Genomic DNA, 144,179 nt, shown 5'->3' on the forward strand with positions numbered 1-144,179 from the left:
AAAAGAGCCCAAATTGTCATCCTCGACCCCATCCAACCAAACCATTTACCAGAATTTCGTTACAGAGCTTCTAGAGCTGGAAGCTTCAGCTCTAATTTAAAAAACTTTCCATAACAAGACTGACGCGACTAGAACACAACTCAGTCACACTGATCGGCATAGGGAATAGTGCTAATCTATGCACATTGGCGCGGGGGAGACAAAGGCCATTAGCACCGGTCTTGTAAATTGGGCAAAACAGAAGTTTCAGGGGAAATGGTGCAAAAGGGAAATGATCTGCTCATGAAGAGGGACATAATGGGAGCTTCTTCATGAAGGCAAAGCATGCAGGTTCACTGTAGAGGTCCTCTAGGATCAAGGAACGGGGAGTATAGGGACACTGACAAAATGCTATGTAACAGATGCCCCCTAAAGCGTGAAGGCCGAGCCGGAGTGAGGGATGAAATTCTTTATAAATCAGTGCGGAGAACTGGTCTGCTATTGGAAAACCTGCAAACAGTTATAGATACATATACATAAACTGAGATCTCTGTCAAATGATACATGAATCGTGGCATGGACGCAGCCATCCAGAGAATGATCATGTAAATGGATACAGGTATGGGCATAGCCATCCGTCAAAGAGGATCATAACGAAACCAAGGTATGGCCGCAACCGTCCAATAATGAGAAGGATCACATATGATAACTCATGGTGTGGTCGCAGCCAACCATCTGATAGAGACATGCATATCATCATAACCATGTCACATTGCTTCGCAACCTGGACTTTTGTGATCTGAGTCCAGGGTCTTGCGCTCCAACAAGACCCGCTCAAAGTACAAATTCTAGCGTACGAATAGATGTGTTGACATCACACATGCTAGAAAGTCACTTGATTACCAGTGAATGATGTAAATTGTTAACAAGCACAAGAGAAACCACCAATAATGACAATGGCCCTCAAGGTACTATCAACACAATTCATGGAATGTGAATATAGGAACTGAAATCGAACACCCATGAAATCACTCGATCGAAAGCCAATGATGTGAACTTGTCATCGAGTGCGAAGAAATTGCCTAAGGTACTAGAAGGGAGTCTCTCGATCAACTTCCCGGATAATGAGTTGAAGTCGATAGAAAGTGACCGTGTCGAAGGAGGTCCATAATGAATCCCACATCATCGATGCGAGATGAGAGGATGCAAATGATTTTAGACGATACAAAGAATCAGAGGTAAGTGTAACTATAGAAGGACAACTCTTGAACATATCGACGACACAACTGGAAGTTTGGTAGCTTTTGGATCCATAGGATCGGTGGTCATGATGATGTGGCAGAGATCAAATGGAAGGCAAAAATGAATATCCCAAACCCAGGAAGGTCAATGATGCAAAGGAGGATATCCCAACCCAACATGAAGCAAAGAGTGTCATGTTCAAGAGTGATCTGTCAACATGACTCGATAGATTTCCAAATTTTCCCCCACCATTTCTGGCGAGTATCCCAATTATTTTTTAATTGCAATCTTGAAGGGGATAGCATATGCTTGCATTGTAAGTTCATCCTTCGGACGAATCCAACCTAGTAAGTTTAATGAGCCCTAGGAAGGAGAAGCTTGTGTTCGTCACTATGACGAATCCAATGTCATTTAATAGTTTAATGAGTCTGATAAAGGTGTAACTCAGTATCTTTTTCATGTTTAGAGAGTTCGAAAAAGACACGTAAAAGAAAACTCCACATGGTCCCTTTTCATACATTTGTGTCTCTCAAGCCCGCAAAGGTAGAAAACAATACTTGAGAGAACACTTGACCATTTCAATCAAGGAGTACCTTTTTCGTAAATAGTGCCTCCCAGCCCAAAAAAGGCATAAACTTATACTGGGCATATGACGTTTCACATCTGTTAACGAGTTCGAAATGACAAGGGCTTGGCCATCTTTTCGTTTTTAAAGGGTTGGAAAAGAGTTGAAAGAGGACCCCCCTTTTTTATTCTTTTTAATGAGTCAAAAAAGGAAAAGTACTAGGCGATATTTTCATATGAGTTTAACGAGTCGAGAAAAGCGCTGAAATATGACTCATCACCATCTTCGAACATCCATCACCTGTCGCTGCACAAGGCAAAGTGTATTATCTAGTACTTGAGGCAAAATATGTCAAAAATATTTACAAAACCTAATATTTTCATGAAAAATGAATAAAAATGGAAAAAGTAAATATATTTTTACCATTTACCATTTTACCTTTGCAGTGAAGACTTGTTACCCACTTTTGCCCTAGTTTTTCCAGAGCAGATTACGGGAGATCTGGGAGGTCAATCGACGAGCTGTCAGTTCCAGGTAATAGCTGAAGCCCCGAGCTCCATTCTCATGCTATTCATTTATGTTTTTAGCCATTTTTTATGAATTTTAGGGAGGTTTTTGAGAAAAAATTTCGCCCTCGGTCGGCGTGATTTTCGGGCACAGGATCGCGCCAGCCGAGGGTTATTTGCATAACCATCTGTGCTGAATGATGCGGCTATTTTTAAAAAATGGGCATCAACACCGTGAAAAGGGAAAAAACATTTTTCCTCAAGAACTAGCCGTTGAAATTTGGATTTGATGTGCCAAAATTGATCACTAACTTAAATAAATGGCTTTTGCAAGAGAGAAATTGTTGAAAATGGTGGATTGGAAGGAAAGAGAACACGAAGATGTGGACACCCAAGCATTGAATGATCCAAATTTCCTGTAGGCTTTGAGCGCTTACGAGCTCCTCAAATTTGTCCTTACACCAGGGATGTGGGCCCAGCCCGAAGCTTTACTAGACTGAGCACAAATTATAGAACCACTTAACTGGAGACTAAGCACAATGCAACAATAGAAAGCCTTGGTATTGAAACTTACTTCTGATCCAAATCGAAGACTATTAAACAGCAGATCTGAAGTGGGTTACTTCTCCTCAACCAAACATGTGCACGCAACTATGACCTCTCTCCATAGGTCTTCAAACACCTTCGCCTTACAGTTCCAAGTTCTTTTGGATGACAGAAACTATCCTCAGACAGGCGGCCCAGTAGGCTTTGATATTAATAAAGACAAGCAAAATACATAAGGCTTATTACAACATGAGATCTCAGAGTTCTCCGTCAAGCGATGTCTTGAACATCTGTTGATCTCTCTTTTTATAGACTCTCTAACTCTACACCTCTAAACTATAATGAAAAAGAAGAAATAATTGAGGGTCCTTTTGGCATATTTTCACCGATGGTGTCTACTCAACTTTTCTAGTACATATATACAAAGATTCTACCATGGTCCTTTCGGACTTCTATCTGAATCATAGTCATTATCAAAATAAAATTCTTCTAAAGAATCATGTGCTGGCCTGGACTCATTGAGCATCTTTTGGTAGTGATGTTCAATCAACTTAGAGTACTCTTCGTCCCAATCTATATCTACTGGGTCCTAGGCATCTGGATGCTCGTCCTGTAAAGTAGATTCTTTTGCTATTCCTTTTCCTTTGGCATCTTCATCTAAAATTATTGTCCTTCTTGATGATGCTCTTGATGACTCTCCCCTTTCCATATTCGTCTTTATTTGGTGGAGACCCTGTTGCTGAGGTGTGTACCTAGCCGATTGTTTTCCCCACTTGGTAAGGAAAGATAGAGGACTGATCTCGATATTTAGGAAAGAATCTTTAAAGACATTTCTGATCATGGGTGACCTCTGTACTGCCAATTCGATGTCGTTTAAAAGTTCCCATTTAAAAATTTGAAACATATTAGTGGAACTTTCAATTGCATGCTGAACCCATTCTCTGCAATTATTACTCATAAAATCTTTGTTTTGCCAACCTAATTCAAAAATCATAGATGTACAAATTCTATTTGAAATCATCAGACTAATAATATGGATTACATTGTTATTCCAATTACTTGAAATAACGTTGATAGTTACCAAAGCCTTTTGATTAATTATAAATATTAATGCCTTTGTCTCTCCTTGTAAATCATCCATTTTTTGTAGAATCTGTATTTTTTCTGTTAACCTCAGATTTCCAAATTCATTGAACCATCCAGCATGTTGCTTAATCATTTCTTCATTATTGTTGGTCTGGATTTCCCCGATCCGCTCATGACTAAAAACCTGTGCAAAAGGATTAGGAGTAATACTTTCCCTTAGTCTGAGACTATGATAATCCCATGGAAATGAGAAAGTTCTGAGATATTGTAACGTCCTTTGAATGCACTGAGATATCCTGGTGGTTGGCTTTTTTCTGCAGAAACCATCTTTTATCTCCCAGTCAACAAATCCTTCAAAAATTTCATATTGAGGAAAAGTGTCATTTGGTGCATAATTCTCGTCAAACCTTTGCAGAAACGATGCTTCTAATTCCTCAAAAATGTCTGGGATTTTTAGAGATAGAATGTATTTCTCTATTTCAGGCTTAAAAGGAATGGTTTCAAGATCTAAAAAATTTTCTCCTATGAAAATGCTGAGACAAAAATCAATTCCTCCAATAAGTTGATAAAAGTTTAGAACCTTTAGGATCCATATCATTTTTTCAGTATATTCACTAGACCATAAATCTGAGAGACTTCTAAAAAATAACTTTACTTTCATGTTAGGCAAAGGATATACCTTTACCAGTTCGGCATCTAAGCCTAAATACATACCCACATTCTTGGATTGCCAGGATTGGCATTTTTTGATCCAAGTGTTTCTTCTCATTCTCATTCCCACAACTTTCTTGATTTCTTCTACAAGATGGCTTGCATGTCCTTCAAGTAATCTGAATCTGTCAACAAATGTATGAAAACTATCGTCCTGTGGTCCCTTTCCTGGAATGGTAAAACACAAACCTGAACAAGTAATGAATGCTTTATTCATATCCCTGGTTAATGAATCTATCAAATAATTTGAATTACTTGGGATCCATTCAACTTCAAAATCAAACTGTTGGGACAAAATCTTCCATGCAAGAATTCTTCCTTTTGCAATTTGTCTTGATATCTTGGCAGATAAAAAATATTTGAAATTCTTGGAGTTTGTTCTTATTAAGAATTTCACAGGTGTAAGGTATAACTCAAACCTTTGTATCCCATTGAATATATCCAGTGTTTCTTTTTCTGCTATGAAATAATTCTTCTATCTGGGTGTGAATTCACCTGATGCATAGGCACATAGTCTTTCTTCACCTTTCTCCCTTTGTTCAAAAAGAACAGCTGCCCAAAAATTTAAAGAAGCATCAGTGTGGAGTATAAGTAGACCATCACCTGGTGGTTGGAGGTTTGGCAATTGCTGACATTCTGCTTTTAGCTGTTTAACTGTTGTTGTTGCTTCTGGTGACCATCCCTCTTTGAGATGTTTTCTGATTGGAGTTGTTTTCTCTGTCAATCTTGGGATGTACTTGTGAATGTAATTTAGGACTCCTAAGAACCTCTGAATTGTTTTTGTATCTTTCAATTCATCTAGAAATTGGGTTAATTTAGTCAACACATGTGGTTGCATCTGAATTGCACCATTGACTACATGAATTCCCAGAAAATCTATATTGTCTTGAAATAAAGACATTTTTCTTTCTGATAAAACTATGCCATGCTGCTGAACTTCTTTTAGAAAAATTTCTAAATGCTATAGATGGGTTTTTAAATCTGGACTATGAATAAGAATTTCATCAATATATGTAACAATAAAATCCTACTTGGCACAAATGAAATCCATTCTTCGTTGGAAGAATGCAGGGGTGTTTTTCAAACCAAACGGAACAACTTTCCATTGGTAAAATCTAGCAGGACAAATAAAAACAGTTTTATGCTGGTCCTCTTTATGTATTTGAATCTGATAGTATCCAGACTTCATATCAAATTTGTTGAATACTTTGTTGTGTTGTATTTTCTACATTATGGTTTCTAGTCTTGGTAGTGGATAATTAAAACTCTGAGTGATTGCATTTAGAGGTTTGTAATTTATCACCATTCTAGGTTTACCTTTGACCATCTCAGAAGATTTCTTACCAAAAACACTGAACAAGAATATTGAGACTCACTTGGCTCAATGAGCTGCATTTCTAACAATTCTTTAATTTGTCTTTGTATTTCTTTCTCGTCTGAAGGAGTGTAAGGAATCAGTTTCCCTTTGACTCCATTATCATGCAAGGTCACAATCTCTTGCATTGGACTTTCTACTACCCAAAATTGTTGTGGATTTTCTGAACAGCTTTTTATAAGTTTGTTATGGATAGCAGTTTGTTCTATAGACCAATTGGGATCTATGCATGCCATTTGTTTTGATTTAGATTCTGCTCTTGATTCATAGATTTGCAGAACTTCCTGCCAATCATTAGAATCTTTTAATGGCTTTCTGGCTCCTACTCTTTTCTGGCTATTTTCATGTCTTGCTTCTGAATTTGCAATAAATAATCTAGGTACAGCAATAGCCTTCTTCTTCAAATTTATAATCAGCTTATCTTGGCTGATTGTTACTGGAAGCACAAAATTTAAGAATGGCATTCCCAACATTAAACTAGCTGAGGGATCAAAATGTTGTATTGCAGAAATCTTAACTATACTCCCTCCAACTTTTAATGGAATATTGTCTACATAATGAGTTAAACTCACAGATCCTCCTATGGTTTCAGACACCAATATATTTTGCAATGGTTTCCATAGAGATTTAAAGAGAGATGGTCTAGACAAATTGTTCGATCCACCGATATCTATGAATGCATCAATAGATATCCATTCATTTTTTACTTGAACTTGAACCGGGATATAAATAAGGCCATTAGTCTTGACTATCTTTTTTAACAAAATATTTTCTTCTATTCTATTGATCTCTGGTTTTGGAAGACTGGTCGAAGCTGTGGTTCTTTTCTGAAATGGACAGAAAGAATTTACTTCTAGGAAAGGTAACACAGATTGCTTACCCTGTTGCTCTGATCGTGAACTTTCGGATTCGTCTTCTGAAACATCTGTTGTTTCACTAGTGACTTCAATGTCACTTTCTTCTTCTTGTTCACTATAATGGAGCTCTTCTGAAAAATCATCATTTGAACAGGATAAATAGATATTCATCTTCTGAACACACTCTTCTTCTTCTGCATCTGATATTTCAGTCAAAATATATACATCTGAAATATCATCTTTTGATTCTACTATAGACCAATCATCTTGAAATTCTTCTATATCTATACAAGCTTTAAGTTTACTTGATGAATTTTGCGGGCACTTTCATGCGAAATGTCCTTCCTTTTTACAAATGAAACAACAATTATTGTTTCTTGGTTTTGATCTTTTCTTCAAAAATTTATACTTTCAGAATGGCTTTCTTGGATTTGAGACTCTTTTGGGTTTAAATCTACCATACCTCTTTGTTTTCTTTTTCTTTTTGAATGGTCTCCATGGTAGCATGATTTTGCAGACATCTGAACTAGGTGTGATGTCATGCGCCTTCTTTTGCCAGCATAAGTATTTAACTTTCTCTGTGATTCTGAAAAGAAGGTCAACCCAATAAACTTGATCTAGTCTTTTGTTCTATACATCTAGATCTTTCATAATGAGGTCTCTTAGATTGCCTGGTAATTTTGACAAAAATGAAATTTTTTGCACCACATCGTTTGAGAGATTAGCTTTGAAAACCTTAGCCATGAAATATTTACTGAATTGATCAAAGTACTTCAAATCTTTTAATTCCATTCGACTAAGATCTGTTATCAATTGCTTTTTCTCATCAACTGGTTCTGGCATGAACTGTGTCTTTAGCAATAATTCTAATGTAGACAGTCTGGCTTCCATGACGGCTCTTCTCTCTTCTTCTGATGGTCCCATCCACCAATCATAGACTATACTAGTCATGCGCTTTTCTGCTAGGACCATAATGGATACATTATCCAATTTTGTTGTAACCTGCATCTGATACAGAGCACCTATCCAAATCCGGATTGATTCTCCAGGGTTTGAAGAATTATCCAAATCTAGGATATAGCCACTTGTATTGGCAGCATACAGATCTTCTTCAACACGTGGATATTTATTTACTTCTTTCAGGATATGAGCCTTGTTCTGGTTATTTATGGATGGCAAGATAAAAGAAGGAAATTTGGAGGCAGCTTGATCAAGGGTCATCACTTCTTTCTTTGAAACAAAAGGTTTATCTGTTTTATATGCTTCCTTTTTTTCACTGGTTAGTTTTCCAGTGTTCTTTGAAGTGGACTCTTCTAGACTAGTCGCAGTTACTGCTTCTTCTGATTCTTCTTCTTCTTCCTGATCCCAAAAATTGGGTGCACTCATATCTATTTGAAACTTAGGGATTTCTTTGGCCTTTTTCTTCTGTCTCCTTCTTCTTCTTTCTTCCTTTTCTAACTTTTCTGATTGTTGCTCATCATAGAGCAATTTCATATTAGCATTTATCAAATCTGCTTGTTTGCCTAAGTCATCTAGAACATCTTCAACGTGTGAACACCAAGTGGTTAGATAGTTTCCTATCTGGTATACCTGGTCCATATCATTTAGATTTTGTGAATTTTGTTCTAGTAAAGGAGCGCAGTCAGCTCTTGTTGCTGGTTGTCTAGTATTGGATGAAGAAGTACTGAATTTTGTTTTAGGCAGCCATTTACCTCCTTTTACAAATCTACGATTTGCAAACTGGAATTCATCAACAGGTGGAGTATTACTAACATATGTTCAAAACATCTTATTTACAGCAAAGAAAGGTTTTTCTTCTGGTATGTACAATTGATTTGTAGGCAGCGGTATACTAGTGGAAGAACTGGCTTCATCTAGTGAAGGAATATGACGATAAAAATATTTTCTACCACTGACAGGAGGTTGTTCATTTTCTTGAATTGCTGGTAACACATGTTTTTCTGACATGACTATAGGCCAAGGTACTTTTGGTCGGTCTGGAAGAATTCTAACATGACCATCTGATACAGACATTCTTTTAATATTGCTCTTTGAACTGTCTGCGGATGCCAGAGATTTATATTGGATATACCAATCATTAGGCAAAGCTTCTTTGTCATAATGAACACCTTCTACTTGAGCATTGCTCACACCTACAGCAACACAATCTTTTAAAACTTGTTGTCTTAGTTTAGGATGTACAGTATTGGTCAGCTAGAAAGAGGTTTGGATGTACACAGATAAATATTCACTGTCTTGAACCATTTCTAGACCTTGTACTCCAACTAATGCTTTCCAACAATCTTTTAAGTGAACATTAGACAAACTAATGGCATAATCTGGATAGATAGTGCCATATTGACATCCCGAGGATATATTTCCAAGTATTGTTCTGATCCGGGCATGATCATATGTATTATGTCTAGTGTCAAATACTTCTACTATACAAGGAGTATTGAGACCATGACGGAATAATGGATCTAATCCAATTCTAATTCCCCAAAAATGCAAATAGGAGAATTTCTTTTCAGCAACATATTTTCGGAATTTTTTAATTTCATCTTCAGAAGAAAAAAAAATTAAATAAAAAAAAATTGAGACCAACAATTTGTACAGAGGGACCTGATATTTTTATCTTTAGTTCAACCTCTTTTAGCCAAACTTTTTTGGATAGACTAAACAAAGATGGAACAGGATAAACTTCTTTAGAGCTCAAAACTGGCGGGTTCCAACTTTCTGGATCTTCAACCTTTTCATGTTCTACATTGTCAGATTCAAGGGATCTACAATCTACTTCAGATATAGATCGTCTATCGATATTTGAGAATGATCTTAAGAAATTGGCCATGTTGAACTTTTACAATATATTTCAGAGATTGACTGAAGCAACTTTTATCTACACAACACTTGTATTACAAATGCTTTTCGAAGGCTTCCTAGCTAACTTCAGACTCTGTCTATAGAATGTTTCGTGTCCAAGGAGCGAGCTATGGCTCTGATACCAGGGTAGAGGGTAGAGTAGAGGTTAGGGTAGACAAATGAAGAGGTGAAAGGGTAGTGTGCGGAGCACGCAGAACTGTAGCAGCACTGTAGCAGGGTTAACTAGACTAAGCACAAATTATAGAACCACTTAACTGGAGACTAAGCACAATTCTATGTTACCTTTCCCAGAAGTAAATTCTTTCTATCCATTTCAGAAAAGAACCACAGCCTTGACCAATCTTCCAAAACCAGAGATCAATAGAATAGAAGAAAATACTTTGTTAAAAAAGATAGTCAAGACTAATAGCCTTATTTATATCCCGGTTCAAGTTCAAGTAAAAAATGAATGGATATCTATTGATGCATTCATAGATACCGGTGGATCGAACAATTTGGCTAGACCATCTCTGTTTAAATCTCTGTGGAAACTGTTGCAAAATATATTGGTGTCTGAAACCATAGGAGGATCTGTGAGTTTAACTCATTATGTAGACAATATTCCATTAAAAATTGGAGGGAGTATAGTTAAGATTTCTGCAATACAGTATTTTGGTCCCTCAACTAGTTTAATGTTGGAAATCCTATTCTTAAATTCTGTGCTTCCAGTAACAATCAACCAAGATAAGCTGATTATAAATCTGAAGAAGAAGGCTATTGCTATACCTAGATTGTTTATAGCAAATTCAGAAGCAAGACATGAAAATAGCCAGAAAAGAGTAGGAGCCAGAAATCCATTAAAAGATTCTGATGATTAGCAGGAAGTTCTGCAAATCTATGAATCAAGAGCAGAATCTAAATCAAAACAAATGGCATGCATAGATCCCAATTGGTCTACAGAATAAATTGCTATCCATAACATACTTATAAAAAGCTGTTCAGAAAATCCACAACAGTTTTTGGTAGTAGAAAGTCCAATGCAAGAGATTGTGACCTTGCATGATAATGGAGTCAAAGGGAAACTGATTCCTTGCACTCCTTCAGACGAGAAAGAAATAAAGAGACAAATTAAATAATTGTTAGAAATGCAGCTCATCGAGCCAAGTGAGTCTCATTATTCTTGTTCAGCGTTTCTGGTAAGAAATCATTCTGAGATAGTCAGAGGTAAACCTAGAATGGTGATAAAGTACAAACCTCTAAATGCAATCACTCAGAATTTTAATTATCCACTTGCAAGATCAAAAACCATAATACAGAAAATACAGGACAACAAAGTATTCAGCAAATTTGATATGAAGTCTGGATACTATCATATTCAAATATAGAAAGAGGACCAGCATAAAACTACTTTTATTTGTCCTGCTAGATTTTACCAATGGAAAGTTGTTCCGTTTGGTTTGAAAAATGCCCCTACATTCTTCCAACAAAGAATGGATTTCATTTTTGCCAAGTATGATTTTATTGTTACATATATTGATGACATTCTTATTCATAGTCCAGATGTAAAAACCCATCTAGAGCATTTAGAAATTTTTCTAAAAGAAGTTCAGCAGCATGGCATAGTTTTATCAGAAAGAAAAATGTCTTTATTTCAAGACAGTATAGATTTTCTGGGAATTCATGTAGTCAATGGTGCAATTCAAATGCAACCACATGTGTTGACTAAATTAACCCAATTTCTAGATGAATTGAAAGATACAAAAACAATTCAGAGGTTCTTAGGAGTCCTGAATTACATTCACAAGTACATCCCAAGATTGACAGAGAAAACAGCTCCAATCAGAAAACATCTCAAAGAGGGATGGTCACCAGAAGCAACAGCAACAGTTAAACAGCTGAAAGCAGAATGTCAACAACTGCCAAAACACCAACCACTAGGTGATGGTCTGCTTATACTCCAAACTGATGCTTCTTTAAATTTTTGGGCAGCCGTTCTTTTTTAATGAAGGGAGAAAGGTGAAGAAAGACTATGTGCCTATGCATCAGGTGAATTCACACCCAGCCAGAAGAATTATTTCATAGTAGAAAAAGAAACACAGGATATATTCAATGGGATACAAAGGTTTGAGTTATACCTTACACATGTGAAATTCTTAATAAGAACAGACTCCAAGAATTTCAAATATTTTTTATCTGCCAAGATATCAAGACAAATTGCAAAAGGAAGAATTCTTGCATGGAAGATTTGGTTCCAACAGTTTGATTTTGAAGTTGAATGGATCCCAGGTAATTCAAATTATTTGATAGATTCATTAACCAGGGATATGAATAAAGCATTCATTACTTGTTCAGGTTCCTGTTTTGCCATTCTAGGAAAAGGACCACAGGACGATAGTTTTCATACATTTGTTGACAGATTCATATTACTTGAAGGACATGCAAACCATCTTGCAGAAGTAATCTAGAAAGTTGTGGGAATGAGACTAAGAAGAAACACTTGGATCAAAAAATGCCAAGCTTGGCAATCCAAGAATGTGGGTATGTCTTTAGGCCTAGATGCCAAACTAGTAAAGGTATATCCTTTTCCTAACATGAAAGTAAAGTTATTTTTCAGAAGTCTCTCAGATCTATGGTCTGGTGAATATACCAAAAAAATGATATGGATCCTAAAGGTTCTAAACTTTTATCAACTTATTGGAGGAATTGATTTTTGTCTCAACATTTTCACAGGAGAAAAAAATTTAGATCTTGAAACCATTCCTTTTAAGCCTAAAATAGAGAAATACATTCTATCTCTAAAAATACCAGACATTTTTGAGGAATTAGAAGCAACCTTTCTGCAAAGGTTTGACGAGAATTATGCACCAAATGACACTTTTACTCAATATGAAATTTTTTAAGGATTTGTTGATTGGGAGATAAAAGATGGTTTCTGCAGAAAAAAGCCAACCACTAGGATATCTCAGTGCATTCAAAGGACGCTACAATATCTGAAAGCTTTCTCATCTCCATGGGATTATCATAGTCTCAGACTAAGGGAAAGTATTACTCCTAATCCTTTTGCACAGGTTTTTAGTCATGAGCGGATTGGGGAAATCCAGACCAGCAATAATGAAGAAATGATTAAGAAACATGCTAGATGGTTCAATGAATTCAGAAATCTGAGTTTACTAGAAAAAATACAGATTCTACAAAAAATGGATGATTTACAAGGAGAGCCAAAGGCATTAAGATTTATAATTAATCAAAAGGCTTTGGTAACTATCAGCGTTATTTCAAGTAATTGGAATAACAATGTAATCCATATTATTAGTCTGATGATTTCAAATAGAATCTGTACATCTATGATTTTTAAATTAGGCTGGAAAAACAAAGAGTTTATGAGTAATAATTGCAGAGAATGGGTTCAGCATGCAATTGAAAGTTCCACTAATATGCTTCAAATTTTTAAATGGGAACTTTTAAACAGCATCAAATTGGTAGTACAGAGGTCACCCATGATCAGAAATGACTTTAAATATTCTCTCCTAGATATTGAGATCAGTCCTCTATCTTTCCTTACCAAGTGGGGAAAACAATCAGCTAGGTACACACCTCAGCAACAGGGTCTCCACCAAATAAAGACGAATACGGAAAGGGGAGAGTCATCAAGAGCATCATCAAGAAGGACAATAATTTTAGATGAAGATGCCAAAGGAAAAGGAATAGCAAAAGAATCTACTTTACAGGACGAGCATCCGGATGCCCAGGACCCAGCAGATATAGATTGGGATGAAGAGTACTCTAAGTTGATTGAACATCACTACCAAAAGATGCTCGATGAGTCCAGGCTAGCACATGATTCTTCAGAAGAATTTGATTTTGATAATGACTATGATTCAGATAGAAGTCTGAAAGGACCATGGTAGAATCTTTTGTATATATGTACCAGAAAAGTTGAGTAGACACCATCGGCGAAAATATGCCGAAAGGACCCTCAATTATTTCTGCTTTTTCATTATAGTTTAGAGGTGTAGAGTTAGAGAGTCTATAAAAAGAGAGATCAGCAGATGTTCAAGACATAGCTTGACAGAGAACTCTGATATCACATGTTGCAATAAGACTTATGTATTTTGCTTGTCTTTATTAATATTGAAGCCTAATGGGCCGCTTGTCTGAGGACAGTTTCTGTCATCCAAAAGAACTTGGAACTGTAAGGTGAAGGCATTTAAATACTCGTGGAGAGAGGTCATAGTTGCACGCGCATGTTTGGTTGAGGAGAAGTAACCCACTTCAAATCTGTTTTTTAATAGTCTTCGATTTGGATCAGAAGTAAGTTTCAACACCAAGGCTTTCTATTGTTGCATTGTGCTTAGTCTCCAGTTAAGTGGTTCTATAATTTGTGCTTATTCTAGTAAAGCCTACTACAGTTCCACATGCTCCGCGCGCTACCCTGTCGCCTCTTCGTTTGTCTACCCTACCCTCTACTCTACCCTAAGCCTTTGGGACATCAATCATGATATTTTTGTCATTGGGGACTATTGAAGCCCCAAAAATCGGGTCGACAACAAGGGGGATACCCACCCGGTCCGGACCTTGGTTGGCAGCTCCTTATCCGTTTGGTATAGCGGGTCCGACTGGGGATAATGGGACTAGTTTTCCAATCTAAGGGTGTGTGTGTGTGTGCAGAGTTGGATGTTGCTGATCTAAGAATACTTAAAGCTAATCTAATTCAAACTTTTAAACTAACTCTATGCTATTGTAATCTAATGAAAAACAGCACATCTAATTTATGCTAACCCGGGGTGTATTTCTTCTATTATGCGATCTAAAAATATTTCGAATAATAACTGGTAATAAAGATCATTCAGCTATCATAAGAATAGAAATCAATTAAGATGAACTACTTTGCATAAAAAGTTAGGCAAAATAGTTGTGAACAACGTATCGCATAATGAGTTATTCATATATCAAACATAAATAAATGACTCCACCGTACAAAAGTGCCAAATGGTAACTCAGACATTCATGCAACAACATATAAACAACTAAAACTGTATATCACTTTCAGAATATAAGTAGAAATGGCCAAGAGATAAAAGTACCATTTATGACTGATCCTACTCATAAGCTTCAAGCAAAAATGATTTATCTCTGCTTGTTCTAACATCTACTAAGAGTACAAAAGTGCAACATCAGTAGCAGACATCAAATGCAAACATTAATAAACCTTGATCCATCCATTCATCAAAACCTCCTCTGAGGGTGCAGAAGTGCATGTTCTGAGGACAAGTTTTTGACAAATTTCTGGACCCTTCTCCAAATGCAATGAGAAGGGTTAAAATATTACTTCCTAATTCTAATAATAGTTTGTTTACAAAATTTAGGATGCGGTTTTCAAATGACCGTCCTTTTTCTAATATAATTTTAAAGAAAAAACAACATTCTAAATAAATCTACTTCTGAATCTGATCTTTAAAGCTGCAAGTGTTCATCATGGGCTTGAGGAGAGTCGGCTGGCTGACTTCTGCTCTGATCTGGGCTGCAAAAACAGAATCTATGAGAGATGGCACTACTTTTTCGGCCTCGTTTATGATGCATTTCACAGTCATCCATTGACTATGCGGCTTGACCAAGTATGCCCAGTAACACTCCCAATTTAACCTGTTTAATGCTTGGATCGCTTTTCCCTTTTCCTGCGCCTTCTGCTTCCATTCTTCTTCCAGTCGTAGTTTATTTGGTAGATACCCTGGGGTGGTCTCTTCGATTAAATTTGCTCTGTGCAAATTCTCATTTACACAGTCGATAAGAATGCTTGCTTGCGTGGCCGTTGTTTCTGCTGCTTGTTCCGCCTCTCTGATCTGATCGTCCCATTTATTAAAGAGAAATTCTTTATGATTCTTGTTTATTCTGGGTGCACTTGCTCTTTTCCCTTCATCTTGATCCTGCCAAGCCAAGTACTTCGTCACCCATTTGTCACTCTGATAATATTCACTCCGCAAGTCTACCACTTGATTGGTGATTTTATCGCTCAGTTCGCAATAATGACTCCACTGTGATATCTTACATCCTAACTCTTCCTGTTGCTGCAGTAGTTGTTCATTTAAGCCAATAGACTCTGAAATAAATTTTGTAAGCTTAGGCTCATCTTTATGCATTTCTTGGAAAATTTGTAATTGTTTTCCTTTCTCGTCTAGACTTCTTTGATAGCCTATCTGCATCTGCTGAAAGTCTTCCTGCAACTTCTCGAGCTATTTGTTAGCTTCAATATTAGCATTGGCTTGTTGCAATTGTCGTTGTAGTAGCTGTATTTGATCTTCTTGTTCTTTCAACAGTTGCTGAACTTCCGATGCCTTGTCAATAGTTGCAGAAGCATATGCTCCTGCGATCTGAGACAACTTAGTGAGATTTTCAGTTGGGTTATTGTTGGGGTCTTTCCATAAGACGTCCAATTGTTCAGCATCTTGTGACAGTGTATTTTCTAGTTTTCTTTTCTTTCTCTGTCTTCTTACAACTGCTTTATGTTGGGGACTATAGAATACGTCCAGTGGGGGAATTTCTTCTACATTAAGTAGAAGCTTAGAAGGTGGAGCGATAGGAATGTGCTCCGTTTCTGTGACACTGCTGACTATGGTCGAAACTACTTCTTGTGCTACCTGTGTATTGCTCACAGGCGTTCTTGGGGCTTGCCCTTCAAGATTGATCAGCTCGTTGAAGGTTTCCCATTCTTTGTCTAATTTTGTCGTGATGGGTGGCGTTTTAATGACGAGAGGGAGGACATTTCTTGGCGGGGAGGCGATAACATGCTATTGCGACATTGCACTTGACTGAGCCGTGTCCTTAGCTGCCTCTTCGTTCTTTCCTTGGTCGCTTCCAGACCCTTTAGAATGTTCAGGTACTCCTTGCGCAGTGTTAGATTTAGATCTGGAAGTGCTTGAGTTCCCACTGAGGCTAACGCTTGGAGTCGGTTCTCTGGCAGGCAGTCGCAACTTTTCTAAAGGAACACTGGCCAGTCTTCTTTCCCTGTATACCATGAATTTTTGGAGGTCATCTGGAGACAATTTTGACTGAGCTTCCCGCAAAATTTCCTGGAGTGAGCGTTTATTTTGAAATAAATCATCAAATAAATCCTTCTTTCCAACGAATACCTTTATTTTGACATTCATTGTGAAATCTTGAGCAACTTCATTAGGGTCAAATGGCCTTGCTGGGAATTTAAATAATTGTAGACACGTCACATTCTCCACTTCGGTGAACGCGTGACCTACATCGAACAATGAAAAGGCCCCACAAGCTACAGGAAACTGAGGCCATATGGCCTTCTTTTTGTCTTTTAGGTCTTTAGTTAGGCCGCCTTCTGAACAGGTTTGATAAGCAATTTCTCGAGCCAGCAGTTTGTCAGGAATATACAAGGGTAGGACATGAGGAGGGACGGTGCTTCCAAATACTCTAATATAGGTGAACCATTCTTCCCCGAACCATCTTGCGATGGGGGTGATATCTATCTGTGCCTCGGGTGAGCACCTCGGGGGTCTTCATCATACATCATTCTATACAAGGGTAAGATAAGCCCGTGACAAATCTGGTAGAAATGTGGGATGAACTGAGAATCCCACAGTATCTTATGATAAACATGGATAGGTAATGGGTCCTGGTTAGTCCATTTCCAACCCATAATGAGAAATTTAGACACATAACAAATAGAATCCATAACATATGCAGATAGATAAAAAGGAGGATAGATCCTTTGAGACAAGGATCTCTTAGACTGGTAATTGATAATAGCCGTGTATAGATTATCAGAAAAGATCTTGGCCCAATCCATAATATCGGTATTTTTTTACTAAATTTTGTGAAGTGACTAAATGTAGCTTTAACTATTCACCTTAAGATGTTTGTACAATATAATTTCCCAAGTCTATTTAATATCTTCATTATCATAAAATCCAACCTATATCCATCTTAACTCCACATCTACCACTCTTAGGAGGATGAAATCTATTTATCCCTTTGAGCACTTGGTAGACCCAGAATTAAGATGGATCTAAGATGATAGAATTTCCCCTTTAAATAGTCTATGCTCACATGAATACCATGGTATTACCATGGGTCAATACCATGGGTTATCATAAACCTGGAGCTTAAAAATTACTATTAGTAATTTATAAAAATTAATAAAATTAGTAATTGATTTTTTATTTTATTTTTTATTTTAACCAAGTTAAAATGTTTAACATACATTAAATTACAACATCCATTTTTTACTCTTGATCCACCAATCCCCGAGAGGGATCAAATATTTTTTCACTCTATGCTAGTTTGCATATTACGATATTTGATACTTGATACCTCTAGGGTCTTAGTAGATCCAGAGTAAAGATGATCTATGCTCGTTTAATTCCCCCATTTAAATAGGTTACATTCTAGGTGAATACCATGGGTCAATACCATGTGCCATTTTTATTTTTATTAATACTAATATTAGGGTTAATAATGTTTTTTGCATGGTATTAATAATAATCTAGCCCATGGTATTTGGCCCATAGTATTTTGCCCATAGATTTCACCTAAATATAACGCATTTTTTGAGTGTTCATAAATATAAGGTGACTTATGGAGCAAATATAAAAAAATGTTTTATTTGTTTACCATACCTCTCGTTTATTTATATTTTTATTTTTTTACCATACCTCTTTTACAAATATGGTATTTGGCCCATAGGATTCACTTAAATAAAACCTCTTTTTTGAGCCTTCATAAATAGAAAGAGGGTTATGGACTAAATATAAAAAAAAAAAAGGTTTTATTTATTTACCATACGTTTAGTTTATTTATATTTTTATTTATTTACCATACCTTTTGAGTAAGTATAAAAAGAGGTTTTATTTATTTACCATACCTCCACTTTATTTATATTTTTATTTGTTTACACCCTTGCATGTATATAAGGTGAATTATGGAGTAAATATAAAAAATGTTTTATTTATTTACCATACCTCTCGTTTATTTATACTTTTATTAATTTACCATACCTCTTTTATAAATATGGTATTTGGCCCATAGGATTCACTTAAATAAAACCTATTCTTGAAAATTAGGGTGAATGGAAGGTTGTAACTCCTAATTTCAAGGGCTAAATTTACCTTTTTTACCCTCTCCCTTAAAATAAGGTGGGCTATTTGAGGCGATTTGTAAAAATGTACTATGATACAAAATATTCGCCCACTAAAAATTAAAAATCCCTTAATTTCGCCAAAGGGTGAACATTCGCCCCTAAAATTTTCCATGGCAAGGAACCTCGAGGGGTTGACTCATGGTATCCCGGAGTATGCTCAGATAGGAGACATTCCTCGGCGGTACCAGAGGCACACTGTGGGAGTCTCAAATCGAATCCACCGATTGCTGATTCGTGTCATACGAGCTGTCTCATGCTATCATTACCATCACGCTGAGTAGTTCCTAGGTCCAGTACTTACATATTTTTTTAGGCCTGTGTGCCACGGACGTTCAAGGCTTGCGAGCCTCCAATGCTATTATGGAAATACATATTATTTTTTGGGGTTTTGATGTATCAAACATTCTCACATATATATATGTTGTATTTTCCTGTTTATTATGGTACAAATGGTTTGTCTTATCTTTTACATGTTTCGCAAATGTTCATCCAACATGTAATTAGCTAATGCATCTACTAATGTATCCATGTGTCTAGGAATATGATGATATGTAATATAATCAAAATGTCTTTCCAACAGATGGAAACAAAGATACATTCGTAAAATTTGAGGGTTCCTAACGGAATATTTCCCGTTGAGTTGAAGGACGACAAGCTGTGAATCTAGGTTGACAACCAATTCTCTAATACCCAAAGCGATGGCTTATGATAACAGTTCGATGACCGCACTGTACTCAGCAATGTTGTTGGTTGTATGACCTAGGCAGATACCTTGAAGGTCAATCAACTCACCGTTAGGGTCATAGATAGCCCATGTCGTGGATGATAGGTTTCAGGTACTACGGCAAGCACCATCGGCGAAACCAACATGAGGAGATGCAAACATCTGCAAAGCAAGAAAAGCATAGTAAACAAGAGGGATGTTTGTAAACTTATCACACAAAACCATGCTGTATAGAAATGAATCACACACTAATGTACATAAGTAACCATGCCAGATGACCTAAGCATATTACTTTTTGAGGTAAAGCCCATTGTGGGGCTTATCGAGAGGATTTCCTTCATAATCAATAAGTTCATAGGCTCCTTTCTGTGAAGCGCATTTTACAATATAGGGCCCATGCCACATAGGTTCGAACTTTCCTACCCCATCTTATCGTTAGCTTGGTCGTATAGCAGGACCAAGTCACCCTCAGAGAAAGCGCGAAGGGAGACCGACTTGTCGAAATGGGTTTTGACCCATTTATTTTGTGCTTCGATGACCATGGCAGCGAGATGGCGAGTCTCATCCAGTCGTTCTAAATATAAGAGGTGTTCCTCTTGAGGTGATGTTTCAGGGAGGATTTCAACAGCTAACTTAAGTGAAGGAATCTCACATTCGATTAGTAATGTTGCTTCTAGACTGTAGACTAGCTGGAATGGTGTGAACCAGTGGTGTCTTTGGTTGAAGTTCGGTAGGCCCACAGAGCTGAGAAAAGCATGAGATGCTAATTTGACTTGTGCATCCCAATAGTACGTTGAAGCATGGTGACCAAAATTTTGTTCATGGATTCAACTTGGCCGTTGGCTTGAGGGTAATATGGAGTCGAGCCATTATGGCACAAGCCCAATGCAGATGTCAATTCTTCCATCATGTGATCTTTGAAATGGGAGCCATGATCTATGATAATGGCTTGGGGTACGCCAAACCTGGAAATAACATGGTTAAAAAGGAATTGAGTAGTCGTCCTACCATCTGTAGAATATGTAGGCATCGCTTCGGCTCATTTCGTGAAGTAATCCATAGCAACGATAATGTAGCCATGCCCCCCGGCCAAACGAAGGTTACATGTCATATAATCGATGCCCCATTTGGCAAAGGGACCAACGGTAATGATGGGGTGTAGGTGAGAGGGTTTCACATTCGGATACATTGGTATTTCATGCACCATAATGCTAGGATCAATGCCAGGCATTTCTTCATAAAACACATCACAAAATTCCTAAAAAAGACGAGTATATGTCTTGATCTCATATAGAGAACAAGATACCCCGATATGAACGTGTTCAATGACACCAAGTTTGATAGGAATGTAAATCGGCATCATTTGGGTAATATTACCCAAATTTCCTTCTGACCATACTTCGTGAGTAATAGTCAGTGGTAGAAATGGAGAAGAGGACTCTTCAAAAGAGGTATACATGATCGCCGAGCAAGGCAGGAATGAGGAGCGATGATGGGTATCGACCCATGGCCATTCCTCAAGAAACGTGATTTCTATGATACCTTCATCAGTGAGGAAGGTCTTAGCTAAGGGATCAAATGATTCCAAAGTTCCAAGCCAGAGGGATTGAGTATACATATCGAGAGAGGTATTTGAGATATGAGAATCAACGAATGTAGCCAAAACAATTTCCACATAATTGACTTCGGCGGGACTAAGCAGCATGACGTCACCCCAGGCATCAACTAGATCTGGCATAGGTATGACCCAGGGATCATATCTGACCAAGATCATGTTGATGGATGCAACATAAGGAGGTGGGAGTGGAAAAATCCCCATTAAGGTAGAATCTTTGAAGAGACCTTCCCCCACACTCTCAAATGGAGAACAAGAGTGCTTGATATATGGAATGTTGCCATCAGATGAGGAAGAGGAAAATAAAGACAGTTGATCAATGGTGACAATCCTCCCTTGATGGGGAAAATGGACCACATGAAACAAAGAGGAGGCCACGGCATGCATGGCATGAGTCCAACTTCGGCCGAGTAGAAGATTATAATTGAGATTGACGTCTTGCCTTCCAAGGTGATGGAAAGGTTGGGTATGACACCGAAGGGTCACGAATCGTGCCCATTGAAAGCTTCCAATGTGTTCGAAGACTGGTTCAGTGTAGGGGAACCAATAGCCTTCCAACACGCAGTTGACATGACGCAAGTAGAAGTACCTTCATCGATGAAAGTGCGGTGGAAGGTCTTTTCATTAATGAGTACCTGAATAAGAAAGGAAATCTGATGAGGGAGTATCAAAACATGGTTCTCTAGATCGAAACAGATCAAATTAGAATTAGTGGGATCAATGCCCTTGATAGCTCACAACAAAGATTTCCACTGCGATGGGCAGCTTTGGAGTACCGTGAGAACCGATATAGATAATGGTGCCTGAGCCAAATCTTCAACAATATTGTAATGCTGAGCAGCTCGGGCGTTGGGATTATATGAGGATTTTCGTACCACACCTCGAGAGGGTGGCTGTGTAGCGGAATTAGGGTTAGGGCGCTCGATTTACAGAGGGCCAAAACTCGAGGTAGAAGAAGAAGGTGGAGCTTCTTTTTCTTTCCCTGTTGTGGGAGCTAGAGTTTGATAATCCTTCAATCGGGTAGCCACATTAATGGGCATGCTCATCATGAACACTTGAGATCCAGAGGAAGAAGATCAGGGTTGGTCTACCATCTGAGTCTGCTGAGATGGAAAAGGTTCTTTGAGGAAAGCAGGGGTCCCTTTGAGTAAACTAATAACTTCGTATCATCGTGGATAGTCCTTAGTATAGTGATCCTCCTCACAGATGAGATAGGGATACTTGGGTTTCTGTTGTGAGGATTCGCCAGCAGATGATTTGGGAGGACCCTGTTTCGAGGCATCGGCTTTAGCTTTGCCTTTGCCTTTCTTTTTTCCTTTTGAGGATTTGTCCGTTGCGGTAGACTGGACAACGTGGACCTCTGAGGCTTTACCAGGGCCTGGAAGGTTTTGAGATAAACTGTTGGGAGCAGTATTCAAGACCGAATTCTGTTTGGAAGAAGTTTTGGTAGGAGCTTGGAATACTGAACCAATAACTCCATCAATAGGAGGAACAGCGGGTGACTTCGATGTCGCGGGATCGGATGATGGCTGTGGAGCATTGGGTAATAATTCGTATAAGGTGCCAGACTGAGAGTAGACCAGGTCCAAGTACTGGGCATGAGCGATGGCTTTCTCTTCAATGACGCATCCACCCATGGCTATATCACGAGAAATTATGGCTACGAACGATTTGGTAAACCATTCGATGAGCAACTGATCAACTATCTTGAACTTGATCAGTCAACATCTATGTCTCCATTCATGGATATGATCAAAGATGTGCGTCGTATTGTCTTTCTTAAGTGATGTGAGTAGATAGGTGCCCATTTCATAATGAACTGGCAGCTGAAAATGCGTGAGAAACGCCATGGCTAAGGAATTGAAGCCATGAAAAGTACTTTGAGGTAGCTCGATGTACCATTTTGCTACGGCACCTGTGAGGGTTCATTGGAAAAGACGAAGACAAATGGAATCATCCACGTATGAGCTCAATGAGCACCAGAGGTGATATGTTATTACATGGGCCTGAGGATCTTCTTTAGCTTTTCCATCGAACTTTGGGAAATCACTTGGTATCTTGGACGGCATCGAAGGCCAGTACGGTGAATGAAGAATCAGATCATTTGTAAGAAACGATACATTCGGTAACTCAAGTGTAGCCAAGAAAGTTAAAAGACATGGGAGGTCGATAAACGGGCCCATAAGGAGGAGCCCATCCCTGCTGGTAAGGATTTTAACCCCACAGTGGGGGAATTTGGCCATATGGCATGTGAGGTTGCCCCCATTTCGAATTACCTTGACCAAAGGGAGGATTCAAACCTTGAATACCTTGAAACTGTCCATGCATAGGTTGCTAATAGGTAATGTATGGGTTAAAAGGATGTTGAGCCTGTTGACCTTGGACATATGGGTATGGGACCTGTTGTCCTGGAACATATGGATGTTGGGCCTTTTATCCCTAAACAAGAGGGTTCTAGTCCTGCAGTCCTTAGGCATAAGGTTGATACACTTGTTGCCCTTGGATGTAGGTATTTTGTACCTGGTGCCCTTGGCCAGTAGGGTTCTAAACCTGTTGGGCCTGGACAAGAGGATTTTGCACTTGTTGTTACAAGACTTGACCTTGAACCTATCCCTGCAAGGGTTGCCCTTGTTGATAGGTATACAAGTGTTGTTTTTGCCCAAGTTGGTTTTGCTGACCTTGCGGTTACAAAATTTATCCCTGGGTTTGCAGAGATTGGCCCTGCGAGGGTATGGGTTGAGAGGTATGCAAAGCATATTGTATCTACTGCTGCGCAGCCTACTGCAACTGTTGAAAGGACTAACCTTGCAGTTATTGCAGGTGACCTTGCTACGAGATAATCTTCCCTTGTTGTTGCGTAGAAAGCCCTTGCTGCAACAAAGGGTGCCCTTGCGATAACAAAGGCTACCCTGGTTGTTGCAAAAGTTTTCCTTGTTGTTGCAAGGGCACTTGAACAGTGCTTGAAAAATTACCAAACAAAATCTGGTCGTAGCTAGGCTAGATGTAATACCCAAGTTGGAGGGTGTAAGGTTGATTAACCAATCCTTGAGAACCATATGGAATGTAAGGATTTTGGTATTGGACTTGAGCCCCATAGGACTGCTGATATTGAACATTGCTCGATCTAAACGAACCACCAGGATTCTGAACCTATTGGTACTGGACATTGCTTGATCTAGTAGGGTCAGCAAGGTTGTAAATAATACCAGAAGAGGGTTGGTTTATACCAAGCATGTAAGCTTGTGAGCCGCTCACATTAGTGGCACCTAACACCATAGAGACATTCACGTTCTTCCCCTGAGGCGGTGGCACAATCTAGCTACTGACTAACGGGACAGAAGAACTAGCAGAGACAATCTTTGAAACTGATGGTTGAGACTGACACGTAACTGGGATAAATGATACAAGAGTGTTCAAGATGGTGGGTTGCACCATGACTGAAGTAAAAACTGGTTGGGAAGTCGTGTTCATGACGAACGGACCTGACGTAAGTCTGACGCCTAACACCCAAACAGAATTATGGTAAAGTGATGAGGCACTCGATGTGCCTGAAACTAAGTGTCCCAAAGACACATAACCGGGTGGCAAGCTGGCAGGAATACCTTCTGAATAAGGGAAACCCTCAAGAGGGAACTGCAACTGCAATTCTTCCCCCTCGACAGTGTGTGTAGTTGAGACTTCAGACTCATCGGGAGAGGTGATTGGAGCATCACCTTCGGGTTCCGTGTCTTAAAACAAACGACGACGAGCAGCTGAACATGTACTAGGGGATAGTTCCAAAGGAACACCCGGTTGATTGTATGGACTGTAAGGGCACTATGGTGATATCTCAATGGCATCAAACAGAGGGTTCAAAGGATAGATAGCCAGTCCAAGCTGACCGTCAGTGGTCGGCGAGTTTTCTGGAGTTCAAAAGGGATTATCCGGAGATTCCGGATCAAGATCAACAGATGACCCTGAATCGAAAGTAGGCGGAGGACGAGATGATAATGGTTGAACACTCAAAACAATCACGAGTTCAACATTTTGGTCCTCAAATGGCTCTAATAACTCAGGAAGTGGCTCCTCAAACAATCTTTCAGATGGAGGAGAGGAAGAGGAAATGGGTGAACAAGATGGTTCAGTCACGATGACCTTGTCTTAGTTGACAAAACAAATAACTTCAAGGCTTTAAAATGTCCTTTTAAGGGAACTCATGATTTGGTTAAAAATCTAATAGGATGTTTTGGATCGTGGGCAATAAATTATTTAAGATGCATAAATGAATTATGTTATTTCATTTTTTAAGGGTCGAGAAAGAAACAAATATGACTCTATCGCTTTCAATTGGAAACAAGCTCGAAAGGACAAGTGCTCGGATGATCTTTTAAGTTTAATGAGTCAAAAAGATCAAATGACTGCTATGGATGATCTAGGTAAATAGGATTACCAAGCAACCGTGAACTAAAAAATACCTCTTGGCGAACCAAGAAGTACGAGCAGGCAATCTCCCCGAACGCTGTGTTCAGTGTATCACGTTCACAAGGCAGCCGACTCAGCTTCCTAAGGATAAAACGATTGCAGCCTAGTGGGGTCTCCCGTTATATACACAACTGTATCGTGCTAGCATTGTCTAATGTCGAAGCTAACGACAGCTGCTAGGTTTACAAACACCGAAACAAGTCTCTATCCTAGACCTTCTAGATGTGATTGTTAATGTCAAATGCGCCTTAGGTTAATTGAATTCATTTAAGAGTTGATCTTGATTTAAGTTTCAGTTTTCAGGTCTTAGCGGTGTACTTGAAAAACCTAAAAATGAAACTAAATGAGACAAGACCCTTTCAATTTGATGAAATGCTTACACTAGAGAGAGTAGAAACTGCTCAATCAAAATGCAAACAATCAAGCAACTGAAAAAGAAATGGTTTTTCACTACTTTACTTTTCATATAATAAACTAACGAAAAATGCATTTCAATTCCTAATTTCCTGACAAGCACTTATCTATTAGTCCTTTCGAAATGAAAAAAAAAAAAAAAAATAAATAAATTGAAATGCTGATGCAATTCTAGTTTTTTAAGAGATGTGAATCATACTGATGAAACAAGCTAGAATTTCACACTTTCTCATGAAACAACGAAACAAACTTTTCGCATACAATCCTTCAATGAAAAAGTTTCTGAGACTATGAGCTCTTCAAGCAGATGAAAACATAAAAATAGAAGTTCATTCAAATCAATGAAACACTGAATTTGTCAAGCACAAGACCAACAGTGTAATCTATGCCGGAAAAAGATGTTCAGCTTAGTAAACGAAACTTTTTCAAAAAACTTGTGAAAAAGAGGTCAAAATCGTAGAGAGGACCAAAACCAAACGCAAGGAACAGACACACCTATAGCCGGACTCGGTGATTCCACAAGCTGCTGAATGGATGACTAACTAGATGTCCTAGTGTTGTTGGCCACTCAATGGCTCGATCAATCAAACGACAAGCCTACAAGCAAGCAAAAACCAAATGAAAAGTAGCCTTCTAATCAGGGAGAAAACAGTCAAAAGGCTCACAGGGTCAAAAACACAAGAGCAGAATATACTGGCCAAGATTGGGGTCTAGCCCTAATCTTCACTTACAGGGATCAGTGTGACTGCCTGACTGACAACAAGCACCAGAGGTGGGTCGGCACAACTGTTCCTCCACAATTCGCGCTGATCGGCGTGATTTTCAACCGATTAAATGCGTTGCTTGAGGGAACTAAGGAAAAAAAAATCAAAACAAGGACCAGATCTGCTACTACGGATTTTAGACATAGGCCAGTAAGTAGGAGAAAAGCAACAGAGCAAAAGGGAAAACGCGAAACTAGCAAAGTTCTCACAAAATCATGAAATCCAAAACAAACAGAAGGATGGGATCTCCCTAGCGGAGTCGCCAATTTGTGGTGAAGTAAAATTATAAGTGCGGACACGAACGAATTCATCTAGCCCAATAATGGGTCTAACCACAACAAAAACATTCTATGGAAGATTTCCTTAGGTTAGAATCAATCAAGAGGGCCTACCTCTTGGTCGCTTATCCTGCTTGATGATGTCCTCACTTTCTCGCTCTAGCAATCTTTCGCTTCCTTCTTCAAGCTCCTAAAACAAGTAAACAACAACAACACACAAACATAATAGTAGACAAATTGCAATTCAACCTACTTAACAATTCAAGAAACATTAAGCCATGAATATGTAATATTACGAAACCTGTAGGAAATCAATTGATAGTTGCATATATTAATATCAAAGAGAGATTACAACCATTTGTCTTGACGTTGCAGTTTTCCTCTGACAAGACCAGGTTCCCACACACTTCTGCTAGCATTCCACGATGGCCTCAATCAACAATAGTTTTAAGGCTCTTCCCTTTAGAATTCAATCCAAACCAAACACACTTCTCCCTCACACAACTAGATGGCTACAACTAGTAATAGCTTTCTTGTCTAATCGAAATAGTATACTCACACTCATCCAACACTCTAACTAGCTTGTTCTTGGGAAGAAGGGAGGTTTATATAGGAAATATGGATGGGAGATAGATCCTCTTCTCATGGGAGACGGACTTATCCCTTGAGGTAGTTCCATCATTATAGGGGAAAAAAGCCAAACTGTCATCCTCGACCCCATCCGGCTAAACCATTTACCAGACTTCCATAACGGAGCTTCTAGAGCTAGAAGCTTTGGCTCTAAGTTAAAAAACTTTCCGTAACAGTACAGGCGTGATTGGAACACAGCTCAGTCTCACAGATCGGCACGGGGAATAGTGCTAATCTCTGCATATCGGTGCGGGGGAGACAAAAGCCATTAGCATCGATATTTTAAACTGGGAAAAACAGAAGTTTCAGGGGAAATGGTGCAAAAGGGAAATGATATGCTCATGAAGAGAGACATAATGGGAGTTTCTTCATGAAGTAAAAGCATGCAAGGTTCATTGTAGAGGTCCTCTAGGATCAAGGAACGGGGAGTACAAGGACAATGACAAAATGTTGTGTAACAAGAGGTACCTTGCAGCTTGAGAAGCCTTCCTTCTTCTATCCTCGTCAGGACAAGTGAGTAGTCTAATTCTTTTCTCACCTCAAGCTTTCCATCAAACGTATGAATGGAGTGTCCTTGCTGGTGGATGTGGACTAAGGACATCAAGTTTCTCCTCAGCTGTGGGAGATATAAAACATGATGCAGAAGAAAGTCTAGAAGACTAGGAAATTTAAACCTAATTGTACCAAGCCCTGATGGCTTGAGTTTTGATTTGTCTACAAATTATACTGCTCCATCAACATTGTCAGTAAATTCTTCAAAACAATCTCTTCTAAAATTCAGGTGGCAAGTTGCTCCTGAATCAAGCAACCAATCATTTTTCCAAGAAGCAAGTGAAGCATTAAATAAGTCTTCATTTACTCCAATATTATAGTGTGCCACAACATAGTGAGTGTATTCATGTGCTTTACCTTTCTCTCTGTCATTAGTTTTACCTTTGGGTTGGTTTCTTTCCTGCTCAATTCTGTCCCAAGGCAACTTGCATGTGGATGCATCATGTGATCCATATCTTTTGCAATATATGTAGTGCATTCTGATTTTTCTCCTTAAGAGTGTCTACCCCCCTACCTCTAAAATTTCTTCCTCTTCCTCTTTGACCACCTCTTCCTCTGGAAGAATCTTGAGCAAGATTATTCTCTCTATGTGCAAGGCACACAACCTCTTCAGAAGACTCAGGAGTTGTCTTCTTCCCAAAATATTTCTCTCTTTTAGCAATTTTTTTCACAAGGGAGTCAAAGGTAATATCTTTGAGGTTTCAATTTGCTTGCAATGACTCAAGATAATTTTAGTAAGTGGGATAAAGTGCCTTGAGAAAAGCTATCAAAGGAATGTCCAATTCAATATTAGTGACTTTGATATCATGCATAATAGATTTTACTTCTGATGCAAGAGCAAGAGGATCATCATTTTGTAATTCAAGGGTGAACAATTTAATCATGAGTTGAACAACTTCAAGTGCAGAGTGTGATTCATTATTAGAGTTCCTTCAGTTTTTGTAAGGCTTCGAAAGCATTTGAAAATGGAAAAATATGGTGACTCACCTCTTCATTTACTAATGTTGCAATCAATGCATAAGCCTTGTTGTTCTTATTTTTCCAAATGGCAAATTATTTGTCTGAGGTAGGCTATTCTGGCTCTTTGTCTCCATTTCCAACACATACTCCTTTCCACTGCTCATTAAAAATGAGAGTGTGTTTGATTTTTCACGACCATTCTGGATAGTTCTCCTTCCCGGTGAGAACCACTACCACAATAGATATCAATGAATGCATTTTTTTTAAATGTACCCTGCTGCCAATATATTAAAATGCACTTTTGGTGGTTCAAATATTGCACTATGATATATTAAGAACAGAGGTATTATTTTGGGGAGGTAATATATGGGGGAGGGAATATTTAGGGAAGGTGGTATATGGGGAGGGGAGAATTTTAGGGAGGTGGTATATGGGTGACAGCATGGGAGCCAAACGTAGCTGCAATGAAATAATGTTATATATGAAACAATTGGGAGCCAAACACAACAATGAAACAATCGTTATATATCAAATAATTAGGAGCCAAACGCAGGAGCGTTAATATATGAAAACAATAGAATATATGAAAACAACGTTGTATATATATGGAACAGTGTGGAGACAACGTTATATATATATGGAACAACGTGGAGACAACGTTATATATACCAGCATTGTATATATATGGAACAACATGGAGAGGTATGGGCCTGCTGGATATATGTGTAGAGGATAGGCCAAGCCGAGCAGCTTCTAGCGTGGGAGGAGCAGCATAGTGTGGGAGGTATGGAGGGCCTTTTACAGGCAGCAACATTGCCAACTATTAGCACTTGTCCATGAGACGCTGCAAGCGGAGGCTGTATGGAGACGCTGCAAATCGCTACGACCCACGTTCGACTAGAAACACCTCCGGCTCGATCTATGGCGTGTTTCAATAGCCTCTGAATTGATGTCAGCCAGGGCCAAGGTGCGAAGTGAGCAAGCCCAATGCCCCTTAATGCAAGCGGAGGTTGTGTTCCCACCAGTCGTTGTGCCTCCCCGTGCTCTCAACCATACACAGAGTTAAGAAATCTCTATGACAGGAATCTAGCTGAAGCTTGAAGTGTTAACGAATAGAGGTTTGGTTCATTGATGAGAGGTTGAGGAATTTGTGTTGGCAGAAGGCAGATGTGTCATGCTGTAGAAATGCAGAACATGGGCAGAATAGACAGAAAGGAGTTACAAGGGCAGGAATGCTAAAAAATAGAGTTGGCTCTAATACCATGTCAGGCCAAGAGGTAACTCCTCAAATGAAATTGTGTTATTCATTTAGGTTGTTCATTATTATATACAAGAGGGAGTGACTGTTCAGTTCATCTCCCGATGACTCTCCATTTCCTCTATTATTTATTTACACTAATTACAGTTGTTCACCCAATCCCTAAGATTAGGTGTCGATACTCCAATAGGTCGTAGCCTAAAAATATATGTAAATGAATTGAATATAAAGAAGAATAATATTTGTGGTTTTCCTCCCGTATGGGTTTCCACATAAAAAATTGTGTCTCTTTGTGATGTGATGCCTTCTTGATGTGTTATTGATATGATGGTAGATTGATGATGCATAGTTCTATTTGATGATATGATGCTTATGGTTATGATTCATTACTATATGATTGATTGATTATGAACAGTTGTGAAATGGTAAAATTGATCTCACATTGATTCACCCCCCCTCTCAATGTGACCATTGGGCCAACAAAATCAAGTTACCACTCCCTAGGAGCCTCATGTTGCATCTAAATGCAATAGGTGGAAGCTTAAGTGATCTAATTTTATCTATTTCTCAATGTACCCATACCTATACGATAGTCATTGAAGCAAAATAATGAATAGGACACATGGAAACCATCTTCAAAAAAATTTATGCAATTCTACAACTTCTATAGAGTATTTTAGAGGGTGCATGATATCTCATTTTAAAGGATTTTCTGTTGGAACAAATTGATTTTTTACTTAATTTCATTTTCTTTCTCGGTTTTATAGATATCATTGATTGAAGTCACATAGGATGTAAACCAACACAACCACATGTACATTGAGTACTAGGAAGGATTTTCTCACTCCACGAAATATAACAAAGTAAGTATTTTATATCAATAGATTTCATCAGCTATAAGGAAAACTATAAAGAAAATTGTAGCTAGAGCTTGACTAGTATAAAAATAGGAACTAGTGTTATGGGTCATCCACAAACCCATGATTATGGGTTGGCCACACAAAACCTTGATCATGATGGTACAATAAACATAGTGGGGTCCCTCTTATTTTTAACATGGGATGAAATGATGAGGACCATCATTTTCTAAGGAGGGAGGATTGATCTAAATCTTGGGGGGGGGGGGCTTATAGTCCAAGTTAGGATGTATAATTGATAAAGTCATATTTTTATGTAAAAGGGAACTTGGTAGATATGTAATTGATGGCTTCAAGCCCAATCAAATGTTACTTCATCAATAAGACACCCTATGAGATGGAAATAGGAAGAGAATGAAGGTAGGGAAGAAGAGATCCAAATATTAGCCTCATTGCATGTAATGGTTCTTCTTAATGGAATTCATCTTCTCCAACTCTTTCTCTCTTTTTTATATATTTTTGTGGTGTATTCAGTTCATGTAGTTTCATCAATATTTTTATGATTAGTTTCATGGCATATTTGCATGTTTTCTATCTTTGTCTCTTGGCCTTCCATCCTTCTATATCTTAGCCCCCAAGATCCAAATTAATTGCATACTTTTTGTATACTATATATTGCATGTTAGAAAAAAATATGAATTCATGAATTCAAGGCCTATCAACTTCATCTACTCAACATTTCCTTTCAAACTTGTAATATTTCAAACCAAGGGAAAACATCCTCATCTATCATTACTTCCTTCTTCTTTGACTCTTTGGCCTTGTAGTATGTAGATTTCTCATCATTTTTGCTCAAGATTGGTTTATTGCTACAAATAAATATTTCCACCATTTGTATTGTTAGTTGCGAGGAAAATTTCCTTTAGTACATTTCTAAAAGGAATTTTCTTATTTATTGTAGTCGTTGATATTGTGAATAACTAATGTAGACATATATGTTCACGACCCTTGTTCTATGAATCTATCTACTTGTGTTAACACATGTGCAAAAGAAATAAAGATAAGTGGCCATGTCTCAAACCTTATTACAAAAACTCCATTAAATGTGGGTAAGTAAGCCATGTTACTTAACCCATGTGCATGATAACTTGAACCTATAACCATTAATTTACTTAACGTACCAAAATAAACTTTAATTCTAATGAATGTGTAATGATAAGTGTCCCATTAATTGCATCATCTAACCTCTTACAACCTTGATGTTACCCTATCTTTATGACAAAAACTCAACCCTATTGCATCCTCAAACATGTAATGTAACCCATACTAGAATGCAACTCACTACTCAAACAATTTTACCTCTATGACTCTTTCCTAATCCAAACTTGGTAGAATCAAAGCTTAAAAAGAACCTTAACCAATCTCAAGTTATTTTTTTTCCAAGTTGTGATGCACCCACCCTCTAGTCCATAGGTGAGAATGATATTTCTAGTACCTTTCTAGACCCAGTTGACAACTAGCTCATGAAAATCCCTAGTCAACAATCAAATCACAAAGAGAGAACATGTCACAAGTGGGATTTGAATTTGGGTGGGATGAACAAAATATTTTCCTCTCTACCACTTGAGATAAACCCAATAGAATAAAACTTAAAGGACATGGGGTTGGTATTTGATCTATTTATGTGTGCATGGGTCATGAGATCATTTAATATAATCCATCAAAGTACAATCAAATGTTCAACCACTAACTCAAAGTGACCAGATGTCTCCACAAAAACCCCTCACTAGAATTGAACCTTGCTTGAAGGTGAAAAAATCCTTTCTTTTTACCATTAGATCCAAGCCCTTCAACTTAAAATTTTAAGGGCTTGGAGGTGGGCTTGATTTATTTATGTGTTCATCAATCATGAGATTATTTTTACTATAATCTCTTTAAGCACAACCACACATTCGACTAATGCCTCAAAATGACCGTATAAATCTTGAGATAAAACTCACATAAATTGAACCTTACCAATTAATAAAAAATAAATCCAATCCCTTTGTACCAAACTTCACTTATTTTAATTACATGTTTTAAACCTATGTCTTCATCTCTGACCACAAAGATGTGCTATGTCATTAAGCAAAAGGAAACAACACAATCTTCTAACAATGAAACTGGTTTCAATTATGAAAAGGGGTAAAGGCTTTGAGATTGATATCATTTACCTATCCCTTTGACGTCCTATCATCTAGTTAACATAACTTTACAACACCTAAATCTATGAATTCTACAACAATAAAAGGGTAAAAAAAAAATTCAATTTGGGACTTAAATGTTTTGGATGATAACATAACTTTACAACAACTAAATCTATGAATTCTACAACAATAAAAGGGTCCAAAAAAATACAATTTGGGACTTAAATGTTTTAAAACATTTGTTGTCATATAACAAAAGCATATCCCATTTATCAATCGTCTTAGGCTTTTGATGATGCCAATCCTTTTGTCTGCTAAAATTCTTTAAAATGCATATCTTCTTAATCTCCAGTGATACTACCAACCTCATCCAATGATTTCTTCCTGATCGTATATGTAACTTGGGTGGGTCCTACTTTAGTGCTACCCTTTCCTAAACATATCCTAAAAGAAACCACCCATCACATGATCCTTTAATAATGCCAATTTTTAAATCTATAGATTCACTTATTAGTGGTAGGTTATTGATTTGTTTAGATCTTAACCCCTTGTAGGCAACCTAATAGCTTTAAGGTGACAGAAATATACTAATAATGTCCCACATTTGCCATCACTGGAATGTTGTTTTTTATTTAGAAAACAATAATAATGATGCTTGGCTAAATAAAGCTTATGAGCCAATGAAATGTGATTGCAATGCCATTTTGAGCAGTCACTTAAAAGACATTGTCAAATCAGATCCAAATATCCACATGAAGTTAAACCGCATTGGTATTTGAAAAAAAAAAATTATCAGGACCATGTGATTGATATTATTGAGATGGTGATAAAGCTATAAAATATTTCTTAAATTTTTTAAACTCATATCTCATTATGTTAAGAAAGCATTATAATAGTGAGTTACCTTAAATTTATTTTATATATATATATATATATAAAATAGGATGGTATTAGAAAAGGCACAAGGTTAAAATTCAAATTGTGGGCGCCGTTATACTTACCGAATTCATTGTAACCTCCGGTTATTCTTTAAAATAAAATGATCATATATATATATATAATATGATGGTATTAGGAAAAGCACAAAGTTAAAATTCAAACTGTGGGCGCCGTTATACTTACCAAATTCATTGTAACCTCCGGTTATTCTTTAAAATAAAATGATCACAGTTTCTTTAATTATTTAATATAACATGTAATCATTTTTTTTCTCCACGTCCCAGCAAAATGATCTCGATATTTGCGAGAATCTTCCCGTGCAGTAAATAACATTGTATCTCTACTTTGGTTTAAAATTTAATTAATGTCATTGGGACATATGACTTTGAATGTGAACGTATGTAGATATTAGTATAACTGTCCTGCAGTGTAATTTTTGTTTTTATTGTTAATTGATTGATTAAGTTCAGTGTGCTGCATTTCGCTCGTATTTTTATTTTTTTACATGTTTTTTTTGCACAATGAAAGCTATGCATACAGTTTTCTATACATAGAAATCTCTTAATTGATTAAAGGTTGTGTGGATGTGGAGTAAAGCCAAGTCTGTACAGCTTTCACATTTTCTGTCTACTTAGGTTTTTAGTTGAAATAAGGAATTCGAGGAAAGTTTGTACAATTATTTTGTCCACTTAGGTTTTTAGTTGAAATAAAGAATTTGAGGAAAGTTTGTACAATTATTTTGTATAATGAAATCTCTATGCACAATAAAAGTTTTATTTGAATAGTGAAATATCTCCGCACAATGAAATGACAATGCAAAAACGGAAGAAAGCTAATTTGACACAGCGTAATGAAAGTTCTTCGCACAAAATTATTCACAGGGAAATCCCTTATAGTGAAAGTTCTTAATTGAATAAAGGTTGTACATATGTAGAGGAAATCTAAGTCCACATAGCTTATGCATTCCGCACAACTTTTGCATTCTTTGTCCACTTAGTTGTCCCAAATAATCATTACTATATAATATTTATGACAATTAATTCATTAAAGGTTGTGTGGAGTGCAGAGAAAACTTCATACAGTTACTCAGTACAATGAAATCCCTTTGCATAGTAAAATCTATTGGCATTGTAAAATATTTGCGCACAATGAAATGACAATGTGAATTCAGAAGAAAGCTAATTTCGTACAACTTCCGCAGTTTGCATAGTTCGTTCATTCAAGTTTAAATTCAAGTGTGGGAGTATGATAACTACAGGAGAAAGTATATGCACTGAGTGTGGAAGTTTTCTTTTTTTGGCCACCCACATTCCGCATAAAGCAGGTGCTAGTTGTTATTATTTTGTTGTACGTAGAAATTTACCTAGCTAGAGAAAGTGCTCAGAGATTACTATGATCTATATTAATTTGGCTATGTTGTTATGCAAATGTGTGAAACAAGTAACATTGATACATTGTCCGAGTTGTATATGTTTCTTGAAGGCATTTCTTGGTTGTAAAATTGTGCCGAGAAACAAACTCTACTAGCCTTTAGGTTCAAGCTAGCCCTCGAACTAGAGGGGGCTCCCTCAAGTGTTACGAGGCTTTTTGTTGTTCACTATCACTAAACAGTAGCCTATGACGCACGATGGCCAGATCTAAGGGTTTTCGTATATGGTGGTTGCCTCAAGTCTCCAATCCATAGTTAACAAGTAAAGTCCTCTCTTGCAGAGGCATTATCAAAGTGCAGGTGTTTAGATATGGCCAAAAAACATAGCTTGGAAGGTTTGAATAGAATAATGAAAGAGTTATTAGGCAGCCTAACATTCCCACTAAACACTTAGGTTAGCTAATAATATCAAAAAGTTTGAAGAGGCACTCTCAATAGCTAAACAAAATACATACATGCAATGTTTAGATACCAACAATCTTGTGATGTTGAGGGATCAACAGTGACACGCTGTCATTCTGATCTACTCATTAATGAAAATAACTTCATGGTGGGATTTCAAGGGGGTTGACACTCAGCCCAACCTTTCTCAAATACCTACACACCCCCACATGCATCCAGAAATAAAGATGTGGAATTATCGGAAATAACATACATCAAAAACAAATTATGTCATAAAACAGAAGTAAAAAAAAATAATTGATTGAAAATTTTGTAGTAAAAGTATTTTTTAAAAATGTCAAGGTTTTGACATCAAAATCCAACCTTTTTCATTACAAATGATACAATATATAGAAAAATGCATCAAGTTGATTGTGTCTAGCTTTTTGGAATAAAAATCTAAACAATGCACTAAAAATAAAACAATCTCTAAATAATTGCAAGAAATCTAGAACTAATGGAAAATTCTTTTCCTTGATGTTTGGAAGTTAATTTACTGGTTATTGATTTTGTTCAACTAATTGCCACTTGTCTCGCTTTAAATATGGAAATTCTGCCACTTATATCCTCTAGCTATTCATTGTTATCCATGGTCAAACAATGTTCAATTCTTACTAGAGTCAATGATATCTAAAGGAGTGTTTACTAAAGAGTCCAACTCGCTTGCTTTGATTTTCATTCTTCAGCTTATTCGATTCGCTTGAATCGCCTAACTACTGCCACATTTACTTCATTATATTGATCTAATTCGAGAGATCAATATGTGCATTTATCGACTTAAATATGCAACCTCATAGAAGAGTAATTAGACATATAATTTATCCATCTTCTGAAGTTTTTAAATCATCCTCCCGAGGCAAACTCCTCATTTTCACCGCTTCAAGGAATACATTGAATTAATATTGTGGATGCATTTTATCTTGAAGAATATTGAACAAAAGCTTAACCCAGACCTTTGAAAAATGAAAATCTTCTCGACAAATCCATGAGGGGAAAAATCTTGATGCAACACTTTTGTTATCACTCCGTAATTTTCCTAAGCTGAGGAAAAAAAACTACCAAGGTAACCACAAAACCACTTTTAAAGTTGGTATTTGTCCCTTCCAGCTTCAGAGAGGGATCTCTTTATATGATTTAGATTTCCGCTTCAAATTTTAGGCTAACTATTTGAGTTCAAAATTGGTTTTTCAAAGGTTTGGTTGAAATATGCAGGAAACGTCCATTAGGCTTGTAGTGAGTTGACTCGGCCAATATGGTAGTTATATTTCTTGTAAGGGGAGCACAAAATCTATGTACACAAATTAAACAACGGGGCTGCGTGGCAACTAGTCCCTGCCTTGAAAGGAAGACGAAGAGGAGACACTCGCTTGGGTTGCTGGGGTTTTCACTACATGCCAAAATTATCTAGTAAGATATGAGCTACTACAACAAATCTTGTGGCAAGAGGGAAGAATACAAAATTCATAATAATGGGGTATTGTATAGCTTTGGTTCATATTGCGTGCTTTGTAGAAATAGCCCTGGGTGCTAGAGTTTCATTATAATGAGCCTTGTTTATCGACAGAAAAAAGAAAGAGTGGATGACATTACACTTCAATGTCGAGGGGCCTTTCAGTAGTTTATTTTGTAGTAGGAAAGGTAGTTAGTGAGCCTAGTGAATGATACACGTGAAGCACCCGTAGAAAAGGTTTGAAGGACCATAAAGCAGATTCAGGGCAGATAGGGCAGGCTCTGGTAATACAGAATCTGAGGAAAGCGAAATTCTCTTTTTGAATAATGCATCCTCACAACGTTTCAAAAGAGTGACTTCCAAGATTGCTTGTCTTGTAATTTTCACTAGACATTTTCAAGATTTCCAATTTTCTCGATCGACCAAATCATAAAAGGCTACTGCTTTTCACAGGTAGTCTGGATGATACCTACATAAGAAATCACCTGCCAAGGTAAGGAATTCCACCCAGTCCGCATAAGGCACCCTCCAAGGTAAGGAAATCCACCGAGTCCGCATAAGGCACCCACCAAGGAAACTCTAACGAAGGGAAGGATACCCAGGAAGGCTTGAAGACCTACTCTGGCAATCTAAATACTATAAGTTGCTACCACATGTGATGGTCCACAGATAGTGCCTAGAAGTTTATAGATCAAACATGATTTAAGTATGATTGTTTTATAAGCCAGCTTATTTTCTTTTATTGCGGATAAATATCGGGCCCTAGCCAAGTTGAGTTCACAGAAGGGATATGTGACAGCCCAACCCGATGATTTGTCACTATTTCGCAGCTCTATTAGCTGGCCCCGCCTTGGTATTTTTCCTTATAGTTTACTTGAAAATAATAATAATAACAACATTGTAGTCGATTGCTACTGTAAACTATTTAGTGCTTTCATGACAGTCCCATGAAAGAGCCTCGATTCAACTATTTTCATTCCGATCGTTATTGCACTTTTTGACTTATTCTTCATTAGTTTCTACTTATGATAATTTCTTATTTCGTGATCCTATTAATGCATTCATTAAGTTTGTCGGTTCCAGTCTTGTGAAATTAGCTCTACAACTCAGGTTATTCTAGTAAGGGAAAGCATGTATTTGGTGATCGAATGAAGTTGGAGGCACCAGAGCAAGCAACAGAGACACATACAACAACATGGGCATAGGTAGCCAAAGTAAAGGTAGTTCGAGAACCAATGGCAACAACAGATCCTAATTCAGCGTGGTGTTCCAAGCCTGTTCCTGCTTTGGGTTAAGTTGACCCTAAACCACCACATTTAGACCATTGGTATTCACTTTTTATGCCTACTGGATTCATGTAGCTACATAGCCCCACCCTACACGTACAGAAACCTTGATCCTAAAATTGGAAATACAACCCTCAACCTATACCCTATTACATTGTTGAAACCATGGCCATTGACCTAGACCCTTGAATTTGACCCAACCGTGACCCTCAAACTCTTCCTCGAACTTCAACCTATAGCAATATGGAGCCTTGGGAATGTGGTTACTTGGGTGTACTAGATGGAGCCACGTATCTCTCATGCCATGAGAACACGAACCTGCATGCATACCAAATGCCTTATTCCGGATCTGGGATGCATGCATACCAAATGTCTGGATCTGGGAGGCTTCTCTGTCAGTTTTGATGAACGCCAACCTGCATGCATACCAAATAATGTGACAACCAGATCGGTGTGAAGGCAAAAAACATGAAACTTTGCAGAGAGTAGTGCATAGTCAAGGCACAGTCAAGAGACCAGCAAACTCAGATTACATGTAGCAGCTTCATAGCCAGTATTCTTTGTGAGACCAGAAACAACTTTGATTGTTTTTATATTGAAAGCTTCTGCGGCCCTAAGGTTGAGGAGTTGATGTTGACTGACCAAAAGCACCAGTTTATGCTGTTAGTAATCATGATATGGATTATGCTAGTTATGATTTTGATCCTATCTCTGAATCAGTTGGTTTGGATCTTACAGCATAAGCACGAGTAGCAGATCTGAAGTGAGCATATTACGCAGTCGATTAGAACTCTGTTCATTTATTTGAGTTCGTTGATTACAATAGCTGGTCAATTCAGCCATACAAGCATGGTTCCATATTCAGTCGCATAGGCAGATCCTATCCCACCAACAGGAGAGAAAGCAACAGATGAGATGAGGGTGTAAATCCAGATCATACGACAGATAAAATTGAATTGGTGAGTGTTGTTACAACCCTTTCGAGAGTCGAGGGGAAAAATATGGACTCTCAATGCCAATGGTGAGCGATTTGAATTTTATATCCCCTGCATTCGGAATATATACCAGATTGGGAAAGAGATCTGAAGATAGCCCTGTGCCAACAACGAAAGAATAAGATCGTTGTTAGGAAGAGGAAGAAGACCAATTCTGCGATAATTACCCTACAACACGAGTTAAAGCCTTCCAAATCGGGGTAGAGAGTCTATAATTTTCATCTATGATTCTCGATCCCTATCAGATGTTCAAAAGGTGATTCAATATAGCTATTAAGAAATTCAAAAGATATCCATCTATTAATGGTAGTTGTGGCACTACCAATAGTCAGCTCCCCGACAGCAAGAATGGGGGGATTCTTCTTAATTAAGGATCGTCACCAGGGCATAGCAAAATTGAACAGGAAGGGACAACCCTCTCTGCCTCCTTTTCCCTCACGCAACTCCCGCTATTATGGTATGAAAGGAAGCAGAAATCCTTGAGTTAGCAAAGAACAAAGTAGTAGTTCATGGGTTTATCTAGCCTCAGTTTGTGAGTTCTAGTCAGCAAGCTCAAGAAGCTAACCAACCAGCAAACAAGCAGTGAGTCGGGGTTCTTTGACTAGACCGCCAGTTGCAAGAAAAAGCAGTCCTTTCAACCAAAAGCTCTCTGGGAAGCAGATGCAACAAACAAAGTGTGGGACTGAGGTAAGTCCATCAAAAGCGAATCTAGTCAATAGGAAGGCTTAATATTTGTTATGTTCTTGATTTTGTTGTTCACAGTTGCCAGAGATATTCGAGAACATAACAGCAATAGATGTGAACGAGAAGCAAATCAGTTACACTTCCAGGCATCCCAACGTAAAGTACGCGGTGACTCCCCAGGAAATGTCAGTGGAGGAGTTGGAGAGCACCGTAGGAGCGGAGGGGAGCATGGATCTCGTCACCGTGGGGGTAATTACAACTTGCTTCTACATAGATCATTGAACCCATGCCTATGGCGCTCCTTGTTGCTTCAAGAACCCCAGAAAATAAGTGATTCACATCATTTTCCTTCCCATTCTAGGGCATTGTCCATGAGGGCTCAGAGGGAGGGGAGTCGACAACGCGTCCCACAAAAGATGTTGAAGAGGTGGAACTGGCATATTCATTCAGGATGGAAGTTCGAGTTGAAGGAGGACTAGTTCATTCGCAGGGAGGAGCAATTCATTTGCAACGAAGGCTCAAAGGTAAGCTCACATTCGGTATGCGCTACAGTCTACAGTAGACACAACACGTTGCAATATACAATGCGAGACACAACAACGACATGCAGTAGTTGGCACCTCAACAATTTTCAACACCTGGAAACACCTAACAACTTCAACAGTTGGCACCTCAACAACATGCACCACCTAGCAACTTGGCAACTTCAACATGGAAACTTACTTTAGCTTAGTAGTATAGCATTCAATATTTGTTAAACTGCGAAACTAATGATTACATTAGCGAAACACAGTGAAACATAGTGAAACAACTTTCCGAAATAAGTACACATAATATATGCTTTTGGCCTCTCCACCTCGGGAAGAGGCCAAATAAGATGGTGAAACGATATGCGCCTGAAAACTTTGGTTTATAAGTGATCCTGACTAATAACAAACAGGTGAATTAATTGTTTAACATCGCCAACCAATTACTATAGTCCCATGCCATTGCCAGATGGCAGGGACTAACAATATGAGGCTTAACTCAGATTGAATCTGTATATTAATTTTGAAGATCTGTGTACAAAGATTAAAAACTCAGATTGAATCTGTATATTAATTTTTAAGATATGTGTACAAAGATTAAATAATATGAGGCTTAAATTTTGAAGTGGAATCTTGTTGGAAATAATATTGAGAGGGGGGGTGAATCAGTGTTATCAAGTCAATTATTTTTCATTTCATAATCAGATTTGCACACGCTACTTCAATTAGTGAAAACGGCATATATACGCAACTTCAGATAAGGAAACTCGTGTATAACTTGCAGACTTATAATTTAATTTATTCTTTAGATGTTGATCATTAATCTGTGTGTCAGAACCATATAAACAGTAACCAGGAACAGTAAACAGAACAGGCAGTCACACACAAGAACACAAGATATAAGTTGGAAACCCAATGTGGGTGAAAACCACCTGCTGCAATTCGTCTCTATCTTCTTTTAATAAGAAACTTCTTTTTACAATGTTTCTGTACTAGTGCAGTCTTATACCAGGACGCAGGCTTCTACCTGCAAAAGACTACAACCTTCTCTCATTCTCCAACTTCTCCTGGAAGGGAGAAACAACCCCCTTAGCTCTTGTACTAGCTGATGTACTAGTACGTAGGTGTCGACCTACAGAAGGCTACAACCTTCTCTTTTCTTCCAGGGACCACGTTTCATAAATTTTCAGACTGGATCCATCAATCAAACATCAAATACATCTACATCAACCAATCTCCTTTGCTTCTATCAAAACTGAACCAACAAATTACTTTTCTGAATGATGTAACCAGAAACCAATCCTGAACCCAGAACACTGCAGCAATAAACAGAAGTAGCTAAAACATATTTCATGAGATGTACGCTACTTCAATATGTAAAACATGCATGCATACGCTTCTGTATTAAGGCCAACAAGCATATACGCAACTTTGACTTTCTGAACCAGCGTGTATATGCACCTATGTTGTGTCGAACATGCATACGGATCTATAAAAGATAATTTACCCTTTTCACTTATTCAGACATCAGTTATACCCAGATTATTAGATTTATAGATCAAGTCATGCACCAAATATAACAGATCAAAATCACACAAAGATACTACTATCCAAGCCTTAAGATCTTGACCCAACAATAGAACTTATCCTTCTTCTAGCGCTCAAGTTCCTCCTTGGTTCATCCAGCTATGCACCATAACCCAATTCTAGATCTTACTCTTCATAAGATATTCAATGCTTAAGTGAATTCCTTTGCCTAATGATCTCCTTCCCTTTTATAGTATTAGGCCTTACTCAATACCACGGTCCAAAACCATAAAGAATCAATACCATGGACCCAATACCTGGGTTCAACACTTTGGACAAGATACCATGGTCCAAAACCATAGGTCCAAAAACCAAGGACCAAATACCATGAACCAAAAATAAGTTTTCCCACATGTATGTGCTTTTCCTTGCATGAAAGTGCGTGCATACGTATACGCGCCTTTTGAACGTCGATCTTGTGTGTATACGTAACTTGGTTAAGAGGAACCTACATATATATCTTTTTCCTTCATTCTGAGAGCCTGAACTGTGATCTGTCATCTGAGCGAGTTGCCATCAAGGACAACACCTGCGTCATACTGCCAAACCTGTGTCCTAATGCCAACAAATCTCTTTAAGAAAATCTAAATTTTTTAATGAAAAGTGGAATTTTTTAATTTGGAAAAGAATCATTTTTTTTAGAAAGTGTAATCTTTTTAAGAAAATCTAAATTTTCTATAAAGTAAAATTTGTTAATTTGGAAAAAGAATCTTTTAAAATGCAAATTTATAATTTTTTATAAAGTGGAATCTCTTAGCATACAAACTTTTTTTCGGATCAAAATAGATCTAGGCTTATTTAACTAGTAAATATAACTATTATAATTATAGTTATAAATAAAATTATTAATTTTTTTGTTTTATTTTATTTTATTTTGGTAATTAAAACTATGAAACAATACATTATTTGTTAAATATTTTGACTTATCAAATTACATAAAAAAATAAAATAAAAACAATCTAGATCCATCTTAATTTCGAAAATTTTATAGTGAAAAAAGATTTGATCCCTCAACGCTTGGTAATTTTATAGTGAAAAAAGATTTGATCCCTAAACGCTTGGTAGAGAGGGGCTAAAAAGCCGGCTGAAGATGTGCTCTTCAGCCCATAATATAATGTAATGTAATGTCCTCTAAACATTTCCAATTTGGTAGAGAGGTAATGCAATGTAATGTAATGTCCTCTAAACATTTCCAACTTGGTAGAGAGGTGCTCTCCAGCGCAATATGGTAGAGATGTAAGGTAATGTAATGTCTTCTAAACATGTTGACTTGGTCAAATTACATAAAAATAAAAATAAAATAAAATAAAACCAACCTAGATCCATCTTAACTCCACAAATGCAAATATATTTTAAAGTGAAAAAAGATTTGATCCTTCTAGACACTTGATATAGAGATGTTTTACCAAGTAATGTCCTCTAAACATTTTTACTCAGTGAATATAAAATAAAATAAAAATAACCCTACGTTAGACGTTTTTACAACGTAAAAATAAAATAAAAAAGAAAAGTAACCCTATGCCAATATAAAAATAACTTTAAATTAAAATAATAAGGTAAAGCTCCACATTTATGAGAACCCATGCTATTGACCCATGCTATTCATGTGAAATATAACTTATTTAAAGGAGGAAATTAAACCTCAGAATAAAAAATAAAAATAACCCTATGCTAAAATAAAAATAACTTTAAACTAAAATAATAAAAATAAAAATAGCTTTAAACTAAAATAATAAGGTAAACTTGATTTGATCAAGTTGTTGGTTTGTGAGCTCGTTTATGAGAACCCATTGTCTTTATGTGAAATATAGTCTATTTAGAAGAGGAAATTAAGCCACCCTAATCCATTTTAACTCTAGATCTACCAAGCTCAAAGAAAAATCATATTTCTTTTCATTATAAAAAAGGTTTACATCTCTATAGATCTAGAATTAAAATGAATCTAGGCTTGTTATATACATTATATACCATTCTAGATCCATCTTAACTCCGGATCTAGCTAGCACTGAGAGGAATCAAATATCTCAAGGTGCAAACCTCTTTTTTGAATGCAAAACTTGAGAAAAGGTTTGCACCTAGAGAGATTTGATTCCTCTAGGTGCTTGATAGATTTGAAGTTAAGATATATATATATATATATATATATATATATATATATATCCCAAAGGCTAATTACAAAGGAGTCTTCACGCATTTAAATAGACTATATTACATAACAATAACATTAGGAAAACCATGGGTTGTCAAACTGTGGAGCCTAGAAACTTGCAATGGTTGACACTATGACCTCAATTTTACCCGAGCCACTGTAATAAGAATTATTTTGTTTTACTTTTTTAATTTTAATTTAATTTTAAATAATTTGACCTCTCAAATTTTAATTCGACCAAGTCAAAATGTTTACATAACATTACAACATCTTTTCCATACTAGAGAGCACCTCTTGGCTCAATTATATATTATTATAATATATAATTCATTTTGTAATACTTTATAAAGATCCATTTATGGCTAGGGGAAGGGGGATGATCTTAGCCCCCCATGAAAAAATAGATTTATCATTTTCTTGGAGTTTTAGGCATGCTACCAAGCAAAGGAAGAAGTCCTTTATTAAGACCTTTTTCAGGTATCCTCACCAAAATTGAACAAAATAATAACAGTCTTAAAAATAATTCATTTTCTATTAAAACATTTAACAAATCACTCTTGGAACCATTTCTTAAGACAAAATAATAAGGAACTTGACCCCTTTGTGAATAAGGGCACCACATTAGAATTTGGCATGCTTCTCATTAATCAGAGGGTAGATCTCTATTTTACCCTTTAACTCAAGTATATAAGCAAGGGGTAGTGGTGGATGTTGTCATATCTATCTAAGGTAATTGGATAGCATGTGGAGGGTGGTTTGTGTTGTTAGCTAGTTGAAATTATGGGGAACATGATATTTGCAAGCATCATGGTGGTAGTAGGATTGTCGTAGGATAGTCTAGCATGATTGTGTTTAATGTGCTATTTAGTGGAAAAGATGGTTCAATTGGTATTGCTTGATTTTGGACATGGAAGACATGCGAGTCACATGCCTCCAATTCCTCTTGGTGGCAGTATAGAATTTAAGCTGGCCCAATTCATATTTAGTGGGGGATCTATGGAGATTTGAAACACCATCCTCCATCAACTCACATAATGGATAAGCCAAGCATTGCATGGGAGGTTTACTGGTCATGTGATTGGGATATTATATTAGTTGTTGTGGTTAACTTTGTAAGGAAATTGGGGGTGGTAAGTGATGGTGAGGGGAACCATGGGATGGGGGAGTGGGTGAGGCAATTGTAGCTATTGTATTTTGCAAGTATTTAGGCTTCCATCATAAGGGCTCCCTCTCTGCAAGTCAATTTTGGAACACCGATAGGAAAGTACATCCCTTTGAATGCTAATAATCAACTTTCTCTCTTTGGTAATCATTATGTGATATGTCGTTTTGATGGAAATGTATGCCATTTACTTAGTGGTAACTTGCTTTGAGCTTGGGAAAGCTCTCTACACAAAGGACAAATTTGGGCTATGCCTAAGAATTCGAGCATGTAGCAAGGTAATCACAAATGCAGGGTGGAGCAAGAGATTCAATCTCTACATGAGGATATTTTTTAGCTTCAAATAAGGTACAAGTAGTTGGAAACAAGCCTATCATCCACCATAGAAATTCTAGTGGACCAAAGGGCACATGTTCAACATAAAGAAGACAAAATCTGCATGTTGTTGTTGACTTGAATGTTGTTGCCACTGATATGGAACCACAACATGTGCGTAGAGTATATAAGCATTATTTGCATATGTTGATAGAGTATATAAATAATATGTGTATAATTAATTTAAATGAAAATCAAACATGTGTGTAGAGTATATAAGCATGATTTGCATATGTTGATAGAGTATATAAATAATATGTGTATAATTAATTTATATGAAAATCAAATTTTATTGAGTTTTGACCTTATATTAAATGGTAGAGTATATAACTAATATATGTATAATTAACTAGCTTTAAGAGATAGTTTAGTTGGTCAAGTTCCCGTTGCTAAGTACCTTGTCAATTGGAAGGTCACAGGGTCAAATTTCCTTGACGCCCTTGGGGTAAGGCCCAATAGATCCCTACGTAGATCTACCTAGATTCTTGATGACCACCTATGGATATAGCAGCCACTTTTTTTTTCAGAGAGAAAATCAATATGTATATTATATTCAGGAAATATAATGAGCTGATACATGAAAAGCCAGATGCATGCCTGCTGTTCTTGATGACAATAGATGGGCTGCACAGAGCCGCAAAAAAGGAGGAGCAGATCCAAAAGAGGTCCAGAGGACCATACCATAAGGAGAGATAAGGAGAAATTACATCCATGAGGAGAAGTCCATATAGATCGAATACAAAAACCATGATTGGAAACAAATATATATATATATATATATAGATATATAATTGGTAATACAATTAAATTTAATGGAAAGAACTTTTGATTAGAAATCAAGTTAATGGAAAGATTGTATTAATTTACATGAACTACAATCTCTGTATTTTTGCTATAATACTGCAACTCCAAACATCAATTTTAATATAAAATATTCCTCTGTATAATACTGCAACTCCAAACATCAAGTTTAATATAAAATATTCCCCGTTATGAAAAAATTGTATTCTATGATAATCCCAGTTGCAATCGCAAGCAAGAACGGAGGAGTTCACTGAACTTGAACGGATTGCATGTCTCCACATCAATATAAAATATTTGTCGTTATTGGAAAAAATATATTTTACAATTATCCCACATGCAATAGCAAGCAGGAACATTAACAGTTCTCGGCCAATGTGGTGGTTATATTTCTTGGAAGGGGAGCACAAAATCTGTATTCGCAGATTTAATAATATGAGGCATCACTCAGATTGAATCTGTATGTTAATTTTGAAGATCTTGATCTGTGTAAGATCTGTGTACAAAGATTAAATAATATGAGGCAAGAAAATTAAAAGAAATTAATATGAGGCAAGAAAATTCTGAAGATCTGTGTATAAAGATCAAATATTGAAGATCTTGATCTGTGTAAGATCTGTGTACAAAGATTAAATAATATGAGGCAAGAAAATTAAAAGAAATTAATATGAGGCAAGAAAATCTGAAGATCTGTGTATAAAGATCAAATAATATAAGGCAAGAAAATCTGAAGATCAGTGTATAAAGATCAAATAATATAAGGCAAGAAAATTAAAAAAATAATTTTTTAAAAAGTAAATTTATTATTTTTTATAAAATAAATTTAGACTGATTTAACTATTAATTATAATTATTATTATTATAATTATAATTATAAATATAAATTAATAAATTATAAATAAAATTATTAATGGTTAATTTTATATTTTATTTTATTTTATTTTGATAAGTAAAAATGTGAAATAATATATTAGTTGTTAAATATTTGGATTTATCAAATTACACAAAAATAATAATAATAAAATAAAATAAAAATAATCTAGATCCATTTTTATTTCAAAAATTTTATAGTGAAAGAAGATTTGATCCCTCAACGCTTGGTAGAGATTGGTAGAGAGGGGCTGAACAGCTGGCTGAAGATGTGCTCTTCAGCCCTTAATGTAATGTAATGTTCTCTAAAATAAAAATAACCTTATGCTAAAATAAAAATAACTTTAAACTAAAATAATAAAAATAAAAATAGCTTTAAACTAAAATAATAAGGTAAACTTGATTTGATCAAGTTGTTGGTTTTTGAGCTCTGGGTTTATGAGAACCCATGACATTTATGTTAAATATAATCTATTTAAAAGAAAAAAGTAAACCACCCTAGATCCATTTTAACTCTAAATCTACCAAGCTAAAAAAAAAATCATATTTCTTTTTATTTTAAAAGAGATTTATATCTCTAGATCCTTGATAAATCTAAAATTAAAATGAATCTAAAATAGTATTAGACAACTAAACACAATAATTTTTTTTTTATATTTATTTAGTAATCTCTAAGTACTAAAAAAAACTATATTTAATTGTCTCTAATTACTAAAAAAGACCATAATGCACATGTCACATGAAAGCTAGAAATAGCCTTCACTCGGAAAGAAAGCCGGGAAACTATTGCAACATAAATAATGTAAAGAATTTGATACCAACATAAATATTGGAAGGATTTGATGCCAACCATGATCCCTACACATATTTTAAGGTAGGCAGTGAAGAAAAAATTGCACGAAGAGATTCTGAATTCCATCTCTATACTAAAAAAAAATTAATATATTGATTAGAAAATGATATCATCCCTTGGACCTGATGGTGGTTAATAACTTGGAAGCTAAATAAACAAAAGAATCTCAATGTTCTGCAAATTATCATTTCACATGTAACCGTTGGAGCTGTGAATATTATTATGAGCTCTGCGTGCATTCAATACAGCACCATATTCTGCAAGGTTATGCAGAATACTCTGTCCTGGCAGCATTCCTTACATAAGAATATGTTAAACGTGAAGCATATATTCATTGCCTTTTTCTGGATTTGGAAAGCATTTAATTGTTTCAGAGACAGTGGAGATGTGAATGGAGATCTGGTTGTGTTGACATTCAGTTATTGCCAACATCGACTCCAAAATGTATATATTCCCTGCCCTGGATAGATTGGATTTAAAAAAGAAAGCGAATGAAGGTCATTCTTTCTGAGAAAGACCTATGGCAACAGTTTGGATTTTGACCCTCTGTTATATTTTTATTAAAATAAAATTCTCAATAATTACTATATCAGTGTTTATATATTTATAAATTCTTTTAGGTTAGTAACCGGAGGTAGTCATATAAATTAAATAAATGAGTATAATAAACATCTAAATATTTACTTCACCATATATTTCATTTGGTTAAAATTAAAAAAATTATTTTTAAGTGGTAGATTATGAAAATAAAGTTTTTCCCTATAGATTTTGTTAGCAATTTCTATATCTATAGAATGTTTTCCTATATTCACAAGGTACATTTCACATTTTGAAGCCAAGAAGAAAAATCATGGATAACAAGATCCAAAATTACTCAATGGTTTTATGTCCACTAGGCTCACCCGTCGAGTAATTCTCAGAATCAGAAGACGCTTGATGCCAACACTGCTCTTGCAGTACCGACTAAGCCTCATGATATGCCAACACTACTCTTGCAGAACCAACTAAGGCTCATGATATGTCATCTCAACCATCAGTGAAGAAGCTTAACCAGCATTTAGTACGACACAAAATTCATATGTTATCTCAACCATCAGGGGAGGAAGCTTAACCAACAATCACAAAATTCAGCTATAATTTTGGCATCTGCAAAGAGTGGGCAAAAATGTACCCATGAATTAGACCATTCAGATAGTGACAAGGAGCCAACAAATATGTCAGAGCACTCGACAATGGAAGCATCTCAAGGAAAGGAAGTGGTTGTCTCAAAAAATCCCTTGGGTTGGATAGATGTTCAAAAGAGGAAAGCAAAGAAAGACAAGCCAATGCATAATCTTGAAGCCTAGAATTGATAGAACTAATAATAATAATAATAATAATAATAATAATAATAATAATAATTATTATTATTATTGTTATTATTATAATTATTAATGATAAAAAAGGATTAATATATAAGTTAAGCATATAACAAGATTTTTAACCACGGAGATTCACTCCTAGTGTAACATGCCAGAAGCCGTTACAAAGGAGTTTAAAAATTTTGTATATGAGGAGAATGTTGAGCCTGTAGCTCCATCACAGGTAGAGGGAACTAAATAAACTATTGTTGAGGAGCTACCATCAATCCTCAAAATTGGGACTAGCAGTGGAAAGTCCAAATAAGTCAAGCACAGTAGAGGTAAGAGTATAGCCCCAATTTTTTTTCAATAATGTAGCCCTAGCTACCAGACCCTTCTTAAATAAAACAAAAAGTTGATTTTGGAAATTGAAAAGCTTAAAGAAAAACTACACCAACAGAGGACTAAAATGAATAATTTAGGAGCCCTTCTTTATGCTATTAAGCAAGAGGAAGAACCTACAATTAGGGCTAAATAATTCTTTGATAGGTATACAGAAGAGACCCAACATGTCATTAATGTTATTTTGGATGATATCCTTACAAATACTTATGATTTTCTCCAGTTGAAGCTTGACATGCCGCAATGTCAAACCAACAATGATCTCTTTGACCTAAGGATCATTAAAAAAGAAAGGCATCGACATGTTATAGAGAAATTAAAATAAATATGGTTTTCTATGTATTTTAGCTAAGGAGGAAAAATGGAAAACCTAAATTGGAAAATGAAAATACCTCTATAAAAAGAACGAAGACTTAAGAAAGAAACTTGTGAAATTGGTGTTAAGATTTCCACCTGGTAGGTAACCTCTTGGTTTTACCTTGTCTATTTACATGATTCATTAGTCACCTTCAGACTGAGGAAAATCAAAGATGACCAACCTTATGAAATCAATCAACCAAAGACTTCCATTGAGGTATATCATAATTTAAACATAATTGATCAAAATCTATTTTGTGAATTACATTTATTTAATTTCATTATGCAGGATAATTCTTGTTGAAATGCCAACCCTTTCATTGGGGACCTTCAACTTAGGGCTTTTATGTACTACATTACCAACCTATTTAAATGGAAAAAAGGCCTCAAACTTTTATGCAAAGACAAATTGGAGGCTAGATTGATGGTTTGAGAAGAATACCCATTAACCAGTCTTGTTATCAATGATTTGGAAAGGCTAAGAGAAAACCCTTGTGACTTAGCTACCATACGACACAACCAACGATACGCTACCACATAATATCACGAGCTATCATGCACTTATCCCTTTGAGGCTCTCTTGGTGGCACATGATATCTGGGAGGGATTACCACCCCTCTTATAGGATAGGCATCCAATGGGGTACCCTTACTTTATTTTAGCCCTTAATCAGGTGACATTCTACACTTACTTCTTACTCAAACATGGCTCATGATGGATAGGGCTTCGCTTCCACTATCCTCTTCTATAGTGCCCCATAAGATTCTAACAATCCCCAATCCAATGTGATGAAGAAGAAGAATGTTTTAATTGTGATTCAAACTTATGCAGGAATGAAACATAATACAAATATAAACATAAAAACAAATATGAAACAAGAATAAATCTTCATTTCATTAATGTCAAAGAACTTAAATATGCTTACATATAGAATGGAAATAAACTAGCTCAGGCGATGGTAGCTTATCTCTTAGAAGAGATGTGGCGGCTAAATGCATCTGAACTATGTTACAATGAGGCTCAAGGGCATTTTTATTATTGAAAAACAAAGGGAAACCCTAAACAACCAAAACCCTAACCCTACGAGATGGAATTCCTAGAGTTTGTGGGCCCCATTGGGGTTAGTTGGGCAACCAAATTTTTGGGGTTGTAACTTATTCATATCATTTCCGTTTGGCACGTACAATAGATCATTAGAAAGGTATCTCTAAGTAATAAAATATTTACAATGGGAAATCCTATTGCAAACCTCAAAAAAAATTGTTTAGGGGGTCAAACAACTCCAAGAGTTCAGGACCCAAAAAATTTCTAAAAATAGTAAATTGTGTTATAATCAAGGAAATTGATGAAACATGTTATGCTCCTATACCAATAGGTGTCATATTTCATGATTGAATGAATTAGCTCTGCAATATGTTCATCCCTTTCCTTTTTTATAAAGGTTTCCATATTATGAAGATTTCAAAAAATTAAAAAATGAAAAGAGGGTATACCCTAAAAGAAAAATCAAAGGGTGAAAAGATAAATGGTCAAAAGGAAAAAGTGAAAGAAACGAACCCCAAAGAAAAAGGACCAGGAAAGTGTGCAAGTCCAAATGCCACTACTATTTCATGTTCTGTAAATAAAGTTTCATGTGCAGCTTGTGGAACTCTTTGTCACAACTGATGAATGGTCTAATACTTCAATCTCGGCCAGTTCATGTTTGAATTTCCTGTTTATAAATAGAGAATAAAATCTGTCCAAACTGTTTAAACTTGATAGATAAGTAGATAAGTAGAGAAGCAAAGGAGCTCAACAGTTTAATCTGAGCCCTTGGAAGAAATAAGTGCAGATCTAGATAGGCTTATCATGCTAAGAAAAGAAAATTGATGAGGGTTTGCCAGTCCAAATGCACCCAAAAATAATTAAAAATGTTAGGTACAGTAGACTGGGTACAGAGTTTTGGTGTTGCAGCAAGAAACTTGTGATAGGTTTTGTCTCTCAGAATGATTAAATCTTACTTCTATCACAGGTACCATGGCAGAAGCATGATTAACTCCCCCTTCATATTTTCCCAAATCACTTACTAATCTTCCCCCAGGGTGTTGAGATCTGCTCAATATTCCCAAATCACTCCATATTATTTCATAAAAGGCCTAAATAAAACCACATTTTTACTTAGGCATAAAACCACATTTCTTGTGTAAAAACCCTTTTCATTCCCTTAGCCTAAATTTCTTAACATTAGACTTAGCGCTTGCTTTCAATCATATTCATATTAACCAATAACTTTATTACAAAAATCCCTTGTATAAATTGCCCTTTCCCGTATATTATTAATATACTTAAAAACCCCTATATTCTAATATCCCGCCCCGGTTTAGTTATAAACCATATCAGTGTGTAATTGTTTATTTGAAACCTTTAAATAACCTAACCCGTTGAGCAAAAACCCAAGGATTAATTAACACCTGGTTAATTAATAATTTAACCCACCCCACAACCAATGAATGCCACCCCGATATGATTTATTGGTGTTTAATACATGGGCCTCCCGTGCCGTAACTCTCCGCCAGCTCCATTGACCGCCAACCATCAGATCTGGGCCCACTCATCCAACGACCCATGATCATATCGTGACCCCCTCATCGGCCGCAAGTTAAGTCCCGAGGATTGGCAGTATTACGCCCGTACCGTGGACGCGTGGCGCATTCCCACCATGATCGCTGCCTCTCTGCCCCAAACCACTCTGGCCCATAAGTGGTGTGGGGCAAACAGCTTACCGCCCTCCCACTGGCCCTCAGCTGACGTCACCTCCACGTCACCATTCCGTACCCTCCGCTACGCGACAAAGTGACCCGTCCTAATGACATCATATGTTCATTAAAGGCTAAAATTACCCGCCAAACCCGAAATTTCATTAAAAACGTTGAAGTGTCATTTTCATTGTACATTCTCTCTGTTCACACTCCCATGCAAAACAACGACCGGAGCTGCTGTATCAGCTTTTCAACCGCCACCTGACCAAGGAAACCTTCAACAGCGCGCTCTGCCTTCCGTCTTTCAACCTGCAATTGAACAATTCGTCTCCTTAAGCCAGGTATTTATCCATTCGACCAGTTACCCTGTAAATTCCGCTTTTCGACTGAAATTTCTACCTGTGAAACCAAACTTGAGTCAAGAGCAGTCCGTTTAGCCCACAAAAACACTCTTAGACCTGCTATTCAGTCCAATTCTCCACAACAATTCTAAATTCCAGTTTGAAAACACAAGAACCAAACATGGAAGCCCCCGTAGCTCTCAATGTCGCACCCATCAATGCACCTCATAAAGAATTGAACTTTCTACCCTTAGCCGACAAGGATTTCCAAATAAAAGACTTAACTGGTGACAAGAATCATCTGCAAAGCTTCTGCAAAATCAGAGACAACCATCTAAGAAACTCTGACATTTTTGAACTATGGGAATCAAACCTTCCCATGTACTTTCTTCCCTCAGTCCATGTCTTCCCAGACATCATTCACCAGTGCTGTGCCAATTATGACCCTGTTCATAGAGCTGTTATGTCTCCTTCCAACACTGTCCTTTTCTCCATAACTGCTGAATCCATCAATGAGATGTTACATTTTCACTCCACTGAGCCTCTGGCTCCTCTTTCCATGTTTTTTTTTCTTGAAAAATCTTCTCAATTTCCCAACTTAGAGATAACTCGCATTGCCCAGATGTTCATGATACCAATGCACCAACCTACAGGCCCTCCTCCTTATTTGCGAGCCTTTTTCACTGAGACTGGAAAACTCATTCTTGACATGATATCCTTGATTTTGGGATTTAGATCCAGTGAATTTGTGGATGATATCACCCTAGTTCTATTATCTACCTTTACTCCAGGACAACCCCCTGCTGTCAAGTATGAATATGCCACTTTCATTGCTAATAAAATCCATGCTCAGTTCATGAATTTGGAGAGGGAAGGTGTCTTCAAATACACATCTTATATATACCATCTGTTGTTATATTATCAGCCAGACAACTTTCCATTTCCCATCAGGAAATTAGATTCAAAAGGAAACCAGAGGTCTGTGATCTTTTGGAGCTCAATCTTCCATGACTGTGACTCCCCTTATACCTATTGTGAATTCATTGACTTATTTGTACACCCAGCCTCCACTCTGTTGATAGGAGCCCCCCCTCCTAGAATTTCTGGTGATATGAAGAAGATTCTGCAGCTTTCCAAAAACTACAGAATAGGTGACTGGTACCTCTACCAGAATCACATAGAAATCAGAATATATGGATGTCAACTTTGCCCCTTCAAGTTGCCTAGGTATGTACCCATGAGGTTTTTTGCATTAGAATATTTTAGGCAGCTCATCCATGCAGATTTAACCCACTTTTGTAATGTAAAGAAGAAGGCTCATCTGAGAATAAAAAACCAGTTAGGCCCTTATGTTATCCATGATAGGGATACATGGAAAGATGCTGAACAGATCTTAGAAGACCACCTCAAATTGAAAAAGAGTTTTGGGTGGGTGCCATATGATCCATGTAGTTTCATAAATGACAGAAGGGTAAGGTGCAGGCTGTCGGTATACATACATCATAGGATCCCAGAAATTGAACAGTATGCAAATCAAGAAAAATGGGTAGAAGGGACCTTAGTTGAAGAAATTATTGAACAGGAAAAAATGGAAAAAGCTATGAAAGATCTTGAAAAAACTCTTGACCTGGACTCTTTTGGACAGGTATCTTTCAAGCTGCCTCAACAACCAGCAGTTGGAACATCTTCTGCTAGAATTTCTCAACAGCCTGCACAAAGAACCAGCACATCAATCACAGGCACCTCAAAGGGAAAAGAGGTAGAAACTACAGAGCAACCAATCATGACTGATCAACTAGGGGGGTCCAAAGAGCAGGAACAAGTACAAATTCCTCCTGCCCAATCTACAACACCTAAAATTCCAACACTACAAACTCCTCTAAATGAGGAAAAAGGCAGGAAGAGAGACAGAGAAGAGGCCACACATATCAGTGGACGTGCAGAGCAACCAGGTGCAAAAAGGCATAGATTGGATCCTCTGTTAGAAGAGGAAATCATTGAAGAAACAACAGGCAGCCTAAGAGGTGAGAGGGTAATCAGCCAACAGACTTCCCCAGTGATAGATACATCAACTAGCTCACACAGGCAAGAGCTAGAAAGACAACATAGTGTTGAGGTATCATCTACCAGGCCACAAGGCAAACAACCCTCTGACATCAAATGGACCTTCACAGAGATAAAGGCCAGGAATGATCCCGTGAGAATTGAAATTTATAATCAATACTTAAAAATGGCCCCCCCAACCCAACAAAGATTGATGTCTGCATATGACATCAAAGAAGGCAAAATGATCATGAGTTATTTTAAGCCGAAGGTGCAGCAACCCTGGTCTGCAGTAGATTATATCAGGACAAACTTAGAGGTCCTAGCTAAAGACATTCACCCCTTCGACCAAATTGAGCTCCATAAGAAGTCTGGAGAGATGGTTTATTCTACACTGGCTGACAAAGCAATGCTGTCCCACCAGTTGCAGAGTTCCTTAGACAACACAACTGCTTAGTTATATTGGGAAAAAGCTTCTTCTATGGCCAAAGATAATAGAATCAAATCATTGGAAGAGATCATTATGGATCTGGGACATGACCCCAAAGATGCCAAGGGCATAAAGGCACTTATCAAGAAAAAGGAAGAGGACATTGCTGCCTTGAGGAAACAATTGAAGCTACCTCCTTCAAGACACCCTCAAATTGCAGAAATAATAGAGAAAAAATCAAAGGAGGACATGATGGACCTGCTCATGAAACTCAATGAAAGACTGACTGATACTGAGCGGGCACTTGAAAAAGCATTAAAAGAGAAGTAGGGAGAGGTGACCTCCCAACCTCCTAAGGTAATTCCTACAGTTACAAGTACAGTCCCCTCAACAACTAGAGCAACATTGGCCCTGAGTGTCCCAGTAGCTATAACAGTAGTAATCACAGGTACAACATCAACAGGAGTAGCACCAGGCAACAGTACGGGTATGAGCACAGAAGAATTGATAAAAGCCATGGAGGAACTGAAACTCCAAATGTCAAAGATGAAGCAAGTAAAGGAAAAATTGGCAAAAATAGAACAGAGTTATGATAAGTCCAAGATTAGTGTGGCAGAGAAAACAAGAGAGGTTAAAGCATTGTAGAATAAAGTCAGATCATTAGAGAAGGATCTCACTATGGACAAGCCTCTAGCAGAAATCAAGGGAATCCTTTGGACCAACATCACTCAATCCCTTAGTGATTTTTGGCCATCTATCCAGACAATTTATGAACAGATCGACTTGGTAAATGCAGCACAAGGAGAGATCCAAAAAGCAAGAGCTTTATTAGGACAAATTCCAGATCAACCCAACAGGCTCATTCATTTTTTGAATTATAGAAACAGAGAAAAACTGGAACAGCTCGGCATCCCAGATAGGACATGCACCATTTTGGATATCAAAAGAGTTATAACCAAGAAAACTCTAATGCAGAATTTAGAAAAAAGATGCGAGGACATGCAAGTAGAAATCAATTCTTTCATACAAAGATTTACAATTTTGCAGGATAAAGGACTGCCAAGTCTTTTAGGAAATAATGACAGGCTAATGAGACACACAGATTATACACATAAGTTGAACACATATTCTATTGATCAAATTAATTCATCAACAAGTGCTTTAGGACAAAAATCACTTCCCTCAGGCCAGAGTCTCTATGATAATTTAGAAAACTTATTTTATATTGAACATGAGGTGAAACATCTGTTTCATCTCCAGCCTAATTTTGTTAGATATACAGAAGCTGATGAAACACTGAGAAAACTTCAGAGGCATAAATTTCTAGATCAATAGTGGTGGGAAGACATGTTGGGGATCCTCTAAATTCCTCTTGGATAAGACGTACATTTTGGTCTATTTTTCTGTGATAGAGACAAAAAGAGATAAACGAGGCTCAAGCATGCCAAAGTATATTTGATCAAGGTCAAAGGATGTCCAGCAATGACGGAGCAGCCAGTGCGGAATATCAGTGGAAGATAGCTGCAAACCAACTCGCAGCACCTACCTCCGGTACATCTCATAAAGATGGAACAGCCATCACATCGTCAATTTATTGTTCCCCTGTTTTCAAGACTGTTCATCTCTATCTCTTGTAAAAGAAGCATTAATTGTCATCAGATATTATCTTCTTCAGATATTTTGTAAAATATTTTGATGTTTTTTACAAATACCCCCCTAGACAAAGTATTTGGGGTTGGTTGGTGAGTGTTCATAGTTCCTGACTGTAATTTTGTGCCCTAAATAGGCCTCAAGGAAGCCTTACACTCCCTGTAACAGATCATGTGTTAGAAGCTCATGCATGCCGAAAAATTACATAGGTCTTCTCACAAGATAGTTCGTTGAAAAGTGCTTGCAAGAGGAGGATATGAGGGTCACTATTTATAGAAATGTATTGAGTTCAGAGAGTCCTCCACAAGTGAACATTGGATGGATTTTAGGAGTGTAAAAAATTATTAATGATTGACTATTAAATGACCACAACCAATGATGACTGCCATGCCACAATCCCATGGGGTTTAGCCTACTAATTGGGGTTACTAACTTCAAACATGAATATCTCTCAAACCGTGAAGAATTACGTGTTGTGCCATATATCAATGGAAACATCTTGACGAGTAGAATCCATATTGAATATCTTTGACTTAGAATAGGATGATTTTCCAAGTCTAAATTCCCATGCAAGGTCAAGGTAGACCTTGGTGCTACTTGGGTTGACACCAATGACAACCACTAATCAACATTAACAAACACGAGGATGGCCACCAATAAGGATGATGGTATTGAAGATTCCTAGTACAATCTAGTGAATGTGAGAAGGATGTTGTTGTTGAACACTCGTAGAATCATTCAACCTAGAGCCAATGATGAAAACCCCCAATCAAACATAAGGTAACCTACCACTAATTATTACAAGTTCTAAGGTATTGATAAGTTTCTGGATTTTCTTCCTAGATAGAGTGTTGGAGTCGATAGGAAGAGATCTATCAAAAGGTAGGAAATAAGGTGTCCTACATCAATTGACATGAAATAAGACAAGAATGATTTGTTTTGGAGATAAAGTTTGAGCCATGGGTCAAACAGACGGAGGGGATTTTTGAAGTATATGATGGATGGTCAATACAAGAAGTCAATTTTAAATGGGTCCCTTGAACAATAGAAGGCATGACACAAAGGTTTATTAGGCATATTTAGACTCATGAACACCAAAGAGTGTTAGGATACAGGGATGCAAGAACATCAGTGTATGAAGGATAAACTCATATGATGGTAAGGTTCAGTGAGAGGATGAAAAGAAGGGGTTTGCGGAGGGAGTGTCATGTTCAAGGGATAGACTGGTGCCAAAAATTCCTTCTGAATACAAATATTGAGTCATTGTGTTCTCCAATTTTTCCCCATCCGATTAATTTTAACAAGTCTAAACGGGTAAACTCGATGGTATTTTCATATTTAGAGAGGCTGAAAATATCTTAAAGAGCAACTCCAGGAGGGTCCCTCATGGTTGATAACCTACTGCAACAAAGGTTTAATAGTATACTAAACACAGTTCCTTTTCTGTAAGTTAGTCTACTGAGTCTGGATAAAGTGATAAACTTATGCTCAATAGACGTATGCCTCATTTTTTTTACAAGTATGAGGGGAAAGAGTACACTCGATATTCTTCATGAAATTTTAATGAGTTAGACAAAGAAAAACTCAATAAATCTTAATAAAATTTTAATGAGTCAGATGAATAAAACTTGAAATGTCTTTTTCAATTTAAAGAGTGAGGAAAAAGAGATAAAAGAGCTACTTAGGTCTTCTTCGTAGGAGTTTTACGAGTTTGAAGGAGATAACTCGGGGATTTTTTTCAGTTCAAGAGTGAGAAAAGGTCCCAAAAAAGAAAGTGCTCATATCCTCTTCGTAGGATTTTTACGAGCCCGAAGAAGTTAACTCTAGGATTTTTCATTTTAAGAGCGATAAAAGGTCCCAAAAAAGAAAGTACTCATCCGGAGTCAAACTTGGTCAATTTTGTAGAAAGACGCTAAACTATCATCAAAGCATAAGTAAGTTTGTCAACATATAAAAAAATAATGGAATTAAAAACTTCAATTTAGATGACTAGCTAGAGTGAGTCATACCTCCAAAGTGACTATAAGAAGGATTATGGGCCCTCATTTTCACTGTTTTGAGTTCTGTGAGAGTGTTATGGAGAGAAAAGGGATTAAAACATTCCCGAGTGATTGCAAGAAATCTATGCTACCATCTGACGCGTTGTTAGTTCCAAGTATATTGCCTAATCCTTACCTTGAATTTTAATACCTTTTTAAGCTAATTTCTAGGATAATTTTTAAGTTTTGGGCAAGCGCTAGGTGGCTTGGCTAGCTAACGCGGTCGCCTAGGCTAGGGGTCATGTTAAATTCTCTGCCTGTGAAAGGGAGGGGTGTTAGCATGCCTTGTGGGTTCGGGAGGGTCGCGTTAGTTGGCTAAACGCAAGGCAAAATAATGTTTCTTACATTCCCAGTGTTTTTAGCCTACAAAAGAATGATTCAAGGGTGTTTTTGTGCAGGAATTAAGAATGAAAAATGATTCTATGGAGGGAAATAGCCCATGGTGATGAGGAACTACAAATGCTAAACAATCCATCTTTCCTAACAACTTTTTGAAGATACGGGTTGTTGAAATATGCTAAACTTGACCTGATGAAGGGTGAGGAGGATCTCCTTAGCTGGATTATCCAACAGTGGGATGAATGGAAAGGTGTGTTCAAGATCGGGGATCATGAGCTCTTGATCAAAAGAGACGAAATTTACTTCCTCACTATTTTATCATGCAGAGGTGCATGAGTAAACATGACAGGAGGGAGAGTGGATCTAAGAACCACCATGGAATTGGTCCATACACACTGTAGAGTAGGCAGTGGGGTGGTGAGAAACATGATTCCAATTGAGCTGATCAGAATTAGGCCAATGAGGGTCATTTTATGGATGATCGTCTACTTGGTAGTGTCTAAGAGCTAGCATGTAGCTACAAAGGCCTAGTTGCTACTAGCAATAGACTACTTATAGTCATATGTATTCAACTAGTGTGAGGGAGCCCTTTGTCAGGTGAAACTAGAGTTGATAGCTTGTAAGAATCAGGATGAAAGAGAGTTTGGGTATGGTACCTTTATCATATACATTATCCTTGAGAGAGTGCCCATGATGAGATCGTGCATGAGTCTGGGCATAGCCAGTCCCAAGGATTTGTGACAGGAGCGACGGGCTTCCTTGGCACCTTGTATTGTAGGGCGACTAATTAGACACTTCTTCGAGGATGAATTCTTTGAGTGGCTCAGTGGGGAGATCCTGATGATTCATTATTATGATTATGCAAGCATGTAATATACAAGGGATCCAAAACTGATATTTATACCTAGCACTCAATGGGGGGCATAAGGTAAGAGGATTGGTTAAAGTACCAAAAATTATTTTTTTACTTTTGAAATTTATGAGATGTTTTTGTTTATGGGTGAAAAAGTATTGACATGATGTGTTTGCTTGACAAAGATGTGGAACCGATATGTCTTCTAGGTATGCCTCGCCATTCTAGGTGGGGTGATCAACTACCTAGGGTTGGAACAACAATAGGTGTGGTAACCGCCGAAGAGAGATATGACACCCATAGTCTCCGCAAGGTTGCTAGGAACCTCGAAGGGTTGAGAATGGGTGTGCTTCCTCTTCCTGTGAGGGAGATACCAGATCATATTCAACGACACACAGTGGGTGTGCTAGAGTAGTTTTTATTTCCTCTCAAGAGGTTAGTTAGAGTTGTCATTAATTATCATGAGCTGCAAGCTCACCAGGAGTAGGGAATATCCAGCGGGTGTCATTGTGAGGCTTACTAGAGCCATTTTGTACTTTAAAACACCCAAGTTTTGGGAATTTTTGATGTAAAAGACTGGAAGCGATATATATATATATATATATATATATATATATATTTGGTGATTCATGGTGTATATGCTTGTTTTGATTTTTTGTAATTTTTTTAACTATGAAAAAATTTACTTTCATACATGTAACTATAAAGAATGAGACAAATGACAATCTAATGCATAATTTTCCAATGATTCAGCTAATGCATTAGATTATCTAGGAATGTGTTCATATGTGATAAAATCAAACTGATGTTCGAAGAGTCGTACCCTTAAATAATGATGTAACAAGATTGGATTGCAAATGTGATAGTGATTAGTCAATTTCATAACGACTAGCTGAGAGTCTAACCTGAACACCAAATTGGAGATGTCCCCAGATGAGGCTTCAGTAAGGGGTTCGATCATGGACTTGAACTCAAAAATTTTTTTGGTGGCAGTGCCAAGAAAAACTCCCCCGGACTAAGTAGTTCCAACTCAAGTGTGTAAAAGACCCAAGTGGTTGATGCAAAGTGTCATATGTGATGATTAGCACCATGTGCATATTCAACATATGGTAAGGGTGACGAAGAAATCTGTGAAATGAGACACATGTATGAGACAAATACCCATAAAGAGCCAAAAAACTCCAGACACATCAAAATAAGCAAAACTTATATACATAAAATTACAAAGGAAATGCCTAGCGGAACACTAGGTATAATAATTTTCTAGATAGAGCCCATTGCGGGGCTCCCCAAGTGGAATTCCATCATAGTCCTGAAGCTTATAGGCACCTTTTGATAGGACCTTAGTAACAATATATGGAACTACCCATAATGGTTGAAGCGAACCTGCCCCTAGGAGATCATGCTTTTGATCGTAAAGTAAAATGAGGTCGCCCTCTTGGTAACAATGAGGCTTGACATTTTTGTCATATTAGGCTTTGACTCGACCCTTATGGAATTCAAGAGTGAGTGAGACATCTTGACAAGTCTCATCTAGTTGATTGAGTGATATTAAGCACTCTTCTTCAGTTGTGGTGTCGAGCAAGAGTTCAACAACTAATTTTAGGGAAGGAATTTGGCACTCTATAGGAAGAATTGCTTCCAGGTCGTATGCATGTTGAAATGGTGTAAAGCCTGTAGTAGTTTTGACTAACGTTCGATATGCCCAAAGAGAAAGATATAACATGCAGTGCTAGTGGGTTTTATGATTCCCTACTAACTGACAGATCATGGTTTTTAGGATGCCATTGACGGCTTCCACTTGGCCATTAGCATGTGGGTAGTAGGAGGAAGAATGCTCTTGCCTTAAACCTAGCAATGATGTTAAGTTAGATATCATATGGTTCTAAAAGTGGGAACCACGGTCTGGAATGATCATGCGGGGCACCCTGAAATGACAACTTACCTGATTGAACAAGGATAATGCAATGGTTTCTCCATCAGCCCAAAAAGTGGGAATGGATTTCGCCCATTTTGTACAGTAGTCCACAACAACAATAATGAAGTCTTGTCCATCAAAGGAAGTGGGGTTGCAGGTGATGAAGTTAAAGCCCCATTTAGCAAAGGGGTCGGTGAAGATAACTGGGTGAAGGGGGGTTGGGGGTGTGTGCATTTTTTTGGTAAATATTTCATAAGTATGACATTTTTGGACTGCAATAATATAGTCTTTAAATAAGGTTGGCTAGTAGTATCCTACGTGTAATATTTTATGGGCAGTAGTCATGCCAAAAATATGACCACCACATTCCCCAGCATGGCATTCATTTAGAACGTGTTCCACCTCAACATGATTCAGGTAACATCGAAGAAATGTATCAATTCCATGATGATATAGAGTATCGTTTAGTACTAAATAGTGCTTGGCTTGGTGGTGGATGCGATGACGGTCGTCTGACAAGAGGTATGGGTGGAACCGTTGCATTTGGAGGTAGACAATAATGTCTCCATACCAAGGATCAGTTGAGTCGACCAGATAGACAGATTCATGTAGAAGAGGATCATGGGCTACCTCATCTGGATTGACTCTGGGAAGGTCTGACAATAATTTAGCGAAGACTAAGGATTTTTTAGCCTTGGCGGTGCGGAAAAATAAATCAAATTGTTGGAAGATAACAATCCATTTGGAATATTTTCCTCCAATTATCTGAAAAGATAGAATGTGTCTCATGGGATTCTCTAAGGTGATGATAGTAGTCTGCCGCAACAGTATATAATGTTGGAAGAGACTAAAAACAAAGATGACTGCAAAGGATAACTTTCCACATGTGAATATCAGAGTTTGTGCCTAGCTAGGCCTTTCAAGAGATAATAGATCACATGCTCACTGAGACCATCATGGGTTTGTACCAACACCATACCAATGGAGGATGGCAAAGATACCAGGTATAATAGAAATTCATGTGAATAGTCGGGAGGACTAAGTAGTGGGGTAGATATGAGTGCCTCTTTCAAGGCATCAAATGATCATTGGGCTTGATCATCCCACAAGTATGGTACTCCTTTATTTAGAAGGCACATAAAACCTTTTTTTACTTCATCATAATTCACAATGAATCATTGTAAGAAGTTTTCCTTCCCTTGCAAACTTTGGATGGGTTGTGGCATGGGAAATTCAATAATTTCCTTTACCTTATTGGGATCAACCCTTATCCCGTGTTTGGAGTCAATGAAACCAAGTAGGCATCCAAACTCGACAAAGAATACACATTTATGTGGATTTAGACAGATGTTATAGAACCTAAACCTAAGAAATATTGCTCGAAGATGAACTAGGTGTTGGGTTCGCTTCTTGGAGTGAGTCGGAAGATAATCCAAGTAAGCTTGAACAATGCACCTAATATCATGAAATGCATAATCCATGGCCATCTGAAAGGTTTCTTCTGCATTCTTCAGACCAAAGGGGAGATTCCGATACACAAATATGATCCAAGGACAAATGAAGGTGCTTTTTGCTGGTCCGCAGGTTTTATGGCGATTTGGTTGTAGCCTGAGAAACCATCCATGAAAGATAAATATTCATAACTAGCACAATCGTTGATGATCTGGTCCATGAATAGGTTCGAATAATTGTCCTTTGGACATGTGGCATTCAAATCACGGTAGTTGACACAGAAGCTTATGGTACCCTATTTTTTGTCTACAGGAACCAGATTGGAAACTCATTTCGTCAAGGGAACGAGGTAGATAAAACCAGCGTGTAATAATTTTTCCCCCTCAGTCTTGATAGCAGTAATTTTGAGGGGGTGGAATGGTCAAAGTCTTTGGAAAACATGCCTCACATTTTCATAGACCTTGATCTCATGATCGACAATAGAAGTATCTATGTTGGGAATTTCTTCATAATACCAAGCGAATACATCACAGAATTCCTTGAAAAGGCAGGTGAATCTTGCAATTTCCTTAGGATTGCAATCGAATCCAATCTAAATGTTTTCCACGATACATGTTTTGACTGACATATCAATGAGCATAATTTTTAAAACATTTCCCATGTTCCCTTATGAATCCAAAGTTTGGACAGTCGTATAAATCGACGGAACAACCTCAGGTGGCTCAAAAGGCAGGATTTCTACTGATGTCGCGTATGAATCATATATAGAAGCACAATGGTGAGAGATTTCCCAAGGTAAATTTCTAAAGACATGATCTCTCGAATAGATTCATCCAAAGTTAGTACTTTTTCGAAGATATCGTTAGAGGGATCCATTATGGGAGAGGAGGTGGTACCGTTGGTTGTAACCAAAGTAGTGGAAGAATCAGATGTAGATGGAATGGCTTGATAAGCCAATTCAGCTGGTGAAAGCGACATTTTTTCTCCATAAAAGTCAATGTATGAAGGGGTCGGGAGGATCCAGGGATTGGTTGGGTCATGAGGAATGGTGGAGACCATAGAAACTATCTATGGAACCTCTAGCGGCGGGAGAGGAAAGAAACCCAATAGGGAGGAACCCTTCAGAAGACTGGTACCAACACTGACGTAAGAGTCAAGTATGCCACCCACTAAGGGCACATTACCACTAAGTAATGTGGAGTAATCCAGGGTACAAAAGGAAATTTGGTCCACTATGACTATTCTCCCATCCAATGCAAAGAGGATGAGGCGAAATACCAAAGAAACAACGGTAGTCATGGCATAAGTCCAACTGTGGCCAAAAAGCATATATTATATTTGAGATGACGATCTACGACTTCATTGTCCATAGTTATGGTTTTCCCACCGAGAGTGATGGGGTAGCTGGAAAGATATCCTTTTGGGATGAATGTATGGCCATCAAATGCTTTAAGGGATCTCGAGAGTGGAGAAAGGGTTGGAGACCCAAGGCAAGCCAACATGAATTAAACATGATGTAAGTCAAAGCACCTTAGTCAATGATGGATAACTCTGCCTTTCGAAATAACCTACACCTAAAATGCAAGTTGGTGGGAAAGGTGAGGCTTACATTTCTCCATGTCGAAAATTTCTAGCATCAAATCCTGAGGTTCAACTCCATCAATGGTTGAAAGCAAATATTTTCGTTGTGCTGAATAGGTTTGAAATACTTCGAGTGCAGACATGGCTGATGGTGCTTGCGCCAAATATTTTACAATATTGTAGTTCAGGGCAGCAAGTGTAGAGGTATTGTGTGTCATACGGTGAAATACCCCTTTACGGGGGTGAATCACAAGATCATAAATAGGCCTTTTGATATGAAGATCATTAGGCAGTAGTGGATTTGAACTCAAGGCAACGTCCAGAGAATTAACGAATGAAGTTCCATAAGTTTTGGCTCCTGTTTGAATATTAATGATTTCAAAGGTGTAAACAGTCAATGATCCTTCACCAGAGGAAGAATGGTTTGAACTGGCGTTTCCCTCTTGCGGGGGTTACGGTGGGTTTGAAATAAGATGTTTTTTCTACTGAGCAAGAAAAGGGTTGTGTAGGACCACTGGGTCCAACCAATGTCCTTTTGACCAAGAATATTTGTGCAATCTTGGAGATGTGGACATTTGTGTGTCATGTGGTCCTTCGCACATATTTTGCAAGGAAAATTGACAACTTTTTCCTTTCCACTGTCAAATTTGGCAGCCACTTTCTATTTGGGATTGGGTTGCGTAGTAGGCTGCTCTTCAGAAGGAGAGGTATTTTTCTTGTTCTTCTTGTTCTTGTTGCTGGGATTTTATGTAGATTACATAGAGTTGATCGCTGTGGTTGGAAGAGCAGTCGATTGGGTAGAAGTAGCAATATCAACAGACAACTGCGCAATGTGCTCGCTAAGTTGTTTAACATCAGCCCCGGAGGTAGAATCGATGAGACCATCAGCCTACGCACTAGGTTACTGAGTAGAGGGAGCATTAGAAGTTTGAGGGAAATTGTGGATTACGTCGTATAGTGTGCCAAACTATGAATAAATCAAATATAAGTGTTGGGAACGATGAATGAATTGGTCTTTGGTGACTGCACCACCTAAGGCAACATCCTTGGAAATTTGGGGAAGAAGAGATTTGTAGAACCAACTTGCTAATAGGCAATCCAAAATGGGGGCCTTTACTAGCATCTTCTTACATCTCCATTCATGAATGTGATTAGAGATGTGGGTGGAGGTGTCTTGGTGGAAGGTAGTAAGAATTTCCATTCTAGTTTTGTAGCGGATGTGAAGCTGAAAGTGCTTTAAAGATTCCATTTCTAGGGCACCAAAGGTATTAACTGATGCACATGGCTTGACAGCATTTCTAGTAAGGGTGCAGGTAAGAGTTGTAGCCAGATACTATCATCCACCATGGAGTTTGATACGAACCATAGATGATAGGTGGTGACATGTATACCCAGATCATATACTTGTTTCTCTTCAAACTTCGAGATGTCGGAAGGTATTCTATGTGGGATTGGGGGCCAATGAAAGTTATGGTAGATGGGGTCATTATTTAGTTTATACAGATCGAGGATATTGAGTGTTGCCAAAAAAGGAAAAGTGTTTGGTGCCCCCGAGTATGACCAGGGTGATGAAGAATGAATTGAAGGACGCTAGGGTCCTCCCATGATTTTGTTTCCAACATGATACATAGGATTTATTGGATAATAGCCTCCTTGTTGTGGTGGAAGATTCATATATGGTGGGGGTCCATAAGGGATATTAGGCTTGGGGGGGGGAACTAGTTTCCCCCAAGTTAAAAAGTGCCCCCTTGACTCAATTGAGGTTGGGGAGGGGGTTCCTAGATAGATAGAGAAAACCTAGTTGAGGGATTTTGCTAGCCATATAATTTTTCGTAGGTACATGACTGAAAATAGAATAGTGTCCACTTGGGGGAGGTAAGTCAATCAATCATGGTCTAGATTGTCCTATAGGTGGAGGGGGAATAGTGATTCCCCCGACTGGTGTGTGCATATTGGGAACATTTCCCCCAAGCATATGAGCCTGGGGGTTATAACTTAGCAAAGGGTTCCAACCAAAATAATTACTGAAGGTAGTCATCTTGACTACGCTATTAGGAGTGATAGACGAAGGTCTAGGAGCAGACACAAAAGGGGTAGAAACCAACATGTATTGGGTTCCACTCATAGTAGGTGTAACTAGGTTGCTCGGACTTGGCATTTTTTGGATAACAGGGTAACCATTCAGTTGTGTTTTGACTATTGGTAGGGGAAGAGATGGTGGACCAAAGTTGTCCACAAAATACCACAATCCATTAGTCGTCAGGGGGTTGTTGGTACTATTGAAGACATGATAGGTACAGGTGCTACCTTAATCAACACTGGCCCAAGAAGATTGGTGAGGGGAGGCTTATAAAGAGGTACAACTACTTCGCTTAAAAATTCCTCTAGTAGTATAGTGTCCTGGGAGGTGTTATGCGATTCAATGTTAGATACTAGAGATTGATTTCCTGAAGAGGGAGAATCTAGGTCACCAAGGCTCAGGTGATCCTCCAAAGTCAGCAGAGGAAGACCTTGTTATCGCCTAGATTGATGATAAGGGTTGTATGTAGCCACGGTGACCGACAGATTTTATCAAAGAGTTTTACATTGATATTATATTATAGTTTCACTGATAATAAACTAACACCTAAAAATAAAAAATACTCTGAAATTAAATCAGCAAGCAGTCAGGGGATATGAATTTGTATAATAACCATCGATTACTAGAGATGAAATCCAGTATTACAATGGCGAAAAGAGAGAGATGGCCAAATGTACAGTTATGATTACTCTTGAGCTTTGCCTAAACCTCAGATTAAGGAGCCAAGTACTCTCATTAAGATGAGCACCCTCCCAAAAACCAAAGATAGAGTAGGTTCATCTATTTAGGTACTAGGATAGCCCGCCCCAGTCAACTTATGTCCGTCCCTAAAAAATTATGGCCACTAAGGTTACCTAAAATCACATACACCAATAGGGGGGACATGGTCATAGATAATAAATTGTGTGGGCAAGATACTTCAGTCCCCAACTCATCTCTCATATCACCGAAGGGATCCTCAATACATATATTACCCAATGGGGATGTAATCGAAGGTAGGATACCTTCTTTCACATTCCAACGTTGTCTCGCATTTAACTCATTTCTGAAGGGAGAAATACCAGATGATATCAGTGCAACAAGATTTTACTCTCTTTAACAACACTAGTCTCAGTTTTGTGATCTTGGGCAGTTTACTCACCATTGCCTAGCCCAAGATCCTAACTTAGACTAATATGTGCATATGCTAAAAAATATTTGTTGACTACTTTTATTACGAGATTGATTTTAAAGGTATTGTATTAATGTCTTCGGAAGGGGTGTTGACATATGGAGTTTTATGAGACTCTGACCCAAACCATGCAGAAAATATGCTTTTCAATTTCAATTCGATGAGTAAGTTATTTCTACAAGGAGAGAGTTATCTATACATCAATTCAGTACCATGCATCCAATGCAGTAAACACATGCAAAACTTGCAGACATGAAATGCTCTCTAACAACTAACCCAATATACATATGCAGAATCAAACCAACTAAAACATAAAAAAAATTAAGTATTTTTTTTCATTTTCTTTTCCTAAAAAACAAATGCACTTAAGCTATTTTCCTAAAAAGAAAAATGATCAGAAAAACAGGCAACTAAAAACAGTGCACAATTGTAGATCCCTAAAATAGGCTCTAAGCAGCTTCCCAACCTAGGAATTCACAGAATAGGCTAATTATCAAGATATTGGTTGGCTAACGCTCCTTAGAAGAAGGTACAAAGCATTAATGGTAGGACTAACACTTTGTGCACAAGCCTGGGGGGCATTATAACTCACTGGTTTGCATAAATAGGGTGCGTTACAAAAGAAAAGGTTGTAAAAAGAGTCATTCAGGGTCTAATCAAAGCTTATGCAGAGCAGAGGAGATTGTGAAGCATCCTAAGTGGTTAGAATGGGAACTAAGAAGAACAGGGAGGTCTGGAAAGAAAGAGAGATTTGGGAACTTGGAAGGTAAAAATTGCGAACGAAGTATATTCCCTAGCAAAGTCGCCAATTTTGCTATAGGGATTAATGCATGGGTGGTTGTGGATCAAATATTCTTTTGGATCTTCGCGAGTTCTAAGGTAGATTGTTTCACATTAGCTACATTTGTCACAAAGAAACATACATATATCCATATTAATGCATGATAAAAAAATCAAAGGAAGATGGATTACCTCATTCCTTGGTGTAGCCCTACTAGAGAACTCAATGTAGCAAAGTTGAAGACCTCTTTGCCAACTCCTAGATCAGAACCTACACATAAACAAGATAAAGCGTAGTCCTACAAAATATAAACGTTGATAATAAAAACATTAATATAAATGAAGATATAAGCTAGCATGCATCAAATCTACTTATTAATTATAGAATCGAATCAACATGTAAAGAAACACAACATCAATGCCATCCAACAAAGAAACATGTCTATATTATTAGATAGAAGAAGAATTATTACAACCATCTTGGCTGCATCAAGCCTCCTCTAGTCCTTCAGCTCCTCTCTCTCTCTCTCTCTCTCAATGTTTTGGCAACATAACAAATCTAAATCTCTTGCAAAGTTTCAACAACCATTTTACCTCTTTCACAATGACCAAGCCTCCAATATATAGATGATGAGAGGTTCATCCTTTCCAATTCTTTCTTGAGTTCCACTGAGGCAAAAGCTAGGGTGTTTCCTCATTTTATTGTTCTTTCCCTTTCCATGAGACTCCATTAGGAATAGAAATGTCCTTAGTTTGGTAAGAGGTAGATGTTTCCTACTTTTCAAGTTGACATTTGAGTGAAAAGTAGAGTGTCAGTTAGTCAACACGCGCTTTGACCTCCAGAATCTCACAAATATTCGGTAATGTTTCCCTTTAAGAAAAATAGTGCGTTAACTTAGGGTCTTTTCTATTTCTGGGGTGTGTTACCCTGGAAAATAGCACTATGATTTTGTTCTAGTCTTTAGCCAATGTGTATTTCTCCTTTGAGTTGATGAGGAGGTCATTTTCCTGTATAATAGTAGAAGGGCTAGAGGAATTGATAGATTCATGTGCATCTAAGAAGTGTCGTAGAGTGAGTTATGCACAATTAAAAATTTAAATCAACATAAGAGAAGGACTAGAAAATAAATGAGAGCCACTACAGAGATTGGAGAATATGACATGGATCAGGGTTTTCTAGATTTATGATCTGATGCTAATGTTTTACCAAATTCGACCTGGGAATTGATGGGTAAGACAAAGTTACCATTAGGGGATTTTTGAGGTCTAAAATGGGCCTCCTAAGGAAAGTATAAAATAATAGAGGAAATATTAAAATAAGATTATATTACATCATCAAATTTTAGAGGAAAAAAAGAAAAAACTATTTTTTCAACTCGTATTTTCAACTTATCTCCCTACGGGTTTACTCAAATTTCAAGCGATAACACTTGTTCGATGAAAAATTTGATTCCTCATCCATGGATTACCCATGTTTCATACTTTTGATGGACCATACTACATAAAAAATTAGAAATACATGAAAAATGTGACTGCAATTACGTTTTTTCATGTATTTCTCATTTTTCATGTATCGAGGTCCATCGCAAGTATGCAACATGGGTACCCTTGGCTGAGGAATTAAATTTTGCATCCAATGAGTACTCTTGCCTGAAATTTGAGTAAAACCTTAGGGAGATAAGTTAAAAATATGAGTTGAAAAAGTAGTTTTATTATTTTATTATTTTTTAATACTTTTACTTTTTTACTCCAAAAATGGTGAATCATCTATCATGGTTGACATCATCATCTTGAATCCTATTGGTTCTTATAAATTTTATTTTGGTTGTACATTTTTCTTAGGAGGCCCATTTTAGACATCAAAATTCCCCTAATGTAATGGTCATCAATTCAGTTGAGAATGACCAACCAACAAAAGATCTTATCCTTAGGAAGACTATCAAGTGTGGTAGTAGACATTGAAGGAGTTCGCACTATTGTAGACTTTAAAGTGATAGAAATTATGGATGAAAGCAATCCCTATCCAACATTGTTTGGACTGGATTGGGCATTTGATAATCTGGCTATAATAAACTTAAAGAAAAGATAAATGTTGTTTGAAAAGGAAAACATGAGAATAAATGTTCCATTGGACCCATTAGAAGATGCGAGATATACAGAGTCCGTCAAAGATGAGTACTGCGTAGCAGATATAGAGAATATCTATCAAATTAAAGCCAAAGAAGAGGAATGGACTAACCCCACTACAGATAACAATTTGAGTTGGGAACAAGACAATTCTTGTATCTCAAATTCAGAAGAAGAATTGGAAAATTGGAAAAATAGGCTACACGAAGTGACTACAAGACGATGTGCAAGGATCACTAAATCACTTCATTGTATAACCTTTGAGGTATGTAATTTTCCTTACTATGATGGTTTGGGTAATGTAATTACTTTCCTTGATGATTATTAAAGACAAATACCATAACATAAAATGTTGTTGGCTTTGGATGTAGCCCTGAGATCTACGCCTACTAGATGGTGGGGTGCACATAAGAAAAATATAGCAGATTGACAATACTATCGAAGATTAATGTGGATCAGGTTTGGGTCAATAGATACCAAAATAGAGGTGAAGTATGATGGTAAAATTGACCCTAGGGAGCATATTCGCCGATGCACTATAGTATGGGAAGAGATTCCATAACAAGAATGGGTACATGGGTTTATCCACACATTAGAAACAATTCTTATGAATTGGTACCTAGAAACAAAACTTTGCCATGGTACTGTAAATTAGGAAGATTTGGTTGAAGGGTTTATATTAACATTCATTTTTGAAGATGATGGCCCATGCATAGACTCAACTCTTCATATAGTCAGAGAAAATATCTTTGGGAATGCGACTTCGCTGACATGGAAGCAACTAGATTGGACTATGTAGCTAGAATGTTCACTATAATGCTATAACATTATTGCAAAAGAATATGAAGATCCACGTAATATTAACATAGAAGAATAACAAGGACACTGTGAAGTCACTAGACCTGAGCCAGAAATACCGAATATAGCGAAGCTAGTGAAAAAAAGAAGGTGAATATAGGATCAGAAGAGGAACTAAAGTTTGCAAATATTGGAGACTATTGGGACAAAGATACAGTTAGTAAAGTTACATATCTGCTACACGAATACCGAGAGCTATTCCCTACAAAATTTTCATAAATGGAGGGCATATTAAGGGATCTAGGAGTCATGGGGATTCCCCTTAAACTTGATGTGAAACCTGTCAAGCAAAGACCCTATAGATTGAACCCAAAATATAAGGAAAAGGTGAAAGAGGAGTTAGATAAAATGATGACAGTAGGGATCATTGAACCTATGGAATAATCTAGTGGATAAGTCCTACTATTGTCCAGAAAAATAAGACTAAAGAAGAAATCAAAATTTTTGTGGATTTAAGAAAACTAAATGATGCATGTGTGCATGATCCCTTCCCTAAACTCTTTACATATGAGGTACTAGATAATGTAGGAGGATATGAAGCCTATTCATTCATAGATGGATTTTCTGGCTATCATCTAATTGGGATTGCACTAGAGGATAGGCATAAGGCCACATTTGCAATGGAGTGGGGCTCATATTAGTATACAATGATTCCTTTTGGGTTGAAGAACGCCCCTACTATATTTTCAAGAGTTGTGGTCGCAGCATTCAAGGAGTACATACTGTTGAAAAATCATGTTGCAAGCTTAAGGCTTATGTTGGACATATGTAGGCAGCACCATATCTCATTGAACTTAAAGAAATGTATATTTTGTGTGCCTTTTGGCATACTATTGGGGCATGTTGTGTGCAAGAAAGCTTTGATAGTGGATCCTGAGAAGATAGTTGTCATTGTGAACTTACCTCCACCAAAAATAGTGAGATAGTTGTGCACTACTTTGGGACACACTGGATATTACAAAAAATTCATTAAGGGGTATGCGTAGATAATTGCACCAATGGAGAGGATATTGAAGACAGATGTGGCCTTTCAATAAAATAAAGAATGCTAGAAAAGGCTTGATATATTGAAAGAAAATATGGTAACTGCGCCTATCTTGGTTTTCCCAGACTAGAATGAGGAATTCCATGTTCATTTAGACGCATCTTGCATAGCTTTGGGAAGAGTATTGGCACAACCTGACGTAGGAGCAATCGATCACCCTATAACTTTTGCAAGCAGGAAGTTGTCTAAAGCAAAAGAGAACTACACTACCACAGAAAGAGAAGGCTTGGCTATGGTATATTCGTTGCAGAAATTCAGACATTATTTGCTGGGATAAAATTTTAAGATGTTCACAGATCATTCTGCATTGAAATGTCTGGTGAATAAGCTTCTCCTAGGAGGGAAAATTTGTAGATGGTTGTTGTTGTTTCAGGAGTATGATATTGAAGTGGATGTTAATCCAGAATGGTAGAATGTCAGGCACCTATCAAGGTTAGAAACAGGGTAAGAACCAATGAGCACTGAATATAGTATTCCCAATGAGTAGTTGTTTGTAATCAATATTGTAGATGATCACTTAACAGATATTATTTAGTTTTTGGCTACAGGAATGGCCTCTGCAGAGTACACTATGCAGCAAAACAAGTTGTTGGTGGTAAATGCAGTTAATATTTTGTTGATTGTAGGACATTTGTATAATATGGGACCAGATGAAATACTGTGTAGGTATGTCGCTGAACATGAAATACATACTAATTTGGCATAAACTCATGGAGGCGTAGCTAGTGGACATTATGTAGGGAAGGCTATTGTGCAGAAGGTCTTAAGAGCATGATTATGGTGGCCTACACTACACAAGGATGAAAAGAAGCATGGTCAAGTATGCAATGTATGTTAGAGAACTGGGAAACCATCAAGGAGGGATGAAATTCCATTAGTACCACAGGTGACATCGCAGGCCTTCAACAAATGGGTCATTAATTTTGTTGGACCCATAAACCCACTTGGGAAGAAAACTGGTGTGAGGTATATAATCACTGCGATTGATTATTTGACAAGGTGGGCTGAAGCACAACTAGTGAAGGATTACAGTGCATAAGCTACTGCGAAGTTCATTTTTGAATATATTTTGTCTAGATTTGGGTGTCCAAAGGTTTTGATGAGCAATCAAGGATCACATTTCTTGAATAAGGCCATTGAGGCGTTGCCTGAAGAATTCCAAGTTTATCATTAGAAGAGCACTCCATATGACCCTCAGGTAAATGGCACAATTGAAGCTTTTAACAAGATTCTTGAAAAGCACTGACTAAATTATGCAATGTGAACAGAGATGATTGGGATCTAAAAATTCCAGTGGTGTTATGGGCTTATAGAACCACATGCAAGAAGCTAACAAGTCAGACACCTTTTAGATTGGTTTATGGGCAAGAAGTTGTTATGCCCATGGAGTATATTGTGTCGAGCTTAAGAATCGCAGCCTTTATAGACATGGCCGAACCCGACATAATGAATGAAAGAATGGCGTGGTTTCTCACATTAGAGGAAGACATATTTATAGCAAGATTTCATCAATAGGTGTAGAAAGTGAGAGAAAAAACTTGGCATGACTGACATATCAAACAGAAGGCATTCCAGGAAGGAAATCTTGTCCTTCTACATGATATTAAGTTCATGAAGTTCCAAGAAAGTTTAAAATGCATTTTTTGGGCACCTATATCATCAAGCATATCATAGACAGAGGTGCATTTCAGTTGGTGAAGTTTAATGGAAAATTGATGCCAGGAGGGTGAATGTCAATAGGTTGAAACTGTATAGGGACAACCCTGCCATGGTAGCTTCACTATGAAAAGAAAAGAGGAAAGTCTTAGTGCCACCGGTAGTTGAAAGTAGGCACTGGACTACAAACTATGCTACAAAAAAGAGTTTCGATGTGGGAAGGTTACCACACTACAGTGAGAAGTATGATGAGGTATGTAAGACTGCTACAATGAAAGGTGCATCGAAGTTCACCGCAAATATGATTATTGAAACAAAAAATGGTCGTTGGAGTAGCAGGAAAGTGCATTTCTGGAGACATGTTTGTTGAAAAGTGTGCAACAAGAAATGCTTGTTGAGAATACAACAAGATGATGGAGCTTAGTGAAAAGAGTCGCCTTCACTAAGTGGGCCCGCAGGCTATTTTTGGCGCAAGTCTATTTTTAGACTATGTCTATTTTTAGACATATGGATCATGTCTATGGATTGCAGGTTGCTGTTTATGGATGATTGGTCAAGTTGGGAAAAATAGATGGACTTCTGTTTTTGATGAAAGTGTGAGTGATCACAGTGTGAGTGATCAAAGTCTATTTTTAGACTAGCTGTCAAAAATAGAAAAGTCAAATATTATTGTCTCATAATAATATTTGGACTATAAACTTGATCTTATTCTCTTGGAGCACTTCAGGATGAGCTACGGATGTGGTACATGCAGATCCCAGAGGGAAATACGTGGTTACCTATGGGATGACTAATATTTGCATGCAGGACTTCAGTTAGAACTCAAGTGAGTTGAGTTTAGTGGACTGGAGGTGCAGTTGATGGAGTTGTGTTCAGTTTAGCTTTGTTAAATTGGTTGTATTTAGTCTAACTGATCAATAGACTAGAGATGAGTTGGGTGAATTAGTTATTAATTAATTCACAAGTTATTAACTCATAATACAACTAAAGAATACATCAGTTAACTCAGTTGCATGTCAGTGCATGTTCAGTTCAACAGGGACAAGTGGTAGAGAATCAGATTGCTATCAGTTGTGACTATAGTTGTGCATCAGATCTTGCACAATCAAAGGATTGAGTATGCCAATGAGTTTGCTCACGTATTTGGCCCACATTTTAGCCTTTTCTCACGTCCACAAAGAGTGAGTGACTATTTTGCAGGTGAAAATTGAGTTTGGGAAGCTATTCTCATCAGTTCTTGAGCAGGTATTGAGCAGTGGAGGCAGGCAAGCAGTGGAATAGATTTGAAGATCAGATCTTAGCTGTATTGTGTGTAACAGGTGGAGATGGTACTGAATTGCTTGTGATAAGAATTGTACTTTGTAATGTTACATGATTCAATCAATATAATATACAGATAGTTGGGGTTTTTAGCGAGATGCTTTCCCCGGGATACATATTGTGTTTATGAGTTTGATTGATGCTTCTATGTGTGCCTGTGAACTGTTTCTGCTTCTGTAAATTGATGATCAACGTAGAGGAGATTATGTATTATACATGTTCCGCTTATAATTGTATGATTAGGATAATCTCTATGAATATGTGTTAAATTATTCAAAATTTCTACAATGTTGGCAAGAATCTAGGGATAGATATGCAGTTAATAAACAAAATCTGTGTAATATGCAGGATAATAATGAGGTTATAATAACCAAAGCACTATAAAGGTCAAGTCCCACCCAGATTTTGGAAATTTGCTATCTAAGAGCTCGAAAGCAGCTAAGTATTGAAAAATTGTAGTTGCACTACTGTATGAACACTAAATATCTCATTCGATTATTCAAAGAGAAAGGTATAGGAGGGGTTATGGAAGCCACAATAACATCTGGTACACCCGCAACATCATCCATCTCGCAGTGAAGATCACCAAGGAGGAAGATGACTCTAGAGTAGAGAATGAAGAAAAAGTAGGAGTATTCTTTGTCGCACATATCTTAGTTGGGAAGATTATGTGGAAATACAGAGCCAATGAAGTCCCCACAATAATTCTGGGCTTAGCTGTGCAATTCAACAATGGGGTCCAGTACAATTGGGTCAGACATCTATTTAGAGAATTCTTAGAATATTGCCATGAAGCCCAGAGGAGGGTAAGACCTTTTACTACGCATCATATTGATCATAGCATTGTTATCATGGAAGGATCTGGAGGATACGTAGTTTCCTCTAGTAGAATCAGATGTATGTGAAGGTGTGTGGTATGCCTTGCACTTGTATACCAAGCAGGCATCGCGAGCTCAGGGGAATAGGATATTCTTTGTTTTGTATCACATGGATTTACACATGGTGGTAAATCAATACCCTAGACTATCACTAAGATTGTACAAGCAATATAAGTCTGTTATGAAGTTCAAAGTAGACTTTCATAGGATTTATATATAGATTCGAAAGGATGAAATGAAGACATGGCACCCTCTACCATACTTGGTCACCAACGATGATCTGATGACATTAATACAACATTGGCCAACAGAATAGATGACTGTGAAGGAGAAGGATGTAGGAGACAGTGAAACAGAGGAAGAAACTTTGTAGCATGTGGAACCAAGTGGAAAAGATAAAGACAATGATGAACAAGAGCTAGAATAGGAGTAGGAGCATGACAAAGAATATCCCAAAGACCAGACAAAGACAAGAAAAGGAAATAGGAAGATGCAAAGTGGAGCTTCACCAAAGATTAGAAAGAAGTAGAAATAATATAAATCAAAGGGTGCAGAGCCACTAGCCCTTACTGAGGCGGGCTTAGATGAAATTGGGGACAAAATCCAAGAAGTTATAACAGAGTCCTAGCATAGAATAGAGGATTGCTACGATGCAATCTTAACAAGGGTTGAGTAGAGTATTGCAGAGCTGAATATTTTGGTGTAAACATCTAGATCAATAGTGCAGATAGGCCAAGTACTCCACCCACAAAGGGTAATTAACACAACATTTGGGATGAAAATAATGCAGATATCTGTTGAAGCTCTGCAGTTCGAGTCTAGTGAAGTAAATCAACAGGAAAAAGGTTGGGATTATGTTAGCATGAACATGGAAGCACTTCCCAATCCGGTATTACATGAAATGCACCAAGGCATCATACATGAGTTAAAGGAGTGAGAACAATGCACAACATAGTTAAATATCCACATAGACAAAGAGTGTACTGCGCTGAAGAAATAGTTGGACCAGGCCATCAAGGACAAGGAATAGGAAGAGCTACAGTAGTAGAGGTTGAAAGAAGTGGTCAAAGCCACTTGTAGGGAAGTTCTGGACATGGATGTCAGTGAAGAGGAATTAGTAGAGTATAAGGTCGCCAATCTCAGACTTGTAGTCAAGGAATCAACGAAAAAGATCATGGATGTGCAGTTCGAGTATGAGATCAAGATCGTCGAGCTGAAAATGAAGCTACAACCAGCCACACCACCAGAAGTGCATGAACAAAGGGAGATAGACCTAAATACTGTAGTGAAAGGTGTCTCTGAGATAGTGCCAGAATGTGGTAAAGTATTGGATGAGACAGTGCAGATTTGGACTTCACTGCAGGAATATTCAAAAATACAAAAGATAGAAGATGACATCCAGCAGAAGCAGAAGTAGTTAGAGGAAATGTGGGCAACTGTGAAGACTCTACCAGTCTTGCAAAAGCTCACCAGAATCAATGAATCCAAGGCACTTCAGAAGTAGATCGAACAACTCCGAAGGAAAGAATTAATTTTGATGGAAATAAATCAACCATGGCAAGATGAGGCTCTCCAACAATCACAAGAAGAAGATGGGAAGCTCTAGGAGCTTTGATTAAAGAAGAATTAGTGTTGAAACAGATTGATAAACTAGTGATAGAATCACTACTAGAAGAAGTGTGCAGAGAAGAAAAGCAAGATGTAGAAATAATACAGTAGTACAAAATCGCCTACAACAACATTGTAGCAATGATTCAAGACAAAGAAGCTGAGTTACTTAGGATGAGTCACATGTGAGTGTTGGGGGCCCGATGGGCGCAACCCAACTTGGTCCAAGTTTTGTTCAAAACTCCACATTTTAAGGAGAGGAGTGTGCGATACCGCAGAGCTATATAGCGCGCGGTGTTTTAGGGGCTTTTGGGTGGGTCACTACCCCTTCTTTTTGTAATGGATTTTGGGAAATAGTTTCTTGTTTTTAGGAGAACCATGGTACTTTTGATGTAATTAGTATATAAAGAGAAAATATGTAAGTCGAAGTGATATGTGTAATAAGATAGTAGCAAGTGAATACCTCTATCTATTATTGGGTCTTGAAGGAAAGGCTCCGCATCTAGGTGCGTGGAGGCCTAAACTATGCAGTTGAGTGCATAGATACCTGCAGCTAGGTGCGCAGGTTGAAGGGATTGTACTCAATTTCAAATAGTTAATATAAAGAAGTACATTTTTGATGGCCATATCTTAAGTATGATTATTATGTATCTTTTATTTATGCTCAGTATTTTGGTTATATTCTACTTTCGTGAAGTATTGTTTAAGTTGTTTATGGAATTGTTAAGTAAATGATTCAAGTACTGCAAAGTAAATAATAAAGTATTAAGAAAAATAAAAGTAAAAATAGAATAAGAAGACCACATTGCATTATCCTTCAAGGTTGCAGAAACCTGGTTCTGCAACCTCCCATAGCCAAATCGAGTGAGACTGCGATCTACTTATAGATTGTTGCAGGAAGTGTTGGCATTATGACAAAGATTTAGCACTATGAAACAAGTGTTGTCCTTGATAGAAACTCACTCTGATGATAGATCACAGTTCATACTCACAGAATGAAGAAAGAAAGGTATACGCAGGTTCCCCATTGACCAAGCCGCGTGTACACGCGGGTCAACAGACCAAAAGGAGCGTATAACATACACACGCACTTTCACAGAAGGAAAGGCATGTACATGATGGAAAACTAAGTTTTGGTCCATGGTATTGGTCCAAGGTATCTGGTCCAGAGTGTTGACCCCAGGTATTTGGTCCAAGGTATTGGTTGTAAGTGGTTTTGGTCCATCGTATTGAGTAAGGCCTAAGACTATAAAAGGAGGCGAAGTTCATTAGGCAAAGACTCTCAAGGATTGAATATCTGATGAAGAGCAAGATCTAGCATATAGGTTATTGGGTTATGGTGCATAGTTGGATCTGAACCAAGGATGAACCTTAGTGCTTGATGAAGGATAAGATCTAATGATGGGTCATGATCTTAAGGCTTGAGGTGAAGTATCTTTATGTGGTTTTTGATCATTTATCTGAATAACTGGCACATGTTGTAGTCTGTAAATATGATGATCTAGGTATAACTGAAGTCTAAAATTGTTGTAAAGTTTAAATAATCATTTACAGATTTGTAAGCAGGTTCACTTTAGAAAAGGCACGTATTCATGCTGGTTCTGCATATCAAAACAACATATGCATCTTAAATTTGATTTGCAGATCTGTACGCAGGTTTGCCTGGAGAAAAGAGTGTATGCATGTAGGTTCGACACATTGAAGTAGCGTATACCTCATAAAATATGTTTTAGCTGCTTCTGTTTGCTATTGCAGTGTTCTGAGTTTTGGTTACCGTGCTCTGGTTACTGTATTCTGGTTACTGCATTCTAAAAAGTGATTGATTGATTCAGTTGTGATTGGTGCAAAGGAGATTGGTTGATGTAGATATATTTGATGTTTGATTGATGTTATTGATGGATCCAATCTAAAAATTTATGAAATGTGGTCCTTGGAAGAAAAGAGAAGGTTGTAGCCTTCTGTAGGCCATCACCTACGTACTAGTAAACATATTAGCTAGTACAAGAGCTAGGGGGTTGTAGCTCCCTTCCAGGAGAAGCTGGAGAATTAGAGAAGGTTGTAGCCTTCTGCAGGTAGAAGCCTACATACTGGTATAAGACTGCACCTGTACAAAACTTGTAAAAATAAGTTTCTAATTTAAAAAGAAGATAGAGACGATTGCAGTAGGTGGTTTTCACCCACGTTGATTTCCACCTTATATCTTGTGTTCTTGTGTGTGATTGTCTACTATATTTTTATTGCACTTGGTTACTATTTATATGGTTTTGATGCACTGATTAAAGATCAACATATGATGAATTAACTTAATCATAAGTCTACAGGATATACGCTAGTTGCCTTAAACACAATTGCGTATAGATGCGAGTTCCATTAACTGAAGTAGCATATATGAATCTGATTATGGAAATGAAAAATTATTGACTTACTAATACTGATTCATCCCCCCTCTCAGTATTAGTTCCAACAATTGGTATCAGAGCAGGTCCTTCAGAAGAAGCTTGATCACTTGAAGGAAGATCTATCATCATGAGTAACTACGAAAGAGAGGGATCCATTAGACTACCTATCTTTGATGGGAGCAACTTCATTTATTGGAAGGTAAGAACCACAGCCTATCTTCAATCTCTTGGAGTAGATGTCTAGGAAATCGTGGAAGGAGGATATACATTTCCATCAGCAATTCCTACAGATACGACAGGTAAAAAGAAATATGAAACCAATGCCAAGGTTGTCAATACATTACTGGGGAGTCTGTCACAATCAGAATTTGTCAAAGTTATGCAGCTCAAAACCGCCAAAGAAATATGGGACAAGATTGTTCTAGGGTATGAAGGAGACAATCAGGTAAAACGTGCAAAACTGCAAACTCTCAGAATTCAATATGAAACTCTCAAAATGCACAATGATGAAAGTATAGCTAGTTACTTCTTACGTATAGATGAGATTGTTATATGCATGAAGAACTTGGGTGAAGAGATAAAAGAATTTACTTTAGTTGAAAAGGTTTTAAGATCCTTGTCTACTAATTTTGAATCAAAAGTATCTGCCATAGAAGAAAAGCAGGATCTTCAGACTATTACTATGACACAGCTACACGAAACCTTAACTGCTTTTGAAATGAGAAAAGGAGGTCCCTCGGATATGAGAGAAGTCACATCCAAAGCTTTAGGAAGAGAAGAACTCAATGAATCAAGACATATTTCAGAAGGAGAGGAAGAAGCTAACTTTGTTAAGAACCTTCAACGGGGTTCTAGAAGATTCAGAGGTAAACTACCCTTCAAATGTTTTGCATGTGGAAGAGTCGGTAATTATGCTACCAAATGTCCTCATAAAGATAATCTTGATAAAGGTAAGGAATCAGCAAAATGGAATAGAAAACAAAGTGTAAGTAGGAACAGCTACTATACGCATGAAGATAGCGATGGTTTATAAAATAGTGATGAAGATGAAAATAATAATGACTATAGACTTCTGATGGCTTTTGAAGATGATGATTTCCTAGACGCTTTAGATGAAGATGACCTTTATGAAGAAATATCTAAACTCAAAATCTATTTAGAATAAAAGAATATGATTATAAATACTCTAGCATTCCAACTTGCTGAAAGAGAAAAACACAATGAAAAACTAGAATGTGAAATTGTGGGTCTAAGAAAGTATATTGAGAAAATAAAATCTCTCAATCTTAGATTTGCTAAAGGATCAAAAACCTTAAATGAAATTATCAAAGTTCAGTATTCTCCTTTGATAAAGACAGGTCTTGGATATACTGAAGAAGCATCCCAAGCACAGAAGCTGTCAACCTCCACTAAAAGCTATCTTGATGCAGCAAAGAGCAGTGAACAATTTGAAAATCGACAAAAAAGGCATAAAGTAGATCACTATGTAAATCAGGCTCACTTTACTTCAAGGATGAGAAGCTACAACCAAGCTCAGGTAAATCATACTCAATCTGTTTCAAGAATGAATATCAATAGTAACTACAATCACTGGGTCAGTAGATTCGATAAACGCAAGAACTTCTTTAATGGCCAATGTTTTTCATGTCATAACTTTGGACACAAAGCCGCTCAATGTGTTGCTTTCAATACCATCATGACTAGAGAAGCATGAAATCAAAGGAATGTGATGGGATCATGAAACGGACCTACAATAACTTTTCTCTTCTTGAAATGAAACAGAATGCTATATCTGCAACAACTTTGGTCATGAAGAATATGAATTCAAGAGAAAATTTTGGCAAACATCTCAGAAGAAGAAAACTTCATTAAATCCCAAAATATGGAGAAAGAAAGAATCGCAAATAGAAAGATGTGGTATAGCCTTGTATGCAGAAGGACAAGAAAATCAGTGGTGCATCGACAGTGGATGCTCAAAACACATGACAGGTGATAAAGAAAAACTTCAGTCATATAATGCCTTAGAAAAGGAAAAGAAGGTCTCTTTTGGAAATGACACTCCTGCTGTCATAAAAGGTAAAGGTTATGTTCTCTTAAAAGAAAAATTTAAAGCTGGGAATTTTATGTATGTTGATGGTCTAAACCATAACCTGTTGAGTGTCAGTCAAATGTGTGATCAAGCAAATGAAGTAGTATTTCGATCAAATGGATGTGTTTTTCGTGAGCTTGATACAGGAGAAACCATGATCAAAGGTATAAGAACTCCAAACAACTTATACATACTCAAGGGAGGACAACAACAGTTATATATAAGCAAAAATGATGAACACTGGCTATGGCACAGAAGATTGGGGCATCTAAGCTTCTCTCAAATAAGAAAAGCATGCAAATTCCAGGCTGTTCGTGATCTTCCTGATATCAACATCCCAGAAAATACAATATGCAAATGATGTCAATTTGGTAAGCAAAATAGAGCGCTGTTATAGACATTTTTGTGCCTTACAGCATGAAGCATGAAATGTCGATAATCTAAGGGATCCAAAGTCCCTAAACATGTTGTTCCTACCCCTAGAGGAACAAGGTCAGCAAACCACAGCACTGAAAATCAGTTCTCCACCTGAAAACACTCAAAAACAAGCTGTTTCTGGATCATGTTAGCTGCTCCACTGAGCATCTGCGCTGAATGTCAACTGCTCCACTCTGTACCTGCGCTGAATGTCAAATCTAATGAAGGCTACCTGCGCTGGGCGAGATTGGCCAAGTGGCACAGTCATTCTGCAAGGTGTCAAATGCCCAGGAAGCTTCCAAACTGACACTTGGATCAGGGAATTCGCCTTGTGATGAGTAAGAGGATCTAGATCTCCAAGTGGAAGAAAGAAACTCCAAGTGGACTCAAGAACTGAAGTATAACTAAAGTGGGAGAGGACACTAGTCAGCTTCATGCCAGCCTCAAGCTGACTCATCCTTTCTCCAAATCTCCTGTATATAGAGCTCTCTCATGAGGTCTAGGGAGGCTGAATTTTGTGCAAGTAAGGAAGTGCTGTTGGTTTGTGTATAGAACTATTGGGTGATTGCTTTGAAGGAGGTGAAGAGGAGATTTCTTTCTGCTGGGAGGTGTTGCTGGATTGGGCCTATTATGGTTGTAACCCTCTCAGAACTTTACTTCTTCCATTAATAAAGTATTTGAGGTTCTTCTATATGCATGTGTCTCTATGGTGAATTGATGCTTGTATATTTGATTTATTCTAATCCTTGAATCAGTTATGGATGTATGCTTCTTGTAGTTTCCTTTCTTTGTGCTTTTACAGGATCTTTGTGTAGCTGGGCCGGTGAAAGAGCAAGGAGCTAGGAGCAAGCAGCAAGAGGGAAGATTGGATCAACCATTAGCGGAAGATAACGGTTAGTGGATCCCTTTTATCTTCTCTCTCTCATCTCATAAAGAAGTAATCTTGAATAGCTTTGTATTCAGTTGTTGCTGAGGTACTATCACCCTTAGAGTGGGATAGGGTCATTCCGTATTGGATACTTTTCCCAACAAAAAATTGGCGACTCCACTGGGGATCGTATCTTGTTGGTTGTTTGTGTTTTTGCTATTCATTTCATAAACAAAGGGAGTACCGAATCGAACTGTGTTTGAATCTTTCAAATACAAAGTAGAGGGCAGCTACTCTAGCTCAGTTTCTGGGCAAGTTTATGATTTGAAGAGCTGATCCACAAAGACTCTAATAAGCTCTTAGTGATAGCTTTTCATCCTCCTTGTCATCCCTTAGTGTGTCCTTGACTGATAGCTTCTGATTTGAGCAAAAAATGTGAATTTTTGAGCAATCTGTGACCCGGAAACCACCAGAAACGAAAGTTTCGTTCTTCAGTGCAGGCTGTACAAAGGTTGTTTGCATTTCAGCGCAGTTCCCGAAGGGGCTACCTGTGCTGAAGGTCAAACAGGCAGTGTTCCACCTGCGCTGGACCAGTCCTGCCTTGTGCTGCTGGGGTTTCCTGCTGTTTCTTGCCCTGTTTTCACTCTTGTTTTTGCTGTTTGTTACCAGTCAGTGGGCCTATCTGAAACCAACTTTCCTTGTCACTATTCCGCCTCAGTTGTATAAATAAACTGTGTTTGTTCTTTGTGTATTTCTTGTACATTTATAGTTTCCCATAACGAAAGTGAACTAGTCTTGCTGTGGCCTCTTAGATCTAGACCTGTGATAAAGTGTCGTTTTGATCTTAAGAGTTAGTTTGTTTGCTGTTCATAGCTGATTGAGCTTTTTCTTTCGTCATTTGGTTTGAATTTATATATTTCTAGTGTCAAAACAAGTAAATCTTAAGGTGCCTTTTGATTTTGGACAAGCTTGTTTGCTTTCACTTGAAATTAAATTCAAAATTATACAACAGCTTTCTTTTTGCATTGCACCAACATTAAGGAAGAGAAAAGAAATACTTGCATTTTTGCATTTTGCATATAAGTTTGTATGTTGATTTAAGGAAAAAGTGCATTAGCGAGTGCTCTTTGATCTGTGTGAAAAGATTTTGTCTCTCTTTTCCTTCAGTAGTTAAGATTTTCATAAGTCGAAAAGATTGAAAAAGCTTGCTTCTCATCTTAGACTGCATTTAGGAGTTTGTATCAATACATCTCGTGGTGAACCTTGAAAGGCAAACTTTAAAAAAGATCAACTTAAAATATATTGAATGAACCTAACAACGCTTTGAAACATAACGCAAACATCTAGAGGTCTAAGCTAGAGACATGTTCCGGCGTCGTTAAACGTAGTGACTGTCGATCTCGACGAAGGTGGGTGATTCCTCCTGAGAGTCGGTGGCACTAATACGGACTTGTGCTCCCACGTACCGTCGCGTATATATTGGGATACCCCTATAGGAATAAAGCCTTTATCCGATAGGAAACCGTGTCGGCCGCCCTACTGATCGCAATGCAGTGAACACAACATTCACGAAGATCGACCACTCGTACCGTAAAACGTATTCTGTGGTTTTGCGAAAGGTTTGGCACACCCTCTGCCTAGATCTCCAGAGCAGTTTCTTTTGGCCTTTTTCAAACTCTATAACTGAAAAAGTCCAACCGAGCATTTGTCACTTCGGGCTCGTTAATACATCAAAGGAGACTAGAGTCATCTTTAGCTTTTTCTCGACTCTTAAAAAGTGAAAAAGCAAGTTGTGTCTAAAAGCGTCTAATAAAATTTATTCAATTCGGAAACACAAATTTCCCCTTTTAATATTTTAGTTGATCGAGTAATCCGGAACCGTGGAAGAAAGTCAATTGAAAACCCGTCGTTCGCGGAGGCTTACGAGTCAACCGTCTTTGTCCCCGGAATCGAAAACAGTACGGGCAAAGCGAACTCGTTTAACCGGTTCAAAATCTCCTTTGAAAGTTAGAACAAGTGTTCCAACTGCAACTGAGGTTCCGGTTACTCCTAACATTTATGGAAACCCTGCCTCTATAGAAGAAGTTCAACAGCCACAAAAGGACAGTAATACTGATCCTAGTCTGGGGGAAAATACTTGTGTAACTGAACCAGTACCATCTGTAACCGGTCCAGAAAGTTTTGTTCCCCAAGCAACTGTCGCTGTCGAAACAACCACTTCTTCGGCACCAGAAATATTTTACGGACCTGACGGTCTTCCTCTTCCACCAGGTTTGATTGCGATAGAGGAAATTGCAGAGGATCCGCAAGCAAGTACTCCAACACATTTTGGAGTAGGGGTCACTCTCTTTCCTTCATCAGAGGTTAATCCACCACAAGTGGAAGTCCCTGTAGAATCGCTAGGCAATCTATTGGATAGACTTAAAATGTCTGAACAACCGTCATCATCTAGGACTGTGTCAAATGACACAGTGACAGCAGAAGCCCCTGCCGTCACTCCAACGATGTTTGCCGGCATACCAGCTGTCCCAACTAGCTCTCAACAGCTAGAAGGAGTCCACCAAGGGACTATTTCGACAGTATGGTCTGTTCCAGTTTGTTCATCCGGAGTAATACCCGGTAATTCTTATGTTGAAACTCGACAGATTGACCCTCATGGAGGTCAATTTGGGCCATCTAGTCCTCAAGGACTAACAATCCCTCTGAGTTCCGGATTGCTACCATATGGGGGGTAGTATGCCCTTTCATTACCTCCTCCGGGAGGATATCCATATGGCAGTTCTCAACAGTATTCTGGTTATACTGGAATTGCATCAAGTAGTTGGGTACCTATGCTACCTCAACAACCAAGGATTGTATATTCTATGCAACAGTGTGTACCTGTGACGAACATCCCAACCACCCCGGCTATTGTAACCGTGTCGCAAGTTCAAGCAATACCTGTTACATGTCAACCTCAGATTTCTCAGGTTGTAATGCAACAGTCGCTTGACCATGGGTCACAACCACAATCGCCAACTGGTGGGACGACACAAGTACAAACGGGTACAATTACCCCACACCTTGGTCCAATGGTTAGCATGGCGCAACAGAACATGGCGTCACAACCATGGCTTGTACAATACCAACAACCACAGTTCCAACAAGTGTACCAAGGTTCTGAGCAGCAGATCTTTGCGAATAGTGGACAGCCGTATATCCAAAACGGTCAAAACCAACCACTTTACAGTGGTCAAGTCCACCAACCGTATCAATCATACCAACATCAATTACATTATGCTGGTATGCAAAGACCCACTTCTCAAGCGATTCCATCGTACCCTGGTTACGCTTCGCCTAACCTGAATCAACAGTTACCATTCGTGGCAACTTTAGAGTTACCCGATTTACACCGTTTAACCAACGATCCGATTGCTTATGCCCCTTGGTGGCCAGCGATTCCTCATAAACTTCCATCTGACATTCCTAAATTCAATGGAAATCCAGGTGAAGACCCGTTGAATCACGTGATGACTTTTCATCTGTGGTGTTCGTCGAACACCCTTAACGACGATTCGATAAGACTTCGCCTTTTTCAGAGGACATTGATAGGTCCAGCGGCTAAATGGTATATTGAATTGCCAAGAGCCTCTTTCGACAATTTTAGTTCCCTAGCCACGACTTTCTTAACCCACTTCCAATTACCGATAAGGTATGAAACGGGAACAGAAATATTAACCAACTTCAAACAGACAACTGCTACCCATATATCTGATCATATACATGAGTGGCGTCGTCATCGTAGGATGGTGAAAACATATGTTCCCGATCAGCTATTAGCTGAATAGTTTATAAATTCGTTACTTCCGGCTATTACGGAAGATGTGGCCAAGGGGGGAGTCGTAACAGAGGAGCAAGTGATTGCTCGTGCACAATATTTGGACTTAGTTTATACTTAGTCCGGCACACTCTATGACAAAATACTTGATGCCCCTAGACCAGAGTTTTCAATTCCTCCCCCTCCTAAATCAAACAGTGACGCTCATGCCGGTGATGGCGTGATTGGCACAGCAAACGCGAAATCGATAAAGGCTTCGTCAAAGAAAGCCTGTAAGAATTCAGATCAAAATGCAAAAGAAGAAATTCTTGCTTCGGAAGTAAATGCCGTATCAGAAGATAAAGGCAAAGAAACCAATCAACCAGGAAGCAAGAAGAAACAAAACAAAGGGAAGAAGAAGGAACAAGGAGAATCATCTCCTAAAAAATCTTCTTCAAACTCTCCTAGGAAAGGAAAACCAAAAAGTCCATGTTTTATATGTGACGAGGATCATTGGACAACAGACTGTCCATACAAAGCTGAAATAAAAAGATTCTTTAAGAGTCCGAAAAATCCAGCTGTGTTGACTGATCCGTTTCCCAACCCAGGTCAAAATATGGTTGATAGTGGAAATGCTTCCCCAAGCCAGGTTCTGATGTTGTCGACCTCCAAGCAACAGAATGATGCTTTGATTTCGACAAGGAACAAAGATTACGGCAATCCGCAGTTGTCGAACGGCAAGGGAAAAGATCAACCAAGCAGTTCGACGACAACTTCGACAGAAGTTGTGCCACCATTTATTACGGGAAGCATTCCAATGATCCACGGAAGGAATCATTCTCTCCAAAATATCGGAGTAATTTTCCTAAAAGATCCCACTTTAAAGGGTACTTTTGCCCTACCGCCTCCAATTAATCTGGCGGAAATGGCCACAGCGGAATATGAAACCTTCTATTTTTAATGGATCTAAAACTTCGAGGATAGTTCCTATCTCAGGTCAACCTCGTTAAAAAATGAAATAAAGAGTCAAGAGGATAGTTCTTTACGGTGTCAACCTCATTAAAAAATGAAACGACCCCCTAAAGACTAGGGGGCATGTGCCTCGTTTGCATTATTATGCTGGGGGCATACAAAGCTATATCGAGCAGTTTTACCGCGGAATTTATGCTCGTTAAAAAATAGAAAAGCGAGATCCGAGCAGTTTTAGCGTCATAGTTCATGCTCGTTAAAAAATAAACATAAGCTTTTGAGCAGTGTTTTGGCGCATTCAAGCTCTTTAAAAAAATGAACCCAGTACCGGTAAATAACCATTGTGATCGTAAATTTCTTAGCCATAAAAGCCTTGGTCGTGTTTGCACCTGCCACCTCCATTTCATTTGGCCAATCGTTCACCTCCATATGATTGTTTACCCATTTTGTGGAACAGCTGCATAGAGTGATTTCACTTAGCCATCCTTGTGACACTGCCGTGATTGGAAAATTCCAACCTGTACCTGGAATCCGCTGTTATCCCTGTTTATCACTCATTCCTCAAAAGACGAGTCTTCTTTGAGCTCTTTTCTCCTGACTCGTAAAATATGAAAAGTTTGCCGAGTTTTGGCCTTCCAGCTCGTTAAAGTGACCAGAAGAGCTATCCCTCCTCTAGATTTTAATCTTTTTGGACCTGAGGGATTATTGCACAAAAAGGTTGAGCGCTTGTTTTATTCGGCTCGTTAAAGTTATCGAAAACTCATCCCTTCTGTATTGTTTTATACTTTTTCGGACTTAAGGGATTAGATGACGAAAAAGGAATTTTGGAGTTAACTTTCTGTACCTTTTCAGACTCTCTAAAAATGAAAAGGACAGAGTTTTCCTTGTCGTTAGACTCGTTAAAATGATTAAATAGCGACAAACTTGTCTTTAGACGAGAACGAGTTTCCCTATCGCTATGCTCGTTAAAACATAGCGATGGGCTTGCCCGAAGGGCAGGTTATAGAACAAGCATATGTTATCCTCCTCAAGCTTGACAAAAATAAAGAGGTACTAGTCAGAAATGACTAGGGAAAAATTGGGAGAACCTCAAAGCTTTAATGGTAGCAAGTCGCTCTTGAACATGACACTTTGTCCTCCGTATCACATCGGGTTGGGTTGTTTCATTCACCGGTCTCATCACCATGGTCCTTGCCAAACCATCCACATTTGGGGTAATGCTACCGATCCATCACATCAGTGTCGTTATATGTTCAAGAGATGTGTTCAGAAAGAGTCAACCGTGTCCCATCCATTGCCATACATTATCCTTCATCCACCCATGATCGCCACCTTGAATCATATTTCACAGATTGTTTTCACCTCCACTAAAATCATTAGCTCCGTTCCGTGTCACTGATGTGGGATTCATTAAGGCCCTCCTTTGACGGATCGCTTCTTGTCGACTTCAGCTCATTATCCAAGAAGTTGATCTAGGAACAAACCCCCCAGTACTTTGAAGCTTGCATGCCTCAATGGCAAGTTTCTCACTTCCGGCGACAGGTATACATCAATGACCTTCGACCAGAAGATTTTGCGTGGTGTTCGACGCCAAGTCCTTTATTCACACACCACGTGAATTGTACTGCAGTACCTTGAGGGTCATTGTCATTATTGGTGATTCCTCTCGCGCTTGTTAACAGTTTACATTATTGACCGGTAATCAAGCGATGTCTTTCCATGTTCGACTTCAGCGCAATTCTCACATGGATCGACTTGTACTTAGAGTGAAGATCGAACGAGTTTGAAGACCCCGGATCTAGTTTCATCCATCCGGGCTGCGATATATATTCAGGATATAAAGACATTTGTTATGTACATCATTGCAGCAGATGATCATCCTACTCAAAGGATGATAATTTCAGCAGAGAATTATCAGTCTACCATCAGACGATCATCTGTTCTATGTACCAAAATGAATTTATAAAGCTGAGCATGGGAATGCCCACCTCAGCTAGATCATGAAAGCAGAATGAAAAAATAATGTATTGTATTGTATTTTATTACAGGGCACCTCTCAGCGATTGAATGAACTTCGGATCCTCCTGATAAAGCATTTCACCCGATAAACGACCTCATACTTTAGGGGGCAACTGTTATAGACATTTTTGTGCCTTACAGCATGAAGCATGAAATGTCGATAATCTGAGGGATCCAAAGTCCCTAAACATGTTGTTCCTACCCCTAGAGGAACAAGGTCAGCAAACCACAGCACTGAAAATCAGTTCTCCACCTGAAAACACTAAAAAACAAGCTGTTTCTGGATCATGTCAGCTGCTCCACTGAGCATCTGCGCTGAATGTCAACTGCTCCACTCTGTACCTGCGCTGAATGTCAAATCTAATGAAGGCTACCTGCGTTGGGCGAGATTGGCCAAGTGGCACAGTCATTCTACAAGGTGTCAAATGCCCAGGAAGCTTCCAAACTGACACTTGGATCAGGGAATTCGCCTTGTGATGAGTAAGAGGATCTAGATCTCCAAGTGGAAGCAAGAAACTCCAAGTGGACTCAAGAACTGAAGTATAACTAAAGTGGGAGAGGACATTAGTCAGCTTCATGCCAGCCTCAAGCTGACTCATCCTTTCTCCAAATCTCCTATATATAGAGCTCTCTCATGAGGTCTAGGGAGGTTGAATTTTGTGCAAGTAAGGAAGTGCTGTTGGTTTGTGTATAGAACTATTGGGTGATTGCTTTGAAGGAGGTGAAGAGGAGATTTCTTTCTGCTGGGAGGTGTTGCTGGATTGGGCCTATTATGGTTGTAACCCTCTCAGAACTTTACTTCTTCCATTAATATAGTATTTGAGGTTCTTCTATATGCATGTGTCTCTATGGTGAATTGATGCTTGTATATTTGATTTATTCTAATCCTTGAATCAGTTATGGATGTATGCTTCTTGTAGTTTCCTTTCTTTGTGCTTTTACAGGATCTTTGTGTAGCTGGGCCGGTGAAAGAGCAAGGAGCTAGGAGCAAGCAGCAAGAGGGAAGATTGGATCAACCATTAGCGGAAGATAACGGTTAGTGGATCCCTTTTCTCTTCTCTCTCTCATCTCATAAAGAAGTAATCTTGAATAGCTTTGTATTCAGTTGTTGCTGAGGTACTATCACCCTTAGAGTGGGATAGGGTCATTCCGTATTGGATACTTTTCCCAACAACAAGCGCACTTCCCTGAAAAGGAAGGATCAGCTAGTAAGCCTCTTGAACTTGTTCATACTAATTTATGTGGACCATCAAGGAAAAATTCACCTCGTGGAGAGGAATACTTTATATTGTTCGTTGATGATTTTTCTAGAATGTGTTGGATAGGGCCTCTAAAGCATAAAGATGAAGCATTTGAAAAATTCAAAACCTTTAAAGCCTTGGTTGAAAATGAATCAGATCACAAAATCAAATGCCTCAGATCTGATCGAGGAGGTAAATTTACCTCGGATGAATTATTTGACTTTTGTGAAGAACATGGAATAAAAAGGAAATTCTCCACTGCAAGGACTCCTCAACAAAATGGAGTGGTAGAAAGGATGAATAGAACTATTCAACAAATGGCTCATGCTATGCTAGATGAGTTCGGAACTCCTGCAACCTTCTGGGGTGAAGCTGCATTCGCTACTGTCACCATTCTCAACCAAGAAAATGTTTGGGTAAACAAAATTCAAACTCCACATGAACTTTGGTATGGTAAGACTCCTACTATAAAATACTTTCAAGTTTTTGGAAGCAAACGTTACATTAAAAGGACTGATGAAAAACATGGCAAGTTTGAACCTAGAGCAGATGAAGGCATTCTCCTTGGTCACTCTTCCCAAAGTAAAGGGTATAAGTGTTATAATAAAAGACTAGGGAAAATTATTGAAAGTATTGATGTTGTGGTTGATGAAGCATGAAAAAATACAAAGCAGGTAAAAACCAAAGATTGTGGAGAAGATGAGGATTATCTTCCCACATCAAATCAGACTAATTCTAAAGAAGAAACCAATGAAGCACCAAAAGAAAAAATAACGACAGAAGAAAAGACTACATCTAGGTATGTTCAAAAAAAACATCCAGAGGCTCAAATTCTGGGACAGAAAGAGGCAGGTGTGCAGACAAGAAGAACTATTATAGAAGCTTCAAGTTATCTAGCATTGCTTTCCTCCATCGAACCTCAAAATGTAAATTAAGCATGCAAAGATGAATGTTGGGTCAAGGCCATGAATGAAGAAATTGAGCAAATTGAAAAGAATAATACTTGGGAATTAGTTCCTAGACCTCATGATAAGAATATCATAGGAACCAAATGGATATTCAAAAACAAGCTGAATGAAAATGGTGAAGTTATTAGAAACAAGGCTAGACTTGTTTGTAAATGATATGCTCAACAAGAAGGTATAGATTTTGAAGGAAATTTTGCATCTGTTGCTAGACTTGAAGCCATAAGAATGTTCCTTGCTCTTTCTAGTTTTTAGAAATTCAAAGTATACCAAATGGATGTAAAATCTGCCTTTCTTAATGGAGACTTAGAAGAGGAAGTACATATTAAGCAACCAGATGGATTCATTCTTGGAAATGATGCAAAACTTGTATGCAGACTCAGAAAGGCTCTCTATGGTCTAAAACAAGCTCCAAGGGCCTGGTACTACTGTCTTGACAAATACCTCCATCAAAAAGGTTTTTCAAAAGGATCAGCTGATAGCAATCTATATACAAATATTGACAATAATAAATTGCTAATACTTGTTGTGTATGCTGATGATATCATTTTTGGTAGCAATGAAGAAGCCATGAGTTGGAATTTTTCTTCAGTAATGCAACAAGAATTTGAAATGTCCCTGCTTGGTGAGCTTACATATTTTCTTGGTCTACAAGTTCAACGAAATAAAGATGGTATATTTCTGTCACAAACCAAATATCTCAAACAGATCTTGAAAAAATACAGCATGGAAGATTCGAAACCAGTATGTACCCCAATGACAACAGGATGCAATCTCAGCTCAAATGATGAATCAACAGCAGTACATCAACCAACCTACAGATCCATGATTGGCAGACTGCTTTATCTAAGAGGTACCCGACCAGACATCATGCATGTAGTGGGAATAGTTGGAAGATTCCAAGCAAATCCAAAGGAATCACACCTTCAGGCAGTCAAAAGGATTTTCAAATATCTTCAAGGAACACAGAATTTTGGTTTATGGTATCCTAGAGATATAGATCTTACACTTCATGCATATACAGATGTAGATTGGGTAGGAAGCGTTGATGACAGAAAAAGCATAGTGGTGGTGCATTCTATATGGGTTCTAGATTAGTGTCTTGGTTTAGAGAGAAACAAAGTTCAAAGCTGTAGCTGCAACTTGTTGCACACAACTCCTTTGGATGATGCAAACATTGCAAGACATTCAGATCACATGTACTCCACCCATCTCCATGTGATAATACAAGTTCCATTAGTATTTCAAAGAATCCAGTCATGCATTCCAAGACCAGGCACATACCCATCAAATATCATTTTCTACGTGAACAAGTGCTTGAACAAAAGGTCAAATTGGAGTATGTCCCTCCAAAGAACAGGTTGCTGATATATTCACCAAACCACTGCCCAGAGAGACATTTGAATATCTCAGACAGAAGTTGGGAGTAGTTGATGCATCATCCTGCTATTAAAACTTATCTGTTTCAGAAAAAAGTGGTTATATGCGAGTTTCATGAAGCGTAGCTGCGTACATACGCAGGTTTCTGTAGATACAATCGCATATATGTTGGTTTGAAGAAAAGCAGTGGGCCAGACTCAGGATAAAAGGAGTTTGATATGGGTTTGACAGTGATCATCTAGAATGGGTTCAAGGGGAGAATATACTTCTAATAATGCATTGTTGGCATTATCTTAGAAGATCTTGGGACAAATTCATAGTTTTTTTTGATTCAGTTGGAATAGGTTGAGGGGGAGATCATGGTTGTTGGTCTGGATGCTGATTAACAAATGTTGCTGATGATAGTTGTTGATGACTATCATGGTCTTGTTTTAGATATTTGGTCTCTATGTCATGTATTTTTTTTAAATGTCAAGGTCATGAAACGACGTATTTTAGTTACCCCACTATCCCTGGGATGGATGATGTAATGTTCTTGTTTTAACAAGTATAAACAATTGGTATATCCCCATTTGGTTGGAGATGGATGTATGTATGAGTCATTGGTGATAGGAAGGTCATTTATGATGTACGTATAGAGTCACGTTCTTCTTTTAGAACATCTTTTTGTAGATATTCAGGGGGGCATGGAGCTCACTTTAGCATATCAGAGAAATCCGCATGAACTCATGGGGAGCATAACCCTTTGCCCTTGATGACAAAGGGGGAGAGAGACTTGGGGTTGCCTTCAAGTCCAAAGGGGGAGATTGTTGGCATTATGACACAAATTTGGTACTATGACACAGGTGTTGTCCTTGATGGTAATTCACTCTGATGACATATCATAGTTTAGACTCACAGAATGAAGAAAGAAAGGTATATGCAGGTTCCCCATTGACCAAGCTGCATGTACACACGGGCCAGTAGACCAAAATGAGTGTATAACGTACACACGCACTTTCACAAAAGAAAAGGCACATACATGATGGAAAACTAAGTTTTGGTTCATGGTATTTGGTCCATGGTATTTTGATCCATGGTATTGGTCTAAGGTATCTGGTCTGGAGTGTTGACCCCAAGTATTTGGTCCAAGGTATTGGTCCTAAGTGGTTTTGATCCATGGTATTGAGTAAAGCCTAAGACTATAAAAGGAGGAGAAGTTCATTAGGCAAAGACTCTCAAGGATTGAATATCTGATGAAGAGAAAGATCTAGCATATAGGTTATTGGGTTATGGTGCATAGCTAGATCTAAACCAGGGATGAACCTTAGCGCTTGATGAAGGATAAGATCTAATGATGGGTCATCATCTTAAGGCTTGAAGTGAAGTATCTTTATGTGGTTTTTGATCATTTATTTGAATAATTGGCGCATGTTGTAGTCTGCAAATATGATGATCTGGGTATAACTGAAGTCTAAAATTGTTGTAAAGTTTAAATCATCATTTATAGATCTGTAAGTAGGTTCACTTTAGAAAAGGTGCGTATACACACTAGTTCTGCATATCAAAACAGCATATGCATCTTAAATTTGATTTGCAGATCTGTACACAGGTTCGCCTTGAGAAAAGAGCGTATGCATGCAGGTTTGACACATTGAAGTAGTGTATACCTCATAAAATATGTTTTAGCTGCTTCTGTTTGCTGTTGCAGTGTTCTGAGTTCTGGTTACTATGCTCTGGTTACTGTATTCTGGTTACAACATTCTGAAAAGTGATTGATTGATTCAGTTGTGATTGGTGCAAAGGAGATTGGTTGATGCAGATATATTTGATGTTTGATTGATGTTATTGATGGATCCAGTCTGAAAATTTATGAAACGTGGTCCCTGGAAGAAAAGAGAAGGTTGTAGCCTTCTGTAGGTTGACACCTACGTACTAGTACACATATCAGCTAGTACAAGAGCTAGGGGGTTGTAGCTCCCTTCCAAGAGAAGCTGGAGAATGAGAGAAGGTTGTAGCCTTCTGTAGGTAGAAGCCTGCATATTGGTATAAGACTGCACCAATACAAAAATTGTAAAAAGAAGTTTCAAATTTAAAAAGAAGATAGAGACGATTGCAACAGGTTGTTTTCACCCACATTGGGTTTCCACCTTATATCTTGTGTTCGTGTGTGTGATTTTTTGTTCTATTTTTACTGCACCTGGTTACTGTTTATATGGTTCTGATGCACTGATTAAAGATCAACATATGATGAATTAACTGAATCATAAGTCTGTAGGATATACGCTAGTTGCCTTAAACACAGTTGTTTATACACGTGAGTTCCATTAACTGAATTAGCATATATGAATATGATTATGGAAATGAAAAATTATTGACTTGCTAATACTGATTCACTCCCCCCTCTCAGTATTATTTCTGACAGGAAGTGTTGTGGGGAAAAATGCCTATGTAGGACGATCCTATCCACCTAAGGTGTGACAGTGCCTTAGCAACAAACAGAAACAGCTATTCTAGTATTCTTCCTTTATGAATTAAGAATGAAGAGAGATGGATAGACTAACCGGTGTCTTCCGTTTGTCCCTCGATCCGGTTTCTCTTCTCTTTGGGAGTTCCCAGCTGCTTGCCTTCTCGCTCGCCCAACTTCAACAGGTTCCTGCAAGATCACAAGAAGGGAACACTATGCAAAGACATAAATTCATATTCATAACTAGTTCAGGATTAGAAATAAACCAAATACACTAATGCAATCATACATCAAAGACACATCAGCATATAGGAGAAACCAAGATAGCTTTATTGATGAATAACAAGGTTCAGGAGGAGATACAACCAAGAGAGTTCCAATCCAGCATCTCCTTCCCAGCAAATGAAATTCCTATCTTCACCTCCCTTCAAAGCATTAAGCGCCCAATGGTTCCAATCTCAAACCAACAACAATTCTTTGCAATAACAAAATTCCAGCCTCTAGATCTCATGGAGAAGAGATCCATATATAGATGTTTGGAGTGAGGATGAGTCAGCTTGTGATCTGACTAGTGTCCTCTCTCTCTGTCAGTTCTTACTTCCACTTGGAGACTAAGAGCCTCTTACTCATCACTTAGTCGAACTCAGCAAGGCAAGTATCATGGAGGAAGATTTTGGAAGCTTCCACAGTCTTGAAACCTCTCAGAAGAGACCCTGACATTTGTCATTTCCCGCTCAGCGCACCCTGGTAGTGCTTCCACCTGCGTTGCAATGCAACTAGCCAGTGTAGCCTCTGCATTTCAACGCAGGCAGCTAGTGGAGCTTCTGAATTGATCCTGAATTGACTTGTTTTTGAGCAGTTTCCGGTGGAGAACTTCTGTGAATTGCTGTGGTTTGTTAGCCTTGTTCCTCTAGGGGTAGGAACAACATGTTTAGGGACTTTGGATCCCTTGGATTATGGACATTTCATGCTTATAGCTGTAAGGCACAAAAATGTCTATAACAAGAAGGGCCAGTGATTAGGGATTTTTTGGTGCACAATAAAAGATGAACCTGGGTTAGCCCAAACTAAGCCAACAAATATCACATATAGAAGAAAAAATGATCAATGATTCTCTAAGAATGTATGATCGCTGATGTTTCGTAATTGATCCTCATAATGGTACCATGTCATATAGGTGGAATAGTGGTACTGCATAAAACTTGGTTGTCAACATATAGAATGCTAGTAAGATGAACTGCAAATGTAAGGGTGGATGGTAGCACTGGCAAAAAAATGAAGGAACTAAAAAGTAAATCAAGATGTTGAATCAACTCAAAGTCTTCACCGACTGTATAAAACTTGGGTGTCAACATATAGAATTCTACTGAGATGAACTGCAACATGTAAGGGTGGCTAGTAGCACTGGCAGAAAACTGAAGGAACTGAAAAGTAAACCAAGATGTTGAATCAACACGAAGTCTTCACTGACCACAGATGGCATATTTCTACACTATGGGAATAAATGAGCTAAATTCGACCATGTGAGAAATCATTTGATTGCTGGTTATTGATGTATACCACTAAAAAACACAACAAAACTCATCAATAATGATGATGAGAGTCAAGATACCTCAGTAAAATCTAACAAGTGTGAATAAATGTGTTGAAGTTGAACAATTGAGAGGATCTATCAATTAGGATACATTAAAGTATTCTCACTTTTGATAGTGAAGGAGTTTACCACTGATGACTGCAGACCCTAAGGTAGTAAAAAGGGGACTCTAGATCTTGTTCCCAGAGAAATAAATTTGATTTGATGGAAAAATATCTATTGGAAGGAAGGCATTAAGGCATCACACATCAACTAGTGCGAGTTTAACCTACAGGCCAATAATTTGGAAGAACTCGGACAAAAATAGATGAAGTAACTATTCTAAAGTATGTTTCAGGCATACATAATATGTGGCTAGCGCACAACAGAAACCCTCTAAACCAACCAATAATGAAAGTTGACACAGAGGCGAGGAATCCACCAATAGGTTCAAATGGAAACTAAGGTATTGCACGAATCCCAATGTGTAACAATATAAGTTGACATCGAACACAAGGGAAACCACTCAGTCAAAGACCCATGATACTAATCAATGTTGAGAACAAGGTCACCTATAATTGATGTAAATAGGGCAAAGGTGTAGCTCTAGGCTTACTCTCAATGCAATTTGTCGAAGTTGATAAGAGCAGACCCACTAGCAAGAAGTCAATGGAGACCTTCTTAACCAACATGAGAAAAGGAACAAATAACTAATGTGATACTGAATATAACTTGACAGACCAGGTATGGTTGAATTAAAATGACTCAAGAGACATTGTAGAATTTCTGACCCAGGTTGACTTCCCTTGAACAAAATCAAAACTCATATGTGACTATATGGAAACATAAAATAACTTTGTATAAGTTTGCAATGCAGGAGGAATTAACAAACTCTCCATATGATTGGAAGAGATAACCAACCGGAGGAGGACTGACTCAAGAACAAGGTTATGGCTCTCCTAACCCATCCGAATGAAGGAAAGACTTATTTTGAGTGTTTTATTCAAGGGAAACATAACCGACTCTTGCTTCCATCAAATATGGAAGTAAATGTCCCATTCTCACTCTTTTTGGAATTGTTGGGTTGTTGGGGACTAACCCAGGTTCAGAGTTAAGTTAGCCAAACAAATCTCGGTACTACTGGCCCTTTCGGCAATAGTCCGCAGAGCACGAACTAAGGTCTCACTCGAAGTAGTATGGGAGGGTTCTAGAACCAAGTTTTTTCACCCTGGAGATGTCTGATGAGTTCAAGAGGTCTGTGGTTCGACCCTGCGAACACGTCACTATGCGTGCTTTCCCTTACCTTGAAACCTATGATGCTGCCTTTGTGAAACCCTACTCGGGGCCCAAATGTTGTTATTACCCAAGTCCTTACTAGTATTCCATTGTTAGTTTATTATCTTAGCCTATTTGTATGCATTAAGTTATACTTAGCAATATAAATCATTCATACAGGTGCGCACCATAAATAAATAGTATATTTGCAGTTTATATCAAGCATGTAATAACCTAAGAACAGATACATAGAATTAATATAAAACTTCTCTTTATTATTTTCTTCTTCAGTTACAGACTCGACTCTGCCCTGCGCACTCAACTGTAGGGGTCCGTGCACTTAGCTGCGGACTACTAGGCCTCTGCGCACTCAGCTGCAGAGCCTTCTCCTACTCTACGACCCAAGACACACTTAGTCACTTAGACTCTATCTTCTTGCTTCCTTCCTGCTTCTACACTTAGAGCCTCACTCTATTTATACAATCCCATGGTCTGTGGACCATGGGTAGGCCGACATTACATTACAAAACTAGGGCGGACAACCCTGTGACTCTATCATACATTTCATGCTCCGCGCCCGCAAATCACGGAGTCTTTACAACAATATTGGGTCAAAACTTGGGCTTTGAGCCCCAAAACATGCCTTCAGGAGATTCCATTCCCAACAGGCCCCGAACACAAACATCGTGACTCGCCCTCAAGTCACTTTGTAGGCACTGTAATCTGGGTGTGGAGTCCCTCCAACTGTTATCGAACCGTGTTAAGATCAACAGTGAACTGAGCTATTGCTTGTTGAATCTGCTGCATCCATTGTTTTGAGTCCTCTAATTCTTAACTATTTCCATACATTTGTACCGGTATATGTTTATAGTCCCACGACTTTTTTCAGCTCCCTAGAGTGCGAATACTATGCTTCTACCGGCTAGTCAGATAGCCAGCCCACCCGTGTAAGGCTTCAAGAGGTTGCCATTCACTTTTCTTGGGAAGTGTTCTCCATTTAGTTTGACTAGTTGGATCATGCTGCCATTCGTAACCTATTTAACCACTTATGGTCCCAGCCAATGCATTCTAAATTTTCCCAGAAATTTTTCAAACTTACTATCGTATAGTAGTACTAGGTCATTCACCTTGAATGTGTGCAACTTAATATGCCAATTGTGCTAGGCCTTTTCACGCTGCTTTTGTACTTGCTGATGAAACTATGAGCACTGCTATGCGCAGACTAGGTACAATATATTCCATCGGCATTACAGCTTCCACGCCATAAACTAATCGAAAGGGTGTTTTTCCCGTCAGTTTCTTGTACGTTGTCCTATAAGCCCATAGTACTACAGGTACACATAGGTCCCAGTCGGTTCGATGTGCATTGCACACTTTGGTTAGCGCAATCTCCAGTATCTTGTTGAACGCTTCTACTATCCCATTGGCTTGTGGGTGATACAATTTTCTTTTCTGATGATACATCTGGAACTCTTCTGTGAGTGCGTTGATGGTGTAGGTTTTAACCCTGTACCGAAATTACCTGCATACGAATTCTAAAACACATAAAATAAACAATGCGAGAGCATAACACATAAAACACACATACACAAAGATTTTCCCCTAGATCCCAAAACTAGGACTACCAACTTGATTTTTGATTATGTTCCTTTCAATGTTACAATACATATTTATACATGCCAAAGTGTCCAATACCATGGACCAGAAAACCATCGCGTCCAAAACCATGTGTGAAAATCATGCACAAAACCATAGGTGGGCCTGCCCAACCTAATATAGGGTACCAAAAAAAAAATTTCTAGGGCACTTCCCTAGACCCCATAGAGTGGGGTTACCTACACCCCTCAAACCCCCTGTGACCCCTCCTGCTACACAATTAGTGCAACAAAGGGGGGCTCCACCCCCCCTCTAATCCCCTGGTTAACTACGTCGACTAGTCGTGGAAAGAATATAACACAACCCAACATTCTCTCGCTTGTTGTTTTCTTTCCACAGGGGGCCACAGGAGAGCTTAGTCATTTATCCAGCCTTGCAATGCCCATTTTTTCTTTACACGAAGAGAACTTCTTAGAGCTCACAAATTTTGTCTATGCATCTGCAGTATTCTTCAATGTGTCCACCTTTACCAGCAACACCTTTTTGTCTTCTATCATATCCCTCACAAAGTGATATTGAACATCAATGTGCTTTGTCTTTGAATGATATGCGGGGTCCTTTGCCAAGAAAATTTCACTTTAGCTGTCACAGTATATCCTTATAGCTCCTTGTACTAACACCATACTTAAACACAATCTCTGCAACCAAACTGCTTCCTTATTTGCATGAGTGGCTATCATGTATTTTGCCTCTGTAGTTGATAGTGCCACTAAAGATTATTTCTTACTCATCCAACTGACCGCACCTCCAAATAGGTTAAACACATACCCACTTGTTGATCTTCTCTGATCCAGATCTCCAGCTCAGTCTGCATCAACAAAGCAACGAATATCCAACACTCTGTCCAATCCTGGTCTTCCTTGGTAGCACAAACCATAATCACTAGTGCCACGAAGATATCTAAAAACCTACTTCACTGCTGTCTAGTGCTCCTTCCTTGGTTTTGACATAAGCCTGCTCAATACTCCCACTGCATGTGCAATGTCTGGTCTAGTACAGACGATTGCATACATCAGGCTACCGAATGCACTTGCATATGGAACATGGGACATGCCCTCTTCCTCTTCTTGTGTCTTGGGACACTGTTCAGCCGATAACTTTACACCTACAGGAATAGGAACCTTCACCAGTTTACTATCATGCATATTAAACCTCTGCAATATTGTCTTGACATACTTCCTCTATTTTAACCAAATCTTCCTCTTTGTTCGATCTCTTTTAATTTCCATGCCCAAAATACAGTTTGTAGCACTAAGATCTTTCATGTCGAATTTGGAGGAAAATTGGGTCTTCAAATCTTGGATAATTTCTTTGTCGTTTCCAACCAGCAACATATCATCCACATACAAGACCAAATAAATAACACGGTCACCAATTAATTTAAAATACACACAGTGATCTACTTTGCTTCCGGTGAAGCCAAGTCCCCGTATAAATGTATCAAATTTCTGATACCACATCCTTGGTGATTGTTTTAACCCATACAGAGACTTCTTTAACTTGCATACTAGTTCTTTATTACCCTTCACCACAAAACCTTTAGGTTGCTTCATGTAGATCTCCTCTTACAGATCCCTGTGAAGACACGTTTTCTTCACATCCATCTATTCTACCTCAAAATCAAAAGTAGCAGCAACAGATAAAAGTAATCTAATAGAAGTTTCCTTGGCAACAAGAGAAAAAATATCACCAAAATCAATTCTTGGCTCCTGGGAATAACCTTTTTCTACCAACCAAGCTTTGTATTTCTCCACCTTTCCTTCTGCATTTGTCTTCTTTTTGAACACCCATTTGTTGCCAATGGGTTTCCTTCCAGCGAGCAACTCCACCAGATCCCATGCCTCATTTTTGTGCAAATATGCCATTTCATCAACCAGGGCCTCTTTCTAGAGTTTTCCATCCTCTTAATCTACTGCTTCCTTCAGAGTTCTAGGATCATCGTCAGTAATAGATAAAGCAAAATTTGAACAGAAAGCATATGGACTATACCTTTCTGGTTGCCTTCTTTCTCGAACTGATCTTCTCACACTCGAAGTTTGTGGCTCTTCATCTTCTGATTCCTCCTCTGTTGTAGAGTTTTAATCTTCCTCCTTAAGCTCAAACTCTATCTTCTCAAGTTCCTTTCGTTGGAATTCATGTTTAATAACATCTTTCACCTCTAGGAACACCACATCTCGGTTGTACACAACCTTCCTTGTTACTGGGTTCCAAAGCTTATAACCCTTTAAACCATCCTTATACCCAATAAAGATGCACTTTTCAGATTTACTATCCAACTTTGTTCATTTCTCCTTTGCAACATGTACATATGCATCACATCCAAATACCCTCAGATGTGAAAGAGAGGGTTTCTTACCAGTCCATACCTCTTGTGGAGTCTTATCCTCCAACGCTGATGAAGGTGATATGTTGACTAGGTAACATGTTGTCTCCACCACCTCTGCCCAGAATTCCTGTCCTAACCTGACGCCGCTGAGCATGCTTCTTTCCCTTTCCATCAATGTCTTGTTCATTCTTTCTGCAACTCCATTTTATTGAGGTGTAAATGTAGTAGTCTTTTGCCATGCTATACCACACTTCTTACAAAATTCTTCAAATTCTTTACTACAAAACTCTCCACCGTTATCTGTCCTTAGCACCTTTATCTTCTTCTTTGTCTGGTTTTCCACCAGAGCCTTAAATTCTTTAAACCTATCAAAGACTTCAGATTTCCTCTTAAGGAAATATATCCATGTATTCCTTGAGAAGTCATCTATAAATGATACATAGTACAAAGACATACCCAGTGATGGAACCTTCACAGGTCCAAACACATCACTGTGCACAAGATCTAATATCTGTTTCGCCCTCTTACCAACAGAGGGGATACTCACCCGATTTTGCTTCCCATATACATAATTTTGACAAAAATCAAAATCCAGAGCTATAACTTATACCTTCTACCATACCTTTTGTTAGGCCCCTATACTACTAGTGTAACCCCTTATTATTATTAGTACAACCCACTTATTATATTGATGTACCCATGTAGTGCCCATATTGTAACTATTGTGCCCCATAGAAGCCCACTATTGTTATTATTGTGCCCTTACATTATTATTGTTATGTCAGCTCTGATTATGTTATGACCCCTTAGACTCCTATATATAGAAAGGAGGTCTTTTAATTTGTATCATCCAAGAATTGTTCATTTATGTAATGTAAAGGAGGTTTCCCCCTCGAAGAGGCTGAATTCTAAGGCGTTGATCTATATATTCTATCTTTTCTTGAGCTGGTTTCATAACATTTGGTATCAGAGCTTTGGATTCTAGGGTTTCGCTGCTCTAAACAGGTCATCGTGGAATTTTCGCTATAACTTTTTTTCTTTGATGTTTCAGAAGTCGCAAAAAATACCCATTTGAGAAGAAATCGCGCTAAACCTTGGTTCCAAATTTCAGATCTTTTTGCGCGATATTTGCGGAGATATGATCTGAGGAAGTTGGTCTTTTTGCAGACTCCTGAATTACATTCAAAACAGGTGACCTGGGGAAAATCATCATATCTTTATCTCTGAGCATCGGATTGAAATTTCGTAAGAAGGTATAGAAAGAGGACAGATTTTAGTTTCTTGGATATCTTTTTCATATCCAAAGCTTGAAACAGTGACTCATGGCACATCGTACAAGTTTGCTCTACTGAACTAGTCTATAATCAGGTCATCTTGGGAGATTTTGCATAACTCTTCCTTGGAGAATCCAATTTGGATCAGACTGATGGCATTGGAAAGAGAACACAGAGGGCTACCACAAGTCACAATTTCAGAACTTAAAGATCCGAAAGTACAGAGTTATAGTCGTTTCAAGATCAAGCTCCTAAAATCAAGAAAAAGCAAGATGAGGAAGTTTGATGGCAAGGATCCGGTAAATTGGATACTTCAGATGGAGCAATATTTTGATCTATATGGTGTACAAGTGTTACAAAATGTATGTATTGCATCTTCATATTTAGAACCAGATCAATTTTTATGGTATGAAGGGCTTTGTTCTCGTAAACAACGTGTTACGTGGTCAATTTTCACGGAGGAAATGATAGCACATTATGAGGATACAAAGAGCAACACCTTCTTTAGAGCAACACCACAAAAATTGGAAAGAGTAAAAGGGCTTTGTCACATAGTGGAAAGAAAAATTATGGAAACCAGGAAGCATACCCCTGACAACTATATAGATGGGAGTGTTGTTTCTCCTAACCTTCCACAACCTACAAGGGTTACACCACAACAATTGGAAGAAAAAAGAGAAAAAGGGCTTTCTTACAATTGTGATAACAAATGCACTAAAGGTCATAAGTGTGCTGAGAATAAATTATTTTACATAGAATATGAAGAGGAGGAAGAAAAGGATCAAGAAACATCAAAAGAAGAAGATATATGCTAGGACCCCACCCCAGAGAAAGAAGAAATGAATCAGACCATATCTTGTAAAGCATTGGCAAGAATTACCACTCCTCAAACTCTCAAGATAGAAGGACATATCAAGAAGAAAAAGGTGCAAGAAGTCAAAGATCACATCAAGAAAGAAGAAATCAATCCAACCATATCTTGTAATTCATTGGTCGAAATTACCACTCCTCAAACTATCAAGATAGAAGGACATATCAAGAAGAAAAATGTTCAAGAAGTGAAAGATCACATCGAGCATCAAGAAATGAATCCGACCATATCTTGTAAAGGATTGGAAGAAATTATCACTCTTCAAACTCTAGAGATAGATGGACATATCAAGAAGAAAAAGGTTCAAGCAGTGAAAGATCACATCGAGCATCAACAACAAGTTCTCCAAATTTTAAAGGATAACACCACTTCAGTGCAAAATCAAACGAAACAACAGGTAGATCAACATCGTAGTGAAAAATGTTTTGATGTAGGTGATTGGGTATTTTTATTGCTACATATTAAGCAAGCTATTTATGAGAAGGAAATGTTGGCAATACTACATGCACTTAAAAAATGGCGACCTTATGGTGGGCTCCAGTATTGTAGCAATAATGCTACAACTCCTGGGGCTTCCTATCTCTAATTTTATCAACCCGGTAGTTCGTACAAACTTCGAAGTGACGGTGCTGTATGCACAAGTACTAGCTCTTGTCGCAGCTGTCACTTGGTCAGCTGGCACAAGTACGCTAGGGCTCAAGCCAACTTCTATATGTTCTCAGAAGAAGCTTTCTAAATGATGGATGAAGGCTATCTCAAAGGAGATTAATCTACTTTGCAAAAATGAACTGAAAGCCAACCAAAACATGGAAACCCTAGTAAACCCTAATCTGACTAGTTTAACCTCTATGATGCAATAGTGAGAGTTCCAATGTCTAAAAATGATGCCATTACTTCTAGTGATGTGAAATGCATGAACTTAAACTATTTTTATTGAAAAGAACATTGTTTTTGTATTTTTGCTTAAGTGGATGGAGTGATTATGATCGTGTTTCTTATTAGGGTTTGGCTGTGCAGAGGTGGTGCGAAGGGAGAGAAAGCTTGGGAAAGGTCAGGAGGCCTAGGAGAGGTCCCAGAGGGTCCCTAGCATCAGTCCATAGAAGTCCACAACGTTCAGGTGCTCGGAAACCGAGTTTGCAGGCTTCTACAGGATGTCTGCAGGGGATCCTACAGGAAACTCAGGGATTCTACAGGAAGTCTGCTAACTTCTACAGGATGTTCTACCGTGGGAGTTTTGGGTGATGGTGAAGTGATGGAGTGGTATGGGTGGATAGGTAAGATGGAGATGGAGCTTGTGATGGCTCAGGGCAGAGAAATAAGAGGGAGAAAGAGTGCACGGAGTTGGTTGGAGGATAGAAGGATGGAAGCAACGAAAGGTCAAGAAAATGGAGCTACGTGGGCAATGGAAGAGTTGGAAGGTAAACGAACTGACCATAGGTCGAGTAGGTGGCTTTAGGCGTGGTTAAGAAGAAGACTAAGGAAGTGGAAGGATACTGAGCAGTGTAAATAAAACAAATTGCTTATGTATTGCACCAAAAACGAGAATCCATTAACCTGTGCTACCTGTGCTATTAAACCAATGAACATCAATGTAAATCGTGAAGAGAAGTCGTGCATGGAGTTAGAATGAAGAAGTATGGCTCTAGAGCAAAATGCATGGAAGGATCTACGATTGCAATGACTGTGTGGCAGCTTGCATGAAAGCATAAGACTGCGTTTTTGGTGGTTGGTACAGCCCACACCCCCAATCTCTAGACAGAGATGGCAGCGAGTGCACTATCAACCTTTTTTGAGCTCTAATGAATTACAATCCTCCTACTCTAATCTATGCAACTGAAAGCACTTGAACTGTAAATGAATCCTACTCAATCACATACAAGAAATCAAATCAGCAGACTGTAAATTCTAAATGCATCTCAAAACAGAGGAAATAAAGTGCTGCAAGAACACAAGTAACAATACAACGAAGAGGAGGTCTATTGCTCTCAGGTTGGGCCCTAACCTGAGAGCTATAGCTCCCTTAAAAGCTCAGAATTAGATCCAAATCTGCTTGCCTTTATTCATAATCAAGAGTCTAATGTCATGCCAAAACTGGCTTACAAAAACAAACACCGAGCTGTGCTCAGAAATTACAATATCAGTTCAAAAGTTCAAAAATCTCCTATCAAAGGCTACGGCCTTCATATTTATACACAATGAAGATCAAGCTGGCTTCCTCCATTCGTGGAGCTTGGCTGTCCAACTGAAAGTCAAACTGCTGATCCTGTAGAATCTGTTGGCTGCTTCTAAGCTCGGTGGGGAGAGCTGTTGGAGCTCGGAGTTAAGGTGAAAATCACGAGGGAGGTTATTTAAGGCTGTAGACAACCTCCCTATAAACCTGCAATGCCACCTTTGTTGTCTCCTTGTCTCCTTCTGCGTGGTCTTTTGCTCTCTTTAATGCCAAAAACCTGAAATCATCATGTATTAGCCACATAGATATAATGTCTGCCCTTCTTCCTACAAACAACACGAATATACTAAGAAATGAATGCATAAGTGATAAAAGATGAATGGTTGAGCAAGGTAAGTAGGCCAAATGAGCCCAAATTGTACCAAAAATTGGGGCTCATCATCACCCCCAGCTAAAATATTTGCTCATCCTTGAGCAACTTTGCTCCAGCTCCTTGTCCTTGGCTGAGAACTAGGGCCCGGTGCATGCTCTTCCTTTCCTGTTCTTGGTGGCCCTGCCTCTTCTTCCCCTGGCGGTGATGAGGGTGGCGCTTCCTCCCTCTTTCCTGTTTCCTTGAGCCGAGCTTCGGAAGCCGATTGGCCTATCCTTCATGTCCAAGAAGTTATTTTTGGACTTCCCCTCTCGGGGGTGTCCAATGTTTTAGAGGGGGATCTTTCACTGGGTGAAGTAGGGACACCCCCTAAAATGGTTTGGCTGCTGGGTGGAGGCTCCGGCTTGCCCGTTTTTATCCTCTTACTTCTCCTAGCTTCAAAAGGTAGAGGGATCTCCCTCTCTCTCTTCTCTTGTGGCTTTGGAGGTGTACTGAGGGCGGCCAGTGCAGCTGCTGCCTCCTTTTCAAGAATGCCAGCCTTCTCTTTCTTGCGTTTTGCTTTCTCAGGGCTCCCTGTAGAGGGCCCCTTCCTTTCTAATTCCGGGCTTCCTGTAGAAGACCCTGCTTTACCCACTTTCGGGCCTTCTGTAGAAGACCCTTTCTTTACCAATTTCGGGCTTCCTGTAGAAGCCCCTGTTTTGGTAATTTTCGGCTTTCCTGTAGAAGCCCCTTTGTCAATGATTTGCGGGCTTCCTGTAGAAGACCCTTTTACTGTTTTCGGGCTTCCTGTAGAAGCCTGTTTCTGCTTTCCTGTAGACATAGGTGTCACCACCTTTGCTTTCTTTGCTGCATGGGTTTTGCTTTTTGGTTGGGTTGCGGGTGCTGATGAGGTACTTGGGCTGATGTGGACCATTCAGCTTTGTCTGTTCTGCTCTGCAACCTCTTTTCTCTTGCTGACAAGATGGGTGTATCACCTTTTTCTTTGTCATCCTTTTTCTCATGCTTCTTCTTTTGTTCTTTCTTCTGTACTGTGGTCGGGGTCTTCTGGCCTGTTTCCTTCTTTCCCTCGGCCACTGATTCTTTTTCCTCACTGCTGGAGGAACCCGTTTCTTCAATTAGCATTCTTATGTCTCCATCTCTTGTCAAATTCCGGAATGATTCCCATGAGAGGGGAACCTTATATGAATGGAGCGCATCCTCCACAAGAAGTTTGATCAACCCATGGTGGGCTACCTGATCTGGTATGCCTTCTTTTAACTTTGTGGCACACTCAATTAGGGACTGTAGCAGGAAATAAGGAATGCTCAGTTTCTGTTCTACAGGAAGATCAACCGAGTGCCTCAATTCAGTGAGCAACCAAAAGTGATACGCGTACACGATGCTAAAATGGCCTTCACAGGTTATATGCTTCATGATTTGCAGGCTAACTTCATTCCATGGTGGCAGCAAGCTGGTTCTTTGCACCCCATTTTTGTCCTCCGAAAATTCCTCCTCAGGTGGAAAGAATTCTTTCTTGGCCTGCTGGCTCAACTTCCTTTCTTCCTTATCCCATGGCAAACCCATTGGAAGTTCAGTAATTCGACTGATATATTGTGGGGTGAGCTTGAGGCTTAGACCCCTGAAGTTCACTGTGGCCAGTGTCTTTGATTTCGGCCTCAGAGCCTGCAAAAATTCTTCTGCCACTTCATCGTCGTAACCCTGCAATTTGTCACAAAAAGATATCCATTGAATCTGTGTGAAGAGCTCCACCACCTCCTGGTTTTCCCTTAACTTGGTTGAATCAGTGGGTTCTCGTTTAATAAACCCACCCGGCATGATAAAACAGTTTCCTTAACCAGAGGTGGTGATTGTGGAAGAAATTTGGTCTACTGAGACAGAGCGTAGAATGTTATGCACATAATCCACAAAACTTATCCCTGAGGAACTTAACACAATTTAATTACCCTGACATCCTGTAGAATGACAGTATAGGCACAACAGACAACAATTTCACCATTTTTCTATGACCAGACTGTGGACGACAATTCTGCCACCTTTAAAAACCAGTTGCATGAAGAGTTCAGGGTTACCTTTTTAGTTTGCCACCTTTTTACGTGAGGCACCCGCCTTCCTGTAGAAACTGCGTTCCTGTAGGATGACACCGTTCCTGTAGAATGACAGCATTCCTGTAGAATGCAGCGCGCGATTTTTGGGAAAGACTGCAGTCTGTCTGCACCTTGGGTGTGCCTCATATTCGTTCTGATAGCCAAAGGCTCGGCGTATCGAACTGCAGAAAGATCAGGATAGCTGCTCGAGTTCAAAACGGTGGTTGATAAATGCATGAGTGCAATCTAGCCGATTAGATTTTGAATCGGCGGAATCCGTGGCGCGGGGGTGAGCTGTCCCCGCCGGACCGTTGTGTGACGTCATCCCATCATTCAACTGCGCGTTCACTTGCTGCCGCATCAATTCCCACAGATCTGCCGCCGCCTCTTTTGTTAAACTCGTTTTTTTCGACGGGATTGCTCTCACGTGCGTGCTGCCCATTCTTTTTGTCATGGCCGCCACCCAAACATCCAACTAGACCATTAACTAGCCGACGTGGCCGGGCGAATGGCCATACAGCCGCTCAACCCATTCACCTTTACACTTTGCAATCAATCAAAGTAACATTCATGCAATCTGATGGAAGGAAGGGTCGAGACACTTACCTGCGCGGCTGCACACGATGTTTCGGTTCTTTGGACGTTGATGAGTGGATTTACCTGCTGTTGGCGAACTTACACAGGCCCAGAGGTCCATGTTCACAAGCTGCCGACGATGGATGGGATGCTTTAGTTGCATGCGCCCACGTTTCATTGCATATGGCCTGCGCTGTGAATGGTATCCACTCTAGCAGGCTTAACTGTTACAGGAGGAGGTGCTAGTGAGGTGTCCTGACTACATGATGAGGACCCTTGGCTTTGAGTTGAGAGGCTCCCTCTCCTCCATAGAACACCTGCAACCTGCATGCAATTTTACATAATGAATCTGCTGACCTTGTTTTTTTTGTTTTCTTTTTTTTTTTCTTTTTTCTTTTTCTCTCTTTTCTTTTGAAAGATAACAGGGGCGCCTCATTGAGGTTTTCACCCTTGCCATCTGCCTTAAGCGCCTCAAAGAGGTTTTCACTCAAGGATCTTTTTCCAATCTCCTTTTTTTTAAAAGACAATAGGGGCGCCTCAATGAGGTTTTCACCCCTACCACCTGCCTTGGGTGCCTCAGAAAGGTTTTCACCCAAGGATCTTTATTATTTCTTTATTTTTATTTTTTTTTTAGATTTTTTTGATTTTTCAGGGTATGCCCAAAGCAGGGGCAGAACCCTTCTCTATGACCAACACTGCCTTCTCCATAGTTTTGATGAACTCCTGTCTTGAGAGAGACTTCCTGTAGATCTTCAATCGATGCCCATTGACAAGCATGGGGATGGCTTCCTCATCAATGGTCCGAATAAGAAAAGATCCATTGTCATGACATTTTTCCACTGAATATGGCCCTAGCCATCTGGTTCTCAGCTTCCCCTTGAAATCTTTGTATCTGGAGTCATACAACAAGGCCCAATCTCCCGACTGAAATTGCTTGTCATGGAGATGTTGGTCATGCCACACCTTTCTCTGAAGTTGAACCACTTCTGAGTGAAGGAGGGCCTGCATTCGGTGCTCATCCAGTCCATTCAGCTGCAATAACCTTTCTTGTTGTGCATGGCTGAGATCTAGATCTAGCTGAGCTGCCATCCTCAAAGTGTTGTATTCAAACTCAATGGACAACAAAGCCTTCTTCCCATAGACCAGCTCATAAGGTGTGAAGCCGGTGGTGGTCTTCCAAGTGGTGTTATAAGCCCATGTGGCTTCAACCAGGCGATCTGCCCAGTCCTTTCTGCTGCTGCTCACCACCTTAGTCAAGATCCCTTCTAATGCTCTATTGGTGACTTCCACCTGCCCATTTGCTTGAGGGTGATAGGGGGTGGAAGTCCTATGCTTGATCTTGTGATGAGCTAGTAGATCTTCAACCAGGTTGGAGGTGAACTGGCTCCCTTGATCGGTGACCAGCTCTCTTGGATAGCCAAACTTATAGAAGATGTTTTCTCTTAGGAACTCGGCCACCTTTTCTTCTGTTGCCGCTTTGATTGCTTTGGTCTCTGCCCACTTTGTCAGGTAGTCAGTGCACACAATGATGTAAGACCTTTGCCTCGAAGGAGGGTTGATTGGGCCCACAAAGTCCATACCCCACTTCTCAAATGGCTCAAGAGTCACCTGAGGTTGGAGAGGCATCTCATCCCTTTGGGTCGGTTTCCCCATTCTTTGGCATTGGTCACACTGGCTGACATATCTTCTGACATCTTGATGAAGTGTGGGCCAATAGTAGCCTGCGTGCAGGATTTTGAAGGCAGTTCTCTTTGCTGCAAAATGTCCTCCACAAGGCCCATCATGACAAGTGAGGAGGATATCAAAGACTTCCTCCTCCCTTACACAACGCCTTAAGATCTGATCGGGGCCAAGCTTGAACAGATTGCCCCTGATCCAAGTAAATGAGGCACTTTTTCTGATGATTCTGCTCTTCTCTCTTGAAGATAGGTGCGGAGGGAACTGTGCTGAAACAAGGTAGTTTACTATATCAGCAAACCATGGAGAGAGTACTGAAATAGCAAACAGATGTTCATCGGGCATCTGGTCATCCACTGTTCCATCCTCATCTGCAGACAAATCCAATCTAGATAAAAAGTCAGCAACAACATTTTCTCTACCTGGTTTGTCAACAATGGTCAAATCAAACTGCTGCAATAAAAGTAACCATCTAATAATACGAGCATTCACATCTGGTTTATTCATTAAATATCTAATTGCAGCATGGTCTGTATGTACAAAGGTTTGATAGCCAGTAATATAATGTCGTAACTTGTTCAGTGCATGGACCACAACCAAGAATTCTTTCTTGGTTACAGTGTAATTCAGCTCAGCTTTGGACAAGTTTTTGCTAACAAAGTAAATGGCATATGGAAGTTTTTGCTCAACTTGTCCTAAAGCTACACCTATGGCTTTGTTCGAGGCATCAGTGTGGATGTGGAAAGGTAGGGCCCAGTTTGGACCTCTCAGGATTGGGGCTGACACCAACTTGTCCTTCAATTCATTTAAAGCCCTCTGACAATCGTCAGTCCATTTAAACTCCACATCTTTTGCCAACAGGCCAAACAATGGCGAGGCTAGCTTGCTGAAGTCTTTAATGAATCTCCGGTAATATCCTGCTAATCCCAAGAAACTCCGAACATCCCTTACCTTTTGAGGAGGTGGAACCTTCTTGATGAGAGCAATTTTGTTAGGATCCACCTGTAACCCTTGGCAAGAAATGGTATGGCCTAGCACGGTCCCTTCAGTCATTAGGAATTCACATTTTTCAGGGCTAAGGGACAAGTTCATCTCAATGCATTTGGTTAGGACTTTTCCCAGATTGGACAATGCTTCCTGGAAGTTGGCCCCATAAGGAGTAAAGTCATCCATATAGATTTCCACTCCATCATGGACCAGCTCCGAGAAGATGCTTAAGACAACTCTCTGGAAGGTAGCAGGAGCATTGCATAGCCCAAAGGGAAGGACTCGGTAGGCAAAGATGCCCCAAGGACAAGTGAAGGTGGTCTTATCTTGGTCTTCCGGGCTGATTTGGATTTGGTTGTACTCGCTAAACCCATCCAGGAAAGAGAAGAACTTCTTTCCTGCCAGTCCATCCAACACTTGATCTATGAAAGGTAGAGGGAAATGGTCTTTCTTGGTAGCTTTGTTCAGTTCTCGGTAGTCCACACAGATTCTCCATTTCCCATTTTTCTTGGGAACCAACACCAGAGGGGACACCCATTCACTATTGTTGTGGGGAAAAGTATCCGACTCGGAATGACCCTATCCCTACTCTAAGGGTGATAGTTCCTTAGCAACAACTGAAAGTAAAGCTTTGATATTTTTCCTTTATGAAAGTACAGAGAAGGAAGAAAAGATTGACCAACCGATGTCTTTCGCTTTTGTCGATCCTGTCTTCTCTCTTTGCCTCTTGTTCCCAGCTCCTTGCTCCTTTTGCCGGCCCAGCTACACAAAGATCCTGCAAAAACAAGAGAGGGAAACTACAAGAAACATGTACTCATAACTGATGCATGGATTAGAATGAATCAAATATACAGATAAAAACAATACATCATTGCAATACGAGTATATAGGAGAACATCAAAGCTTTATTGATAGAAGAAAAAGGTTCTGAGAAGGTTACAACCATAAATGGCTCCAATCCAGCAGCACCTCCCCAGCAGCAAGAAATCTCCTCTTCCCCTCTATAAAAGCAATCACCCAATAGCTCTAACTGTGAACCAATATCACTTCCTTGCTTTGCACAAAATTCCAGCCTCTTGAGCTCATAGGAGAGAGCTCAATATATAGATGAATTGAGAAAGGATGAGTCAGCTTGCAACTGATGTGTAGCTACCTTGTGTCCTCTCTCTCTTCAGTTAATCTTTAGTTGATCTTCAGTTCTTGAGTCCACTTGGTGAACCTTGCTTCCACTTGGAGAAACAAAGCCTCTGACTCATCACAAGGCGAAATACCTGATCCAAGTGTCATTTTTGGAAGATTCCAAAGAAATGACTCACTGTGCCACTTGTCCTTTCTCGCTCAGTGCAGGTGGCCTTCATTGGTTTTGACTTTCAGCGCAGGTACAAGGAGGAGCAGTTGACATTCAGCGCAGATGCTCAGTGGAGCAGCTGACATGATCCAAAAATAGCCTGTTTTTGAGTGTTTTCAGGTGGAGAACTGATAGGAAGTGCTGTGGTTTGCTGACCTTGTTCCTCTAGGGGTAAGAACAACATGTTTAGGGACTGAGGATCCCTGTAATTATTGACATTTCATGCTCCATGCTGCGAGGCACAAAAATGTCTATAACAGTTGCCCCCTAAAGTATGAGGCCGTTTATCGGGTGAAATGCTTTATCCAGAGGGTCCGAAGTTCATTCAAGTGCTGAGAGGTGCCCTGTAATACAATACAATACAATACATTATTTTTCATTCTGTTTTCATGATCTAGCTGAGGCGGGCATTCCCATGCTCAGCTTTATAAATACATTTTGGTACATAGAACAGACGATCGTCTGATGGTAGACTGATAATTTTCTGCTGAAATTATCATCCTTTGAGGAGGATGATCATCTGCTGTAATGATGTACATATCAAATGTCTTTATGTCCTGAATATATATCGCAGCCCGGATGGATGAAACTAGATCCGGGGTCTTCAATCTCTTCCGATCTTCACTCGATGTACAAGTCGATCCATGTGAGAATTTCTTGAAGTCGAACATGGAAAGACATCGCTTGATTACCGGTCAATGATGTAAACCGTTAACAAGCGCGAGAGGAATCACCGATAAGGATGATGACCCTCAAGGTACTGCAGTACAGTTCACATGGCGTGAATAAAGGACTTGGCGTCGAACGCCACGCAAAATCTTCTGGTCGAAGGTCATTGATGTATACCTGTCGCCGGAAGTGAGAAACTTGCCATTGAGGCATGCAAGCTTCAAAGTACTGATGGGGTTGTTCCTAGATCAACTTCTTGGATAATGAGCTGAAGTCGACAAGAAGCGATCCGTCAAAGGAGGGCCTTAATGAATCCCACATCAATGACACGGAACGGAGCTAATGATTTTAGTGGAGGTGAAAACAAACTGTGACATATGATTCAGGGTGGCGATCATGAATGGATGAAGGATAATGTATGGCAGTGGATGGGACACGGTTGACACTTTCAGAATGACCTCTCTTGAACATATAACGACACTGATGCGATGGATCGGTAGCATTACCCCAAAATGTGGATGGTTTGGCGAAGACCATGGTGATGAGACCGGTGAATGAAACAACCCAACCCGATGTGGTACGGAAGAAAAGTGTCATGTTCAAGAGCGACTTGCTACCATTAAGCTTTGATGTTCTCCCAATTTTTCCCCAGTCATTTCTGACCAGTACCTCTTTATTTTTGTCAAGCTTGAGGAGGATAACATATGCTTGTTCTATAACCTGCCCTTCGGGCAAGCCCATCGCTATGATTTAACGAGCTTAGCGATAGGGAAACTCGTTCTCATCTAAAGACAAGTTTGTCGCTATTTAATCATTTTAACGAGTCTAACGACAAGGAAAACTCGGTCCTTTTCATTTTTAGAGAGTCTGAAAAGGCACGAAAAGTTAACTCCAAAATTCCTTTTTCGTCATCTAATCCCTTAAGTCCGAAAAAGTTTAAAACAATACAGAAGGGATGAATTTTCGGTTGCTTTAACGAGCCGAACAAAACAAGCGCTCGATCTTTTTGTGCAATAATCCCTCAGGTCCAAAAAGATTAAAATCTAGAGGAGGGATAGCTTTCCGGTCGCTTTAAAGAGCTGGAAGGCCAAAACTCGGCAAACTTTTCATATTTTACGAGTCAGTGAAAAGAGCTCAAAGAAGACTCGTCTTTTGAGGAACGAGTGATGAACAGGGATAGCAGCAGATTCCAGGTACAGGTTGGAATTTTCCAATCACGGCAGTGTCACAAGGATGGCTAGGTGAAATCACTCTTCGCAGCTGTTCCTCAAAATGGGTAAACAATCATATGGGGGTGAACGACCGGCCAAATGACGGTGGAGGTGATGGATGAAAACACGACCAAGGCTTTTAAGGCTGATAAATTTACGATCGCAATGGTTATTTACCGGGATAGGTTCATTTTTTAATGAGCTTGAACTCTGGAGGGAACATTGCTCACTGCTTTTATTTATTTTTTAACGAGCATGAAGACCGCGTTAAAACTGCTCGGATCTTGCGTTTATTTTTTAACGAGCATGAACCATGTGCTAAAACTGCTCGATTATTTGCATGCCCCCAGCATCATAATGACGCATGTCAAAGGAGGGTGCCCCCCAAGCTTCATTGCATTCAACTTGGTGGTTGGAATGAAGGTTTACCTTTGAATTTTGAAAAGGGGATTTGTTTCATTTTTTAATGAGGTTGACATAGTAAAAGAACTATCCTCATAACTCCTTGTTTCATTTTTTAACGAGGTTGACACGAGATAAGAACTGTCCTCGGAGCCGACAAAATATTTAGGAATCTTCCGAATCCAACCAGAAGATTGGATTAGATTTCATTTTGTAGGTTTCCACCTTGGCCACTCCTGCCAGATTACTTGGAGGCGGTAGGGTGAAAGTACCCATTAAGGCAGGGTCTTTTAGGAGACCTATTCCGATATTTTGAAGCAAATGATTCCTTCCGTGGATCATTGGAATGCTTCCTGTAACTTGTGAACTGTTGGGGAGAAAAGTTTGTTGGTCGACGATTGTAATTCCTTCTTGGAAGGGAAATGCAATCTTCCTGAAGTAGGTCGACACAACCGCGGCCATGGCATAGATCCAGGGCCTTCCTAGTAGGATGTTGTAATCGAGGTTTCCATCAATTACTTCAACATCAATTCCTACTGTTTTGCCCCCCAGTTCAACTTGCAAGTTACTTAAAATCCCGTATGGAGTGTATGATCGTCCATTAAATGCTTTTAACGTCGTTGATGATTTCGACAAGGGTGGTGAGCCTAAATCTTTCCAGCAACTCATCGACATAAGACATGTAGATGCCCCCTCATCAATAATCGTTCGATGAACAGTTTTGTTGAGGGCTTTCACTTGAATAAGGAAAGCTAGTTGAGCTGGTAACTGAGGGTCATATCCTTTATGATCAAAGGCCACAAGATTGGAATCCATTGGGGCAATCCCACCTATTGCTGATAATAAAGCTTGCTCTTGGGAGGGGCAATTTTGTGGTACTTCAAGTGTCGACATAGTGGACGGCAATTGGGCCAGGTCCTTTACTATATTATAATTCTGTGCTCCTTTGGCACGAGGATTAAATGTCGATTTGTGTACTACTCCCTTTGGCGACTTTATCATTGGCTCAGGAACGATGGGTGGCACAACTTCGGTCAAAGTTGTTGTTGAACTACTAGGTCGTTCATTAACCTTGTTGTTCGACAGCTTTGGATTCCCGTAATCTTTACTCCTTGTCAAAGCATTATTCTGTTGCTTCGAGGTAGACAACATAAGCACTTGGGATCCGGAAGCATTTTGATTAGAAACCAGATTTTGAATTGGATTAGGAAATGGATCAGTCAATACTGCTGGGGTTTTTGAACTCTTGAAGAGTTTCTTAACTTCAGCTATATGTGGACAATATTTCTTCCAATGATCCTCATCGCATATATGACACCCTGCCGGGGGTTTCCTTTTTCTTCTTGCCCCCTGGTTGCTTCAGTTGTTTGCCCTTGTCGGTCGACATGGCATTTACTTCTGAGGCAAGAAGTTTTTCATTTGCATTTTGACTGTAAATTTTGTGCTTGCCAATCACGTCATCGCCGGCGTGAGAGTCATTGTTTGATTTAGGAGGAGGAGGAATTGAGAATTCCGGTCTAGGGGCGTCAGGTATTTTGTCGTAGAGCGTGCCAGACTGAGTATAAACCAAGTCTAGATATTGCGCACGAGCTATAACTTGCTCTTCTGTTACGACTCCCCCCTTGGCCACATCTTCCGTTATGGCCGGAAGTAACGACTTTATAAACCATTCAGCTAATAGCTGATCGGGAACATATGTTTTCACCATCCTACGACGACGACGCCACTCATGTATATGATCAGATATGTGGGTGGCAGTCGTCTGTTTGAAGTTGGTAAGGAGTTCTGTTCTCGTTTCATACCTTATCGGTAATTGAAAATGGGTTAAAAGGTTGTAGCTAAGGTACTGAAGTTGTCGAACGAAGCTCTAGGCAATTCAATATACCATTTTGCCGCTGGACCCGTTAACGTCCTCTGAAAAAGGCGAAGTCTTATCGAATCATCATTCAGGGTGTTTGATGAACACCATAGATGGAATGTCATCACGTGATTCGACGGGTCTTCACCTGGATTTCCATTAAATTTAGGAATGTCTGATGGAAGTTTGTGTGGAATCGCTGGCCACCAAGGGGCATAAGCAATTGGATCATTCGTCAGCCGGTTTAGATCTGGTAATTCTAGAGTTGCTACAAAGGGCAACTGTTGATTCAGGTTAGGCGAAGCATATCCAGGATAAGATGGAATCGCCTGAGCAGTGGGTCTTTGCATACCAGCATAATGTTGGCAACTTTGACAAGGTTGATGGGTATAACCATTATAGTATGGTTGCCCATTACTTACAAAGACTTGTTGCTCAGGTCCTTGATATGATTGCTGGAATTGCGGTTGTTGAGTTCGAACCAGCTCTGGTTGTTGGACCATTTGCTGATGCCCAATACTAGATGATTGACCAAGATGAGGAGTCACAGTACTTGTTTGATCCTGAGTCACTCCAGATAAGGAGGCACTGACCTGAGGTTGCGATTGAGATGTCGAGACAAGAGGCTGTTGTATGGCAACCTGAGAAACTTGGGGTTGACATACAGTAGGCAGCGCTTGTACTTGCGACGCAATTACCATACCAGGTATAGTGGCAACATTCGACACAGGGTGGACTGGTTGCATAGAATATACAACTCCTGGTTGTTGAGGCAGTATTGGTACCCAACCGCTGGATGTAATTCCAGTTTGACCTGAACTTTGTTGTGAACTCATGGATGGGCACCCTCCCGGAGGAGGTAATGAAAGGGCATACTGCCCCCCATATGGTATCAATCCGGAACTCAAGGGGATCGATTGCCCAGATTGATCTCCAAATGGATCAATTTGGCGAGTTTCAACATAAGAAATACCAGATGATAATCCAGATGAAGAAATAGGAACTAACCATGTCGTTGTCCCTGATTGGACTCCGGCTTGTTGTTGACAATTTGCCAGGACAGATGGTATACCAGCGAACATCGTTGGAGTAGCAGCAGGAGGCTCTGCTGCAGCTGTGTCGGACGACACAGTCCTAGATGTCGACGGTTGTTCAGACATATCTAGTCTATCCAAAAGATTTCTTAGCGATTCTACAGGAATTTCCACTTGTGGTGGACTAACTTCGAAGATCAACGAGGGAAGGGTGATGATTATGTTCCGTTTAAAATAAATTTTATTAACGACGCTTTAGACACAACTTTGCTTTTTCATGTTTTAAGAGTCGAGAAAAAGCTAAAGATGACTCTAGTCTCCTTCGATGTTTTAACGAGCCCGAAGTGACAAATGCTCGGATGGACTTTTTCAGTTATAGAGTTTGAAAAAGGCCAAAAGAAACTGCTTTGGAGATCTAGGCAGAGGGTGTGCCAAACCTTTCGCGAAACCACAGAATACGTTTTACGGTACGGGTGGTCGATCTTCGTGAATGCTGTGTTCACTGCATCGCGATCAGTAGGGCGGCCGACACGGCTTCCTAAGGATAAAGGATAAATGCCTATAGGGGTCTCCCAATATACGCGACGGTACGCGGGAGCACAAGTCCGTATTAGTGTTATCATCCCTTAGGAGGAATCACCCACCTTCGTAGAGATCGACAATCACTACGTTTAACGACGCCGGAACACGTCTCTACCTAGACCTCTATTGTGAGCATTATGTTACAAAGCGTTTTTAGATTCATTCAATATATTTTAAGTTGATCTTGTTTAGCAGTTTGTCTTTCAGGATCACCACGAGATGTATTGGTACAAATTCCTAAATGTAGCTAAAATGATAAGCAAGCTTTACAATCTTTTTAGCTTTGAAAATCCTAACTACTGAGGGGAGAGAAAAACATTATCTTTCCACACAGAGCACAAAGCACAAACTAATGCACTTTCCCCTAGATCAATCACGCAAACTTATCAAAAAATGCAAATGCAAGATGCATGTATTTCTTTTCTTTTCCTTTAATGTTGATGTAGACAAAAGGAAACTGTCGTATAATTTCTGAATTCAATTTGAAGTGTAAACAAACAAGTTTTGTCTAAAATCAAAAGACGCCTTATAGGTACTTGTTTCGACACTAAAAATGTATGAATTCAAACCATAAAATGAAAAACAAACAAACTCAAACAGCCATGAACAGTAATAAAACTAGCTCTTAAGATCACAAAGACACTTTTACAGTTCAGGATCTAAGAGGTCACAGCGATACTGGTTTGCTTTTCACAATGGGAAAATGTAACTGAAACAAGAAATACTGAAAGAACAATCACAGTTTCATCACACAACTGAGGCGGAATAATGTCAAGGAAAGTTGGTTTACAGCAAGTACAAATGACAAGCAATCAGCAACAAAACAACAGTGAAAACAGGGTTAAGACTCAGTGGGAAACCTCAGGAAGACATAGCCTAACTGGTTCAGCGTAGGCTCTGGTCTGTCAAATTGACTCTCAGCGCAGTTCCTGAAGGGAGTACCTGCGCTGAAATGCAGACTGCCTTTGGACAGCCTGCACTGAGACACGAGAGTTGCGTTTACAAGGGTTTCCGGGTCATAAAAAACTCAAAAATTCACTGTTTTTGCTGAAATAAAAAGCTATAGGTCAAGTACAAGCTAAGGGATGATCAAGAGGATGAAAATCTATCACAAAGAGCACAAGAGTCCTTGTGGATCAGCTCTTCAAATCATAAACTTGCTCAGAAACTGAGCCAGAGCAGCTGCCCTCTACTTTGCAATTGAAGGACTCAATTGCAGTTCGATTTGGTGCTCTCCTTGTTTATGAGATGAATAGCAAGAAACACAATAAACCAACAAGATACTAGCTCCCCAGCGGAGTCGCCAGTTTGTTGTGGGGAAAAGTATCCGACTCGGAATGACCCTATCCCTACTCTAAGGGTGATAGTTCCTTAGCAACAACTGAAAGTAAAGCTTTGATATTTTTCCTTTATGAAAGTACAGAGAAGGAAGAAAAGATTGACCAACCGATGTCTTTCGCTTTTGTCGATCCTGTCTTCTCTCTTTGCCTCTTGTTCCCAGCTCCTTGCTCCTTTTGCCAGCCCAGCTACACAAAGATCCTGCAAAAACAAGAGAGGGAAACTACAAGAAACATGTACTCATAACTGATGCATGGATTAGAATGAATCAAATATACAGATAAAAACAATACATCATTGCAATACGAGTATATAGGAGAACATCAAAGCTTTATTGATAGAAGAAAAAGGTTCTGAGAAGGTTACAACCATAAATGGCTCCAATCCAGCAGCACCTCCCCAGCAGCAAGAAATCTCCTCTTCCCCTCTATAAAAGCAATCACCCAATAGCTCTAACTGTGAACCAACAGCACTTCCTCGCTTTGCACAAAATTCCAGCCTCTTGAGCTCATAGGAGAGAGCTCAATATATAGATGAATTGAGAAAGGATGAGTCAGCTTGCAACTGATGTGTAGCTGCCTTGTGTCCTCTCTCTCTTCAGTTAATCTTTAGTTGATCTTCAGTTCTTGAGTCCACTTGGTGAACCTTGCTTCCACTTGGAGAAACAAAGCCTCTGACTCATCACAAGGCGAAATACCTGATCCAAGTGTCATTTTTGGAAGATTCCAAAGCAATGACTCACTGTGCCACTTGTCCTTTCTCGCTCAGCGCAGGTGGCCTTCATTGGTTTTGACTTTCAGCGCAGGTACAAGGAGGAGCAGTTGACATTCAGCGCAGATGCTCAGTGGAGCAGCTGACATGATCCAAAAATAGCATGTTTTTGAGTGTTTTCAGGTGGAGAACTGATAGGAAGTGCTGTGGTTTGCTGACCTTGTTCCTCTAGGGGTAAGAACAACATGTTTAGGGACTGAGGATCCCTGTAATTATTGACATTTCATGCTCCATGCTGCGAGGCACAAAAATGTCTATAACAACTATCTGAGATGGGGTAGATGAATCCGGCATCCAACAGTTTTTGCAATTCTTCCTTGAAAATGTCCTTAAGGGCTGGATTCATTCTCCTCTGGGGTTGCCTAACCAGCTTACAATCCTCTTTGATGTATATGTGATGGGTACAGACCGAAGGATGGACTCCTTTCATCTCCTTATAGCTCCAAGGAAAAGCATCTAGGTGACTAGCCAACAGGCTACACAGCTCCTTTTCCTGGGAAGGAGATAGGGAGGAGCTGATCTTTAACATTCTCTCAGGGCTGAACTCCACATTCTTGACTCTGGGAGTGATAGGGTTGGTTGTACAAAGATCCACTAGGGTGCTAGCTTGGGCATCCTCCACCAATTTCTCTAAGGATAGAGCACTGGAAGGTGGATTCTGGATCAAGGTCTCGATCAAGTCATCCTCGGTTGGGGGGTCTCTTCTAGTGGTATCTAAGGTGCACAGAGGTGCTGAGTACACCTCGTCTTCCTCTCCTTCCTCTAACCAGAGTGGTAAGTCATGCTCTAAGGAGGGTTGGGCAGGAGGGTATAGGACTAGCTGTTTGGACATAGGACCATTTTTGATGGTCATATTTCCTGCACGGCAACTTATGTAAGCATCTGCAGTGGCTAACCAAGGCCTTCCCAAAATGAGAGGATATCCAGTAAGCTTTGCCTTGGGTTGCAGAACCAAGAAATCTGCAGGGTATTCCCAAGAGTCGATAGAGACCAAGACATCCTCCACAATCCCTTCGGGAGTCACAGTGGAGCGATCTGCTAATTGCAGTACTGTCGAGGTCTTCCTCAAGGAACCCTGAAGATTGAGTTTGAGCATGGTATCCCTGGTCATCACATTAATGGCAGCCCCCAGATCAATCAAGGTGTGAGGTATGATGGTGCCATTGATGTGGACATCTACTACAGGACTTCCAGGATCTAGGTACTTTGGGCAGATGACTTTTCCTAACATAAGGTCAGACAGTTGTCCTATGACATTGATGGTTGAAGCATCTTTCTTCCGCCTGCCTGGGTGTTTGAAACACTTTTCCTTAACCAGTTTGTTGTATATTGGCACATCCTTGATGGCTTGGAGAAGTGGTATTCTTACACACAACTGCTTGAGCTCACCCAGAAGCTCATCCTCCTCTGGGTTGGGTTGTGTGGTGGTGGTCAGTCTCTCAGGAAAGGGGGGAATAGCCTTTGGTTCACTTTCCTGTTTATCTTCCTCATCCTCTGGGGGAGGAGGTTGGCGATCTAGTAGAGTCTTTCCAGATTGAAGATTGATCTCCTGGATCTCCACGGCATAGGTAGGGCATGAGGTTTCCCTAGTGTATACCTGCTAGGCCTGTCTATTGTTGGGGTTTGGGTTCGGTTGAGCAGGCATTTGAGGTTGCCTTGGAGGAGCAGGAGGTAATGGCTGAGGTTGAACTGGTGGTGGAGGCAAAATGGCGGGAGGAGCATTGTACTGGGGCCTCCACCCCGACTGAGGTGCATTCCACTGAGGCTGTGGCTGGGCATGTGAATGATATGAATGAGAAGTAGGTTGAGTAGAGTACTGAGGTGGATAAGACCATGGAGGAGGCATGGAACAGGAAGGATGAGCAGGGGGACCCCAGGAAGGCATAGGAGTCGATTGGTTGGGGCTGTAATAAGCTTGAGGTGCCCCTTGCATTCCCTGCTGATAAGGTCTAGATCCTTGCGGCCTCCTTTGGTTGAGGTAATAGAGAGGTTCAATGGGAGCTTCTATCCCTTGGTACATGGCTTTAAACCCAGGTAAGGTTGGACACTGATTTGTGGGATGGTCCTCCTCACAAACGAAACATACTTCAACCGAATGCAATGGGCATTCGTTCTTAGGGTGTCTCCTTGTGCACTCAGGGCAGAAGACAGCCAAGGCTCTCTCAGCTTCTTCTTTCTTCTGCTGGATCTTGAATGTGTCCAGCTGCATGGCAATGGTCTGTCTCACCTCACTCTTAAGATCTTCTAATTGATTTGCAAGCTCATGTTTGGAGAAAGGGACACTAGTTGAGAGGAGGTTTCCTCTACCTCGTTTCCGTGCTGCCCTGGAGTGGTTTCTAAACACAGTCTTGATGTCCTCATAAGGCAGTTGGTAAATGTCCCCCCCAGCTAACATGTGAAGGGTATCTAAGAGGTCTTCAGGGACTCCTCGGAGCAGGACCAACTTGAGGGATTCAGGGTCAAGTGTGCACCTGGCCCGCTTATAGCTAAGTTGGAACCTCTCCTCATAATCCTCTAAGGACTCATCATTTCCCATGGTCATCCGAAAGATTTCTCCCTTGGTTTCCTTAGACCTACAATAATCCCTGTACTTGGTATTGAAAGCTTGTTGCATCTGAGCCCAAGTTGTGATACTATTCCCAGGTAAGCCCATGAACCAGCGTAATGCTGCATCCTTAAGAGTTGAAGGGAAGAGTTTCAGCTTTTGCTCATCTTCAGTATAGTCATAGGTTCTACAAAGGACAACAAACTCAAACAGGAAGGTATCAGGATCTTCAGTAGTCAGTCCATGGAAGTGAGGTAAGGTGGAGGGGCTAATGTTCTTCATTTTCATCTCTCCATTGGTCTCTCGGATGGGGAAGGCACCTTCTATTCTCTCATCTTCTCTTCTATTGTCAGCCATAGCTTCAGATGGAGTGGTCTCTAACTCTTCTTCTTCTATAGGACCTTTGTATATCTCTGGATGTTCACCTATAGGTTCTTCTGGATCACTGTCACCAAAGAAGAGAGAAGGGTGACTCAGTGATGTGGTGGGGGTGTTGGGTAGGAATTTGCCTGATTTATCTCGGTTTCTACGAGGCATGAAATGGAAAAGACTTTTTTTTTTTTTTTGATTGCTTTTGCTTTTTTCTTTGGTACCTGCAAAACTAAAACAGATTGATCTACAACTAACTATAAAGATGCAGAATTAAAATGAAAGCAGGAAAGAACTAATCTACTTTGCTCAAATGAAATTGCAGGAATGGAAATGCTAGTCTACGCTTGCAGAATTGAAACACTAGTCTACGCTTGCAGAAATGAAATGCTAGTCTATGAAAGCAGGAAATGCTAATCTATGAAAGCAGGAAATGCTAATCTATGAAAGCAGGAAATATCTATGCTACTTTTGCAGAATGGAAATGAAATAAACTACGTAGCAGAAGGCAAGAGTAAGAAAATAGAAGAAAAGAAACAATTACTAATACTCTGACGCTTCCCCAGCAACGGTGCCAAAAAGATGGTGGGCTCCAGTATTGTACCAATAATGCTACAACTCCTGGGGCTTCCTATCTCTAATTTTATCAACCCGGTAGTTCGTACAAACTTGGAAGCGACGGTGCTGTATGCACAAGTACTAGCTCTTGTCGCAGCTGTCAATTGGTCAGCTGGCATAATTCCGCTAGGGCTCAAGCCAACTTCTATATGTTCTCAGAAGAAGCTTTCTAAATGATGGACGAAGGCTATCTCAAAGGAGATTAATCTACTTTGCAAAAATGAACTGAAAGCCAACCAAAACATGGAAACCCTAGTAAACCCTAATCTGACTAGTTTAACCTCTATGATGCAATAGTGAGAGTGCCAATGTCTAAAAATGATGCCATTACTTCTAGTGATGTGAAATGCATGAACTTAAACTATTTCCATTGAAAAGAACATTGTTTTTGTATTTTTGCTTAAGTGGATGGAGTGATTATGATCGTGTTTCTTATTAGGGTTTGGCTGTGCAGAGGTGGTGCGAAGGGAGAGAAAGCTTGGGAAAGGTCAGGAGGCCTAGGAGAGGTCCCAGAGGGTCCCTAGCATCAGTCCACAGAAGTCCACAACGTTCAGGTGCTCGGCAACTGAGTTTGCAGGCTTCTACAGGATGTCTGCAGGGGATCCTACAGGAAACTCAGGGATTCTACAGGAAGTCTGCTAACTTCTACAGGATGTTCTACCGTGGGAGTTTTGGGTGATGGTGAAGTGATGGCGTGGTATGGGTGGATAGGTAAGATGGAGATGGAGCTTGTGATGGCTCAGGGGCAGAGAAATAAGATGGAGAAAGAGTGCACAGAGTTGGTTGGAGGATAGAAGGATGGAAGCAACGAAAGGTCAAGAAAATGGAGCTACGTGGGCAATGGAATAGTTGGAAGGTAAACGAACTGAACAGAGGTCGAGTAGGTGGCTTTAGGCGTGGTTAAGAAGAAGAATAAGGAAGTGGAAGGATACTAAGCAGTGTAAATAAAACAAATTGCTTATGTATTGCACCAAAAACGAGAATCCATTAACCTGTGCTACCTGTGCTATTAAACCAGTGAACAGCAATGTAAATCATGAAGAGAAGTCATGCATGGAGTTAGAATGAAGAAGTATGGCTCTAGAGAAAAATGCATGGAAGGATCTACGATTGCAATGACTGTGTGGCAGCTTGCATGAAAGCATAAGACTGCGTTTTTGGTGGTTGGTACAGCCCACACCCCCAATCTCTAGACAGAGATGGCAGCGAGTGCACTATCAACCTTTTTTGAGCTCTAATGAATTACAATCCTCCTACTCTAATCTACGCAACTGAAAGCACTTGAACTGTAAATGAATCCTACTCAATCACATACAAGAAATCAAATCAGCAGAATGTAAATTCTAAATGCATCTCAAAAAAGAGGAAATAAAGTGCTGCAAGAACACAAGTAACAATACAATGAAGAGGAGGTCTATTGCTCTCAGGTTGGGCCCTAACCTGAGAGCTATAGCTCCCTTAAAAGCTCAGAATTAGATCCAAATCTGCTTGCCTTTATTCATAATCAAGAGTCTAATGTCATACCAAAACTGGCTTACAAAAACAAACACCGAGCTGTGCTCAGAAATTACAATATCAGTCCAAAAGTTCAAAAAGCTCCTATCAAAGGCTACGGCCTTCATATTTATACACAATGAAGATCAAGCTGGCTTCCTCCATTCGTGGAGCTTGGCTGTCCAACTGAAAGTCAAACTGCTGATCCTGTAGAATCTGTTGGCTGCTTCTAAGCTCGGTGGGGAGAGCTGTTGGAGCTCGAAGTTAAGGTGAAAATCACGAGGGAGGTTATTTAATGTTGTAGACAACCTCCCTATAAACCTGCAATGCCACCTTTGCTGTCTCCTTGTCTCCTTCTGCGTGGTCTTTTGCTCTCTTTAATGCCAAAAACCTGAAATCATCATGTATTAGCCACATAGATATAATGCCTGCCCTTCTTCCTACAAACAACATGAATATACTAAGAAATGAATGCATAAGTGATAAAAGATGAATGGTTGAGCAAGGTAAGTAGGCCAAATGAGCCCAAATTGTACCAAAAATTGGGGCTCATAACCTTACCGAAAGGGAAGACTCTTCAAGGATGAGGATGTGGAAGCATTGTTTTGTGCTATTTCTATTATCCAACCAGATTAGATAAATGAAGCAAGGGATGAATGGAAGAAGGATGAAGAAGTATGGCCACTTATTCAAAAGTTGCAAAAGATCCCAATTCAAACAATATTGCTAGAAATTGAAGAGGAAGGAAAAATCATATTGGAACCTGGAGTATTCACAAAAACAAGAACCCGACAACTATGAAATCAATCAATTTCAGAGTATCTCATCAAGTGGAAGAACTTACTCGCTGAATATTCCACATGGGAGGACAAGAATTTTATACAGAAGCATCAAGAACTACTCAAGCGTTGAGGACAACGCTTTTTGAAGGAGAGGGGCATGTTAGGCCCCTATACTACTAGTGTAACCCCTTATTGTTATTAGTACAACCCACTTATTATATTGATGTACCCATGTAGTGCCCATATTGTTACTATTGTGCCCCATAGAAGCCCACTATTGTTATTATTGTGCCCTTACATTATTATTGTTATGTCGGCTCTAATTATGTTATGACCCCTTAGACTCCTATATATAGAAAGGAGGTCTTTTCATTTGTATCATCCAAGAATTGTTCATTTATGTAATGTAAAGTAGGTTGCCCCCTCAAAGAGGCTGAATTCTAAGGCGTTGATCTATATATTCTATCTTTTCTTGAGCTGGTTTCATAACACCTTTACCATGAAGTATTTGAAGGCCCTTCTCTCCAATATGTCCAAGCCTTTGATGCCACAACATGGTCTTCTCTCCAAAGACCACTAGATTTTCTAATCCACTTTCAGGAACCACAGAACTGTTGCACCCATCAACAACAGTTCTACCTTACAGCTTGTATAGAGTTCCAATCCGAACTCGCATCAATACTAGTGCTCCCTGAACCATTTTGCGGGTATCCTTCTCGAACACTATTTTTACACTTGCATCATCTAGCATGCTTACAAAAATCAGATTTCTAGGCAATACAAGAATATGTAGAACACCCGGAAGTGTTCTAACCCTTCCACCTTGCAACTTAAACTTTACTTTTCCACGACCAACAGTTCTAGCCTTCCTATCATCCCCTAAGAAGACATCACCACCATCATATTTCTCATACTCACAGGAACATTCTCTATGGGGAGTGAAGTGAAAGGATGCACCTGAGTCAATCAACCATGCCTCATGATCTACATGTGTACTTGAATAAGCCAAGTACACATCCCCACCTTCATCTGAGGTGGTTTTCGCCTCTGTAGAAGGAGCATCATCAGATCCCTTTCCTTTGTCCGGATGTTTAGATTTACTGTCCCTTTTGTAGTGCCCTTCCTTTCCGCATTTCCAACACACCACCTTTACATGTTTTCCTAGACATTTAGATCTCCCTCTAGATTTATATCTCCCACTCGATGACTTATTTTTGTTTCTATTCTGGGACCGTCCTTGTACAGACAAGGCATCACCATTCTGGCTCTCCATATTTTTCCACCTCATCTCCTCTGTCAGCAAGGATGAGACTATTTCATCAAACTGCAAAGTATTTTCATTGCTACCTATTGCAATAACCAAACTATCCCACGAATCTAGTAGAGAAAACAATAAACTAATGCACTTATCTTCATCTGAAATTTTGATATCAACAGACGATAACTAACTTACCACAGTATTAAACGCAGATGCTCTGTCACCAAGTCTCCATCTTTCATCCTCGGGTTATACAACGTTTTTCATAGAAACAGTTTATTCACCAAAGGCTTATATTGGTACAAAGTCCCTAACTTGTCCCACAAATCCTTTTTCGTAGCTTCCCCTGATACATTCAGCAATACTGAATCTGAGACACAAAATAGTATTGTACTCTTTGCCTTCCGATCCAACTTCTTCCATTCTTCATCAGACACTCCTGCTGGTTTAGTACCCGGATCTACTGTGATCCACTAATCTTTATCCACCAACAGATCCTCCATCTTGAGTTTCCACAACTCAAAACCCTGACCATTAAATTTCTCGATCTTTATCTTTCCACTGCTCACCATCTTCTTTCACTACCAGAATCGATCCCGCAGATCTCCCACTGAACAGATTCTACCACAGGCTTGATCGAAACCCCTCAGCAACAAAGGTGTCCCCTTGCAGCCAAAACAACTTTGATACCAAATGTAGGTCTTAACCCCGTACATAAATTACCTACATGTGAATTCCAAAACACATAAAATAAACAATGCGAGAGCATAATACATAAAACACATATACACAGAAGTTTTCCCCTGGATCCCAAAACCGGGACTACCAGTTTGATTTTTCATTATGTTCCTTTCAATGTTACAATACATATTTATACATGTCAAAGCATCCAATACCATGGACCAAAAAATCATCACGTCCAAAACCATGGACCAAAAACCATCGCATCTAAAACCATGTGCAAAAATCATGCACAAAACTATAGGTGGGTTCGCCGAACCTAATATAGGGTACAAAAACAAAATTTCCTGGGGTGCTGCCCCTGATCCCATAGAGTGGGGTTACCTACACCCCTTAAACCCCCTGTGGCCCCCCCTACTAGACAATCGGCACAACAAAGGGGGGCTCTGCCCCCCCTTTAATCCCTCGGTTCACTACGTCGACTAGTTGTGGAAAGAATATAAAACAACCCAACAAATGGTTTCATTCAAGAAATGTGTACCGCAATCACTCATTAATATCTTAGGAAATCCAAATCAGGTCAACACGTGTTCAAACAAAAACTTCGCAGCTGTAGCAGTTGTGCAATCTTTGACCAGTTTCACTTTCGCCCATCGTGTCAGGTACTCCATCGCGGTGATGATGAAACGCGCACCCGTTTTTCCTTGAGGTTTGATCAGTCCCACAAATTCGATTGCCCATTTCTTGAATGACTGCAGTGTCATTTGTGGATTCAACGGCATCTAGTTCCTCCGCAATGGCTTTCTGATCCTTTCACAGATATCGCAGGCCTTACAGTGTGCTTTCAAATCTTGGTGAAGGGTTGGCCACCATAGCCCTGCGCGAAGAATATTTTGTGCAGTCACTCGTCCTACATATTGTCCTCCTGCAGTGCCCCCATGTGCTTCCACAAGGATCTGATTTCATTCAAATTCAGGTACATACCTTCACAATATCTCATAATTTCCCATTTTGTATAGGTGCCCCATGATGACAGAAAAGTCCATCGCGCGCACCACCAATTCCTTCTTCTGTTGGACGGAGTATTCCTTCGCTGTAGTACCTGTTGTTAGAAAGTGGATTATATCTTTGAAGTGCCCATCCACAACATGTACAACAAAGAGTTGTGCGTTAGGTAATCCTTCCTCCAAACTAGTAGGTTCCTCACTTGTCTCAATATGTGACAAGTGATTCGATCTTGCATTTAGGCGTCGAGGTTTTACCACAACCTCAAAGTCATATTCTTGGAATAATAAGAGCCACCTACATATGCGCACCCCCAACACAGGATTATTGTCCAAGTACTTTAGTGTGGAATGGTCTGCATACATTTTAAAATGTCCTCCTAGCAAGTAGTGTTGGTATTTTTGGAGCACATACACCATCTCCAACCCTTCATGCTCGGTTGTGGATTAGTTCTTCTCGGCTTTGGACAATCTTCGACTTGTAAACGCAATAGGGTGATCCAAGCCTTCTCTGCCCTTTTGTGTGAGCACTGCTCCTAGCGCGATACACGTCGCATCAACATGGACATGAAACTCCACATCCCATTTTGGGAAGACCAGGATTGGAGCGGAGGCCAATTTACCCTTTAGGACTTCCAAGCTCTTCATACAATCATCATTCCAGCAAAATGTGACATCCTTTTTCAATAGTTTTTCCATCGACGCAGTGATTTGGGCATAGCTTTTGATGAACTTCCTGTAGTACCCTATGTGTCCCAAGGTAGCATGCAGCTGTTTAACTCTTTGCGATGCTTCCAAATTTAGAATCACTACAATCTTTGTGGGGTCCACCATTAGTCCCTGTTTGTCGACCACATGTCCTAACTGGTTCCCAAAGGTAACGAGGAATGTGCACTTCTTAAGGTTTAGTGCAATCTGGTGTCATCGGCAAGTATCCAGCATCAAGTGTAAGCTTGCTACGTGGTGCTTAACTAGTATAAAGACATTCTAGTCATCCAAATAGACCTCTAGCAACTTTTGGATGTATTCTTTGAATGCACCAACAACAATGCGCAAAAATATGGTTGGCGCATTCTTTAACCCAAACAGAATAATGGTGTATTGAAAGCAGCCCCATTCCGTTGTGAAGGTTGTCTTGCTCCTGTCTTCCAGTGCGATTTTGATCTCCTGTTACCCTGAGAACCCATCCATGAAAGAGTATGCTTCTTGTGCGCCAACATTTTCCAGTACTTTTTCTGTGAATGGTGTTGGGAATGGGTCGTGTACATAGGCGTCATTCAGCTTCCTAAGGTCCACGCATATTCTTATCTTTCCCTTTTGGTTTTTCTCCTGTACTAACATAGGGCTCACCGAATCAGATTCTTCCACTGGCTCAATAATTCTGGCTGTGAGCATTTTGTCTAGTTCTACATGGACTTTTTCGTTATACTTCGGATTCAAATAGTAAGGCCTCTGCTTAACCGGCTTCGTGTCAAGTTTCAGGGTGATATTCATCATCCCTAAGTCACCAACAATCCCTTTTGATTCAGTAATCTTGGTCGGGAATAAGTCTTGGTACTCGTGGAGTAACTCAACGACCTTATCCACCATGGCATCATCCCAATAATCACCGAGTGTTGTATATTTTGGTTTAGTTTTTGTCCCAATGTTTACCTATTTTGTTTTTAGCGGCGTGGTGATGTCAGGATCTTTGATTAATGGTCCTCAAACCTTGCGACAGCCTTCAGTTTCTAGAATGTTAATTATATGGCGATCCTCATCATCCTCCTCAATATTTACATTATAACACTCCAGCGCACAGCTCAGCTGGGTCGCCCATTCCGATTGAAGCTCTTCCGTTGGCTCCTGGGGTATCGTGAAGATCGTTGCTTTTACTGCTTGTAATGTATCATCAATAGTATCCCACCAATGATCTTCAAATGTGAAGGTTAACAAGAATCCTTCGCTTAGGATATCCCATTCACTCGTGCCATGGCAGAGTTCCATCTCAGTATACCAATTCATGCATATGACATCCAGGATATGACAGAACAAATGCACCCATTCAGCTTGTGGCTCTTCCCCGTATACCTTGGTCCATTTCGCGAGGTGTACACGTGGATCCATCCGTCATACTTGTCTGTTAGCCGTATCTGCAATTTTCCAAATCATAGGTGCATCATCCTTCTGCATCCCCGCCAGTCCTCAAAATTCTGCTGGTGCGCACCCCACCACCTTGCGGGCATAGCTCTCGGTGCCCATTTCAGAGTGTCGAAACGCTGCTGTTCTGGTACTTCTCTTTCAAATTTGTTCAGGAAATCATCTACCACAGTCAATATTTCATACATAGGCAAATCTCTTGCCTCTATTGCTACACAATTTAGTGACTTTATCATCATGTTTCAATTGAGTGTGCTAACCTCGTGTAACCAATTTTGCCATCATTCTATTTCCTTGTCTGAATTTGATGTGTAGGAGATTTCTCGCTCCCACGAAATCCTACCATCCACTGTAGGATTCACCCAATCCTACCCCTGAGCAATTATCTTGTAGATACATTCTATATTGTCGTAACTGTCGCAGTCACGCACTGGCTCTGTGTAGCGCAATCCTTCTGTAGGGTCTAAAGGTACCACTACGCGCAGTAACATTTTCTCAAAAATCATCTTGTGCTTCTTTAGATTTATCACTCCATTCATATCAGTGGTCCAATCTATTCCTAGCAGCACGGGATAAGGATTGTTATCATCAACAATCTCTATTACTTCAAAATCTTCAATCACGCTCGCACCTTCGATATCTACTGTTATTCTCTACAATCTTCCCATCGGTAGGATCTTTTGTTGGTTTTCCATTCTCAATTAAATAGGAGACCATTGTAATGTGGTTATGCCCATGCACTCCCATGTCTTCTTTGGCAAGATGTTCACATCTGATCCTAGATCCAAAATCACTTGATCCATTTCATAATACTCGATTTTCATAGTCAATCTCATCTCCCTTCCTATTCGCGTCGCGTGCTTTTCGAGCTTCTAGACTACGCGCAGTTATCTAGGTACTGTACGTCTAGTGATGAGTTCTTGCAGCCCTTTTAGCACTTTCTTGTCATGCACCAGCTTCATGCATGTCTCCAGAAAGGTAGTGAGCATTGACGGGTCCATCTCAGGGTCTAGTTTTTCTTTACTGCCTGAAGTGGAGGCCTTCGTGAAGCTCTTCTTATCTTCCATAAATGTCTCCTTCGTGTGCTCCAAATCGAACTCTCGTTCCTTTGTTGGAGCCTTGTGAACCCAAGCACTTTCTTCGGGTTGCTTTCCCTTGTCATCTTCTATCGTGATACTGCTTCGGAGCTTGATGTTTACATTCGGGTCCTCCTCGCGTGGCTTGGACCTCATCATTTGTATGTTTCGAGTTGGGGGAGGCTAGAGTGTTCCTTTATCGCATAACCTCGCTATCAGTGTGGGGAAGTCCTCTGTCTCATGATCAAAGTGGGTATAATATAAACATGATGCTCTCATTGGATTTGTACAATTGTGGGCATAATGCCCTAGCCCTCTGCAATTGTAATAGATCAGCTTTTTGCGACCCCTTCATGGTCCCATTCCACGTCGACCTCATCCACGCCCCTGAAACCCGGTGCACGCCATCCTTGTATTTTGATCAAGGGCTTGCATTTTGGTCTGAAACCTGTAGGTAGGAGACTGATCCATCATCAGTTCATAACTTCTATAGGTATGCTCATCATGGCCTACTGACCTACTGAAATTAAAAAATAATTGTTGAGATGTCTGCATATACTTTTGTAATAGATGACAGTTATCTGTAGCATGCTTCCCTCCTATCTAACAAATCACACACCATAACGCAGGTGCCACGCTCAGTCTTGCTTGTGCCTCTAGTCTCAATGGCATTGGCCCTCCTCTTGCTAGGTAGTTTGCAAAGACTGGACAATGGTCCTTGTCATGCCCCTGGCCCTTACACTTTATGCACTATACCTACTCACGTGTTTCTAGGTGAGTTGTCCTTTCTTGTTTCAAGCTCTGCATCTTGAGACACAATTTTTTCAACTGCACATGGACCTATTGGACTCCTAAATTAGGATCTTGTATTGGGGTCTCGTGCAGTCTCATTTTGATCTCCAAAACGTCGACCTGAGTTGACAGCTTTTGTTGGACAACGCGTTCCTTAAATGCGGCGTTCGCAAAGCTAAAAACCATGTGCAGTGTTGCCCATCCATCAAGGTCATGGTTGCTTCATGAATCATACACTTCAGTCTCTGATCCATCTCCCAGGGGGTTTCACCTAGAAGCATCGTGATTTCCTTAAATCTGATAATCGACTGTGTCTCTGATTTTGGCCTACTAGTTTCCCTATTTAGCGCAGCTTGGATATCAGTGATCCATGTGTCCGAATTGTCATTGGAATGCTTAATGTACCACGTCAATGCACGATCCTACAATGCACTCACCAGTGTTGCCTTCTTTATATTGTCATCCCTGACTCCTTGTGCTTCCAATACAGCCTTTACTACGAACCAAAATTGGTCTGGATCTTCATTCCCTATCCCTTTGAATACCGAAAATTTTATTGTGTGCGCCATATTAAACTATGGTGGTGGCGGAGGTGGTGTGGGAGAAGATGGGGGTGAAGATGGTGAAACTGGTGGTGGTGTAGGTGGGGGTGGTATGCGCAGAATTCATTGTCTTATTAGAATGATCGCACTCCTTGGTGAAACTTTCGCGAGCTCCTCCTCACTTTCTCACGGAGGTGAAATCAAGGGACTAGTCTCTAATTCTTCACTACTTTCATTTATATATATCCTCCCACTTTGTGTAGCCCCAAACATCAATTTATTAGCATAACCCGCTTTTCACACTGTAGCATTTTAATCCAAGTGTTCAAAGATTTATTGTACTTACCTCGTGGTCCTTTGAGGAAGTGTCATTCCGCCTCATTATAGCTGATTGATGCATCTACCATGAATTCAGTGATAAACCCTCCTATAATTTGATTGAGCCAATTTTCTATAATGTGCGTGATCTTATCTCCTGATGCTTATAGTCTGCGCACCAACTCTGGAGTCCACACAATAGGTTTGTCAAGCCTACACCTTCCTTGACTGTCTGCAAGCTTCGCAATCCACTCGTATAGCTTAGAGGGGAAAGATGCAAAGAAAATTTCATGGATTTCCATATATATGTATCACTCTGACTACAATTCCTTCGATACTCACAGATTCTTATTTTCTTGCGCCGCAAACTTGTGAATATTTCTGTCCAACCACCCTTCAATTTCTTTCTTCATCAGATTCCAGTGACATGACATTAGACATCTCTTATGGAGATCTTGGTCCAGGAAATGGAACCATTTGTTGGCTTATGGGGCCCGACCTAGGTTCAAAGTTAAGTTAGCCAAACAAATCTCAGTACTACTAGCCCTTTCGGCAATAGTCCATGGAGCGCAGACTGAGGTCTCACCCAAAGTAGTATGGGAGGGTGCTAGAACTAGGTTTCCACACACTGGAGATGTCTGATGAGTTCAAGAGCTCTGCAGTTCGACCCTGTGCATACGTTGCTACATGCGCTTTCCCTTACCTTGCAGTCTATGATGCTACCTTCACGCAGCCCTACTCGGGGCCCGAATGCTATTATTACCCAAGTACTTAATAGTATTCGACTATTAGTTGATTATCTTAGCCTATTTGTATGCATTAAGTTATACTTATCAATATAAATCATTCATACAGGTACGCGCAGTAAATAAACAATATATTTGCAATTTATATCAAGCATGTAATAACCCAAGAACAGATACACAGAATTAACATAAAACTTCTCTTTATTATTTTCTTCTTCGATTATAGACTTGACTCTGCCCTGCGCACTCAGCTGCAAGGGTCCGTGCACTCAGCTGTGGACTACTAGGCCTCTGCGCACTCAGCTACAGAGCCTTCTCCTACTCTATGACCCAAGACACACTTAGTCAATTAGACTCTATCTTATTGCTTCCTTCCTATTTCTACACTTATAGCCTCATTTTATTTATACAATCCCATGGTCCACGGACCATGGGTAGGCCGACATTACATTACAAAACTAGGGCAGACAACCCTGTGACTCTATCATACATTTCACGCTCTGCGCCCATAATTCACGGAGTCTTTACAATAATATTGGGTCCAAACTTGGGCTTTGAGCCCCAAAACATGCCTTGTGGGGGTTCCATGCCCAACATGAATATATAATTGTTTTTGTCTTTTTCATATTTAAAGTTTGGAAACAAATAAAAGAATGCCTATAGTACAATAGAAAGAATGAGTGTCTAAAAACAGATTCTCTAGTTCCTGGGACTGGAACATTCCTATTTTTAATGCAAGGTGGAGAAACTGGTCATCAACACTCAAAGGAATGTTCTTTCTGAGGATAAAATGTGTCAAGTCTTAGAGGATAATTAATGCATAGTTTGAACTTGCAGAAAGGTCATGGTCAAAAGTGGCTTATACACGAGTCCAAATGAAGTTGGATTAAGGCCAAAAGGGTAGAAGTAGTCAATATGCAATGTGGTAATACAACTTAACACATGGGAGCCTCTAGGGTATAAAGCTAGAATAATAATGAAGAAGAAGAGAAATGAAGCTTCATCGGAAAGTCATGGCGGGACTAAAGAGGACTCTCGAGCGTAAGCAATTCTTCCATCATGGGCAACATATGATAGCAAGGATTGAACTAGGAAGCCCATGTAAGGAATGGCTCTACCATTACGTTACAATTTTATAAGACGACGAGTGAAAGTGGTTTGAAAACCACAACATAATGGGGTTGACCCTATGGAAAAATATCACAGTATGAGGTTAAGGTGCATAATGCAACGGAAAAAGTGATATATCCTAACCTATATGCCAGTAGAGAAAAAGATAACTTCCACGAAATGTCTACGATCGTCAAGTCAAAGTGTTGAAAAATGTATCAAATTCTTCATTTACCCTAAAAAATAACATCCCCCAACATTTCAAGCCAAAAATTAAAAAGTTTACGAAATAATAAAAATTAAAAATTATGAACCTTATAAAAGCAGGTTTTTAAAATTTCATTATAAAAAGACATTTCAACTCACCATGTTGTCACTCACTGCTTCAAAAGTTATTAGTTGCCTCAAGTGCTGAACAAAAATGAAGTTGATTCCAATTTTTGAGCCAAAGAAGCTATCATAGCTTAATCGGTCCCTCTCCATTGCATAGTGCTTGGAAAGAGCTTTCCAACGATATATTGAAGTCTAAAAATGGACTCTTGGAGCAGAAGTTAAGGAATTTTTAAGTCTACCTTAGAAAATCCCAGCAAACCAAGAAAATGACTAAGTGTCTAGGTAAATCACAATCGGGACCCAGGAGGCTTATTGCAATTGCAAATTGGGCTTTCCGGCAGACAAGGGACCCAAGTGGAATGAAAAACAATGATCCGCTGATCACCAATATCACATATCGGCAGTCGGCGGGTCCGGGCACAACTTATCGCAGATCAAATATCGGTGGAGTCTTGAGGCTCACACTTAAGGATTATTGGCAGTTCTTGGTGCCGAGGGCTGATATCACAATCTCATGATATTGGCGATCGGTAGATCAGAACAGCTCATAGTTCAAAAGACTCGCAAACCATTGATCATGCAATAAAGTGGTGCGTTTTCGAGGGGCCAAGAAAACAAAATACCAAGAAAATGGCCAACAAAACAAGGGTCGGGCCTCCCCTTTCTCTCTCCTCCACATGGTAGGTTCCCACATCCTAACGACCCCACAACTCACAAGATAGTCATATCGATGGAGTTCCAAACTTGATAGACCATGCGAGAGACGATATTACGATATAGTGTTGTATTACTGGGAGAGGGCCAAAAAGTTTAACACATGAAAGGCTTACAAAACAGGGCTAGGTAGGCCCTTTTATCTCTCCTCTAAGGGGCCACATGGCAGACTCTGATTGGTCCTCTAAGCTAATAGGGCAGATGATGTCATTAGTGATGTGGAAGTACAATTGATGACATGGCATAGGACACGTGTCACCTAGTTTCAATGTTTTCAAGGGTGACATGGGAACATTTCTGGGTGCCACTTGTCACCAATCACAGGGTGACACATGGCAGTGATGATGTCACCCCACGAACTGGTGATCACAGTGTTTAAGGGGAAAAATCTTAATACATTGGTGCTGAGCGATCGTGATATGCGAGACTTCCCTTCTGGATGCGATAAAGTGTTGTGGCAGGGTCTATAAGGACCTCACATCTAGACTATTGTCCCACTCCAAAGAAAATGGTGAGGGGCCAGCATATGATCACGATATGCAGGACTTCCCTTATGGACGCGACAACTTATTATGATAGGGTCTATAAGGACATAACGTCCGTACTATCGGCCCGCTCCAAAGAAAAGGGTAAGGCACCTTCTCCTCTGATAGTCAATTGTGATATGTGGGAACCCCCCCCCCCCCCCTTCCACCACCAGATGCGATAGAGTATTACATCGTGATCTATATGGACCTCGCTTCTAAATCGTCAGCCTGCCCCAAGGAAAAGAGTAAAGCAAGTTTTAAAGCACCAATATGTGGCATTTGTGATAACAAAGGAAAAGGCCCTGAATGTGATATTTCATAAGCCACATTTCATAATTTTTTCACGTCTAGTAGATCGAACGATGCGGTGTAAGAGGCAAATAGAGGAAAATTTGAATTATAAAGGTAATCTCCCCCCCCCGCCACATAGCTGCTCAAAACCATGGTGCTCGAAAGACTAAACCCCTGGTCCCAACCCCTGGTTATAATGAAGAATGTCACACTAGGGGCTATGATAAAGGGGGCCAAAGGGGAAATTAAAAGCACCCACCTATTCATTTATTTTTAATGTTAAAGGCCTGCAACCATGTTGCGCAGAGAGCATTGTCACAGAGATTTAAATGGGTGGATGCGCTGGCACCTAAGGACTTTAATGGAGGATGGTGCAGCTGCAGAGAATTATGGGGGGAACTCAGGAAGACTTAATGGCATGACATGATGCTCCACTCCCTCTACACAGAAAAGGACTGCTTTGAGACATGCCTTTCCCACTTCGCTCCTTGTTCCACTGAATAGGTCACTCGGGAAATTAAGGTAGAATTGAGAGAAACCAATTGAGTAGTAGTGAACCACCTCAAGCAGTCGAAAAGAAGCCTGATGATAGTAGGGACGTGGCTCTATCCAAGGCCTCCACTGAAGAAACAAGGGGACACCTCCTCTTTCCTCTCTCAATTTTCTTTCTCTGTGCATTTTTTCCAAGAAAGGGATTCAATCCTTGTTGCAATCTTTAGGTAGGTGGTAGCAGAGTCTTATAGAGCCAAGACAGATAGTCTAGCATGATAGTTGGGGCTCGAGTTGAGATTTTTTTATTGTAACTCAAAGCTCTCCCCCTCTTCTTATAAATAGGGGGATGAAATCTATAATAGAGGTTCCAAAATTTCTCAACCAAGAGGGATGAACTTTGTGATACCATCTTTTGGCTCATAACTCTGTAAGTGAATGACTATTATCTTATATTGTATAAATTTACACATGTAGATTTTCAGACTATCAGAAAAATGGTGGTGATTCCTCCTTCTTATCATTATAGTATGTTTTTCCTTGTGTTAATTCCATTATGTTCATATTCTTCTCTACATGCGTGCTACAATAGCTGCTATAAATTATTTCGTGCTTCCTTACAGATCCATGTGTGTTGATTTATTAATGCATAATGCATGTATGAAGGGCTGAAGTATATCTTGGGCTATATATGATGAGTTATGCTTTCTCCTAATCCTCTTTATTTTACTCAAAAAATTAAGTTGTAATTCCCTTTGAAGTAATCAGCCTCCACTGTTCTATGTGATACTACTGGGCACTGTGTGTGAGGGAGTACCTGAAATCCATAACTCATACCTTTGGAGGAATAAACCAGTCCCCCTCATTATATTTCATTACGTGAAAATTGGAGTGTTGAAAACCCCTTATATATAACCTTACAAGAACTCCTCTATTTAAGATGTCCTAGCTACTGGTCTACAATCAACCTAGAGGTTGTCTCCAGGAGGTTTTCTATATCCTCTGTAGCACTTGTGCCACAGGGTGCTAGATTTAGCTAAAACATCTTTCTGGTACCATTGCCGGCGAACAAATTATAATATTTTTCCTTGGGTACAACAAAGTTTTACGTTTCCCCTGTTAGGTGAGCTAGGAAAGTGTGGGTTGAAGATCTATCACCTTGGCGACTCCACTGCCAATTCTATGGTAAACATCGTGGTGACTCCACTGTCCATATATCTATTTTAATCATCCTGGCTTTTAAGCAACCCCATACTCACTCTGATGCTACAACAGTTGAAAACTCTCCCTGCTTTCGAAAATGAAATCAATCACATAGGGAAGTTTACAAGATGGCCCTTCTTGCATTCCTGATCAACCAATTTGCCCCACTAGATTTCTCTTCCATTGTTGTTTATCCTAACGATGTTCCTTCATTTCATGAGTGGGATAGATATTTGCCTAAATTCAATGGGAACACAGAGAGAAGACCTAACCAACACCTCAAAGAATTTCATGAATGCATTGAGCAACAAGGTATTCTTCTTGAAGATGTACTAATGAATTTGTTCAAATTGTCTTTAGAGGGGGATGTTAGG

At 39.3% G+C, this 144,179-nt stretch overlaps 1 protein-coding gene across 1 annotated transcript; it reads left to right on the plus strand.

Moving 5' to 3' along the window:
• Positions 1 to 40,779: 40,779 nt before the first annotated feature.
• Positions 40,780 to 79,462, plus strand: LOC149186291 (uncharacterized). The gene is made up of 3 exons (XM_089409286.1): positions 40,780 to 40,806; positions 40,882 to 41,052; positions 79,316 to 79,462. Exons 1-3 carry the CDS (start codon positions 40,780 to 40,782, stop codon positions 79,460 to 79,462), a joined length of 345 nt encoding a protein of 114 aa, XP_089265412.1.
• Positions 79,463 to 144,179: the final 64,717 nt, after the last annotated feature.

Source organism: Pinus tabuliformis, chromosome 3_1 (genome assembly GCF_031772625.1).
Source record: "Pinus tabuliformis cultivar Carrire ecotype Pingquan chromosome 3_1, CPIR1, whole genome shotgun sequence".
NCBI lineage: Eukaryota > Viridiplantae > Streptophyta > Pinopsida > Pinales > Pinaceae > Pinus > Pinus tabuliformis.

Coding starts and splice junctions, on each gene's coding strand:
- LOC149186291 (XM_089409286.1), top strand. CDS start 40,780: ATGCAACAAACAAAGTGTGGGACTGAG. Junction 40,807..40,881: donor AAACAAAGTGTGGGACTGAG/GTAAGTCCATCA, acceptor TGTTGTTCACAG/TTGCCAGAGATATTCGAGAA. Junction 41,053..79,315: donor TGGATCTCGTCACCGTGGGG/GTAATTACAACT, acceptor AAAATAATGCAG/ATATCTGTTGAAGCTCTGCA.